We start from the raw sequence: 107,966 nt of genomic DNA, 5'->3' as shown, positions 1-107,966 counted from the left end.
GTGTTTACCTCTGAACATCAGCACTCACTCCATATAATACACACCCCTCCCCTTAGATAATTACACTTAATTGCTAGTGTTAGTGGCTCAGATGTCTGCCAGGCTCCACTGTGATTATGGGGATGGCGCTTGGGAAGCAAGCAGGTCTGTTACACATGGTCCAAACTGCATCCGGTGGGTGCCCTGTGCTGCTTGCACCTCTGCCCTGCTCCGTTGGCAGCTCTGGGAAAATCAAAAAGACCCAGGATCTGTTAGGGTGGGATGCAGAGGTCTGCCTAACATGCAGGCAACTTGATCCAGTAGGTACTCAGCTAGGAGGTGGGAATAGTCTTTTTCATCTCAGTAAATTAACCAAAGGATAAAGACGGTGACGGAGCAGAAAGCAGCTGAGTTTATCACAGCTTTTAATTTAGAAGAAACAACCAACTAATGTGTGTTCTGAGCAGATGGATATCACACAAGCCAGGGCTTTAGGAAGTATTCCTGATTTTTCCAGACTTCTCTTTAGACATTCCCGTTACCACTGTTTTAGCTTCTTGGAGATGAGCAAGGGCCATAGTGGGATGGTGGTGGAGAAGCAACAAGGGAAAAGCAGGAGGGACTGGCTGGAGCCTCTCTAGGCCAGGATGGGGAGCACTGAGGCTGATATAACTTCTGCCCAGTGGAGATATGCAATGCATAGACCTCTCCCATAAGCAAGAGATTCGTTCCTGTGCTCACACTGCTTTTCTCATCTGAAAAGTGCCCTCTTTGAGGGAAAGACCTCATAGAGCTTTATAAAGGCAATAGTCTGGCCCCAGCAGATAATTGAGAACTCAGATTTGCAAAAGCCTCTAAAGCAGTTTGTTCATTCCTCGAATGGAGTATAAAGAGAACTGCTTTTTTTTTTATGGTTTATTTTTCAAGCCTTTTGCTTGCTCTTAGCTTAGTTTCTGAAACATCCAACCCTGCAAGAAGGTTAGCAAGGGCTTGGTGTTCACCCCTTATATTACAAGTCAGTGCAAGTGGGCACACAATAACTCATAACCTGCCTGCCTGGCTGCTCACTTACGGATCTGCTCGTTGATGCGCATAGCACAAGGAATAAGGTTTTATTGCCAAATAATCCTTCGTTCTTGAAATCCTCTACCCTCATCACTCTGAAACATCGAAAGACAAATGCTAATTTCAGCAATTCCCTGAGCTGCATTCATAGAGCTTGTTCACAGCATTTATCTGTAATGCTTCAGCCAAAAATTGTTCTAATACTTATTCTTGGTAATTATTTGAAAAAGCCATTGCAATGTGCCACCTGCCCTTCCACAAAATGTGCCTGTCCCATTCTTTCACTGGCAGCTACAGGAACCAGATGCGAAGGTGCAGAAGATAATTTCCCCATGGCAAGGAACATCTGGCTCTTTGGCAAAATCAAAAGACCATCATGATGACAAACATCTCCAGTGTTGCATTTGATTGTACAATGAGGTTGTATGTGAGCTAGCAGTAAAATCTTACTGTTCCAGGCACCTTCTGACTTCAAGTGACTTTTGAATGTAGGAGATTCATTGCTTTGGCCAAAAGATTCGGTTTCTTGAAAGCTCCTCAGGTTTGCTGACCTGTTCCCCACACACCTCATTTTTGCCTCCTGTTTGTCTCACTTCAATCAGTGCTCTGAAAAACCTGAATAAGGAATTTGTCATTCTAGGTTGCTCCTATAGTCAATTGCCCAGAAGATGTAAGAGACATTTGTCCCAGTAGAAGTTATAGCTAGGCAGGATTGTCTTATATAGGGTCTCTCTTTCCACTGAGTCTAGATGAGGCCTTGAATGACCGTAGTCCTGTCTTGGACAGCTTAGTGATATGCAGTTAGCTAACTTGTAATTCACTTGTACTACGACAATACCAGAGATGTTCTGTCCAGACCTCGGCCAGGTATCACACAGATATCTAGACTAAGATGTGGACTAAGATCTGGGCTATGGAGCAGGGTACAGTTGTCCAAAGTCCCAAACCAGATGGACTTTGCGGGTATTTGCTCTGGCGACACATTACGGGTATAAAAGAGCCAACAGTCACATGAGTTGTAACACAGTGAAGAAAGTAGCCTTCCACTGACATTTTTTGGCTGATGAAAAACATGCCTTCTCTCTTCTATCAAATGCACTGGAATATAGAAGCATTAAATTAAATAATTTCCTCCTCTTTTTTTCTGGTTTTCCAATATCCAGTAGGTTTTTTTAACATATTAACATTTGTTATAGTAAAGTGGTGAATTACTGTGGTAGAGCTAAACTACTGTGGCTTGAAGAGTTTTGCAAAAATAGTCTTCCTATATTAGACAAACATGGAGTTCTGGTTAGTCTGAGGTAGCAGCAAATGAGGCAGAAATAAAACAACTTGGAAAGTTAAGAAACTGCTCTTTCTATTCAGTTTGCTACTTACGTAGGAGGCATTCTTAATTTTACAAGAAACTTTCTTTATGCCCTTCCTTAATCTGACGTTGTTCTTTGCCAGGATAAAAATAATGGACCGTCCTGCACCGATTATGAGACATTTACCCCTTGAATGCAGCCTCTTGCTATTATTTATCTGTTACTAATCATCCTTTTCCCTGTACGGATTGGCAGAAATGGGCTGCTTTGAAAACAGGCTTCCTCTGCACATTGATGGAAGGAGAGATTCTGGACATGGTTTGAGATTCACATTTTGCTGCTCCTGGGGCACCTCCTGCCTGTTCCTCCTGCCTGCAGGGGAGAAGAGGAGTTCAGAAGCACAACTGCCAGGCCAGAAGTCATAGTCTTCACTTCTACTCAAACTCCACTGAGACACTCATGGAGGAGTGTTTCTTCCATGGGGTTTTTGTTTTGGTAGCTCTAGCTGAGCAAATAGAGAAAGACCACCAGGTCCCTATCACAGCCATGGGCAAAAGCCCCACAAGACCAGATTAGAGCACAGCTGGGTATGGGATAGCTGCTCTCATGAAATGGCCACGGGTTAAGTGTCTGAGTGGAAAAACTTTACTAAGAGGTGCATTGTGCTGCCTAAAAATAACTACTACTTCTTTATCCAAACCACATCTCTCCAGAGAACTCCAGTATTTAAGCACATTTGGATGCTAAGAGGAATCCTAATCAGTGAGACATTTTGTTTTGGCCACAGACCTCTCTGAAGTCACTGGGAAGCATCTGCAGAAGCGATGGGAGAACTTGGCTGGTGACCATGCCTACGCACTGCAACAGCAAGTTTGCTGGTTTAGTGGTTTCCTTTTATTGGGGTGATTGCTCACATGTAGAGGAGCAAAAGAAAACCTCAGCTCTATAAGGAAGCTCATGGCTAGACAGGCAAGTCTGGATGGACTGACACGAGCAGGAGGTATCACTTGTTGCCCCATCCTCCACCTCATAGGAAAATGTCCCCTCCAGACACCGTGTTTGCCTTTTCAAGAGCGTTTGCCTGGAGGGAAGAGGATCCTGAGAATCTGTTGTCTTCCCATGGGCTGTCATCAGGATACTTTGAGGAGACCACAACTGGTCACGCTGAGCCTGTGCCTCCAAGCTCACTTCTCATCTGCCTCCTCCATCAGCAGGACTCTAGCATCTTCCCCTAAAACACATAGATGGGATTTTGGATGGGAAGGGTCTGGGTTCAGTTGAATCCAGCAGCTTCTGTTTCTCCACCGCCCTCACCTTGATGAAACGGCCATTTGTGGACCTTGGCTTTGCTCCTTCCATGACAGCAGACGATTCAAACATTATTTTAAAAAGAAAAAATTGTCCCACAACACTTTCACTCACTATAGTGCCTCTTTTTCTTCCCTCCCAGTGCTTGCTTTCTTTAAATTTAAGATGGTGCTGCTCACCTTTACTCCAAAAATACACAAAGCTGCTGCATAACTATTTTCCAAATAATTAATCTTTCCAATGGAATAACTTAAAGCCCCATGTTTCCTGTTATTTTATACAGCTGCAATTTGTAATGAGAGAGCCCGCACTGCGCTACGTGGGCAGAGGGCCAAGGACGTGGCGTTTTACCTACACAAGAGCCCTACATAAATAATCCTTAGCCGCAAGTTAAACAGTTAGGTACTATTCGGTTCAAGAAAGAACGAGAGGGAAAACAAAAGCCTTTCTTCTGGTTGTCATTTCACAGCCCAGTGTTAAATTTTCAGTGGTATTTCATTTTATTTTGTAAGCTTCAGGGGCTGGGAATACCCCCTTCTCATGTGCCAGGGAAATATGTCCTCAGGTCCAGCACCAAAAAGCAGGTTTATTGATTCATTCACATTTCAAACAAATATTTTGTCTGCCATAAATACTATAGCCTCCTGTATAGCTGAGATCTCGAGATATGCCAAGCATAAATACAGCAATCCTTGCTTCTCTGCCCAAAATCAGCCTTGGGGTGGAAATCATGGGAAGTGGCCAGGAGATAAGGGAATTGCCCAGCTGGGACAGCCCTTGGAGGGCCACTAGAGCCAGGCATAAATCAGAACTGCCCTGAGACGGCAAGAAAGGATGCCAGGAACCATGCTGGTTCCCTGCCAACTGCAGCACAGGAGCAGCCCCGGAATGATATAAAGCCTCCATTGGCAAGCCTTCATCCTTCCTCTGCCTGGCACAACAGCCAGCACCATCATGCTGGAGGGTGGCGGATCTGGACTACCAAAACCAAAATCTCAAATCACAGCACCACGTGTATTGGAGGAGTGTGCAGGGTTTAGCTGTAACAGTAGCAGTGTCTATAGGTGTTATAAATCATCATCAGAATCATGCATACTGCTATTATACTTCCAGGATAATAGTGAGCAGGACAGGGATACAACAAATATCAGCTGTTAACGGTTGTCTTCTCAAATTGAGGGAAAGTATTTCTAAGGCTTATACCTCAGGCTCTGGGTCAGACTCCCAAGGCTGTTTCATCTCTAAAGATACAGAAAATTTGCTGTAGGATGGGAAGAAAAAGCATTTAAGACAGCTCAGCACCTAACTCCCTCTCCTGCTAGTCTATTTACATTTCCAGGCTCCTAAATACACTCAAAGCATCTAACTTATGCTTAATAGGGGATAGCATGAGCAGGATGGAGTGGAGGATGTGTAAGAGCAGGCACTGGCTGCTTGCCTTCTCTTTTTTGCAAGGAGACGAGGATCTGAGTGCTCCCTAAAATCACAGATCACTTAGCGCAGTGAGAAAGCAAGCCAGAAAGATTACTGCCATCCCCTCACACATTTGCAGGATATCCTGTCTACTTTGGGGAATACCATTGGACCTCCAGACAATGGAGTAGGCTTGCTGGGAGGAGCGAGGCTCACATCAATGGGACTTATTCCAGGTGATGAACAAGAGCCTGGTGCCTGAGTCAGGATCAGTTCTGGCAGCTCAGATGCACTGCCTTGGCGTCTAGGACACATGGCATTGCATCAGCCACAATCTACATGAGTAACCCATTAAAAGGGAGACTATTTGAAATAAGGAGAATGGCTTCCAAAAGGCGTGACAATTATCTTGTTTCATGCTTAGAATAACCCTATTACCACAATATACTAAATGAATTATGCCAAACTTCTCATGCACACACACAGAGAAAATCCCCCTTTGGGCTACTTAACAACAGCGAGAAATTTCAGAAGGGGAAGCTCCTGAAAAAGAAGGAATTTGAATAAAAAGTGTCCTTTGGAATGTAACTACAAAGTGAGTATCATCATGCTTTGAAATTTAGAATGGTGATTGTTCCCCTCATTGTGAAATACATTTCTTTTGTCCCAGCAAATTCTTGAAGAAAAAAGCTTAATCTTGCACACGTTGTGCATTAGGAAACTCCTCAAATTAAGATGTCTTTGAGGCACTGATCAATGCAGTGGCTAGAAAGGCCAGGAGAAAAAAAAAAAAACAAGCCACTCAGAGAGGGAAAATTATTTTCTCCTGGCAAGAGAAGGCTATTTATTGTAAACATGGATTGGGGTAGCTTGCACTGAACTATGAGCAATGGTGTTTGTATCGTAATTTTTCCTATTCCAGACTATTGCTGGTGGATTTGCACTTAGGCAAGGCGCCTGTAGAGGCAGTTCCACTTCAAGAGCATTTAATGTCCCCCTTACACATGGGTACAATACCTCACGTGCTGTTAAACTCTGAATGTCTAATGGAACTGTGATCACAGAGCTGGAGATTAAATCACATATAAGGATGGTCATCACTACAGTGTACCAGTGGGCTGTGATGGTGTAAAAATGAAGCCCTTGTAAGTGGCTCTGCAGAAAGAGATGGTCAGGAAAGAACAACAAAATCCCACCTCATTAGCTGGTTCTTGGCAGCTAACAAGAGGGGTCTATCACATCATCATGCTCATCAAAATTTATAGGTGCTGCCTAAAGCTGCCAAAATATTGACTGAGCTATCAAAACATATGGGTTATTAAAACAAAGATTTCCTTGCTTTGTAGAAAGCTAATTTTGGGGGGCTGAAAGTACAGGTTCTCAGGGAATTGCCAAGCACAGCTGTGACCTCTTGGTTACAGCAAAAATAAATAGCAGTGGAGGGGAGATGTCTTGGGATTAACACCATGACCTGATAGAGGTAAAATCAACCTTTCAAGGTACAGGATAGGTCTGGGTCCTGTATAATCAGGTATATGAGTGGTGCACAAGCCTCAGGCTGCACCCTGCTCTGACCTGACAGAGGTAAAATCCACCCTTCAGGGTGCAGGACAGGTCTAGTTCTGGTATAATCAGGTATGTTGAGTGGTGTGCGAGCCTTGGGTGCCAGGGGAGAAGGACAGGCTGAGGGGGCGCTGCTGGCAATTAATGGGAGTTGAGAGAAGCCTAAAATTGCTAGTGATGACTGAGCCGGTAGCAGTAAGTAATCGAACGGAGGCTGGCTTTAGCACTGAAAAAGGGGTTACTTTAGAGATGGGAGTGGGTGACTGTGTTGTCCCATCCCCCACTACACAAACCAAATTCAGTAGATGGAGAAGGGACACAAAGTCTGTGGCTATGCCACAAAATGGAAGAGAACCAGTGGTGGGATGTAGGTCTGACAGCACTGCTGGTATTAGCTGGTTCCTTGGCTCTGATGCTGTGGATGCTGTCCTGGGACAGAAACAGGCTCAGCTCTGGCATCACTGGCCTCCATCCTCCCACATTATCGCAGTGATGTTTTGCACCTGAAGACCCTCATGCCATCTGCCAGAGCTCACAAAACCCCCTTCCCAGACATGCTATGAAAACCCTTGTTGTCAGGCTGCAACAGAGAGCTGATGTTATTTTAAACACTAAAAAAAACCCACAAAACCCAACCACATGAAAAATAGTAAGAATGGCTTTACATTATACAGAGTGTTGCACAGGGAACATTTGGCCAGTCTGGTGTTTGGCTTTGGGACCAGAGGCTGCTCCCCGGTTCTCCAATTTATCAGTATCTAGAATGTATGCAGAGAAAAGATTTTTCCCCCAAGGTTTTTGGTAGAAGAGACCCACTAACGGAAAAGATAATGAGCCAACATCTTCCTGTCTCCAAGGGGAGTCTTACAGCATCACAGATATTGCTGTACTGGGACTTGCTCAAGTACAGGCTTTTACCTGTGGCTGTGGTTTAGGTGATCAGCAAAATGCCACACACCTCTATTGCTGCATTTTTAGCATGACGACAGCTTGAGCAAGTGCCGAGTGGCAGCTGCAGGCACATGAGCAGCCTCAGCTCAACCAGCGGAGCAGCATTCAAGGGAACTCCCCAGGACCCAGGCAGCCTGTGATCTACCCAAGCTCCTTGAAATCAGGCTGGCAAGCCATGGGTTGGCTGGCAACCAGGGCGAAAACTGTCCTCAGTGCTGCTCCTCTTTGAGCACTTCTCATGGATGGTGAGAGCCAGAGCTAAGTAGCTGAATCTGGCTGAGTCCCTGAGCAAGCCCATGGACAGAGTACATCATGCTGGTATTCAGCTCATGCTTTGAAATGACATCTAGACAGTGTCAACACTACACTGGAAGCAGGGGCTATGCTACACTAATAATTTAATGGAAGTATTCAGGTTTTCTGTGAAGCTTTTACCAAAAGTAATGCTTTTTCATTCCTTTTTTTTTTCCTTTGGTATCTTTTCTTTTTTCATCAAGGAGAACTGCAGATGGAGAGGGAGGCCAAACCAGGTGAATAAACAGAAACTGAAATGCTTTAAAAGCTGTTCATGAACATTTTTCATTTCAAAGCAAAATAAGCACAGAGTAAAACACTGGATTTGCATTAAATCCTTGCCTTTTCCTGATTCTTGCTCTGAGTTTTTTCTTTACAAGTGACAAAATCACAACTCCACTTTTTTTCATCAGACTCATCCCAAAGACTAGGTGTACCATGTGAAAATGGCTGCATGTCAGCACACACTTATTAGACACGAGAGAATCCTTAACAGCAAATTGCCCCAACCCTGGAAAAAACTTCTATCAATACTTGCATGTCGTTAGACACGGAAGAGACACAAATTCAAGATGAACATGGCTTTATTTTCTCCACCATTTATAGTCTGGGCAGTTTCTCCCAAGGTGAAGCAATTGGTAGCAAATAGGCAAGAAAAATGGGGAAGAAATGGGAAGGACAGAACGAAAGATCAAGTATGGCTCCAGGGAACGGACTTAGCAGGAAAGGTTATGAATTGGTGAATAAAAAAGCAAACCAACCCCACAGTAAAATAAACTTACAGAAATGTGGAGGAGTTCCAGTAAAAGGGGAAAGAGACATAATCTAGAAATGGCAGGCCACAATCCAGGAGATATATTTAGTTAAACCACTGGCACTTTCCTCTGGTGGGAAAAGTGACAATTGCAGAGCTTAGGTCTTAATCCAACAAGGGAATTTCAACACGGGCTTATTTTTAACTGAGTAATCCTCATGGTTTCAGTTCAGAAAGGTAGATCCCAGTCTGTATCATGCCTGTTGTCAATGTGGACCTCACTATTAGAAAAAAAAGATATTTTGAATCTCTTTTAAGTCACATTTTACTTTTCTCCATGAAAAGATGCACAGATTCAAATTTATTTGGATTAATAAGAATGTGGAGGAGGCTGCTGTGAGATGAAGAAATGGGGATTGAGATCTCCCCAGGACTGAGACAGGTCTGCCTGGAGAAGCTGCTCTTGCTCCAGTTGCATTTTACTGATCATATCAAGATGACAGAGACATTTCCAGCATGATGGGAAACTGCAAACGGCCAGTGGGACATGGGCACCCAAGACATTACAGCCTCAGGAACGGGATTTGCCTGGTGTGGAGAATACAGGGCAGGGCACAACCATCTCCTTCCTGGGCTCTTGCAACACATAGAGCTTGGCTTGGATACAAAGGAATTCAGAATAGCACCTCCAAGGGTGAGCCTGGCTCCTGCACTCAGAACTCAGTTTGTAATAATGATGTTTTACGTAACATAGCATTATCGTGTTACAATAATGTATTGATTATTCCTAGATCCACTGTCTCCTTTTATAAGTCAGCTCAGGCAGAAGTTTCACATCTAGAATTTTATTCCCTGGATTTTAGGGTGGTTTGGGGAAGGAAGGAGGCAGGTTCTTTCTGCACCTATCCTTTCAAAATGCTTACAAAATCAGATATTGTGAAGCTTAAACTTTTTTGGACACTGAGAAACCAATGATGCTTAGAGTCAGATGCTCAGATTGGGAGTAAGTTGTTCCTACACAAGGATGGTCTCAGTGGCATTATATCACTTGCAACGAGCCCTTCAGTTCTTCCCTGACAGAGCAGAGCCCACAACATGCCAGTGACCTCCATCTATACTCCAAACAGATTAACCATTGTCCTCATCCTCCTCTCTCTGTGCTGGGTTCTGTATTGGTAAACACTCTGCGTGTTAAAACACCCTCCTTTTGCAGAGGCTCTGCTTAGTTAACTCCACACTGCTCTGGAGCTTCAATATCTTCAGGAACTGTAGGAAATTAGGATGCCTGGAAGAGTCTCCACTGGCTGCATGCGGTGTGATTTCACGGAGAGATGGAGAGCCCCAAATCTGGGAGAAATTACCATCTTCCTTGAAAAGGAGTATATTTCACAGTACTGGCTTGGCAGAGACCTGCTTGTGTCCACCTGGCATCTTCTTGTTTAACACGTCAATTTTTGAGCAAGTAGTCTGAAATAAGAGGAACTGCCAGTGAGTCACTCCACTTCTTTCTATTGGATTGAAAAGAGAGATTTCCACAACATTCCATAATGAAAAATTTCTTTTGCAAGACAGTTGAAACCGGTAAGACTTGGCCAGTCCATCCTCACTCTTTTATCAGTGGCATTGTAGGTCACTGAAACTGGTGTCTGATAAGGTCTTCATTAATGGTGCTCCTGCTCCTACAAATACACAGCAAATCACATCTGAGTTTGCAAAACCTTCCAAGGAGTGATGAAGGAATACAAAGCAAATGGAGAAATGACCGATAGGAAGAAGGTCAGGATGCTTAAAAAATACAGTAATGTTGAAAAAAAAAAGAGGGAAAAATGACAGGAGCCTGCTTTTAATTAGCATAAAAAGTCCTCTCCATATTTATGCAAGCATTTTATACTGCCTTAGGTTGAATTCTTTGCAAAAAGTACTTCACCACAGCTGGCTGCTACGGAGCTGATAGCAGAAGCTCATGAAAGAAAGCACCAGGTTCTCTAACACCTCAGCCCTGAAATCTGGATTAGATAGCAATAATTGAAAAGACTGGGCAGGAGCAGCAGCCTTATTTACAAGTAAGATATCTCCAGTGGTGTGGGGTAGAGGTGACAGGAGGACAAATTTGGGCTAGAAATGCCCTCTAGCATCCCTCAGACTTTTGCCTTTAGTCACTTTTGAACACGCCATTTAAACCTGAGGAGACGGATCACTGGCTCCTGGCACTGTTCATCTTGACAAACTTACTCCATTATCTCTTCCTCCTCCTCTGGCTCTTACTATGGGATGAGGATGAGCAAAGTGGGGGAACAGTTCACTGAACAGCATAGTAGGACTTCAGAAATTCCCCCCCAGCATCCAAGTAAAGCAGAAACACAGATCTTGGATGCCCATTTATTCTGGGAAGATGCATTTCCCCAGTGCCAACCAGGCAGCGACAAAAACAAGAACTAGAATACACTTTGCAACACCTGGGTGAGGAGAGGAGGCTTGTATGGACGTGTGGTACATTTTCCCTCCCGCTTTCCTCCCCATGACAGGCTACAGCAGACAGCATGCAACCCCCTTTGCCCCTCCCAGCCTCCCTCTCCAAGCTTTGTCTGTGCCAAGCCCAGCTGCTCGGCTCTGGGTGCTGCTGCAGCTCCCGCTCCTGCTGGCACGGCTGCTACTGAGCAGAGCTGGGGAGGGCCATAATGACGCACACTATTGGTATTAGAAGACTTCACCAGCTATTTATAGGCCCCCGTCAACCGCAGAAGGCTCTCGGCCTCTCTTTTTCTCCCTGTCTCCCGCTGTCTTGCTCACTGGCTTTAGCTCAGCGTGGGAGGGGGAGCAAAAGAAATGCTGTAAATAAACTGGTGGGTCCATGCATAACACTCTTGAGCACGGCAAAGTTTCTGCCCCTCTGCTATCGAAATCACCGAGTGGTTTCAGTCCAAACAAATTATTTCCAGCACAGTGGCTTTTCACTCTGGTATTCTTTCCTCCCAGCTTTTCAGCTTGGATTTCTTTTGCCTCTTTTTTTCCCCCCTTTTTTTTTCTCCTCTCTTTTCCCTTTCTGTCTTTTCTCTCTCTGTTTTTGTGCAGTTTCACTTTCCAGTTCCTGGCATTGCCTTGGCTATTCCTCAGCAGGGCTGTATAAAGCCCAGAGAGGGGGAGACCCCTCTATTGAGTTTGGCAAATTTCCCCAGCCAAGCGTTTCCCTATGTCTCTTCCTGCTAGTCAGGCTGGGCCCTGACCCTTATTTCAGTCCATGTCATCTTCTGATGCTCTCCTGACTACACGGGAAGCTACAGCTCCTACACTCACGTTCTGAAGGACAGACCCATCAGTCCAGCATCCTTGTCACCTACGTGTCCCGCCAGCCTCTGTCCTGGTCCCATGCCAGTGGGTGATGCCAAGCTGAGTGTGGATGGAACTGGTCAATCGTGGGTGCTCCTTCAGCGTGGATAACCATAGCAATTAGTTTTGAATGGCTGTCATAGGAACACACTCCCCCACAGTTCAGAGCAAAGGCAGCATTTGGAAATGCGAGTAAAAAATTCAGTACACCTGAATATAGGCAGCAAAGTAAAAACAATGACTAGTGTCCACAGCAAGGGCGTTGATGGAGAAGTAAAGCCATTTATAATCACTTCAGTGATGTGAAAAATAGAGGTCACTGGAGGCGCACATCCGTTCTTTTTTTAACAAAACAATGCTGATTTTCACAATATTTATTGTCAGAAGCATTTCTGACAGAAACACTCCTGGCTGCATGGAGGCCCCTGGGTTTACAACAGAGGTAAGAAAAGACGACTGTGAGAATTAAATCTGTAGCAAGACATTTTCCTTTTGCTTTCTCGTTGAATTAACCATTGCTCAATGTGACTGACTGTTCCTTGCAGCTCCATCAGCCCCACAGAGATAAAGCAATCAAGGGGTTGGGGTGTCTCCTCAGGAGAGATGAGTCCTACCTTTAAGTAAATCAATTTACTGTTCTGGTTTTGTGTGGCACTCTGCTCCATGCTTATCTATCTGGACTTGCAGGCTCTGGGGAGGCAGCCTCTCCCACTGCTGAGGAGGGATGTACAGCACTAACCTCAGCCACCTCCCCCTCAGGGAGTTGGAGGCAAATAAATAATGAAGCCTGGGTCTTTCTCTTTGGAGAGGAATTGAATACCCAACTGCAAACAGATAGATGCGAAACTAATGTATCGTGCTTTTTAATTTTTTTTTCTTTTAGAAACTAGTTTATTGAAGAAGGATACAGGTGATTCAGGAGCTATATTTGAACTTGGGGATGTTGTTTAGTGTTTGGCCTCAAAACAAGAGCACGTCACCTTCTCTTGGCAAGCTCATTCCCTTGCAACTTTCTGATCAACCTCGATGGGCAGGAGGCATTCGCTAAAGACTTCTCACTGGGAATTGTATCATGACCTGGTCCTATCAGCAAGAGAAAGGAAATTCTTTTTCTCACTATGCAGCTCCTTTAGAGGCCTCACAGAGTCGTGTTTACTGTCCCTACTAAGCTGAGCAGGTTGCCATCAGTTAAAAACAAGTTGATAGAAAGGGGATGGGAAGTGTCCTGGCACAGGGAAAGCATTCCTTCTCCTCTGACCATGCTGGAGGGTGCATGGTGTGATACTGAAAAGCCACACAACCCATTGTCTTCCTTCCTCACACCACTCCTCTGCAGAGCTGAGAGCCTACAGATCCTTCTTCAGAGGCAGGCCAGTGTGTACAGGTTCCTCCTGGATTGCCTCCTGCACGTAGACATCCCCCTCAGCGCACTGAATGCTGTGCCACAACTGACAGACAGGAAACTTGTTTTTTGCATCCTTCTCACCTTGGAGATGCTTCAGTCCTGCCTTGAGAACTGCACAGTCACCGTTGAAACGCAAAATAATCCAGTAAAATTTCAATATGACTTTGAAAGGCTGTTTTAAAAGTGGATCAGAACTGACAGCCTACACAGGAAAAATTTGGTTTATTCTCCAGTTCTTGGTTCTGCCATTTTGGAGAGGCATGTTCATAAACCATAAAAGCAAATTATTCTTCCACCAATATGGATCCAGCCTTGACCTTTTTGTCACATAATTAAAATGTAACAGTGTTTTACCTGATTGACATATGACTAAAATGGATCCTTTCATTTATACCCAACTTTCTGCCAGCTCTGATGAGTGAGGAATTGGTTGTCGTGGCTCACAATAAATGTCTGATAGTTCTCCTACAATAAAATCGTGATTTTGAGGGACTTGCAACTCAGGCTGGACAAATACCTCATAGGATATCATTTACTCTTGAATACAGCATGCTCGTCAGCATGTAGCTTAGTTCTTTCAAACTTTTGTAACATTTTGTCACCAAGTATTCCCTATAACTAAATCTTGTTTCACAGACCACACAAAAACATCCCTGCTATGAGTACTTAACACTGGGCATTTGTCAGAGGAATTGTGTTTGGTTCATTGCTATTATTTATTGTATTTTTGTCAGTTTTCCAGTTCTGCCACTCCATTCCTAAGCAGGAAAAACCATTCAGCCTCTGTCCGAGGAGGCTGCAGTCAGATGACAACTAATTACAAGTGTAATCTTAACACTTCTAGCACACTTGGCTGCAGAAGTTTGCAAACAAATATCCATAAGTACTTAAGAGGCCTCCATAAAATTTCTGCTAGTTTCTGCAATAAAGGGGGGGGGAACCCATAATACATTTAAGCTGTGGGTCAGACTGTGGACTTCAAAGTGAAGTGTTCAGTTATTGTATTTTAATATCATAAATGTCACGTGGTTTCTGGCAATGGAATAATACAAGCAACTCAGCATGTTATATACTCATGAATTAGAACAGAAATAAACCAGGCAATAAAGCTGTTTGAGCAGATGTACTTACACAATATTAGTGAAGTCATTGGAGTTTTAAAATGACATGAAATGTTGGTGTGTGATGGTGTTGTGTGGGGATACAGTGACACTGGACAGTCAAAAGTGCTTAACAGAAGCAAGATGGCATAAGATGTGGGAGCAGCTGACGAGCACACGTGTAAATGATGTGCTTTAGGGAATAAAAACCATTACACTGTCTTTTTTTTCTTTTTCATTTGGGGAAAGACAGGTCTGTTCTTTTGCAACAGGAGCTCTGGTTCTTCCCTCTCAGTCATTTGCTAAGGGATTAGGAATATGATGCTAAACTGCTGGAGCACACACATTAGCCTATGTAATGGTAGTAATGACATTAAACTTAAATCTCTGTCTTTTAAATCACACAATTATGCTGCATGTCCTGTAACAAACCTGATAATTTTCAAATGTCTATTTAGAAAGATAAACATTATTTAAGACAAGCAAGTAGATTGCACTGGTGTGCCTTTGTTCCAAGTTCTACCTAACAGTCACCAACAGAGAAAGAATAAAATGTATCTGAAAATCAAAGCAAAATGTATAAAATGGCAGCTTACTGTATTTCAGCACATGGTACTCTTACTTCTTCGCTAAATTCAGATGGTCTCCAAGAATCTATAAGCTCGTTGCAGCTGGACAGTGTTTACAGACATATGGCAGTGGATGGTTTTCAAAGGAATTTAAATATTGCAGGGAGTGGTTTTATATTCCAGGGCCCCAAGTTTGCTTTGTGATAGTGATGGACTTTCACTGTTGCTGGAGAAAGGAGCCCTCTGTTTAGAGGGAAATGCAGAAGTTATGAAGTGAACAAATAAAAACTTACATTTTCCATCCCTGTTGTACCAGACGGCTAAGAAGCAGTACAGCAGAAAAAGAGATGAGGTGGGATAAACAGGAGAAATACATGACCTGAAAAAAATCACACTCATAATACTAGTTTGCATTCCCCGAGTCTAGGAACATAAATTAACACCCAGTAAGAGAACTGTGTTTTTGAGATAAAATTTTGCTTTCCATTGAATACCCTCTAAAGGGGGCTTCAAATTCTTTCCATGAAGGTTTCTAGCAGCTAATCTAATTGACTGGAATGTTTTCAAAAAGCAAACACAGCTGAAGGAAATTCACCGCTTTTTATTCACATCTAAGTGAATATTTGCAGGTTTTAAAGGTATTCCCCGAGGTCAATAACTAACTAAACAACCTCTGTAAACAGCCATAGTGCAGTAAAAAAAAGTCAGGTTCTGGAGTCTTTGTGTGAAAATATCAACCAAATCATCTCAGTTACGTTCAAAAGAAGAAATATTTTTAGCCACTGTTCCCTTGAACATATTACACACCTTCTGTCATCAGGGCACCTGCATGGGGATCAAAGACTTCTGATTGCTCAAGACGCGTAGATGCAAGCATGAAGGGACCAGGCCCTTCTTGCCAGACCCTGATCTGATTTGGGCTTTGAAACCTCAGATTTAGGAGAATTACTTCCCGTTGACAAGAGAGCTCCTGGAACCTACTCTGAATACAGGCACACTGTGAACCTCAAGCAAACTTGGTTGCCTAACTGACTTTTACTTCGGGCTTTGTGGTTTGTTTCTTTCTAATGACTTCTGCAGCACCATTGTGGGTTGACCCTGGCTGGACCCCAGGTGCCCACTAAAGCCACTCTTCAACTGAATAGGGGAAAGAAAATATAACTAAAGGCTCATGGGTTGAGAGAAGGACAGGGAGATCGCTTGCCAATTATCATCTCGGGCAAAACAGACTTGACTTGGGGAAATTAATTTATTACCAATCAAAATCAGAGTAGGATAAAGAAGAATAAAATAAAATCTTAAAAACACATTCCTCTCCCACCCCTCCCTTCTTCCCAGGCTTAGCTTTACTCACCAGTTCTTCTGACAAGCAGCACAGGGGCATGGAGGTTGCTGTCAGTTCATCACATGTTGTCTCTGCTGCTCCTTCCTCCTCACACTCCTCCCCTGCTCCAAAGTGGGGTCCTTCACACAAGAGACAGTCCTCCACAAACTGCTCGAACATGAGTCCTCAGCACAGGCTACAGTTCTTCACGAACTGCTCCACCATAGGTCTCTTCCATGGGCTGCAGTCCTTCAGGAACAGACAGCTCCAGCATGGGTCCCCCATAGGGTTACAAGCCCAGCTGGGAGCCTGCTCCAGCACAGGCTTCCCAGAGGGTCACAATCTCCTTTGGGCATCCACCAGCTTCAGCATAGGGTCCTCCCCAGGCTGCAGGTGGATCTCTGCACCATTGTGGTCCTCCATGGCTGCAGGGGCGCAGCCTGCCTCATTATGGGCTGTCCTAAAGGGTTCAGGGGAATCTCTGCTTCCATTCTTACATATATTATCAGAAGCACCACCACCATTGCTGATGGCTTCAGCCTTGGCCAGAGGCCAGTCTGTTACAGAGCCAGCTGACATCGGCTCCATTGGACATGGAAGAAGCTTCTAGCAGGTTCTCACAGAAGCCACCCCTGTAGCACTCCTGCTATTAAATCCTTCCCACTCAAACCCAACAGATGCAGCAGCTGTGGAAACCTTCAAGTAAGGCCAGAGACAAGCCTAAGGCACTAGACCTTCCTCCAGAGTTTTGCACTGCACACAAATTACGAAGGGTAATCTACCAAATTTTCAAGCCAGAGACAACTATCCCTACTGAGCTTGTTCAAGAGGCATTTGTTTAATTGTGAGCAGCTTTGTAAAAACGCTGTAATTTCCAAACCCAGTCTAACTGAAGAGTAGTTTGGCTCAGTTCAGCTGAAGCAAACACACACTAAAATGACTGACCCTAAATAACTGACCTTATAAAACCTCAAATAAATCACCCCAACAAAAATCACCTTCGGCAGCATGTTTTCAAACTTTTCTCTGTAGCTGTGAAGTTAAGATTTTAAAAGTAAAAGCTGAGATATGCCTATAATTGCTTCCTTGCCAGTGCTGGCCCTGAAGAAAAACCTCTGTATATTGGGAAAGCTGCAGCACCAAGATGATATGAAATATTACCTCAGTTGCTGCCCTGGGAGCGGGTGCACATAATGCCCCCGTGCTAGGTTGTAACAGCAGAGCAGGATGATTGCTTATAGACTTTCACCCTCCAGAAGCAATCGTGCCCGAATTCATGAGCTCAATATCTGTTTCAATTCCGTTAGAATATTGCTGTTAAAGAAGACACAGCTACAAAAAGACAAGCTACTCTGAAATTTCTACCCCTTTCGCTTCAAGGAAGGTGTGTACGTGTGTGTAGAAATATATATATATATATGCCACTCTATCACTGAGTGATAATACTCTCTTCATTTAGCAAATTGCACAGAATCTGAGCAGTGTTCAGAAGTCGCTAGGCACGACTCAGCACATGAGCAATACTGAAGGCTGCAGAATCTTGCAAGTATTTTAACCTCTTGCTGTGGTACGGGGGGAAAAATGGTAGACCTTAAATCCTCTGCTTTTGCTATCAATTCAAATACTGGGATCACTTACAAAAATCCTGCCTTATTCCTGAAATGAATCCCTTACGCCAAGGTAACCGTCTTGGGTTTCAATGGAAACAGGTCTGTGCCAAACAAAATGCATGTTCTTCTTCATAAATTTTAATTTTAAACAGACAGTCAGTCAGAAGAGGAGGAAAATGTAGCATGCATAAAATAAACTGCAATAAAGCACAATAGGGTGGATTCAGTTTAAGAGCAGTTAAAGCAAGAGTATTTGCAATAGCAAAACTCAGCATTTTCCATCAGGAAATATTAGTCAACAAATCCTCAAAGTTTTAGGAACACACCACCTTTAGGGCCTTCAGATGCTTTGAAAGCAAACTGAAGAAACAGGGAAAATGGGGTAGTTACTCAACATTTTCCCAATATTACCCTAGAATTGAAAGGTTTATGGCCGATGAACAGAACAGTGCCATTGGCCATGGAATTCTGCAGGTAAGAAACTGCCTGGTCTCTCAGTATGATGAAGGTTGTGTTGGGAGAAACCTCAAAGACATTAAGTTAGGTACCCTTCATAGTGTTTGGGGGTAAAACTCTAAATGAAAATACTATACACAAATTGTTAAAATTCACCATGTGCCAGTGATAGATGTTTAGGAAGGTGTAAGACCCCACTTCTTTCTTTGATGAACAACAAAAAAAATCTCACTCAAATCCTACTAAGTCTGTATGCCACCAGTTTGGGTTTTTTCTTTCCCCCTTTTTCCTGACATGATGGTGTTACTGGTCTTATTTTTGTCCTTTTCAAATCAGAGCAATTTGAGTACCTGGTTTTCTTGCACTATGCACTATTTATAGACACTATGGACTATGGGACAGATGACAGGATGATGCCTTAGAAGCTAAGGGAGAATTCTGAAGGCTACTTTTTGATGCCCGATTTAGCATTCCTGCTTCAAATGAGTAACTGTGAAACCTTTACTCCGGCTCCCTTGATCTCAACAAAAGCAAGCAGGAAAAACCTGATGAATCCTACTATTTCTAAAGAAAAAAAACAAAACAAACCAACCAAGAACAAATTACAGCAGGTTACAGGTTTTTTTAGCTCTTCAATTACTGTGGATGCCAAAATAATAATAATTTAAAAATCTCTACTTATAGCATTCTGTCCAGGGAATAGGTCTTTAAAGCAAACAAAACTGTATTTCTGCAGCCTGAGAAAACGCCAATGTAGTCCCTTATTCTGCTAGTGTCACCTCATTATCTTACAGAAGCCTATCAGCTATTTTATGCTTTTACTGAAAAAAATCAGGTCCTGGTTGAAGTGCTTGTATTTAAAGATGAAGAGTGAAACACACTTTGAGTATCTAGTTTCCTTCATCGGGATTACATTTTTGGTAAGGCTCCAGTATTTGTTGGAAACTCCTAGCAAGCATTACTTCCTCACTCTACCCAAAATAAATTCCTCCAATATTAATCATTTGTGAAAATAGCGTTGCTTTTTTACACCACTGATACTGCTCCTATCTGTCAATTCCCTCAGCAGCACAAGAGGAATTGTGCTTTGTAACACAGCTGCCAGTGCTATTTGTTTTTTCATTCATCTGGTCAAATTTTGACATCACTTCTGAACCAGAGATGTGCTCTCTAAACACTGACAACTGTTTTTTTTAAAAAAAAAAAAGGAAAAGGGGAGGAAGGGAGGTGGAAATACTCAGACCTCGAGCTGTGATGCCTGTCACACACAGGAAAACCCCAACTTCCCACTTCCAAATGCTGGGGTTCTTTGGGGCTGAAGGAAGCCGAGGTTTCCAGCTGGCTGCAGTCAGCCCAGCCTTTCACCTCCCACCCGGCCAGCCCTTCCCCGCCCGGTGCCAGTGGGGCCGCCCCGGCTTCCCCTGGAGCAGGCCTCAGCTCTGATCTCCTTCCTCCCACTGGAAACGACCTTGGCTGTGCCGCGGTGCCCTGGGGCGAGAACCTCTCCGCCCCGGACATCTCCCAGTCATCGGCCCCGCTCCACTGGCAGCCCCAGGGCGAGCCCTTCCACTCCCAGGGGTCTCAGAGACGCCAGGCCCACTGTCCTCGCCCCGCCCGACCCTGCCTCGCTCGCTAACTCCCGCCTCAGAGAGCTTGCTGTGCCTCCCCTCCCAGCCTTCGCCGAGGCATCCACCGCCTCAGAGAGCTCGGTGCCCCCGCCGCCCCCCTTCACTGACGCAACCACCGCCTCAGACAGCTCAGTGCCCTCCCCCACTTCACCAGAGTAACTCCCGCCTCAGAGAGCTTGGTGACCCCCCCTCCCGCCTTCGCTGAGGCAACGACCGCCTCAGACAGCTCGGTGCCCTCCCCCACTTCACTAGAGTAATTCCTGCCTCAGAGAATTCGGTGCCCCCCCCCCCCCCCCCCCCCCCCGCCTTCGCTGAGGCAACCACCGCCTCGGCCAGCTCAATGCCCACCTCCCTTTCACTGAGGTGACTCCCGCCTCAGATAGTTCGGTACCCTCCCCCGCCTTCGCTGAGGCAACCACCGCCTCGGCCAGCTCAATGCCCACCTCCCTTTCACTGAGGTGACTCCCGCCTCAGATAGTTCGGTACCCTCCCCCGCCTTCGCTGAGGCAACCACCGCCTCGGCCAGCTCAATGCCCACCTCCCTTTCACTGAGGTGACTCCCGCCTCAGATAGTTCGGTACCCTCCCCCCCCTTCGCTGAGGCAACCACCACCTCGGCCAGCTCAGTGCCCACCTCCCTTCACTGAGGTGACTCCCGCCTCAGATAGCTCGGTACCCTCCCCCCCCCCCCCTTCACTGAGGCAACCACCGCCTCGGCCAGCTCGGTGGCCCCCTCACTTCGCTGAGGCAACCGGCGCCTCGGCCAGCGCGGTGCCCTCCCTCTCCCCTGCTGAGATAACTCCCACCTCGGTGCCCCCGCCGCTGAGGTAACCCCTGCCTCTGTGGGCACAATACCCCTCTCTCACTGAGGTAACTCCCGCCTTGACTCCCCCCACCTCTCCCCGCTCAATGCCCCCCCTCCGCCGCTCGCTGAGGTGACTCCTGCCTCGGCCAGCTCTCCGCTTCCCTCTCTGTGGTAATCCCTCCCGCCTTGGCCAGCTCGGTGTCCCCCGCTAGCAAACTCCCGCCTCCGTCAGCTCGGTGCCCCCCTCACTTTGGTTGAGGTAACTCCCGCCTCAGCCAGCTCGATGGCCGCCCCCACCTCTTGCTGAGGTAACCCCCCAACTCGGTGCCCCCGCCGCTGAGGCAACCCACGCCTCGGCCAGCTCGGTGCCTCCCCTCTCTGAGGTAACGCCCCCCTCAGCCAGCTCGGTGCCCTCTTCTCACTGAGGTAAACCCCAACTTTGGCCAGCTCGGTGCCCCCTTTCTGCTAATTCCCGCCTCTACCACCTCGATGGCCGCCCCCGCCTCTTGCTGAGGTAATCCCTGACACGGTGCCCCCGCCGCTGAGGCAACCCACGCCTCCGCCAACCCGGTGTCCCCCCTCTCAAAGGTAACCCGCGCCTCAGCCAGCTCAGTGCCCCTTTCTCACTGAGTTCATGACTCCCGCCTCGGCCAGCTGCGTGCCCCCTTCTCACTGAGGTAAACCCCAACCTTGGGCAGCTCGGTGTCCTTTTTCCCGCTGAGGTAACTCCCGCCTCAGCCAGCTCGGTGGCTGCCCCCTCCGCTCGCTGAGATAACCCCCGTCTCCATGCCCCCGCTGCTGAGGTAACACCCGCTTCGGACCGCTCGGTATCCCCCCTCTCTGAGACAACACCTGCCTCGGCCAGGTCGGTGCCCCTCTCTGTCGCTGAGGTAACCTCCCCCCCCTTCGAACAGCCCGGTGCCCCCCTCTAGCTGAGGTAACTCCCGCTTCGGCCAGCTCGATGGCCGCCCCCGCCGCTCTCTGAGGTAAACCCCCGCCTCGGCCGGCTCGATGCCCATCCCAGCTGCTCGCTGAGGTAACTCCCGCCTACGCCCTCACACCGGTGCCGGCTCGGCGCCCCCGCGCGCCGCCCTCAGGGCCGGCTGGACGCCCGCGCCCCTCACGCCGGGTCGGGCCGTGCCGTGCTGGGCCACTCCTCCGGCTCTAGTCAAGCTCCCTCCCTCACCCTCCCCCTCTCTGCGTGACCATCTCCCGGGGAGGAGGCGGGAGAAGGCGCTTCTCCCCCATCCCCTTCCTTCGCATGCTTTTGATTGGGCCGGGCCGAGCTGCCCATCAACCCCACTGTCAGTGGTGGTTGGCGGCGGCGACAGGCCAGAGCGCAACTCCCGCCCCGCGGGGGTCCCTCCGGCCCTCCCCAACACTTCGCGGCAGTGTCCTCAGAAGACTCATTGGGCCGAAGGGGCAGCTCCAGCGCTGGCGGCGGATCCGCGCGCCCATTGGCCCTCCGCCGCGCCAATCCACTGGGCCGTGGCGCCCCGTAGGCTGGCGGGGCGCCCGGGGGGCGGTGCGGGGCGGCTTCTCCCCCTCCCTTCCCCGGTCCCGCCCTGTGACTAACTCCCGTGTGTGAGTCACGGCGCGGCCCGTCAGCGCCGTTAAATGCCGTGTGCGGGCGGGCGGCGCTGCCTGGGCTGCCCCGGCCCCTCACGCGCGGGCGGCCGCCTCCCCCGCCTTCTCTGCCGGTACATGGCTGGCGGGCCGTACTTGTCACGGTGTCACATCCTCCCCGCCGGCTGCGGCCCCAACTTCCCCCCCAGCTCGGCTGCCGCCGCCGCCCGGGGCCACCGCAGCGGCATGGGATAGAGCACAGCCGCCTCAGCGCCTGGCCGCCGCCTCCTGTCGCGCAGCCCGGCGCCTCGCCGCACGCTCATTTTACATTAATTCTCCCCTCCGGTTTAAATTCTTCACCCGCGTGTCCCCTCCCTCCTCCCCATTGCCTCTTCACGCCCCCTCCCCCCCTTTCCCCCGTGCCCCCCGTTTGGCCGCCCCTCGCTCCCCTCAGCGCCTTCCTCAACGGTCCTCAACGGTCCTCGCCGCGGAGCCCCCCGGAGCGGGTGAGTGCCGGGCATGGCCTTCCCGGGCTCGCTCTTTTCTGCCTGCCGGGGTCGGGGGGTGTGAGTGTGTTGGCGGGGGGAGGCGGGCTGGGGCAGCCCGCGGTTGTCCGGGGAGGCGGCGGGGCGGGCGGTGGAGCGCGGCAGCGGCGGGCCGGGTGCCTCCGCTGCTGCCAACTGTTTGAAAGTTGGGGGCATTCGCCTCACAGCGCAGCCTGGCACCGGCCGGAGAGATACTTTCCTTCCCCCTCGGACTGCTGAAGAAGGGTGAAAAAAATTAAAACCAACCCACGGCGTCGTTGCCAACTCCAAATGCATGTCATGCTGCCGATGACACATTTGATTGTAATTTTACTCTTACCCCCACCCCCCACTGGTTGAGACCGCGGTTGAGGCTGTGACAAAGGTTGACGTGAGGGGCAAGGGGCTTCCGAAAGACACTCGTGTCAAGCAGAAGGCCGGACTCCTCCAGACAGATCCAGCCACTGCCCTTCTTGGGAAGCACACGTTTTTTTATTTCATTTCCAGGTACACTATCCTCCTCCCCACCCTGTCATGCCTGGATGTTTCACTATTACCTGGGTTTGACTTGGCAGGGCAGGAAAATGTGTGTATCGTAGGGTGAAGCTGTGGTCCGCAGTGAGGAGTTTTGGTGGCTTGGATTGATACTGAGAACGGTTAATGTAAAATGGTTATGTATTTCATTGGTATTGATTTTTTTTTCCTCCTTTCATGTATTTTTAGAAACGTGAATGTAGTGTATGTTCTCATGTGCAGTATGTTCGGAGTACCTAAAATAAAACAGATACATGGAAAACCCCAGCAAGTACAGCAGTGTTTCCATACAAAGGGAGTTTTAAGCTTAGTACTTCTGCTGGGTTTACTTATTAATTGCTCGATCTTTGTGATTTATATTATATGGAAACTAGTTGCTGAACTGAAGGTTTACCAAACCTCACATTGCTCCATAATCATCCTTCTCAGACATCTGAAAAATAAATCCACCGATCTTTTAAGAGGAAAGGCCAGAATCATTCTGAGAATCGTCCACATGAAGTCTCTTTATTTTGAGGCAAACACTCTTATAAATAAGTAGTAGTATAGTATGGCTTTAGTCAGTGACTGCTGCAATGTAGTCACAAGTACGCTCAAGATCAACAAATTTCTAGGGGAACTTGTCTTGCTTCTGTAAAGAAAAGAAGGGAAACAAAAAACAATGAGCCCTGAGATTCATAATAGAAAAATCAATCTTTTTTCCAAGGAGTAACTTGCCCTTTGAAACTCAAAAACTTCCCAAATGTCTTATTTTGACTTTATGGGATATGTATTGCCTTGACCTGTGGTCTCTTAAATCATTATGAAGTGGGCCTGCTTCTCCTGTGGCACTAGTTTAGCACCTGTGTAACTTCATTAATTTTAACATAGTGGATTTGCACTAATGTGAAAAGTAATGGAGAAACCGATGTTTTCAGAAAGGCCCCTGTAGTAGTGACGTGACGAGCTCTGATTCCTTCTCTCATCAGACCCAATTACGCCACCCTTACTCACACTGAGTGACACTTCACTGCGCAAGTACTCCCTGCGATGCTTGTATGACTACTTGTGTAATACAGTACCAATCTGGCTGAGGTAGAGTGGTGCTTATTTTTTTGTAACTCTTTTTTTTTTACCCTTTCCTTGAAATAAGAATATATTGGATAATTATTTTTTCTTGGGTCATGAAGAAAACTTCTGAAGATTAAATGTAAAGCTGCTCTGTTAAGTGACTACCAAAAAAATCCTGTTTAGGACTTCTGTGCTACTAGTGAAGCAGACAGGTAAGTTTTCTGTATGTTTAGCTTTCCCTTGTTGCTATGGAAAGGAGGAAAAAGACTATTGAAAGATTCATTATCTTGTCCTGAAATTCCTCTATGCCTGAGGGAATCCATACCTATGCCGGGTTTCTAGCTGGGGTTGGGTTTTTTCCTCCTTACCTTCTCCAGACCCGCTCCAACATTTCCATCGCATTGTTTAAACGTTTCCTATTGAAATCACTGGCAGCAGGATCAGGCCCTCACTTGTTTTTCTTTCAGTTGATAATGGCTTGGATGTGATGTTGTAGGAAGATAATATTATCTGATGTGTCCACAGCTCAGATCCGCTGTCTTATTACAGTCTCAGAAGAAAGCTCCGTACTAAGCAGCCTGTAAAGAAAATATGTCTAACAAAGCAGAACTGTCTTCTGCCTTTATGTTCTTATTTATAAATCTCTTGAAAGTTTGCTTGATACTCTTTCAGAACAAGACAGTTCTTTCATGTTTGTTTCATGTTTTCACTTCCTTGTATGACTCTGTTCATTGCTAAGCTTTTGTGTCACTGATTGAGATGTTATTGTAATTAACATTAATTATGCAAAGTAGATTGTTTTTAGAGGCTCTCCAACTCTGTATTGATACTGTCGACTTGTTTGTTTGTTGAACAAAAATCCACACATTTCACCCTTCTCTGAGAAAATAGATTAACCGTTTCCACATTAATGTATGCGTGGGAAAGCATAGCAAAATGAAGCTATTTTAGCTCAAACAGAACATTGAATCTCGGTGGAGATGGTGACTACAGTACAGTTGGATCCAAAATATCAAGGCAGGGTAAACGAGGGGAGCAGGAAAGGGGACTATGTACAGACATTCAGGGAGAGTGTTTACACTGCAGAGTTCCACCACATTCTTTCCAGATAGACAGTACTAGATTAATTGGGCCAAATTCTGCAGTCCCTAATTGAGCAAAACTCTCACTGAAGTATACTGGAGCCCTCTGCTTGGTTGTGGACTGCTGAATTTATTGGAGAAACAGAGAAAAATGTCAGAGTTTAGTTCATTAATTATTTAGAATGTTTTGGATTTTGGAGCCAAAGCAGGTATCTTCCTTTAATTTGGTTTAGAAATTGTTACAGATATTTTTTTAGATAAAAAGTTATTAAAAATATCTTTTAAATATACATTCACATATAAAATATTGTCAATAGCAATAGTAACATTTTACATCTTTTGTAACGTTAATTATAGTGATATTCATAAATGTCTCTACTTCTGATTCTGAATTGCCCCCTTGAAACATTTCTGAGCTGAGGAAGACTTTAGAATCTCTCTCTCTCTCGAAATTGTAATATTTGCAATATTCATATGTTCCATTGTTGTGTACTCTCAGGAAGAAAAAAAGAGTTGGGGAGAAGAGCTTAAGTGAGAAATTGTCACAGTATCAAATCTGAAAATATATGCAGTCTGGCAGATTATTCCCTGTCTTAAAAAGTAAGTTTCTCTAATTTTCCATTTAAATAGGGAAAATTTGGTTTGCAGTTTGCTTTGGGTAATGAAAGAGAAAGGTTTTTTTGTTTCTACTTTTGGTGCAGTGGTCCTCTGGAAAGTTAGAAACAGTGCCCTGGGGCTCAGCGAAGTGGAGGGTGTATAATTATATGAGAAGGCTCCATAGCATCAGTGAATTAGCATTAGCAGCTGACTGAGTTTGTTAAGCTGTAGAGATGGTATTATGGAAATCAATAAAATGCTGATTTCTTTTTCATATTGCAGATTCCATGTTAAAAGGAAAAGATGCTGTTTGTTTGTCTGCCTTCCATGTAGGCTTGCCAAACCATTAGTTGATTTGGAAAGGCAGGTTTTTCAGTGCAGACAATAAGTAGTCTGATATTTTTTTGAAACTCTTTAAAAATCTTTATTTATTAGATTGTCTTCCAGAAATCACACTAACATCCTGAGCCTGCGAGAGGCTTCAAGTGTGTCTGTTTGTCAGCAGAGGCAAGAGTGAAGGTCACTTATTTTTCTTATGATGTACTGGTGTTGGCATTGTTTGTTGTTGAGAGCTCAAATGCTCTGTGCTCCTGAAATTCCTGTTTCTCCTTTTAAATTAAATTATCTCAAGTGTTTGGAGGGTTCTGATGAGATATACTGAAATCCACGGTAAAAGTAAAAGCAAAATAGTGACCTTAGCTATTTTCAGAGATGTGAGTCAGGAGAGCTGATATTAATCACTGTAAGATCTGTAATATGCATTGGCCTTTATTTCTTTGTCTCAAAGCTTCTCCTGCCTTTATACCAGAAAGACAGGTAACCAGCTCATTCATCACGTTAAGCGCCTAGAGAGAAATGACAGATCAACAGCTTTGTGTTGAACACTGTCTAACATGTTTGAGGCATTAAGTTCTGATGATCCATGTAGAACGTTGTAATTGGGAGGAACAAGAAGTGAGAACGGCTGTCTTCTAATCCAAGAGCTTCATGGGGCTTTTTTCGTCTTCCTGATTGAAAAGAAACTGAAGTTCTAAAACAGTTTTAAAGTGTCTGTATGCTATGGCCCTTGATAAAAGCCTCTGAAACATTTTATTCAAGCTAATATACACTCAGAGCTTGGTGCAAACCTGGAAAACCTGGCTGGTTTATGGTAGGTAACATAACTGATGGTAATCTGTTGAACTTCATGGAACTAGGAAGATTCCAACTCAGCAGCTCATTCAGGGATGCTACAGCAAGCATCTGTTTGATCACGTGAGCAGCATATATACAGAGTTCAGATATCATGAGGTGTGTGGAGCGTGTTCTTGTATGAATAGAAACAGTCCAAAAAGCAGGATTTATGATGCAGACAACAGTAAAGGTCATCAACTTGGAAAATTAATAATATGGTTCGTGTTGACATTTCAGAGGGAATTCTGATGGAGGTGTGGTTCCAGTGAATGTAAACTTGTCTGTCAGGCTGCACAGATAAAATAGGCAGCTTTCCTCTTATCTCTTTGGTAACCGAAACCTGTTTACTGGGAAACTGGTAACATTATGTTTATAATTCTCTCTATGCTTTATTGTTTCTGCTAATCTCTAATTAAATAGAGCCAGTGAGGGCCAGCATGGTGCTTTTAGTGCTCAACTACAGCTTAGGAATGCCACTCCACTTTCTAATGATTATAAACAGGTGAAATCACAGGAAGGACAGGGAGCTTGGAGTAATGTAGTATGCAAGTAAATTCCTGATTCTCTAAAATATTTGCCTGTAGTTGTAGCAATCCCACAGTACTTTATATCTCTGACATTGCCATGAGTGGCTGGTTAAGGACAGTTTAGAAACACAGAAAAGAAAAAAACCCAACAAACCAAAACCAGCAAACCGGGGATGAAGAGATCTCAGCTGAACCTGAATAAAACCTTTTTAGCTCCTACTGTGTGAAATAGAGTGGAAGGTCCCAAGAAATAAGAAGGTACAAATCTTTCATAACTTCAAAATTGCAGTAGTGCTGGTGACTCTGAAGAAGTAGCTTCTAGATAAGAGAAGGAATTGTATTCACTTTTCTGTCTTTCATAAGCTGTTACTAATATGGTTAAAGCATTAGTTCTGAGTACAAATGTGTTGAGAGCTTGTATTTTTCCTCTTTGAAATTTAGAAATCTGTATGTATTTGCTTTGTTTAATTATCCAAATTCAACATACTTATTTTAAAAAGAGAAAAAAAATGCACCCTGTTTTTATTGAAGTCAGATGTTCTTGTGGATACTTTTTTTAACTTTTGGTTATCTTGCTTTTGTTTCCTTTCTTCTAAATGTCTTTTCGTCACCTACTTTTCTTCTTTCTCTCCCATTGAATTCATTTTCTGTCAATGTTTTTTATTCTCTTAGCTTCTTTCCAGCCATTTTTTCCTTCATTTGTTGTTGTTCTTTCTAGTCTTAATCAACTACCAGTGTTACTGCTTACTTGTAGAGTCACATTAACAACTCTGAATAACATTGCCCTACGCAGGATACAAATAAATAGCAACTGATCCTTCCTTAAAAAGCTTCCAGTGGGAATGTGAAATCTGGGGGACTGGCATCCAGCTCCTGGTTTTGGTGGCCCACGCTTCTTGAGTTTGGCATGGAGTGTGACTGTGCTGTTGTCATGCAGTGCTAAGGCACACGTTGAGGTGTGGGATGCCAACAATATTTAGTGTCCTCTGCCCTTGACAAGCAAAAGGTTCACCACCACTGACCTGTAGTCCAAAAGGAAAATGTGAGGGGAGAGCCAGTTGAAGGTGTGACAGAAGTTGGTGCAGTCATCCAGGAGGAGTCAAGATCACAGCCACGAATAATACTCAGGTGTCACCAGCTTCAGACATCTGCCCTGTACTGCAGGGTTTTTTGCTGCTTTTATGCTTTGTAGAGCTTAGTCCTATTTTTGGAGGGAGTTCTGTTTATTTGACTGTATTCTCTGTTTTGTTATTTTCTCATCTTTGATATGTTCATAGCTACTAGTGACCTCTCAGACTGCATTGCAGGGATGTTTTTAAGACTTAGTGTGTTTCCCCTCATTCTGTGCTGGAATATTTGATTGTCACCAATGAAATTAAGGTCAGAATCGGGGCCTTTTGAGTACCACACCTCATAAAGTATGTATGCATGTATGTGTTCAAGGTACCAGAATACTCTTAAAAAATAAAAATCCCCCCAAAATTTGTGAAGTGAAAAAAAAGCTAATACCTGGTTTGTGATGCAATGTGACAACTCAGGTATGAAATAAGATAGGTTTTCTATGTTAATGTAAAGGTAAAAGATGCAGCCTTTTTAAGAGAACTTTTAAACTATGAAACCTTTTTAAAGGAACAGACCAATCTTTTGCTGAACCTGCTAATTTAAAGGTTTTGGAAGGTGACTGTCCCTCTTTTCTATGAGAGGGAACGTATCTGATAGTAAAGTTTCTGAACACAACTGAAGTCTCTAGGCTTGGTGGTGGTGATAATTATTGCCTCATTAAGTGAAAGAGATAGCAGCCAGATATGCATTGGGAAAATGCTCAGGAGTAGAGCATCCTGCCAGCATTCAAGGAGGCTGTTTTGACTGTCCTTTGGAGTATTTTTAATTTATTCTCTCTTTTCAGATATTTCAGTGCAAATTCTAGGGAAAGGCGGGTTCTGTTTTTTCAGCTTGGCAGACTTTTGTGGCATTCCTACCTTGGACAGTCAAAAGAGGGGGAAAAAATTAATATCTCAGATGTAGTCTTCTATTCTCCCCTCTTCCATGTTCAAAATGAGATAGTCTTCCCTTGTTCAGAATAAAAGCTGTGAAAACCCATTGCCCCAGTGTCCTGGTAGCATAATTTGATTATGGTGCTTGGACAGCTATCATATTCTCCTATAAAACAACAGTGTTTGAAATGTTGTAATCCAAGAAATCCAGAGTTAAAGTGCTTACAGCAGTGACTAATTGCATGCTAGTGAGTATTACTGTATCTTCCTGATTTATGTCCCTCATTGGCTGAGACAGACTTGCAGATGAATCCTTAACATGTTATTTAGCAAGATGGTAGTGCTCTGTGTTTAAATGGCTGTTGTTGTGTTTTTTTACTTCTCTCTCTCCAGTGTGGTTCAGACCTCCTTATTAGTTTTATGGGAAAGTCACAGATCCAGATATCTTTTGGGGCTGTTGCAGCACGAGTGAACAAACTGCGCTCTTTCAAGAGCTACAAAAGTAGCTTGTGCTCCTTACCCAAGAAAAGTTAAGAATTCTTGTTATCTCTGGGGCTTTTCTATGGTTTTGTTTTGTTTTTTCTTTTTCCTTTCTTTTTTTTCCCCCCTGTTTGAACCCTGATTCTAAAGGAGCTGGAGCAATTACCCAGCCTGTCTTACATCTTTCCATTCAGAACTGGGTAGGATGGGAAAGAAGGTCTGCACTGAACTGTAGATGTTCTTTCTGATCCCTTTTCCAACCACCAGTCACCCTTCTTCAACCTGAAAAACAGCAGAGGAAAAATTCCCACTTGAACACTTTTTCCTGGCTTTAATGACAAGGAAAAATCCTTCTTTTGCAAAGAGATTAAGTAGTGTAGATGAATGCATCTATGACCCTTTAGGGAAGGGGTCACCACCATGGATGTGCTGCTAAGAAAGGTTGCCACATCTTCCCAGCCTCTGCACCAGGCTGTTGTGAAAGACTCCTATAAAAGGAAAAAGCTATATAATCTGTGTGTGTGTGTATTTCTGAAGGTTATGCTGGATTTCTGCCATGCCACAAAACTGATTAGAATAATTTATAATAAAAAGTGGGGCATGAATTTCAGAAATGGATAATGTGATGGAGGAAGGAGGGAAGCAGGTGGCAAGGAAAGCAAATGTGAAGGTTTTCCTGGTCAGTGGATACGCTTGAAAGTGTAGATTTTCTATCACTGCCTGTAGGAAGAAGCTACTGCATTTGCTTTTGTTGTTAGAGATGACTGCTATGTGCTTGGCTTAATATACATTCTGCATGCTTATGCATTGCTGTTTGTTTATTTACTTGCAGCAGGACTGGGGATATTCCAGGTACTTTCCAAGTGCTTAAGGATAATCTCTGCTCCAAGGACTTCACAAATCTGAGAGAGGCCAGAGGAAAGTAAATAGGTAGGAATTTTAGCACTGAGAAACAGAATGAGATTCACAGGATGCAAGGCCCTTGAGAAGAGTGCAAGTATGTGGCAAAGGTGCTGTGCAGGTGAGGTGAGGAGGAGGAGATGTGCAGTGGTCTCCATGAAAGAAATGGGCACAAATGCTCAGACTGCTGAGCTGTCTGTCTGTCTGTCCTGCATTTATCAGCCATCTAGGCCTAGTAAATGTGTGCATTTTGGTCCCTGGTGTGTCTGGAAAGAAAAGAGATCCTTTGCTTTGCTTCTGTGTTACAAGTCAGTCCTTGGTCAGTTTAGAGCTCCCAACACCTGATCTGTCTTTTGGATGCTTTCCCCTGTATTTGTCATTGTGCGATATGTCGGCTGTGTAAGTGGAGTTATTCTGTCATGTTCTGTGCAGAGAAATGCTGTGAAAATGAGAAAGCAGGGGAATGAGGCACATGAAGTGTGTGCATGCAACATGGGGCTTGACAAGGCCAGTGAAAAGTAGCACTAGGGTTTTGCACATACGTTCCTTGGGGCACAAAGTGTCATCATCTTGAGTTCAATTTTTGCTGCAATTAAGGTCCCTGAGCATGTCTGCAACACAAAACAGAAAACAGAAAGAAAATGTTTTCTCTTCAGCTGTCATTCTAGCATTGCTTATATGTGTATGAATCATTCCTCCTCCATCTGGAAGGATGAGATGCAGAGCTCTTTTATAAGGAGGTATCTAACATCCATCCTCATAGCAGACAGCAATTGGCATAACAAAAGGGGTTACAGCTAGTGGCTGGCATTTTTCCCATCCATCTTGCCACTGGAAACATAATGCTTTTGCAATATTCTTGTTCTTGAGGCACCAGTGTGCAGAGCCAGTCCCCAGGACACACAAACAGAGCAGTTGCATGTTGTTTGCTTTTGTTTGTGGTGCCTCCTCAGTGGCCCAAGAACTGGGAAGTGGCAGTAACATTCTGACCCGATGTGCATGGGAAAAGTGGGGTACTCGTGGAACATACCCACATGTAGGAAGATGAGCAGCAAGGTGTCTAGCACTGCCAATGTAACATCTAACATGGGAGAAGACCTTCTTTTTGTTCTATCCTTATATGCTTTGCACAGGACAAGACAAAATTTAATAGTATTGGATGCACAAGGAAAAAGTCTAATTTTCAAATGTGTCAAATGTCGTTCATGCAGATTGATTACCTTGTATGTATTCTGTCCTTCACTTGATCCGCAAGAAGACCAAGGCCCTGCATCAACTAACTTAGTCTCAACTGTTCCTGTGATATCAAGAAAGAATTTTATTGCCAATCTTTTTATAAAATGATGTTTAATGTGCTGTCAGAATGGACAGAGGAAAGAAAGGCCCTTTCATCTTGTTACTCAGCTTTAACAAATCTTTTGTAATCTTTCTCTGTTGCTGAGCACAACTGGAAATGTCCTCCTTGTGCAGCATTGACCACCTAAATATGCACTTCAACCCTAAATGTAGAAACTGGTTGTTCTGCTGAAGGAAGCTCCTTGAGGCCCTCTTGAAACTCGCTAAATGAGTGCCCGGAGGATTGGACAAGTCTTTGCTGCTTCCTTGTTTTGAAGGATAGTTGGAGATGAGGTAGAGAGGAGCTCAGGATATGCTGCCTGCTCTCAGGACATTTTGGGCATTTAATGAGCTGATGTTTGCATCAATTCTTGGAGCTGGGACCGGTGTCTCTCTCTCCCTCAGGAGTGCATGTGTGAGCAGGAAGAGCCTCTCTACTCACCGTTCCTGCTCTGCATTTTAACCAGTGTCTGTTCTGCAAGGTAGGCTTGTTTCTGCTGAAGGAGCCAAGAGTCATCTCTCCATCTCACACAGGGTAGTCTGGATGTTTAGGGCACTGCTCCTGCAAGACCTCAGCCAACTTGGGGTGGGGTGAGAATGGCAGGGAGGAAGTAATTCATCTGCCTTACCTGAGGGAGCTAAGTTCTGCTCTGCTGCATGGAGGATACAGACTTCTGGCCACTGCTGCTAGTGCCTTGTGTATGAGGCAAGGAACTTTGGCTTTCTGAAGAACAAATTCCTGTTTCAGTGCATAGGTGGAGGAACCTCCTTTCTGCTTCTTTGTGGTGGGTGAGTTTAAGATGCAGCCCTTTTTCTTAACATCTCATATTAGCTGACTCTAGATAGAAGCATGGTAAGCTCAGGGGTGCAAAATACTGTTCTATTCCCTAAGTGTACTTTGGCTTTGGGGAAGAAGGAGATGGCTGATGGGGTCTGTAGACTTTCTGCATCAGAGTTCCTGTTCTCAGGTGAGAATGGCGTGCCCCTTTCCTCCAGAGCTGTTGTGATGCAGGGAGGGACTGTGAAACACCCCTGCACCACTGAAGCCTGACTCTGCCTGAGAGATACTCTCTCTGCTCCTTCCCAGTGTGCTTTTGGGAGGTGGAGCTGAGATGTGAAACAGTGTCATAGAAAGCCACTCTTGCCCTGGAGAGTGGAATACTGCTGTGTATTAAGGCTCAGTGCTGGACTTTGTATCTAGGTAGAGCCTTTCTTTTACAATGTGTCAAGCCTATGCTTTTGTCTTTCCTCTGATATGCAATAGCCTGGAGAAGACCCTTCAGGACAGGGATGCTTTGCTACTTTCTTTAGCTCCGTGATTGCTATTTATACTACAGTGTAATAAACACAATTAGCATTTCTGGCTTATTTCTGGGTGTGTGCTTGCATGTAAAAAAGATTTGGATACATAACTTCCATCTTTTCTTACCTATGCCTGAGGTATTATCTGTTTATGATCTTTTCTAATACATAACACCTATGGAAAGGAAATAACACTCCCCATGCTCTTGGAAACATTTCAGTAGCTTGCCTTCAATAAGCAGGACAGTGGTAGTAGGCATGGGGAGTGATATGCAGAGTGTCTTGCTTTGAAAACTGGCTTCTGGATCCTGCATACCATGGCCAGCAGGTGAAGGTTGTTCATATTGTACACTTCACCTGCAGCATCCAGTTGCAACGTGCCCCAGGTACATATAAATTCAGCTCTCCTTTTCTTTGTGTGACAGATCAGAGTTCAAAGTCTGGGGACCCCCGAGGCAGAAGAATTGTGTTGCTATGTGTCCTTGTATGTGTACGCTCAGCAGGTGTATTTTGTCTTGTAGCATGTTCAGTATCTTCCAGCCCCAGCTAGCTGTGGGTATTTCTGCTTGCCTTAGCAAGCTGAAGACCAGGTTCTTACAGCCTAAATTCCACCCAAGCCTCTGTGTTTGGAGGCCAAGAGTCAGCTGATACAGGGACTTAGGGTCAGTGCAATTTAGGGCATGTGAAACCTCTTCTCCTGTGATACCAGTGTGCCGTAAGCATTGAATATAGGAAGCTAGTCGTGAACAGTCCAGCCTAATGACCATGTTTTTCACTTTCCAAAGTGCTTCTGGACATAACAAACTGGACTCCGCATCTCTAACCCAGGTCCAATTTGAGTTCTTAAGCCAATCCCAATAGCATTAGGCAGAGCAGAGAACTAGATCCAAGCAGTGCTGCTTATTCCTGGAAAGGTCCTGATGTCTCGCAGTGTTTAGCTCCCAAAGGGTATGTGGAGGAGTGGGTGAGAGGCCTGGAGCTATGGTAGTGCATGTGTTGTTTTCTGGCTGTGGGCTGCTTTGTTGTTGATTTTGTAGATTCTTTTGTTTTTCCTCTTATAAAAGTTTGAAAACTTGCCTTACACTCATGGCCTTAAAAGGACTAGTCAATGCTCTATTACCCAACAGCACCAGAGAGATCTGGTGCTGAATGAGGGAAACACTTGGGCTCTTGGACAAGGAGTGCTGAGGGTGCTTTGCAGCATTTCCAGCGTGCTCGGCTGTGGGGGAACTCAGCCCTCTCAGGTTTGCTTGTGCCTATAAGAGTGTGATCTCTCCCTGTGTTGGCCCCAGTAATCTCTGACTATCAATCATCCTCTTCTCAGTTGGAAGAACTTTGACTTAATAATAATGAGAGATACATCAGCTTGAGTAATTTCTGTTTGAAGATATTAAGCTCTGTGAATACTGAAGAATATCGTATCCAAAGCTTTTGAGCAGTTCTGACTGTAATGCAGTGCTGTGCTTGAAATGATTTGTTTCAACTATAGGACCAGTTTAAATAGAGCTATTTAAGTATATGTTGCTGTTCCTCATACATCAAAAAGTGAAGTTCAGTGAATAATGAGTTATCATGAGGGACCACAATGAGATAAGAACTCATCATAGCTTTTCAGTAAATGGTAGTGTCATTAAAGGGAAAAAAAAAAAGACTTTTTGTCTATAAGCTTAATTGGAAAAGCCAGAAATCTTGAGTAGAGTTTTTTTAGCATGCTGACCAACTGCAATAGATTGTAATTAGGGCAAATTTCTATGTGCAGAGGGTGTCCAAGATTTTGATTGCTGCATGAGCCACATGGCTGTGGGATATTTTCCTATGTGTGCCTTTTGTCTAGATACATGACAGGATCTGATTTCTGGTCCTGGAGGGGAAATGTAGTACCTTATTAGTGAACAGCTTTCCAAGATGCAGCAGTTGTCATTAAAACTCAGTGGACAATGGAGCTGTATTTGGCAGATGTGGACTTCTGGGTTTTTTTTACTTTTAATAGCAATGACTTGCAGTTATGTCGTGTTGTAGTTTTAAACTGTACAAGGCAGTTTGACTCATTTATATTCTCATTCAGGTCTTTAACATGCACACAGAAGAAGCTGCTTTCTGGGATAGCTGATCATATCAATTGGAGATGGCCCTGGTGTACAGGGGATATAGGTACTTGCTCTTTCACTGAGTTTCATAACAAAGCCACTATGCTCAAATTTCCTTGTTTGTAGAATATGGGTTCATCTTGCAGTTTATAGAGAATTTTAAGAGGAAAGATGTGCAAGATCCATGCCACTTTTCTTCCCTTTGTGGTGCTTACTTTAACTTATTGCTTTTAGTAAGTAGAATCATTGTACCACTGTGGTCTCAGTGATAGTTAGCAGGACACCACGATCTGCCCATCTGCAACAGCTCTGCTGGAAAGGTCTAATCTGCAGGAGCCCTTGTTTGCTTTTAAGGATGAAATGCAATTGAGCATCTGGTGAAGGCTGCTCTATGGTAGAAATTAACTATTAATATATACCTGGGGATTTTTAAATCATTAGGCTTAAATTGATTATTTCCTTCTAGTTATAGGGCTCCTAAAAACTGCTTTTCCTCCTTCCCTAAGAAAAATATCAGTTTGGTGGGCAAATGCTGTGCTGTGGGTAAGATGTGGCAACAGGTATAAGGAGCAGTGTGAGGAAAAAGACAGCTTCCTGCTCTGTGTTGTTTCAGGTTTTTTTCCTCTTCCTAATTACATGGAGTTGGAAGAATGAGCTGGTAGGATATGAATGCTGCCATCCCATAAAAGAGTTGTGGTCATGGGTGCCATGCAAGCATGAAGATTGATGAGACTGATGTTTTTTGAGGACAGAGGAACAAGAATTTAGGGCTTTCTTGGGTAGAAGGTAAGCCGAGGAAATGTCTACAAAGGTAGTGTCCAAAGCTGGAATCGTGCTCCCTGTTCCAGTTAAACCGATACATAAACAAACCTGTTCACTTGATGTTCCCATTAATTTGGATTGCTTACCTTTCCAGTTTTTCCAGCTTGTGATTTGAGAAGAATGAGCCAGTAGGAAAAATGACAGTCTGAAACTGGCTTGACTCGTCTCTGTCTCTCCCCAGAAAGCCAGATTCTATTCTACCACCAAAACAGGGACTGGCTCCATAGCCATTGTTCAGGACACCTGAGACTCCACAACAAAATCATCTGCCACTGCCTAGAAGAGGGGACAGCAAAGGAGAACTTGCAATCCTTTGCCAGCTCCTTCTGCGCCTCTGTACCTACTAAGGTTTTTCTCCACTGTACAAATGGTGTAGCAGCTGTGGCTTGAAAATCACTGGGGCTTTCCTTTCACCCTGGGATATTTAACTGTATCCAGTCCTGGCACTTTGACAAGCACAGGCAGCAGAAGCTATGTGTGGGGGCCAGTGTCACGTCTGTGCCGAGTGCGCTGTTCTGACAGCCGTGCTTTGCCTGTCTCTCCTTCCAACACAGCCACAGCGCACAACGTGGGCTGACCCATGGAGCTGCCTTCAGGCCTGCCATCACCTTGAGCCTCTTGTCCTTGAAGACATAAGGGAGTAGCATGAATAAAAGTCCTTTTAACAGAGAACTAAACACGGGTTACTGAGGGATCTCTGGGACTGATTGGAGTGAGTTTTCCCACTGTCTGTGTATATTAGAGGGGACATGGTAGGGAGAAGGAGGCTGAAGGAGTACAGTGCAACATTTCATTTGATTGTGTAACTCCACCACAGCATGCTCATGACGTGTGTTTCTGACTTAACCAAGAACCACTGAAGGTGCAAAGCCCCTCTGTGTCCTGCCTGTTCCAGGAAGTCCTGACAAGTCTTTGGCTAAACAGTCAAGTCCACAGAGTCCCTTTGGTGTTTTGACGCCTGTGGAAAGAAAAGTTGGCAGTGGGAGTAATTTTCTGGCTTGCCTTGCTGACTGACAAAAAAAGGTCAGCTTTCTTGACCTGGAATGACACCAAGGTTGCATGCAGGCTGGAGAAGGCATGAGACCCCTCAAGCCTTAGGTCTTCTGAAGGAGATTTCTTTGGTAGCAGAGCAGACTCTAACCTTTCATGGCATCTCCTGGTAGAATTTGGAAGTCCATAGCTGAGGTCTGAGGCCTGCCTTCTCTTCAGACTGAGTTAAAAATTGAAGTAGGTCTGCCTGGGGCATTAGTATAGACTTTGATATACTGTATTCTCACCCATCACCAAAGGTTCCATGCTTCTGTATGCTGCACCTCTATGTTAGATACAGCTGGTATGCTCACCTACCACAAGTGTTTCGTTTGTTTCTTCAATATTGCTAGCAGCCACTCTCAAGAATTTTCTGCCATATAAAATAAGCTGAAACCTGTCAACCTTAAAAACTTGGATCTTCAAGAAGAGGAAGTAAGGAAATTCTATCTTTGGTAGCACCAAGACCCTCTGACACAACAGATCACAGTGGTCATCCATGTCTCTTGATTTTGGAGGTCATGGGCTGGATTTCTCTCACACTGAAGGTTGCCAACCTCTGACCAAAAGAAAGTGGGGGGATGTGGGGGGGTGTAGGGAAAAATATGAGTTTATTTAATTGGAAAAAGGAGAGGTATACTGAAAACCTGTAACTGAAATGGTTTGAGCTTATGATTGAATCTCTTGCAGTAATTGGCTGTCATCAACTATAATGTTCACACATTGTACTGAGATGGGTTTTTGTTTGCTACTGGCTTGCCTTTTAGGCTTATGTGTGCATGAAGAGGAGGTGTCAGGTGTATCAAGTGGCAAGAGGCAGGAAATAATCTCCTATATGTGCATCTTGAGGACTAACATTCAGTGACTGGAACTGGAAGTAAACTGCATCTTAGATCAGAAAAAAAAAGGAAACTGAGTAAATTAAGCCACTAGAGTTGTTTAGTGTGCAGAATGGAGCCTGGAGAGGAGATGCTGGCTGCAGATCTTCCTGGCCTGAGTGATGATGTGTTGAGGAGTTGGAGAGGAAGAAATCCTCTGTGTTGGTTCTGAATCTCTTGTATGTGCTAATTGAGATTTACCTGAGGCTCCAGTGGGCAAAATGGAGAATATTGCAAACTCCCAGGAGCTCTTTTGGCTGTTGTGTGTACTCAGGTGAGGAATACCACCTGGGAAAGAGATAATTCTCCTTTAGAAGAAGCTGGAGATCAGCTGAGACCATTTGCTGTGGGATTATTCAGTAGTGTAAAACTCAGTCACAGAATTTTTGGTTTTCAATAGTTAGTAAATTGGGGAGTAGTGATAGATGTGATCAGAGCTGTGATTAACAGTGTTGCTTGTGGCTGAACCAAAAATGTGGGTTAGTTTGAACTGAAAGATGAAAAATTTCTTTTGCTAGCATGAAAAATACAAAGATTTTTGGATAATCCAAAACCAAGTAATTTTGGATTGTCTAAGATCCTTTAGGTTAAAAAGTAAGTGATTGAAAACAGTTTTCTTGATTTAAAGAAACCTAATGTTAAGGTTTGTTCATCAAATTCAAATTTATTTCAGTTCTTCTGAATCCACATTGTGCTGAAGGTAACATCGGACAGATTTGCCTGCAGAGGGAAAGGGAAGTGTGGTCCTCCAGCCACTCACTGTGCTAGCAGGTAGAATATCTCCTCCATCACGATGGTGTAATCACAATTATTCAGCTCTTTTATTCAGAGCAGTGCTGTGCACACCCTTGAAATAGTTCTCCAAACAAAAAAACTTCCCAGCATCTATGACAGATAAACTGAAAGTCAGTTGCAGTGAGAAGTAGAGCTAGTTGGTTTTGGTTTTTTGTTGTCGTTTTGGGTTTTTTTCAAAGATAAGTGTGCATGTAGAAGGCAAGTGAAAATGATTCCCTAGTGAAAAAGCAGTAAAAACTGAAGATCACAGCTAAACAGAGGTCAAACTGTGTGGACTGAATACAGACAGAGGCTATACCTATTTGTGATATGTACAGAGAGGAGTATAAAATGAAGGTGGCCAACCTGAGGAATATTACCATGCATAGATTTTATATATATATATATATATATGTAAATAATATATGCAATCATACATTCTGAAAGCCCATCATCAGAACAAATAGCAAAGCACAGAATATGCACCAGAGTTCAAAAAGATGTAGCTGGAGAACATAATGCCAAGATCACCACAGAAACAGTATTCCTTGGGGGTCACTTTGTTTAAAGCAACATTTTAAAGCTCTACACTGCAAGCAAATTCACAGCAAGTGTATTTCCAAATAGGTGCTGGTACAGTGAAATTTCAAGCACATGAATTCAGAAAGGATTCCTGCCTGCCTTAGAAAAAAAAAAGCCCCCTCAGATTCACCTGCTGGGCACAAGATCAGCCCATGTGGCAAAGCCTGTGTTGGCACAGCTATATAAAGTTCAATACTATTCAGTACTGCTTTGCTGTGGAACAAAGTCTCATGAGCTTGATTGGAAACACTTTGCAAATGCAGTTTTACAAATTTATGTGCTGAGCAGCATTTCTAAAGAATACAAAGAGGCATTTCAAGGAAGAGTGGATTAAGGAAGTTGTGTGAGCTACTGATACAGGTCTTTGCATCGCAACAGCGTGTATGATCCATGCTCTTGTCCCTGAGGCATGAAGCAAAAGGTGAAAGTGTTAGAAACAAGTGTTACTGATTCAATGTAGTTGTCATCCCAGTTATTAGTGTATGGTTCTGGTTTAAAGAATTAAATGCTATTTTGAACTGCTACCTGTGTACAGAAAATCTAAATGAGGCCACCTTGAGAACTCTTTACCCCAGTGTGGTTACATGAGGAAGGTACAGAGATGAGAAGACTTCCAAAAGAGGAAATCATGTCTAGACTTCAAAATGCCAGTTCTCAGTTTTGTTTTAGGTGGTGATATCCTGTCTGGTATCTTTGAGCCTACATGGAGGAGGAGTAATTGACGGAGAAGGAAACACTCAGTAACACAAGGAGATGCAATGTAACATTTCAGAGTAAAAGTTAACCAAATTTTCACATTGAAAATATTCACTAACCCTGAAAATTTGTCACAAACTAGAAAGGCTGCATGTATTTTATTGTCTGATGGTGTACCAATTTAATACCACTGGCCAGCAGTGATGGAAAGTATTCTTGTGAAGGCGGTCTGCAAGGTCTTGACTAACGTGCATGCTGTAGCCAACGTGCCTTCTTCATACATTTTATGTTACAGGTTAAATACACTGGCTTATTTCATGTTTTATCTGTCTTGGGGATTGGGATGGATATGCTGATTCCCAGCTTTTTTTTTTTTTTTAGGTGACTTAACTCCTTAGGTCCAGTGTTCTATATTTATGGTTAAGTTCACTGTTTCTGATAGCTCAAAGTCCCCCAGTTTTGCATATTTTCTGTGTGTGCTGTGTCACTGATGCTGAGAAGTGGTATCTCAAACTCAGTAGTTCCCTAATTGAGGAGGAAAACAATTATTTATCTTGTATGTGGTTAACCTACAGAGCAGTATTATTGGTCTGTAAAACTTCTTCAGATACTCGACTCAATAGAAACTTTTGGGAAACTCTCTAAACTTGAAAGAAAAGTTCTGTGAGAAGACAGGATAAGACAGAGTTAAAATCATCAGGAGAACAAGTTGATGTGAAGATCCTCTTGTGATGCATTCATGGGAAGTAAGAAAGCAGAGGAGTATGTGTTTAGGTGCTGAAGGGAAGAAGCCATTAAGTGGAACCAGAAATCTTTTGTGCAGTTACTAGTTTCACTCAGATGACAGCAGTGTGGTGGTCCATGCAAACACTGGAAACATCACTTGAGGTGCAAACAATTGCATTTTATATTCATCAAACTTAAATAATCTGGAGTGGGTTGGTTTGTTTGTTTATTTTCCCCCAGGCAGAGATTATAGTGTAACACTTAAAACTTCCAATGGATCCTTAAAGCCATCAAGATATTGATATTTGTAATGTATAAAGGTTGTACTTGAAAACAGAACTTGATGCTCTTTGTGTATCTTCTGTCTCTTCCTATCTGCACACATACACTCGTAAATAAAGTCTGCCCCTTTACAGGGAATAACATAGGTGAACAAATATTACCAAAAACATCACACTCATTTGGATTTCTTTTTTTTTTTCCCCTCTGGACTATTAATATGTTTTATCATATTTTCATATAGTACCTTTTAATTAAGTAGTACTTAACACTGACCTGGGACTTTCCTAGTCTTAGTAGACTTAAGTAATCCTAGTAAAACATAGCTATTTATTCCATGCTGTCAAATATTGAATTTTTCACCTCAGTACTTTTATTGATAGACAGACATTGCTTTTTTAATTCTTTAACTGTGAAAGCTTCTTTGTGGGGATTTTAGGGGTATCCCAAGCTTTCTTTTTACTTGGTTATGTTTTTGTGATTATTTTCATCTATACTGTGATAGTTCTTGCATGAAAGCTGTCAGCATTTCCTTTTCTCTCCTTTGCAGTTTCTCACCAAAGATGAGTGTTGCATTTTTTTGTTTTTACTTCTAATATCACAGTGGAAAATAAAAGCAAATTGTTTTCCCTCCACATTTATGTGTGCTCACAAATAGAAACACATGCACACTGTTTCTCTCCCACATGTGCACATACATGCAAACACACACAAGGAGTTTGTTCTTACTTGTGCACAGCCAAAAGAGGCCGGACACAGCTGTCTTCAGCTCTGTGGAAATTGGCACCAACCCATCTCCAGTAAACAACAGCCTGACGTCAGCTCACGCAGGGGTGATAGCAGTATAACTTGAGAGATTTTTCAACTGGCCAAGCTGTTGAAAGGCTATCGCTGGTTTTGATAATCTCTGGCTGCACTTGAGAGGAATTAGTGCAAAGGTGGGGGGAGGAAGGTTTGGTTAATGACAGAAATAATAGAGCAATTCCTGATAACATATGAGGTGGAGAGGTGATTTTTTTAAGCATTACACCAAAGGGGTTTTTGATTCCCACCTCTCTGGCTGCAGTCATTCTCTCCAGTGTTATTCCAGGTTCTGAAATCCTGGCTGCCCTGTAGAGTTCACGTTTGTTCCATGTTGGAAGTTGGAGTACAATTAAAGTGCCATGTAACAGTCAATCAAGCAGATGATGAAATTTGACTTTTCTATTGTGTCAAATTAAACACTTCATTTTAGTTCCTGATGTTTGCTTTATTCAGTTGTAGATTTAGTTCAAAGAACAGAGCCTGGCAATGCTAAGATTTTTACTAGTTTCTGTGTATTAGATTTCTGTTGCTGGGTTATTAGTATATAAGTTGAGGCCCCAAATTGCAACCACACCACCCAGAAAAGCTTTTCTTGAAAGATACTTACTTATTCATCATTATCAAATTAGGCTAGAATAAAAGTACAGTTTTGTGGTGCTGGTTTCACATAAAGCATTTAGAAAAGCAGCTGTTTTCCTGCAATGCTACAAACACTTTGACTGCAAAGTTAGTGAAGCCTCTATTGCATTTCTGCAACAGAACCACTGTGACTTAAATTTAATAACAGATGGTTCTTCTCATAACCCAACAGTTGAAAGAGACTTTTCTATTGTTCAGTACTACCACTGAAAACACATTTCCATTATGAACTTAGAGTACTCTTATGCCAAAACCAACAGTTAAAAAGGAATGGTTTGCTCTGGTAACAGGACAAAACAAACATGAAAATCATTGTGTTGTGTGACAGAAAATCGGGATGTTAAAGTGAGAGAAGCTGATAGAGCTACCAGAATAGCTATTGGGTGAGTTATTCTTGAATCAATGACACTTCCAAGCAAATATGTTCAAGGATATAAAGAATACTGCTTCCACTTCTGCTTTGTTTCTTGTATTGCTGCAAAGATAGCAAAAAGTTCATATTCCATTTAGGTCCTGTCACAAGGGATTTACAAAGTTTTGTGAAATCCTGGAAGGGAACGTGAATAACTGCCAATATGAACATTTCATAATGTACAAAATTTTACATTTGCTTTTAGAATATATTCAGACTAGGTTAATTGTACTATCTGTCTTAGTAAGGAGGTGCAAGAATGTGAGAGGGAAATAAAAAACGGACTTTCTCTAGGATGATGTCTGTCCTGTTAGTAACTTTTGAGCCTTTTGACCAAATCTGGTGCAGATGCATGAGCCTCAAAGATTCACAGCTGCTGTGAAAGTGGGTAAGAAAGTAAGGAACGGTCTAATCCCATACTGCTCTATGAATTCATAGAGATCAAAAGCAAGTGTGGGATAGATCTGTGCATCTTGTTACAAGAATGATACATCTGGGATTGCTGATCTTGCAGAGGGGAAGGAAAGGGTGAACAGCAGCTCTTTCAAAACCAGGGAAGTCCTGACTTTCTGTGAGTCTGACTGTCCTTGGAGACTTGTGCGGCTGCTTGACATCCTGCTCCCCAGAGGGACTGGCATGTGACAGGGCCTGACTGTTCTTGATTTATGAGGAAGGCCCAGGGCTGTTTTAGAAGAAACCAGAAGCCAAACCATCCAAAAGCTTGTGCTCGAGAGCTTGCAGTAGCACAAGAGTTGATGGCTCAGGTAGGGAATTTGTTCAAGAGGAACTGTCTGTAGTAAAACTTTCCCAAATCTCACAGCCTTTCCATAGGTGAGCTGATGACTGGCTGTGGGCAGAATTGGAGCTTTGCTGCAGTGCAGGATATATGTGAGGTGACCTTTCCACAGCTGCAGACTTCTTGCATATCAGAGCCCATAGGCAATTCCAGCATCACAACTTTGGCCCCACACAAATAAGAACTCGCCAGTGTGTAGGAGAAGGACAGGCCTCTTCAGTTCTGCTTCCCAGGCAGGTGTGACACAGGCTGGGCAGTGTTACCTGTGTACAAAGTTTGGAGCAGGTTGCCTCAGGTCTGTTTACTATTACCTTGTTTCTTACCATGGTCTGGTGGCAAGCTGCCAGTGCCTTCCCTACAGCCTGTCTCCCTTTCTGGGTTCTGGCGTCTGACAGAAATTGTGACTTACAGGACTTCAGTACTCTTACAGCAGACATAGCTGAGCAGGGATCTCATCCTAGGTCACTTCAGCAGTACTGTGAATAGCACAAAGCTTGTCACAACCCCCAGCAGAACTTCCCCTTCTGAAAACTGTACTAGCTGCTAGCAAAGGCAGTTAATCTCTCAGCTGCAGCCTCACTGAAGATCTGTTATGCCATGAATGGGAGGAGACACGCAGTAGGAAAGTTCCTTTATGTTACTTTTTTTTTTTTTTGCCTTCCTTTAGTGTCTCTCATTTTGTCCAACCAGCCTGCTACTGCTCTAAGCAGGGAGATGAGCTAGTAGGAAAGACGTGTGCACTTTGCCTCTACCTCCAAGTGGGCAACGTTTGCATTTGCTGCTAGTGCTAAGAGTTAGCCAGAACTGCTCATACTAGCCTTGACCTTACAGCACAAGTCACAGACATGTTGCAGCAAGTTGCCTCTTGCTGGGAACTTGCAGAATAGCCTTTTGGATAGCTAGCCTTACTTGGCTCTTCATGTAACAAAGTTTACTGGATGACTGTGGAGGTTTTGGTTCACTTTGTATCAAAAGAAGCATTAAGTTAAGCTTTAATGTGGCCAGAGATCCAATAATACAGAATTTTAATCAATTGCAAAGAATCTTGAATTTGCTTTATGGAGATAGTCCTAAAAAGGCTCCCAAATAGGCTGGTCTGCTATAGAGATATAATTTTGATATGATTTTTGTCATGCATCTTAAAAAGAATTATCCTTCCTTAAAGGTTCAGAAAAATCTTGTGGTCAGCCCCTTCAAAGTAATGTTGCAGGACTTCTAAAGAAATGATGTCGAGTACCTTTTTTTGTCCTCAGATTATTTTTTGATGCTTGCAGGTTGATATTTTTGAGATTTCCATGTGACATAAGGAGCTAAAAAACAAGAGAGTGAAGTGGAAGCTCTTATTTAATCACTTCTCAGTGCTTGGCAACACTGTGTGCTCCTGCCTTTGCCTCTTTTGTGCTTCTATGATAGTTATAACTTTTCTGAGTAGTAAAGAATCATCATAAGGATGGCCTCTCCCTGTACTTGATCGCAGTGTGAGATGGGAGCAGAGTGCACAAACAGCTCTGGGCAAGACTGAGGGTGGGAGGATTCTTACCAGTATTTACCACTACACCTTTGCTGCTTTATAAGGCAAGAGCTGCTCCCTGACCTGCTCTGTGTCTGCTACAGCACGCACATCAGTAAGTGTAGTGAGTTGGAGGTCAGTCTGCAGTAGATCTTGGGGATTTGGGGTTTTCTTGTTTGCTTTAAGACACTCCTGCAAAGTGAAGGAGCAGAATAACTCTGCAGCTCACATTGGCTCCATCTAAACTCAAAAACTCAAGAACAACTCCCAGGCTTGGTTTCATATCTTGGCCAGTTCTTTACAGTTTATTGGCATAAAGTCTAGGTTTCCAACCAAAGGAGACCAGCAACAGAAAAAAGGGACAGCCACTGTGATCTTGTTTCATAGCTTAGAGATAGTCACCATGGCTGGCTCCTTTTGCACCCTTTCCTTTGCTCATGTCTCACTGAAGAGGAGAGCAGTTGCACCCAGAGGGGTCCCAAAGTTCCCCATAGCCTTCTTCTCAGATGAAACATTCTCTTCCTTGTTTTGTCTTTTTAAGGGTAGTATCAAACACACAAAACTTCCTCATTTCTTCTTGGCAGTGCCACAGAAGCCCAACGGGGAGGAAGAAACAAGAAATCCAGAGCAGAGGGTGGAGTAAACTGGTGAGTGGGAGGAATTGGACCCTTATAGATCTACATAGAGCAAACCAGGGATTTGTGTGCTATTTGGACAAACCCTCTGTTCATCTCTGTGGTACTGCTGCTCCTTGTCAAGACCTTCCAGCTTTACCTGTGCAAATGCCTTGTAGAGTTTTTTTTTAACCTTCAATAGAACAGTTTGGTTAAAAACAAAAGAAACAAACAAACCACCCAAAAATTTTTTGCAACTGAAATGCCTGTTTCTATCTCTACACATTCAGTTTTCATTACTGCAAGAATGGGTTGAAGTAAAATGACTGAAAAGGTTTTTTAATTACAGCACTGATTTTCTTTTTGGTTGCAATAATATTCAAGCAATGGCACATGGACAAAGACAGCTTTGAATGAGTAGCAGTCCTGAGAGGTGCCATCCTGCTCCCTCCCCCCTCATTCTGGACAAAGAAAACAAGTTGTTGCCTCTTCAAGATTTTTTCCTTGTCCTTTCTGTTGGTGACAGGCATTAAGTGTTAGTAACATCTGCTGGCCTGGGCTTGCTTCCTCTCACAGCGCTGGTCCGTGGCAGGGCTGCGCCAGGAGCCGTGGGGCACCCTCTGCCAAGCACCCAGTGCGGCTTTGCCAGCCAAAGCCTTCAGCAGAGCTGTGTCTGCCATAGCAGCAGCACAGGCTCGGCACGACTGTCAGGGCTCTGCTTATCTCCTGGTAGTTTCTTAGGCTCTAACTCTCATGTGTAGCAAGTTTGGGTTTGGCTTTTTTTTTTCCTTTTTGAATAATGAACATTATTTTAAGCAAAATAGCCAAGCAGCATGAACAGACTGAGATGGAAATCTGAAAACATTTTCTATTAGCTTTGATTTAGAAAGTTGCTATAAATTACAAGAATTAGAGAGAATACTTTTCACAATCCATTCTTTTTTCTGCCTCTCAGTAATGTTTTCAGAGTCACTAGTTTTTCTTTTCTTTCTCTGCTCTTCACGTTTTCTTGATGGTGGCAGTATTTTCCACAGCAACTGGGAGGGAAAATATAGCTATATGTATTTTAACAGGGACATGGCATCTGTAAAGTCATAAAGACAGATGCAGATCCTGCTTTATTTCTTTTGTAGTTATTTGCTCCAGAGCTCGCTACGTTTCCCTTTGGATGGAAGGGACACAAAGTATTTTAGTTTGGTTTACTTTTTTAAAGTAAGGCATAGGTTTGTCTGCTGCCTCTTAAGACTGGTTGATTGTTTACTTTTAAGTTTTCTTTGGTTTTTTTTTTTAAAGTAACTAAAGTAATATGTGGAGGTTTGGTCTCTTTTGTGTCACTCATGGAATGGGGAAAAAAAAATGATGTGCATCTAAGAGAAAAATTTATTTCAGACTCGTCAACTCCTAACAAGTAATGAATGATCTTACTGCTCACTCTTAGGTTGACACACATAAAAATATAGGCAGTAATGTGAAGCTGTGATCAGATCCATTTTTGGGGTGAGGGTGGGGAGTTCCTGAGTTTATTTTATGTGCAGTTTCCTGATGTGAGAAGTTTTATAGACTCTTGCAACGTTTTATCTGGAGATATTCTAACATCATCAAGAGGCAGCCTGAAGTTGTACTATCCTATACTTCACTAAAATAAGCCTCATACAATAATCCAGTTGTTTCATCCTTCTAAACACACACCAAATGTGTGTGACAATGAGCCTGGAGTCTGCAGGCAGCTGCAACAGAAAAGGACTTTCATGGTTTGCTTTTGCTTTCTCTTCCTCTTCCCTCCATTTTCATATATGTTTTTTTAGAAGACTGAGTTTCTGATGGACTACTTATTGCAAGATCAGTGGAAAGTGAAACTGTCTTAGGACTTGTTTTGTTAGTTCTTTTGGTTTTCATATAGTGCTTTATCAGAGACATTGTTCTTAATATTAAAAACAATTCAGTGGCCTGAGAAATTAAAAATGCCAGTTGATAAAAGTGAAAATCTGAACTTTATCTGTAGGAAATATTAATGAGAGAAGCTATGTGTCCCCCCCCCAGCCCTGCCTCCTGCAGAATGCCAAATGTAGTCACTTTGCATCATTTAAGAGTAACCCTGAAGTACCTTGAAGTACCTGAAAGTGAAAAGATTAGATATCAAGTTGATAATACAGTTTCTCTTCAAATGCTTCCTCTAAATGTTTAATACTGTGTCCCTGAGGAAGTCCCATTATTAAAGCTGCGTGACTATGAAATCACCTTGACTCTGAGGGATAGATATTTGAGAGTTCTGGGGATTTTCCTCGTCTGACTGTTAGAGCTTCCTTTCATTGCAATGATTACACAGTTCTTTGCAAAGCATATCCCTCAGCTTATATTGTCTCCAGTCAAGTCCAATTGACAGGGGTGACATGAATTATCGCAGGTACTCTAGACATATAAACCCAATGGTGTTACTGACTGTAAAGGTTCCCATAAACTTTTTCCAAAGGGTTTTAGAGCTGAAGAAGGGTTTCTGTGCTTTTCAGACAACCTGTTTCCCTGTCGCATTAATAACGCTAACAAATAACTCAACAGCGCATACTTCTAACACAATCCTACGATCCTGACACTCTTGCAAACGATACTTACTTGAACATGGGAGCTGTTCCTCTCTGCTCTGACACAGCCTGGCATGAGGTGGAACGCAGCAGCTGTTGGACAGCACAACAGCACAGGAAGTAGGAGAACTTCACTGTGTCCTATAGAAACTCGAGAATTTAGGGTAACCCAAAATGGAAGCTGCTCAGGACGTGAGGGTTTAACAGCTGGTGGATTGAAAAGTTTAATTTCTCTGCAAGCTGTTTGTTTGTTTGTATTTTTTGTTTTGTTCTTTTTTTTTTTTTCCCCTGAGGTATGAAAAGTCACTGTTTGGTTCAAGTTTGCTTACTCTAGGTTTGGTTATAGAGCAGTTAGCCAAGGCACAGAGTATGCAAGGCAACGTACAAGGTGATCTGCCTTACCCCCTCTATATAGATAATATGGTACCTGCTTTGAAAGTGGAGTTATCTGTGCTGCATAAGGGCATCTTACAGCTCCTTCCATATCTACAGAGAGAGTTGTTAGGCTGCAAGATATGCAGCTGGGTGACCGTATAGCAGCATCCCTGGGGGTAGGCAGTCCGTGAGAGAGAAGAGCAGTGCTGCTACATCACTACCAGTTCTAGTATCTGCAGCTCTTGGATCTTCCCCTGGGGGCCTCTTCTTTGCGTATAGACCCAACCTGACCCTGCTTGCCTTGCAGGAACTGCTAGATCACAGCTAAAGGTGGTATGGCTGTAGGCATGAAAGTGTAAGTTCTGACACTGATGGTATCAATGAGCAGGAAGCTTTATACTGCTCTATGTGTTCTTAGTGAATACTGAAGCCAAAACATTCATGCATTTCTCTTTTCATCTGTTATCAGTACAGCATATTTAACAGTTGTTTGAAAACTACATGATTAAAAAAAAGAAAAAGGTCAAAACCCCTTAATTAAGCTGTTTTCAAAGCATTCTTCTTATTCTGGATGGGGATAAACTTGGGCAGAATAACCTCATGATTGTCAAGACATGACCATTCAGCCTTGAGTTGAAGTGACCTTGTTCTCAAGGGATGCAAGGACCTCAAACTCTGGATTTTTTCTTGCCATGGTCACTGATGACTTTTATACTATTTCCAAGACTTTGGTGGGTGATGTACCAAAAAGCTTGCTGGGACAGAAATTACCTATGCATTCACCAGAGGGAAGCTGTGTGTATGTAGATACCAAGGAAAAGAGAACATCTTTGGATTTTTGTTATTCCATTTTGGGTTTTGGAGTATATTTTCAGTCTGATCTCTTGAGCTGCCACTCTCTGACAGTGACTTCACATTTCACTTTTTTTTGGTTGATTTGAACAGGTCAAACTTTTTCCTTAGTTATGATCAGATGGTGATGATGAGTTTACTACAACTGGTTTTGGGGTATAACTCAAGGTATAATGTGGTCCCTTGTGTTTAGGTATACATGAGCACGGATGTGCTTGTAGTGACGTGTTGCCACTTGAAGTGCGTGCTCTTCTTAAAGCATTGGTTTTGTTTGGTTGTATATATCAAAAATGCTTTCTCTTCTGTTTTCCTCTTTCTGTTCTAGAAACTGACTGGTCAAATATCTGTTTCATTCCTTCAGGTTTTCTTTTTCTTTCATAAATTTTCCATTATTTAACATTTCCTGGGGTGAATCAGGCAAATTTCATCAGTGATTTAAATGAGCCTGAGATAGAAGTTAGGCTTAAATGTCACAACGTGCAGTATCTGTGCATAATTTCAGAAATAAACCAAGCAAAACAGAGAAGCTTTGTTTTCAGATATGAAAACTAATTCAAATTGCAAAGCAAAGCAAAAAGAAGGTCTGGTACTTCTAAGGCTGTTGAAGGTAGAGCAGCTTTTGAAGCCACCAGCCATTAAAACATGATAATTACTCCAAGGAGATTATATTTTTGGAAGTCAGATGGAGAGTTGGTATGAAACTTGGGCCCTGGAAAGCCAGCTGCTACAGACTGAGTGAAGTCAGTGTCACCTGCTGACCCTTTTTTAAAAGAGTTGAGACTTGGTGTGTAAAGGGGGTAGAAGGTATTTTCCTTCCCATTAAGTAGAGATATGGGTGTGTGACTGTAAAAGTTGCCACTGCCCAGAGGCAGAGACTTGTGGTAATTAAGCAGGAGAACAGAGACCTAAAGAGAGAGAATTACCAATAACTAGACATGTGAAATTACACCAAACTGGTGATTCTAGTTTCAGGTAGTGACTGTACTGGTTTCACATGGCAGACACAGTGTACACAAGGACTGTTAGGTTATAGTGCCAGCAATATCTTTCCAAGTACCATGCAAACAGCCACAATTGATTTTGCACCTCTAATTTTGACTTCTTTTGATCAGTGGGAAAAACAGATTCCTCTAGGCCAAGGGACCAAACCCCACTGTCTTGCAGTTGCGAGTTAAGCCGGGTTCTCTCCAAACTGCATTGTGGGTTGTTGTATCATGTCTGACTCATGGCCTAATTAAACAGTCTCAAAAAGAATACAATCTCAGTGTTAGCTGTGTTTTTACTGAGCATATCCAAGTATTCTGTGTCTCTTGGAAAGTCAGCTCTGTGGTGTTAAATCATCTGCCTGCCTGCCTGCTTGACATCAGATTGCCAAACCGCAAGTGATATCTGTCTTGAATGTGCAAGACTGGGTTGTCCTGTGAGCATGCTGGATGGCTGGTTTGGGGGGTAAGAATTTCTTGAGCTTATCAACCTAAGTGCTAATTGGGCACACACTTCCTAGATGTGCATGTCTCTGTGAGTGTATGAGGAAAAAAACTAATGGAAAGTAAAGCTTTCAATTCTCTGTGTGAGCATAATGGAGGAAGGAAACAGCAAAATGTATTTTGCTGAGCAGAATAACCTGAGGAGGCTCAGCACTGTGTTGTCAGTGAATAAGTACTTAGGAGTGAAAGGGAGTGATGAAAAACATTCAGTTTAGAGGGTACAGTATTTTGGCTCCAAGGGATACATGGGTTTGGTACCTCTTTTTTTTTTTTTAATATGGTGACGAGCCAGACCTGCTATAGGTAAAATTTCCATCTCTTAGTCTTTTGTTTTCTAACCTGATTGAGTTCTTACATCTACTAAATTGTACCTTTGAGTCTCTGCCAGCAGCACAGAGCTGTTTGTGCGTCTTGCACTACTGTTCATCAGAGTTGGTGTCCTTTCCAGGCTGAGGTGCTCTTAAATGAGACCTAATTTTTATTGTTTGGTACCTAATGTTTTATGACCACAAACTATTGTGAGAATATTGATGACTTTTGATACTTTTATCCCTTTGAATTATCCTCTTTTTGGATGTTTGCTCTAACTCTTGCCTATGTTATATATACTTCCATCTTTTCACTGCTGCTCCAGATTTGTTATGATTATGCTACGCTAATACCTTTTGTTCTGGCTTTCAAAGATGGCTAATCTTCCTTTTTCATTTGGATTTACTGTTTTCTTTAGAAGGGAACATGTTTTAGTTAATACTTAACCTACCCAAAAACACAGGTGCTTTGCAGAGTAATTTTTTTAGATCCCCAAAACAGGTGTCTTCCAGTGGACTGGAATATGGAAGAGCAGGGCAGAGGGTCTGCAAAGATGAGAGGGCAACTCAGAAGATCCCATTTGCTCTACTGCATTTCTTATTCCCTTTGCTCTATTTAATTCCTGATAAGAATTCCATTTCTCATCCCTCTGAAATGTCTGTTTAGCTTCTAAGATGTGTGGCACAGAATTGTATGCCCGGGAACAGATGTATTTGCAGAGCAAGATGGCAGTGAATCCCCCAGCTCGGGGAGGGGACAGCAGTGACAGCATTACCATCCTGCAGCTGCTGTGATTGTATTCCCATCTTGGGAGCTCCTATATTTGAGGTTGCTTGTCTCTAGGAAACTCCTCGGTGTAGGAGCAAGAAAACCTCACTCCTCTGCTAGTTGCTGCAGCACATAAAACCTCCTAGGAGCATCCTGCCACATCCAGCCCTTTTCTTCCCCAAGGCTCCATGACCACTTCAGCCCATGTGAGACAGGCCGTCTGAGGAGGTGCAGGGGTTGTTATCCAGGAGTCCTAAACTCCATTAACCAGACTCACTGAGATGACTTTGCTGTTGCTCCTTTTCTGGTGGGGTTTAGGGGATTAGCTGGCCTGTCTGCAGGTGTGAAAAGGCTTTGCTACTTCACTTCTGTCGCAACAGATTTCCCCCTGAAACCGATATACCACTGCAGCTGCATCTGGCTCAGGGTGGTGTTGCCTAATCTGTATGCTTTTGCCATCTCTGGGAAAACCACCTCTGTAACTGTAACCTGCTGTTGGTGACTTAGAGCTCCGGGATGCTTTGGGTTTTTTTTCCCTCTTCCTGCTGCATCCTTCTTGCCTTCATTCAATAACTAGAGAGTAGGTGCCTTCTGTAGTTGATGCTTTCCTCCCCTGTTCCCTCGCTACGGAGCACACATCACATGACAGCAGGCCTCACCCAGACCCAAGCGGCTGCCTATCACAGCGTGTCGTCAGCTGGCACCGAGCCCAATTCTCCAGAGCTGGCAACTGTCCTCTTTTCTTTGAGCTCCGATAACGGGAACGGATTAGCAGTGGGAACAACCCGAGCACTGCTTTATAGTGCTTTACTCCTGTACACCTCTGGTTTTCCACAAATCTTGCCAAGTTAGTTTCCTGATCGTGGGCTATGTCATTTGCTAGGCTCCCCTTCCCTGCCCCCACCCATTTCCTGACATCACTTTAAATCCTTCTGAAGCAGTGGTCCAATTCTGACGGTGCACTCCACCCAGGACTTCCGAATGCAGTAAATCTTGCAGATCAGGGGACTCATACGGTGTACGGAGCTAGGAGAACTACAAACCTCTGTCCAGATTAGGAAAGAAATCCTAAAAAAAAGGATAAAGAGCATTTAACTCTTTCGTTTCCCTTCTCAGCCCCTCTCCCCCAACCCATACTGGGTAAAATTCGTTTGGTGAGGCTGCTCACCAAAATCTAAGTTTATCCCTACTGCAATCTCCTGCAGTAATTTTCAAAAGATCAGGCATAAAGGAATAAAGAAAATACATTCTCATTGCTCGAAGTAGTCCACTCACAGTACCTTACTAGACTGTCATCATCTTATGAAACACCATGGACACTGTTTAGCATCTGGCCTCAGAGGTAGGAGTTGTCATTCAGGAGCTGAAACGATCCAAAGCAAAGGTTTGCAGTGCTGATGGTTATGAAAATTTCTTGGCAATCTTACTGCCATATACCAGGCATAAGGTATATATTTCCCTTTTTAGTCATAAGGGAAATGTTGGAGCTGACACTGGCATTATGATCAGCTACTTCTGTAGGTCCCTAAGATCCAGGATTTCCTTACTTTCCATTTGGAAATGCCAGGCACTTGTCTCCTGTGCCTGCTGATTCAAATCATAAAAACAGACAGACTGAGTTTTGTTCTTTGCTCTTCTGTTGAGCATGGACACCAGGAGTAAAAGGACTTGTCAAATTGCGAGCAGTATTTTTCCCAGTGTAAAATCAAAGTCTTTCCAGCTTCATAACTAGGGGAGGGATCAGATGGATTTGAGTCAGATGTGTTTATAACTGGTCCCAGTTAAACAGTGGGCAATTGATGGAATTTATAGCCCAGCACTGTGTGCCACAGGATTAATAAGCAGTGTTTTGTAGGACAACTGCAATTTGCTGCCCTAAAACACGTCTTGGGATCAGAGTGCCCTTCTGCCATATTGCCCATGAGCATATGTGGTGACCAGACACTCTTGCAGCCCAGAGTGCTTGCTGCTTTTTCACAGGAAGGAGAGGAAGGCTGAGGGGGGTAACTTTTGTGTGAAATGCCCTCAGGTTGTTTCTTCCAGATCAGTTGTCTGGTGCAAACTCCTGCCTACCTCGTTTTCTTGCCTTGAGCCACAGCTGAATTTTTGCTCACTTTGTATCAGTCTAAAGGTACCTGCCTTCATAGCACAGTGTCAAAGCCCCAGAGAGAAACAATACCTGGTGGAAAAGATGTCTTGTGTGGATTTAACTGGCTTTGATGAATACTGCAGGAGTGATGCTTGCTGGTGAAAGTTTTGCGGAGACACTGACTATTTCTTGGCAGGGGGACATCACAGTTCTTCTGGACTTATGTCCTGTTCCCATGAAGCCCCTGACACCTTTGTCTTCAGTGCTTGGTCTTGGCTCTCTACTTCCAGGGGAAATTCCATGGACTAGCCATCGTTGGGTGCAATGTCACAAATGCATCAGAACCAGCCAGTGTCCACAGTGGTCAATTCCTTTGTGTCCTCCCCAGAAATGACACACAGTGGGGATTTTTCTGCTCTGGGTGGTAATTACACTCATAAATGATATGAGAGGATGCTCCTCAATTTAGGATTCAAACTGTTGTCCAAGTGGAGAAATCACCTGGAAAAAATAAGAGGTAATTCAGAAAAGGACAAGCACAAAATCACAAACTTAGGTAAAGAAGAACAGGCTGCCCAGATACAAAATGGGAGATGGCTGGCTGAGAAGTAGCTCTGCGCAAAGGGGCTGGAGTTGATGGTGGACTTTGGGCTGACTGTGAGTCATCAGGCTCCTACAGTTGTGAAAAGGGCAAGCTGGGGTTTATAAGCAAGGGGTTGCAGTGATCCTTCCACTCAACTCAGCTTGGTGATGTCTCAGCTGGAGTCTTGAACCAGTTTTCTGCTCACAGCAAAACAATTCAAAAGTGGGCCAGGAAAACAAATCTAGAGGAAAACAGCATGAATGGGTGATTTAGCAAACATGACCTGTGAGTTGAAAATGAAGGTATTGGGGGTTTTTTAGTCCATGAAGGAAAAAAACAAGGGGATAGATGGACATGGTAACACCTGTAAAAATGTAGAAAATAATAAACTGTTTAGCATAAACCTTGGGAACAGGTACTTGTATGTCAAGGCAGCTTTGTGCTGAGCAGTCCCTGTGACAGGCTGTCACCAGAAATCCACAGAAGCCTCTTTCTCTTTTTAACAAACATATTTATCTGGGCACGTGTTTCTCTGGTGATGTTTCTCTCCTGTTTCGTGGTGGCCAGCCTGAGGATTGGGTGGTGCAGAGGGAGCCTTCTGCTTCCTGTGGCTGCGGAGCTGTCTCTCGTTCTGCTGGGCATAACAGGAGCAGCTGCAGAGCTGACCTGCACCTCTGATCAATACGTGTAATGGCAAAGCTCGCCCAATGCCTTCATGCTGAGAAGGCAGTGGGTTAGTATCCAGGTGCAGCTCCACAAATGCTTGGTCAGAGGTATGCTCTGACATCAGGCAATGATGCAGGGAAGTTGAATGTTTGCATTTGGCTTGCACAAGACAACCAGTCATTTTTCTCCAGGAGTCTAAAGGCAGGGGAGGTGACCAGGGTGAGAGCAAGAGCGCTGCTTTAGGCATGCTGCAGGACTTGGTGCTAGGAGCACACAGATAGAACCTCTTGGGATATAACAGATGCGTCCTAACAGACAACTCTTTAGCTGCAGCAGTCAAAAGATGGTGGTCACATTATTGCGAGGGGTTTGTTCACATCTTTTAGGGTGATTTTTGTCTTGGGGACAGGCTCACTCTCCTCCATCATGTGGCAACTACCGCAGCAAAGCAATATTAGGAAGTAACATTTTAGCTGTCTTCCATGTGATTAGTCCTGGTTGAGGGAGGGGGAAGGGCCTCACACTCTATTAATCATTTCTTCTTCCCTCCTCCCATCTGCTCAGCGATTCTCTTGCTCTTGCATACACCACTAATATTTGATCACTTTATTTCTCTCTCTTTCTTTGTCTCTCTGCCTCTCCTTGTTGGTGCTTTCTTGAATGTCTGCCCTCCTTGCTCCCAGCTTCTTGCACAGATGCTGCCCAATGACCTGATTCTCTCCCCTAGCTCCTTTAAGAAAGGGAAACAAGATTTTTTTTTTTTTTTTTTTTAAGATTAAAAAAATACTCCAAAGTGTGCAGTGCCTCATTCCACTCTCCTTGGACATTTTGCCTTTTCCTAGTGGTCAGCACCTTCAGCCAAAGTTGTGGAGCATGTGTGGGCAGTGCCTGCTTCCCTCTCCTCCCCTTTGTGCCCTCCCCAGAGGCAGCAGGCCTGACTCCTCCTCCACCTCCTTTTCTTCCAGCTGCTTTCACTAGCCTCCTAGCTCTTCTTGGCAATGAGGAGCCCGGACATCTGTAGAAGCAGCTGGAAGCAAGATGGAGAGCCAATATCCTGCAGCTCACCAGATCTCTACAAACCTCAGCTCAGGAACCAACTGCTTAATTTGCTGTTTTTATCCTACTTGGTTTGCACTACACACTGCTTGTTTCTCACCACCCTGACAAAGCTGCAGCTTTATTGATATATGTCATCTCATAGCTTTAGCATGTCATTTGAGAAATCTTGTAGCCAGTCTGTAAAAATGAGTACTTTCATGCTAGAGTGGAAGAAGGCAAAGTTAGGCTTTGTTTCCACCTGGATCTTCCAACATTACCTGCCAGTATCATCATGTGTCTCTAAGGAGGTGATTTAATCCTGCATTAACTAAAATTTGAACTAAAATGAACTAAAACCTCTGTCAAACAACTGGAGGTACCACATATTCATATTCCTGAGAATGCACCAAAGTATTTTTACTGATTCCCTGTTGCTTTCCCTCCTGATTTACGTCAAAACCTTCTTGCAAAGATGACTCTCGTGATGTTCTGAAAGATGACAGTTACCTTTCCCTGTAAACAGAGAGCCAATGTTAAACCCAGCTCGGCGAGGCTGTGACCCTCCTACTGAAAGGAGCAAAAGAAGTGCAGGATTCCTCCTGCTGCTGAGGCAGAGATGGGGGAAGCTCCCGGGTGTTGCAGCACTTTGCAGCACGGCTTTTGGGGATGGGCCCCCGAAGGAAAGCCTGCGAGTTGTGTTGCCGTGAAAAGCCTCACAGCATGTTACATGATGCAAGCTACTTGGCAAATGCTGTAATTGTGTCACTGAAATGGCTGAGCCACAATGCTGGGGGAGAGGGTTTTGCCTTGTGAGTCTGTGAATGCATTGTCCCCTTCCGTGGTGCATGGGGGCAGCCTGGGAATGCCAGTTACACTGCAAACTGCCCTGAGTGCTGTGTTTGTACCCTGTTTTGGGACTTGAAATTTGCCAGTTGTGTGGCTGAGAACATGTTAACAAGACATACAACTAGATAGATGCTTTAAAATTATTTTTCAAAGGACTTGGGAGATGAATGTGACAATCAGGGCGTTTTTATAAAGCCTTCAGCCCAGCATCCTGGTTTGCTCCTGCGACAAACTGCAGTTACGCAGAAAGCAACTCTTGGCATTGTTAATGTTTCATTCCCTCAGCAACTAGCTGTAGCCTTTTGCTTTTAAATGCTATTATTTGCACCCACTGCAGCTGGAGCTAAGAGGTACAAAGTAAAGGGAATGGCTTTAGAATCAGGCTTCAGGCCTGATTTGAGTTCAGGTTATAAACCACCAGCTCTGACAGAGCTGAGCCATGCAGGTATGTAAGTGTGGGTACACATAGCCTACCTGGGTTCTTCCTGTCAGGTGTTGAAGTCCAGTGTAAAGCAAATACCATTTGCAAGTAGCTCTGAGATGTCTTTTTTTTTTTTTCTTTCCCCCCTCTCTTGTCTCTAAACCTTTGCTGTGAAACAGAGCTCTCATATTTTCCATTCCTAATTCAAGAGCTGGAGGGATCGCTAAAGCCAGGTATCGAATTACAAGAGTGAAGACATTTGATTTCAGCTTCATCGGCTCACACAGTACACCCAAGCGACCATTTTCATCAGCCCCCAAGTCAATGTTAAAACTATGTAAGGGAAATAATCTTTTCTCTAAGTCTGTCCTTGAGAAGGACAGTGTCTGCAAGGAAAATTCCCACCAACAGAGGTGTGTGAGGACTGGGAAGACGAGGAAGGAAAAACCCTGTAATGTTCAAAAAAGCATCTCATCTATAGTACAGGAAATGTTCCTACTCATATAAGCTACTAAAAAAAACCAAAACAAACCCAACAAGTTTCAACAATAACAATTTTCAAATGAAATCCTTTGAATGGGCAATGTGTGTAGCTTAAAACGAAAATGTGACTCAGCCAGGAACTGTTACTGGTACTGTTTTAGCTTTTAAACAGAATCTACTTCAGATATTGGGCATGTCCTTGGCTGTGACAGGAGGCTGATTAAAGGTGATGGGAAAATATCTTTTATAGGCTAATTCAAACTTAGATCTTTTCTGCTGAAACTGTGACTTGAGACTCTTTTCTTGAAGTTAGACATGTACTTGAGCAAAGATTTCAGAAAAAGAAAGCCAAAGCCCCATATTCTGTTTTTTTCTCTCTCATTACCTTTTTTTCCAACCCCTTTTGCAAGCATTTATTTTCTCCTTGTTGTTTTCCAGACCATGTTTTTTGCTCAGACAGAGCCTATGCTCTTCTGTGTTTGGAGGCTTTCTTCAAACCCTCAGCTGCTTCTCTTTGATCCTTAAACCGGTGTATGTATTTGGCTATTTCCTCAGTAGTTTGTCCCACCAAAAGAAGAGCCGCCCTGCCCTCTTCTCCTTTCCTATATATTCTCTTGGTCTTTCCCCTCCGTGCTGGTTTTCCTCTCTCTAATCTCCAGGTGTTACTCCTTTTTGTTCCCCAGTTGCAATTGCCTGGCTGGAGGAGATCTGCAGGCAGCTCCTCTACCGTTTCCCCACCATACCTTTCCTCCGGTAGAGCTAATGGGAAATGCCAATGGGAAATGCCATATTTCCCCCTTCCCTCCTCCCACCACCCCCTTCCTCTGCTACTTCTCTTTCTCATGCAGCTCAGTGAAAAAAAGCATATTGAAAGGGACTTTGGCTAAGAGAGGAGCTGAGCAAACTCAAGTTATTTCCCTGTGTGTATTTTCTACTGTTTGCCTGTTCCAGTGAGCAGGCACTCAGCACTGAGCCTTTGAAGCTGGATATTCTTGGGAGTCAGCAGAGAGATTCATTTTGGAAAGGGTTGCAGTGGACTGACATTTGATTTCCTTATTTAAGTGTGACTGTTACCCATATGCTGGAGACCCCATGTGACTTACAACACTCACTCTCTGCGCTTCCTCCTCACTTTTTCTACACAAACTTAAGTTCATATTTTGGCAGCTATGTTCACCATGAAAAGAGGTAGAAATTGAATTCCCTTTCATTCCGAAAGCTTAGGATAAAATTAAAATACGCACAGAGCCGCAGAAGCTCTGGGACATATCTCCTACAGCCCCAAAGACTGCCTTATTCCTAGATCAGGGGCTTTACAAAGAGCTGAGAAGGGGAATTTCAGTACTGTACACAAGCTTTTGCTTCCTGTTGTTTATGTTCCAGTTGTTAAGGTGTCCCTAAACCATAGTAGTTGTCAGTGTATGATTGCTATGTTGAGATACTCAGTGCACTACGTGAACCCTAAATGTGGACCAAATACATAAAATCATGCTGAGATGAGAGGGGAAACATAAATGCATCTGCCTATTTTCAGTTTATCTGTCTTTATATTTCCCAGTGTAGTGGACAGTGATTTGTTGTGTGCCACTTGTGCACTGCATAACGTGAACAAAGAGTGCCCATACAGTATGGAAGATGCAAACTGAATTTAAACTGTTGAGCTTTTCCCCTCCTTCTGCCACTTTGCCAGGCCAGTTTTTTCCTATGTGGGCTGTGTGTTGCTTTCATGCTTCCAGGGCTCAATGAAACCTGCAGCACTTCTGGATAACAGAGAAAACAGAATTAGGTGCTTTGTTGTTACCCATATGCCAAAGATTAAGGATAAGAAGCTTGTTGTCTCTTCCCTCCCTCCGCTCCCCAGACTTTCAGTGCAAAGAGTCAGAGTTTGAAGGAGCGACAAGGAAGTCCAAGTTCTTACCTCTGTGTAACTCGTGGTGGGAACCATGTGACGTAACACTGAGCAAAGGCACTGTGCTTGTGTAACTTTAGAGCTGGGGAAGAGGAAGAAATGCTGTGAGACATCCTCTTGTCCGGAGCTTTTGCCTGCAATCCTCCAGACAGGCTGGCCGTATTCCTGAAAGACTGGTCATATCTTGCCAGACATGAGAGACACTGAGTGAGGCTGTACAGCCTGTGCTCTGTAGACCTGCAGATTAGATAGGTCCTTTGAGCCTTTGCCCATGAGTACAGGAAGAACATACTATGAAAGATGCTTTATGCAGGTGCCTTCATATAGATGATGAAAAAAGGAAGCCTCTGAGTAACCTGCCTCATCTTCCATCTCGCCCCACAAATGCCTCCCACGGTTGCTAGCTCTTCACTGGGAAACACAAGACTTCTCCCTCCAAGGGGCTGTGGACTGGAGGCCGTGAGGGCTTGCACTAGGGCAGCCTGAAGAACCAAGTCACTTTTGAGAACAAGAAGAGGATATATGGATGATACTAACATGCTCTGCCATACACCTGGTGCTCAGGAAAGGGATATTACTAGAGAGCTCTAACAGACAAAGCTCAGATGAGCAAATACAGATGCCAAACATTTTCTAGTTATCCAAGCTCCACCTTACTGTAATAGAGGCATGAGAAGGAAGTGTGCATCTGTACCTTCTGCAACTGGAAATGTAGCCTCAAGCTCTTGCTGGGTTTGCTGCTGTGTCAGGTGGGTAGTGTGAGATTCAAGGATGCACCATCTTCTGTCAGTGTGGGAGGCTACTGTTGCAACATAGAAAAGGATGTTTGGGGTGTGACGGCTTAAAAAGGCTCCACACAGCTCATCTACCTGTTCTGCTAGTTACTGTCCATCTTCTACTCATGCAAAGCTGTGTGTTGGGTTCAGGCTGGCTGCTGTAGCTCGTGGTCTGACCCCAGATGTGCAAGGCTTGCCTCCTCACAGCCAAATAGAAATAGCACCATCAGATTTCCCCTGTGCTACCTCTTGATGATTTCTATGCTAGCAATACTTTGCTTACAAGCTTAAAACCCTGATCCTAAGTACTTATGAAGTGAGAGCCACTCTAGCAACCGTCAGCTGCCTGAACACAGCAGTGCCTTTCCCTAACCCTGAGCCTGACTCAAAGGATCTGCAGGCCAGGTTTTGCTCCCTGTCGGCCCCAGCATCTCAGGTGGTGTGAAAGCCAAGTGTTGCACTTTGGATACTGATTAGCTGTGCTGGAGATGGCATGAGGGCAGGTAGGGCACAGCTGTGGGAGACTGACCAGCTCTGGCCCTGCAAAGGTCACTGGTAGTGGTGTGGCCATCAAATGGGACTGTGGGACAGCCATCTCCTATTTTAAAGGTGAGGATGGGCAGGAGCAGGCAAGAGCAGAATTGCATTTTAAACTCCCCAAACACTATGTGCATTGTTCAGGTGTTTTTATGTTCAGACCCCTAAGGAAGTGCTGTGTTGAGGTTCTAATTATTTATTTTCCTGCACATGCTGGCAGATGGTTGGAAGAAGGGCCTGTAGAGTATGGTGCATGCTTGAGGGCAGTTATTTTAAGGCAAATTGTTGAGATTATCTGATGTTTCACGTCTTCTGTAATTTACTCTGTGTGTGTGTGTGTGTGTGAAGGGAGTACTTAAAACTTTTAGACAATAGTTTTCTGGGTTGCAGAGAATGAAACCCCTAATGAATAGTCCATTGTTTACATCCATTTGAGGCTGTTTCTTTGCTGAATTAAAGCTATTAAACATAGCTTGCAACTCAGTTGTTTTTAACTCCTCTCTCATTACCCATCCCCCTTCCTATTCCTTATGGCTGCTAAATCCTACTGTTATCTTCTCTACAGAAGTTTACAGACTTCTTTCTCTGTTCTTGATTTCCCTCTGCTTAAACCTCTTGTCCAAACTGGGTCAAAACTAGCCCTAAACTCTTGTCCAAAACTAGTTTACCAAATTCTTCCATCCTTGGCCTCTTGGACTCACACCTCAGTCATTCTTTTTTGTCCAATTGAAGGGTGGATAGGGAGGAGTAACAAAACTCTTCTGTGCTGTTAGAGGCAGGTCTAGATCCCCGTTTCCCTCCCCACCTTCCTGCTTTGGAGTTTGGACCACTTTGCAGCTATGTATAGATAGATGTGTGCATGTGTGTATATTCTTACTTTATCTCACTGAAACTCCTGAAAGTGGAACCTGGTCTTTCTGCTTGTCTTGAGCAGTATCTGCTGGAATGGAGGTAGCTGCCTTTTCCCCCTTCTTTAAACAGATAAGCTGACTGGTTGGTGGAATTGTAAGCTTTTTTTCAGTTCTTGGTTTGTAGATGACTTTTGCTAATTGAGCCTGTGTAGCTGTTTACCTTCATGAGTTGTAGGAGCAATTGCTCAGACTGATGCATACCACACTCTGGGACTGTTTCTTTTCTCTCCAGCCCTGATTTATAGATAACTAAATTCTTGTCTGCCCTGTTTTGAAAACTATTACACTACAGAAAAACTCATTAAATGAACGTAGCACCTGACACAAAACAAGGCCTATTCAATTTTCTGGTTTTCCCCATTAAAAAAAAAGCTTTCCTTTTTCATTTAAACGATTTTTCTCAAATGATATTGTAGGGGATGCAGGCACAAAGGCTTGCTTGCTTTTCTGGGAGTTCCATAATCAGTAGATGGAATGGAGTGTTTTGGAGAGAGGTTTTTTCGTTTGTTGTATGTTTTACTGGATAGGCAGTGTGCACATGCTACATAGTACAAACCAACGACAGCTCTGTAGGACTTGTGTGTGCAGACTGAAGCTTATCTACAGGGATCTGCTGAAGAGATCAGCAGGTTGGGAGGCCCCAAAAATGTCAAGAAGGTATGTTCAGATCAACTGAGTCTCCTGCAATTACAGGAGTGCTATGTGTTGTACAAATCAACAGCTTTTGCTTCTCTTCAAAACCTCTGTGGGATGTCCTCCGAATTGTGACTTGAGGGCAGTGGTGTGAGTTGTTAAATACTGGTTTTATGTGTAGGACAGTGCTGGTGTCCTTTAGGGTTGCAGGAGCTGCTCTAAAATACAGCAAAATCGTCAGGTGACAAGAAAACCAACAATGCTTCAGCCCGTGCCAAAGAAAATCCTGCAAGAGGGAGAGTTAGCTGTCAAAATTTACCCTGTTGCCACGGAGCTTGTTTGGTTGCATAGGTTGCATATATCATGTGAGAGAGGAATGACTGAAGAAGTACTCCACCTGGTACATCAGCAGAGAATACATTTGCCCCAGTTACAGGACAGCTTATACATGCATAAAACCTGAGACACCTGGTAGTGGTGCTGGGAAAATACTCCCTATTAATGGTCAAGTAGGGACATGGATTGTTTTTGAATGAATGGTCTTGCTGGAAGGCAGGGGAGGGAGGGAATTGTCTATCTGTCTTTAAAGTATTTCTCCTTGATGCCATGTGCTATGCAAGAAAATAGAATTGGGGGATGTTAGTTCTGAAAGCAGCAAAAGTTTCTTCTTCCCACAGTGGGAATGCTTTCTCCTCCTTATCACCAGATTGATGGTGAGGTCCTGAGGTTGTGAACTGTGCTTTTGTTTTGGCCTTTTACATCCCTATGAAGATACAGAGCCAATACATATAGGATTTAGGATTCATTCCTGACTTTCTTACAATGATTCACTCCTCCTCCCTTCTCTGTGACTAGACATATAGCACATTCTTCCCAAACAAAACTTCTGTAGCCCAGAAATAGGTCACACCCCAAGCACCTGGAGAGGAGGCACAGCTTGCATCATGTACCGGCCTGACCACGGAGATCGGATGAGATGTGGAGGGGCTATGCAAGTGTTCACTCAGCAGGACTGTCCCCCCAGACCTGCCCTGCACATGCTGGGGACTGAGGGGGACACAACTCTGTCCACAAAAGGAAAAAGAGAAAAGGTATAAGCTAACTCCATCGGTGCACAGATTTTCTGCTTGCTGGGTGGATGATTTATAAGGGCATACAGAGCTTTGTCACCTTTATGCTGACTCGTTCCAATGCTGCCCAGAGGTCAGCCTGTTGGCCTGTAAAAAATGAGTTGTTGATCTATGTTGCTTTTCCTAGTGACCACGGTACTGAGGCTGTCATCAGTCCTACTGCAGAGCTCAACTAGGGGCTGGGAAGGGCCGCCTGGGATATTCACTCGGCCTCTCAGCACTGATGATTTCACTTTAGGCATCCTTATAATGTGAACCAGTTCTGGGCTTCCCAGCTTAAGAGAGGGAAATTCTAGAGAGAGTCCAGACAAGGGCTACTAAGATGATAACGGGACTGGGACATCTTTTCAATGAAGAAAGGCTGTGAGACCTGAGGCTTTGGAGCCTAGAGAAAAGAAGGCTGAGGGGGGATCTCATCAACATTTAAAAGTACCTAAAACATAGATGTCCGGAGGATGGGACAGCACTTTTTTCTGCAGTGTCCAGAAACAGGACAAGGGGTAATGGACATAAGCTGTAACACAAAAAGATCCACTTAAACACAAGGAGGAACTTCTTTGCTGTTCAGGTGAGGGAGCCCTGGCACAGGCTGCCCAGGGAGGGTGTGGAGTCTCCTTCTCTGGAGGTTTCAAAACCCACCTGGACATGTTCCTATGTGACCTGATGGAGGGGAACCTGCTTTAGCAGGGGCTTGGAGTGGATGATCTCTAGAGGTCACTTCCAAGTTCCACCATTCTGTGATTCCATGACCCTGTGCAAAGCATAAACAAATCTTTTTACTTAATGCAACAACTTAGAGCAACAACTCCAGCAGGTGGACTTGTAGCCTTTGCCCAAGAACAGGATTTCTCATCTATGTGGTTACTTAGGGAAGCTCGCAGGAGAGAAGCATGCTTTCAGGTGTTTTCAGACGGGGTTAGTGTGGAGCAACAGGGCCAGATGCTGCAACAGATTAGCTGTAGAGGGAATGGACACAATGCAATTAGCAGCAGAGACAGAGCATGAAAACGTTTTCATAGGCCATGTATGCTGTACTTCTCCTTCTTGAGAAGCGCTGGGAACAAATTGTCATAGAAATGCAAAATTCAGTCTGGTTTGGGTTGAGGCAAGAAATGAGAGCCCTATAGCCTGCAGAGATGTGTATGAGTTTGCTTGGGGAAAATGCACCTTAATTAGCTGGGTTGACAGAGCCTGTTTCTCCTGCTCCTTCTACAGTTTGTAGCATTCAGTCTAGGAAACGCCTCCTGAGTTCACCAGCCAGTGCCATTACAGTAGGCTTGGCACACTCACCTGGAGTCCTCCATGCTGTAAGCTGGATGGCACTGAGATCCGGCTCGTGACCTGTTTGGCTGGATGGACAACTTCACCCTGGGAGGGGAGCCCAGCACATCCCATACCCTCCACACACCATCTTCTTTAATGCTTCTTCCAGCAGCTGGCTGGGTTTTGGTGTGGAGAGGACAGTGTCTGTCCCAGCAAGGCCTGGCTGGGTTCTGGGGCTGTGCCTGCCCCAGGGTCCGCGTCCCCTCCTCTCATGCACTGGAGCTTGCCATACTGCTGTTTTAAGCAGCTCTTCTCTGCAACTTGCTTAATAGACACACTAGTCTCTACTTTATCTTGACAATATACCTTTTTCTTGAGAGAAATGAGAAGTTTCAATTTCAGTCAGTAGCCTGTTTTTCATTAACCTGTTTTAGTCAGCAAGTCATGGCTTTTCTGTGTTACTCTCTGACTGCCGCTCATAAGGCTAACGAGTCTGTGGAACAAAACTCCTGTCCTCTGCAGAAAATGCAAAGAGAAAAGAGACAGTTTTACCCCAAACGTTAGAGGGGACTCAGTCAAATTAACGCTACAGTAAATGTCAAATATATTTAATTTACAGGGTACATTAAGCCCCAAGTGAGGTGCGAGAGGGAGAAAAAGGATTGGGGTAGACTTAATAAACCTTTTAAAACTTTTGACTTAATCTTTTATTCAATGTTTGTATAACTCAGTTATCTGCTAGTTAATACCAGTGTTTTTGATACCTCTCCAGAGCCAATACACTGCAAACCTTCAGCCCTGTTGGGTATTTGTGCTACAGTATATTTAATAGCCGTGACAACAATTCAACAATTGTATAGCAGCCTCCCCTCCCTGTCTGAGTGTTGCAGGCACCAGAGTGTCTCCATTGGAAAACCCCTAAACATACAGTTTCAGCCAAAACTGGTTTAATGATAGTCTACTGAGAGCTTTGACAGGCTTTTAAAAAAAAGAAAGAAAGAAAAAAAAGGTGCTTTTTTTCCCCCCCTCTTTCCCCCCACCCCCAATTTTTTCTTAACTTCTTTGCTTCCTTTGGAAAAGCTGCTGCTGTAAAATACAAGACAAATTCACAAAAAATAAATTGCTTTAAATTGCTTAACAGGCTTGATGAGACAAAGACTGGTGTGTTGGAGTGGCTGCAGGGAGCTCTGCGGCTGCTTTTGTATGATTTCAGAGGTGAATTTAGATGGCTGGAAGATAGATGGATGCCAGATGCAGTTTGACACAGATTCCGGCAGCTGCTCCTGCGCGAGGTTTCATTAGCAGCGAGTTAGCCAGCAGCAGAGCTCCAGCGAGGCCCCCAACACTGAAATGACAGGCAGAACAGTGAAACAATACAATATTCGCTAAGTGATTTTAATCTAGGAGATTAAATGACACCCAGTCGGTTTCCAGACTTAGAAAGCCAACACAGTATAAAGCTGTTCATGGCACTCACTCCACCCAGGCCCTTGTCACATATATTTACGTTGCGAGTGCTTCCCCAACACCCCACTTCCCCCACCCGAAATGGGGAGAGAAGGGTTGATTTTGTATCACAGTCATATTTTTCCATTCTAACTGTATAATGTGTTTTTAACTGCAACAGGAAATATTGGCCTCGCTTCGACAAATGCTTACCTTGGACTGAAATGCTCCCATGCTCCTGCTAAGCACAAGCGTAACTGTTTGAAAGATTAGGGCCACACTCTGGAGAGCAAATGGCTTCTTTTTTAATAGATGGACAAGTCCCAAAATCAGGAAGCCATCGGTATTTACAGGCTTGGGGACTTGGGTTTGGTTTTAAGTAAACCAGTGTAGTGTACTCTGATGGCTGGCTGGATAGAAATGGCGGTGGAGCTGCCGCTCTCCAGGTAGATGAAGTTTTGTTTGTGGAGGGACACTAAAGGTTGGGATTTTGTGAAAGGAGAGAAAACATAATCAAACTTAATTGCAATACAACCCAGGTTGACTGTGTTTAAAGATTCTTCAAGGAGGGCTTCGTGGCCTTTGTTTTGGGAACCCTCGCTGTGGCACACTGCATGGCTATATGGGCTCTGTATAAACTTTGTGTATTTCTGATTGATTTAACAAGTGAATCCCTGACTAGAGTAAGAGATTTTTGCTCTTAATTGAGGGAAGTATATAGAGCAACAAACAAGATCTCTTTTCTTCCATACGTGCCACCTGAATATTGCCAGTACATATGTAATTGCTGATGTCAAACTACTCTGTTCACTTTGAGTCATTTACTATGCTTCACAGTAAGCAAACAAACCAGCTTCTACCCCCCCAACAATTAATATGCAAGTTGGATATGTATGGGTTGTCTTTTGATCTCAACTGTTGTTTGTTTGTGAATGTTACAATTCTATGTCTAGATGCCTTTGGTAAGTACCCCATGCATGGCTTCAATTAAGCTTTCTATATTGAGAAAGTATGCCTTAATTTATCAGGTTAAAGATATCTCTGTTACATCAGTTTGTTCACAGTGTGTTGTGACCTAATCAACTAGGGATGTAAGCCATTTCATGAGGAGTAATTACTCAACAACAAAAAATGTCTCTCTTTCCTAATAGCTATGAGTGAGTTGGCTAATTGGAATCCATTTTGGTAGTGGCAGGTCAGCAATCAGGAGGTGACTTTCCTGGCTGGCTTCTAGGTGGGAGGGAGAAGCAGGCTGTAGTGGTTTTGCTTGGGCCAGGTTTTTTGGTAGCAGGGGGAGCTACAGGGGTGGCTTAATTAAACAAAGATCTGCCAGAAGCGTCCCCTGTGACTGATGGGGCTAGGGCCAGTCAATTCTAAGATGGACCCCACAGCTGACCCAGGCCTAGCCAATTAGTGATGGAGGTAACGCCTCTGTGAATAACATATTGGAGAAGGGCAAAAAGTTGTTGCACAGTCTCTAAACTGCAGCAGCAACAGGGAGTGAGAATGTGAAAACATCTCAGACACCAAGGTCAGTGGAGAAGGAAGGGGAGGAGCGTGCTTAGGCCCTGGAAGAAAGACTCCCCTGTGACCTGGTGTGGGAGATTGTCCCCCTGCAGTCCTTGGAGGACCACTGGGAAGGAGAGACCTGCTCGTAGCCTGTGGAGGACCCCACGCCAGAGCAGATGGATGCCTGAAGGAGGCTGTGACTCTGTGAGAAGCTCACCCTGGAGCAAGTTCCTGGCAGAACCTGGGAGTCTGTGGGGAGAGAGGAGGCCACGCCAGAGCAGGTTTGCTGTCAGGATGTGTGATCCTGTGAGGGACTCAGGCTTTAGCAGTCAGTACCTGGAGGACTGTTCTCCTGGTGGATGAGCCATGTTGGGGCAGGGTGTGAGGAGCTGCCCCTGTGGGAGGCCCCATGCTGGAGCAGTTCTTGAAGAACTGTAGCCTATGGGAAGGACCCACGTTGGAGAAGTCTGTGAAGGACTGTCTCCTGTGGGAGGGACCCCACAGTGTAGCAGTGGGAAGTGTGAGGAACCTCCCCCTGAGAAGCAGCAGCAGCAAAGTCCATCTGTTATGAACTGGCCACATCCCCCATCCTCTGCACCGCTGGTGAGGAGGGAAAGAGAGTCCTGGGAAGAGGGAGGGGTGGGGAGAGGTGTTTTAAGATTCAGTTTTATTTCTCATCTCCCTGTTCTTAGTGTTCCTTTACTAAATCAAACCTTTTTCTCCCCAACTTCAGTCTGTTTTGCCCATGACGCTAATTGCTGAGCAATCTCTCTGTCCTTATCTCAACTAACAAACTGCTCATTATATTTTCTCTCTCTCTCTCCTGTCTAGTTTAGGAGGGGGAGTGGTATTATGACTTGTGGACACCTGGCTAAACCACCACACAGGCAAAAGCTGAAACACAGAGCTACAGCTTCCCAAGGCTGCTGTGAGAGCTTTGCTGTCCTTCATATCGGTGCCCCATGCGCTCTCCTTTACCAGTAATGCTATGACATGGTGCGGTCAAAACCCTCTCCTGGATGTTTCCGAGGGCAAGAATTTATGAGTGGGTTGGAAACGTCACATCTTCTCTCAAGAGTTACAAAAGAGCTCCAGGTTTATTACTGGGGGTAAGGGGTTGCAGTGGCAACGTTACCATGTGAGAAATCTCCATTGCCTGGTTAGGCCTTGGTCAGGAGATGATATGAAGTTTAGGGATGTTGGCTCATTATGTCTCTACTCAAAATAACTTATGACAGTGACAGCAATTTTTGCTTTCAGTGCTTTGGTGCTTAGGAGCATGGGCTGCCAATCCTGCCAGAGGTTCTATGTGCAGGCTTCTTTTAGATGACCCCACAGGTTGCTGTCCTGTTTGTCAACTTGACCAAGAGAGAGATCATTGAGGTTCATTCCGATTATTTATTTTGTTTTAGTTTCCCTCCTTGGCTTCAAACCTTGCCGAGAGGGAGGTGGAGAGGAAAATCCTCATGAATTAACATTATTTCCCTGGTGGGCTTTGCTGCCATTTTATCTAATTACGCCTGCTGTTTTCCAGATCACATTGTAAGCATTTGCATGAAGGGGCTTTCACTTACCTCCTCAAGTAAATTAAATAACAGCCCTTAGGCCGGGCTGACAGCATAATGCATTTTCATGTGGGAGATCAACAGCTCCCATACCTTGAGATGAGAAATGCTGAAATGACAGGGAAGCTCTGCGCTTTTGTCTTGAATTAGGGCAACTAGACTGAGTTAGGGCTACTTTGAAAATGCCTGCTGCTGGCTCTTGTGCTATGTAGGGATCAGGAGGAAGTCAGGAACATGTGGGAATCAGCAGCCAGGGCCACAGAGAACAGACCGTGTTTTTTGGCTCACAAGGATCCACAGGCTACGTGTAAGTTGTGCAGGAAAGCCAGGAAAAGCAAGCCTGTTGCCAGCAGGTTTAAATGCACCTTTACCTATTGGAAAGCATGAAGGGATCTGCAATACCGGGAAAGACTGTAAGCCACAGACATAAAGCAAATGAGAGGTGCAGGCCCTGCCCTGAGGATGTTTACTGCGTGATCTTGTGGATGAGGAAAACTGGACTTGTGTTGAGTGCTCTGAAAATCAAAACACACAGCCTTGACTGTCATTTCCACAATAAACCATCCTGTAGTTTCCCAGTGCTTCATTTCTTCAATTTGCAAAATGAGGCAGTAGCCTGTCTGCTGAAATGACAGTCCGCTGCTTGCTTTGCCTGACCCGTTACTCCCAACGGGTACCTAGCCCCAGGAACTCTCCTCCTCCAAATGTTTCAGAGCTCCTAGAGTCCTTTGTGATCCAGCTCCTTCCCAGTCACATGTGGTGTACATCAGAAACGTACATCAACACTTCCCTGGCTGAAGTCAGTTCTCCATTTCTTTGGTAGAGTTGAGAAGCTTCTGAGGACGAGAAGGGATCAGGAACAAGTGACCACAAGGAAATGTGTTTCTTCAGCTTCTTATCAGTCCAGGCTTGTCCTGGCAGAAAAGAAGATGTTGGTGGGAAGACAGAGAGAGGAACTCCACTTCTCCCAACCATTAGGCTTTGACAAGCTGGGGGTGGCCCAAAACTCTAGTGTCCTCTTGGGCTCTGCTCTTGCAGGATGAATAAGTGTGCCTGAACTGGGGATGTGCTAGTAAGTGGGCTGGTGAGCTGTGTGGCCAGAGAGAATGAGTTTTTAGTGAATGATCTGGAGGAGGAGGAGATGGGCCCCTGCAGCAAGCAGGAATTTAATTTCTGCTCTTGCTTGCTCCTGTTGATCATAAATAGGGGTCAGAAACAAGAGAAGCTGCTTAGGTGAGGGTGTGGATATGTGTCTTAGGTGGCGAGGAACTTTGCTTACATGTTTCATGTAAAGGAAGACAGACCCTATGTGTCCTCTGAGTTCATTGTAGCTCTGTGGTGACAGCAACCCTCTCAGTCCTGTATCTGCAACATTGGAAGTACGTTCTAACTATTGATGCTAATTCCCTGTGTCATCGGTTAGAGATTAAGGAAATCATGCAGATCAGTAAGATCTGCTTGAAGGAGTCTCCAGTGATTCACTTTTGTCTGGGAAGGTTTGCTGGAGAAATGCAGTTGACTTGTTTTTCCTCTGAAAAATCGGGATTTCTCTGTCATCAAAACACTGTTCCAGGTTGAAAGTGAGGGAGAGCTAGAAATGTTTGTGTGATGGGGTGTAAACACTGTTTAACTTACATGTTAAAGCAACTTGGCTCTTCCAAGTAACTAGAGGACTACTTTGTGATACATTTCTGTGTCTGAGATGGATTTTGAATGCCAGCAAGATAATGATATTTATCAAATAAAAAGCCCGTCTTTCGCTTTGTTCAAGCTTGGCCTCCTGCCTCAAATAAGTGGAGTTTAGCTCAGAAGCAGCTTGTCATTTGTATCACAAACCCCCATGTGTAATTCATGATGGATGGTAGCCACTGGATATGAGAGAGGTCTGCAGTTGGGCCTTTGCTGAGATTTGTGCTTGGTCAAAGTCACTGTGACAGGACAGAGGAGAAGTGAGTGGTCACTGTAGGAGAGGCTGAGGAGGTGTTTGCCTTTATAAATCAGGGATGCAGATTTAATGTCAATCATTTTTTAGTGTCAACATGCGTGATAATCACAACAAGACACATTGCTGCTTTTAACACGTTAGGGGAGATGATTCAGGGTTGATACAGCTTCTTTAGTGATGTGGTAGTATACATCCCATTATTATTATTATTCATTCCCTGTAGATGTTAGAAAGCTTTCTAACAATTCATGATATCTCTCAAGCTCTCATCCCCTTCTCTCTCTTTAAAAAAAAAAATCATTAAATTTCCTTATTATTCAGGCTCTTGCTGTACACATCCCCCAAGCAGGTGGGAGGGTGAGTTGGTGGGAGATGACTTGGCTTTGTTGGAACTTCACTTAATGCAGGGTGGGGGCAGAGAAAATGAAGCTAAATTACGCAGATCCTGAAGGCACAGCAAGTGTGCTACATCACTTGTGAGCATGACTAGAACTGAAAATGAATCACAGCCTTGTTAGACACTGTATGTGTCAGTGCATGTGGGCAGAAATATCATTCAGTGAGAGAGAGAAAAAGACAGAGAGACTACATCTTTTAAAGTGTGCTGGTCCCACTGAAATTGTTGTAGTATTTAACCTAATGGGTGAGAGCTGAGGAATGGTGGGACAGCTGCTCTAGGGTAGTTTGCCACATTAACTTTTCTTCCTTTCTGAAAGTTCATGAGGAACTTGGACCTCTCAGCAGTGACACCTATTTTCTAAACCAGAAAAGGCTATAATTACAAGTTCAGATTTGAACCCACTTTTGAGGACTTTATCAAACAACCACTAAGACTTATTTTGGGCTGGACTGGAATGTGGAATTGGCTTCATTTTGCATTAAGGAAGCAAATTTGATTTGCTTTTCCTGTAAACTTTTCATGGTGCACATGCATACAAACACATAGGCATGCACATGTGAATGCTGAGCTAGTTCACATATTCCAGCTACAAAACCCCAGCCTGGATCCGTAACCTTGGTTATTCCAGCTGTATCATTCAAACAGGACTTTCTTTTTCTAAAATGGAAATTGGTTTTACTGTTAGGTTGTATTGTGGCAGAGCCACATCAGGTGGTTTGCTGGAGAGATGTTGGGATCAGCTGGCCACTAAAATCTGTTACATACATGTTTGTACTCCTGAAGATACTTGCCATAAATGACAGCAACATTCCCAAAGAAACTCTCCCACCTCCCGCAGAGACCTATCTGTGACAGCTAGCAAGCAGAAACTGTATTAAAATTCTCCCCAGCATACCAAAACCACTTTTTCAAAGCCAGATAGAGTCAACCAGTTTATTCTTTCAGGGATTTTAGTTGTATGTTTTGTATCTTGTGCTCAGCCCTGCAATCTACTTTTATTTTGTTTCCCCGCTATCTCTAACCCTGTTACTTCTCCAGCAAAGCTAAGGGACCTGTTTATAGACTTTGGATCAGGTGCTTCTGTCTTCTGATCTGATACTGCCAGTTTTGTATGGAGATACTCTTCTCCCTGATTCTTACAGTGTCGGCTGCATGGTAACAGAGATGAGAGAATCTGGCCTGAGTTTGCAATATGTGAGTTTGGGAGTTGTACTTCTTCACTGAGGGGTCAATCTTACCTTTCTAAGAGGGATTGAAGATTAAGTCTCTTTGAGGGTGAAGAGGGGAAATTGTCTCCTTTCTTAAAACCTGGGATCTTTGCTCAGCATAAAATGGAAGCTATGGTAGGACTGAGTATGTTCCCAAGTGACACCTAACAGAAGAGCTTGGTTGTTGTCAGCATCAGGCTACAAGTGAAAGGTTTAACAAAACAAATAGCCAACAAAACCAACAGATTGTTAATGATGGTTTTCCTGAAAGCCCCATTAGAAGAATATAGAACTGTTTGTGTAGCTATTGTGAGCACTACAGGCCAGACAGGCTCCAGTGAAAGCAGCTTTAGGTGCTGTTTCACAGCCTAAGGTTTAACCAGAACAAACTCTTGTGTTTTGTGGGGTTTTTTTCCTCCTCTTCCCCTGTTTATATTCCCTTGATTTATCATCCCTCGACAGCTGGTATGTCTAAGTTTCTTGATAATTGGAGTTTTGGGTTCTGTTCCTAGTTGGTCTGTGCTGCTCTTGTCCCCAGCCTCTTTCCAGTATCTCCTAAAGGCTTTTACCCTGCTCACATTTCTGCCTGAGTCCATACTAGACAGGATTTCTTCCTAGAGCATGTCAGAGCACCTTGTCTTGAGCAGAACACGGTGCATTTTCTTGTACTCTGCTGCCTGAGGAGGCTGAACATTCAGCTCCAATCAGCTTTGCTAACAACTCATCTCTCTCGTAGCCAGGAACTATTGCTGCTTTCCTGCAGAGAGGATGAACCACAGGCTGGGGGCAGGAAGAGAATTGAGGAGTGGCATCAGTGAGCATGCCATAGTCATATCTGCCTAACCTGTGCAGCAAAGACAGGAGTTAGCACATCAGCCTGGGTGGGTTACTCTGAACTGTCAAAACTCAAAAAATCCTGGGTCGTGGTTGAAAATGTTTCCTCTTCAAAGAGTAGCCAGTGCTTCCTGCATGTGTCTTACAGCTGGGTCAGATCCTGGTGCCTGGCTCTTCCGCTGAGTTTGGCAAGACTGTGTGCTGGAGAACACAGGTGATCTTTGCTGGCAACGTTTGCTCGCGTTGGCTTGTGATGTCTTGTGTGATTTAAAAGATGATGACTCTCAGAGTCTAGCCTGAGTGTGGCTAGAGATGGGTGATTTCTCCTTTATCCCCTTAACCACAGACCAGGTGCTCTGAACTTTCTGAACACCAAGTGGTTTCTGAACGTTAAGAAGGATGTAAACTGTTCTCAGCTGAGGATACAGCAGTGCACCTTCCCTGAAACAGCAAGGAAAAGAAGGTTTAAAAAAAAAAAAGGGGAAAAAAAAGAGTGAGGAAAAAACCCCATCAGTAACTTCTGAAAATCCTGGTCATCGTGTGGCATTCCTAGAATGTCCTCACTTAATAAATGAAATGGGAATAGCCTGTGATTTTCTGACTCGTAAATGTGCCTGTTTGGGGAGAAAAGCAAGGAAGAGACCTGTACTTGTGACAAGAAAAAAAAAAAGAAGACATTTGAATTACTTAGAAGAAGAACATGTTCTGAAATGTAAAGATTTTAGACTTAATGTGCATGGAACAAAAGGCCGTTGTGAGCTATGTACGAGAGTTGCTGAGAGTTTGTATTCTGCCCTTTTTTTTTCTGTGGGAGTTATTTCCTGTTGTTGACTAGAGTTCTTTATTTAGAACCACCTAGCTACTGAATGACGGCTCGCTTGCAAGTAGAAAAAGTGTGATTAAAACTTGTTAGAGCTTATTTCAAGATTTCCCCACTTCCATTTATTTTCGGGGGAATCTTTGTTAAATGAAAGAAAAAAAAAAGTTCAAAACAACAGAATAAATTTTCTTCTCATGATTTCACCCACATCAGTCATGACAGCTAGCAAAAATATATTGGGAGTCTGAGGTCTTCCACCTGAACATCTCACGGAAGACAATGTTTCTCTAACAGAGGTGGTTTGGTTTAGGTTATTCTAGTTTTAAAACCCAAACAAACCCATCAAATGCCAGGCCTTCCTTCTTGCTGGTAAGAGTAACACACCAGCTTTGGAGGTTTTAGCTGTTTCTGTGAACCCCACAACTAGAGTAAGAGTGGGCACTTGCACTTTCCCAGCTGCTCAGATGAGAGTTTCCTTTGAAGAGCTCTGCCAGCAAAAAAAAAGTTTCTATCTGATCTGTATGAGAATAGTATTTGGGTATGTGTGTGGAGTCAAATTATCAGCACTTTGACATCTGCTTAACATCTTGTTGTGCTCTTATAGCAGGGGCTGAACATCCCATTATAGTAAAGGAAAGTTAGCAGAAGAGCAGGTTGGAGGGAAAAAATTAACCTTCATGTTAACTTTAACACTACTGGACTATAAGTAGGTACACTTGTAGATAAGCAAGCAAATAACTGGGGTTTATTATGACTTTTTTGCTTAGCAGGAATCAAAGAAGGAATGTCCCCTTGGGTGTGGAGGATTAGAAAATGCTCTGGGGCATGAAGTGTAGCAGATGGACAATTGTCCCTCTCCGATTTGGCTGGCCCCTGGCTGTGGCCCTCTGGCAAAGTGCCTGTTTCTGCCCAGCTATTGTGAATAGGCTGATGCCTTGTTGTGAAATACCTGGCTGCTCTTGCAAGGGAGGTCATGGCACAAGAGTTATGCCTCAAGACAACCATTCGCATCTTTCCTTCTGCTAATAAAACTGATAGAAGCTGGTTTGTAAAGCTAGGCCTCTGTAGAAAAGTGGATCTCTGTGTGAAAAAGAGAGAGGTTTGGGAGCTTTCTAATCACCTCTTTGTGCTGGTAAAGTTTGTAGTTGGGAGAAGAAGGGAGAGCCTCAGTAATATTCCTCGTGGTATTTTCTTCTCCTGCTGCTGTCCAGAAGTCAAACCAGAGAATGCCCTGGACTCAGTAGCAGCACCACCATCAATAGGGATGCAGCTCTTCCTCCTTGTCTTTTGAGTCTGCTTTCCTATGGCTTGTTCTCCTCTGTACTCCCATCATGTCTCCACTTTGCTCCCCCACCAAGGCTAAAATTTAAAAAAGGGAGAATTATTACTGTTTGAGAGAGCTGTCTAAGAAAGCCCACCACTGGCTTTAGGGAGCAGTATGGCACATGGAGCATCTGCTTCCCTGCCTACAACCTGTCTCTTTCTTCCTTTATTTTCCCCCTGTAAATGGATACATTCTGTGTGAGATCAGAGTGATCGGATGGGAGAGCTGCCTCACCCCTCTTTCAGACTCCCTGCCACATTTCAGCGAAGTTAGCACCCAAAGCTACTGTGGGAGGAAAAAAGGAGAGCAAAAGAGGTGTGAAAGGACAGGAAAGACGGACCTTGATGATTAATGGTGGCTTCTCAGCTTTTTTCTTTGTCCTGGTGGTAGCTTCTAAATACTGGGTGGGTTTGCAGTGATTTAGTGTTTCATCTTTGCTTGGGAATACTAATTAGGTGTAAACCTTTTTTATCCTTCGGCTAATGGTCACTATAAATGAACAGATTCCTTTAAAGTGAGAGAGTACAGAAAAGGTTAGAGGAGAACCTGAAGTAATTTGTGCAGTTCCCTTTTTCTTCATGAAGCTAAGATGTGTTTCTGACCGTTACAGGGGTGGTTTTAGGTAGAGTTAAGAAATACATATTTCACCCACACTCTGTTTACCTGCACATACAGTACGAGCTTTTGCTGAGTCTTAGCTGTGCTAGCACGAGGGAATGTAGAGAGGCAAAATGAATCATTACCACAGGCATAGTCAGTAAAAGCATCTGATGTACTCATTCACTCTTAAAAAAAAAACCAAAACAAACCCAACAAATATTATTTTTAAGCTTTCCTTTGAACATAATCTAAGAAGTCACACATTTTCTGAAGGGTTAAACCGGAAAGATTTGTGCATTCACTGCATTGCCTCAATGAGTTCAGTTCTATATGATCTTCATTTATTTGTAGTGGAACAGAATGGCAGTGGGAGTTTATGCTACATTTGATGTTCTTGTGCTAGCTTTTTTGCCAGCTCCTTTTTTTTTTTTTTGTTTTTCTTTCTTCTATATTTGGCTCTGCAGATTCAACTTCTGTTTTATTGGGGTTTGCTGTGGGGTTTTTTTGTGTGTGTGTTTTTTAAAGAAGTGGTGTAGGTCACTTACTGTGTACTTAAAATTAGACCCTCAGAAACCTCTGTCTGAAGGCAGTACAGATAGACATTGTCTGCAAAGAATTTTGCACCTGGCACAGTCAGATGAAGGATTTATCCTTGCAAATTAGCCTGTCTTACTTGGTAAGCATTCCTTGAATCTACTGCCTCTAAGAAACTGCAAAAAATAGTTTAAAACAAAATGCCCAAGCCCCCAGAACAGCATTAATATGCTTTATAGGTTGTATTCCAGCCAGCAGCAGCAACTAGGAATGGGTGCATTCATTCAGATGTCGATATATTAACTGGTGTTTTCATGTAAATAAAGATTTAAACAGTCAGGTTCCCCCTCCCCCCCAATATATCTGAGTATGAGCATGTTAAACTCCAGTGTCAAGGTTTTAAGTCCTATACAACATACTGCAATGCTATATAACACCCTAAATCAACACTGTAGCCACAACACCGTTTTGATTTTGCCTTCCCAGCCTCAAACACATTGCTACTGTTGTACAGTGCCTTAATGTGACAAATCCAAGCAGGAACATCCACCTCTAGAAGCCTCTAGCCAACCCGTTGGTGGCCCTGTTTGGTCTATCAAGCTTTTGGCATCGTAGCAGTGCTGAGCAGTGCTAAACATATTCCAACTTGCCTATGCAGCCAGGCCTCTTCCAGGTTTCAGTAGTGCTTAAGAAGAGAGCAGAGGGCATGTGTGTTCCAAAAACGTGTGGCTCCACATAGAGCTCCACACAGAGCTCTACTGGAGCAGCTTTGCTTCAGAAAAGGGCTGTAATATGTACAGCACGGGCCATAAGGCAGATCAGTAGAGCTGCTCTCCCCTGGTGAAGCAGGAGCAGGTAGTCCATCAGTGTAAGGGAGATGGTGACAACCTTTGTCTTGAAGTGTGTGTGTGGCTTGCAATTTTGACAGCCCCATGTTGTTAAAATTTTCAGGCTCATGTTTGGTTTGTGCTCAAGACTGGTGGGTGGCTGAAGTCTTCTGGCTTGAATGCAGGGACATCTGTTTACACCAGTGGTTAATTAGGCCTGAAGACTGCCCATCTCTCTGTATTTTCCCCTACTATTTCTGTAGGTTTTTTTCTTTATTAAAAGTGTTCCCTCCTCAGTTGTGAAACAGAGCCTTCGGTTTTATCTGCAGGATTTTTTTTTTCTTTTTTTTCCCTTAATCCACTGGCCCCAGATGAGATGAATATCAGGACATCAGCGTAGCCTCTCTTCAAAAAAGTAATCAAATGTTCCAGAAAAGAATGACTTGTGCTTTTGATAGAAGCTGCAGAGTGAGCATTGAAAGGGAAAGAAAAGCAGGCTAAAATTGTTTAAAACTCAGCTCTGTGCAAAGCACAATCCGCTGTGTCTCAGGAATCAAGAGTGGAAACAGGAGACTGTTTTAGGAGCCCTTGTGCTGTACAGAGTGTCAGTGTGAACAGTCTGGCCTGGGTGAAAAAAGAAGCCCATCTCTGAGGTGATACAGCCTGAATGGGATGTGGAACAGAACATAGATGTTTATAAAAGGCTAAAAAGATATGAGAATATGTACAGTTATGGTAGCCAGCCTGAGTCTCTGTCAGAGGACAGAGTGTTTCAGCTGGAGCGATGATGATGCACACCAGCAGTCTCCAGAGGACTGGGAGTGCACAGGGAATTACAGAGGGAGGGAGTCATCTCCGTGCATGAGGAATGCAGCAAAACCTCCTCTGACTAAGCCAGCTAATGCACACTGCCTGGTGGTTTGGGTTTTTTTTTTTTCTTTCCTGATAATCCTGTTCCATAATATTTCCTTAATAATTTAATATGTGAAGAGTGTCCCTTTTGAAAAGCATCTAAATCACCAAGGCTTACTTTCAGATGAAACCTTGCCGCCCTTGTCCTTGACACGCACAGGGGATTTTTACTGGGTATGACTATTGGAGAGCTATCTTGGAATTAAGGTTTTGTTTTTTTTTTTCTTTCCTTAATTACTTAATGAATTTACCATGTGGCACAACCCTTGGTACTGCCAAGCAACAGCTTTCTATTACTAGACTGCACGGGCCCGATCCTGCGTAACTGAAGCCAAAAGCGGTATTTGGGAACAGACGTTGGCATCGAAATCTGTAGGAAGGCTTAGAATAACTATACAAAAGGGGTTGGTTGCACTCAGAATATTGATTCAGGAGCTCCATGGGTTTTTTGCATCTCTGTTCATTTTACCCAAGCAAGATCAACTGCCCAACTGGACATATAATATATGATACTGCATTAGAACTAAGGCTGCATTTGGTCATACTCATTAATTAAACTGATTTCTCCTGTAGGTTTTTTTTTTCCTAGAGAACTAACAGAGAATGATAATTAAGCATATTATGCATTCTAGGGAATGGTGTTTCTCCTACTGCCACAAAAAAAAAATAACCATTAAAGGAGAAAAACATAACTAAAGCAGAAAATGAAGGGAAAAAAAGAGCTAAAATTGTGAGAGTGAGAAGGGGAGGACTATTCCTTCCTTTAGTTTTAACCAGTTCCTCAGAGCCTTGGGACCTGTGGGGCAACTTTGGTACAGTGGAATGGTTGCATCAGCAAAAAAATAAAGGAAAAATAGCAGTTAAAATCTCAAGGAAAGCAGCCCAGCTCACGGGTGCAGACTGCAGTCATGCAGCACCCCAAGTCATTTTGAGGGGCTTGCTTTTATTTGTGGCCAAGGCTTGCAAGAGAAAGGGCCCTGATCTGAAAGGTCAGTATTGACCCCTGAGCTGGCCTGAACGGGGATGGCACAAGGTTTTTAGTGATGTTTGATCACACCTTTGCTCGTAGCCTGCTTGTTTCTTACCCATGAGCATCCTTGGCCATAGGCAGGCCCTTAGTGTTTAGCTTTTCTCAAGTTATCGGTGCTGATGGGGTCTTGATTTGCAAAATGTTGCCTGCTCTGGGGGCAGTATTAGCTATGTGCCTGCCAGCTGCTGCGTGTGCTGAGGCAAAAACATCCAGGGAGAAAATGAAGATGTGTTGTACAATTGCCTGGTGAAATTTATTAACGTGTGCTGCATTTAGAAAGAAAAAGGCCAAGGATGCAATTAGAAACAGGGAGCAATTCACTGCCTCTTTTTTTTTAAGTGAGGGATGCCGATGTTCCAGCTGCTCTTTCCTAATTGGCACACATGTTGATGGGCAGAGATTACCTGGCAGCCTGTAGGATTTCTAATGAATTGCCCTATGAAATCTGGTGTCTGTTTCCCCCCTTCAGTTCTTTCCAACCTTTGTTTTCTGTTTGTGAATTTTCAAATGATCTACAGGAGACCTGGCCTCAATCAGGCAAGCTTTGACCATCCTTGCTCAAAGACAAGGCTGTGCTTAGGCTATGCCTGTGGCCCACATCAGGTAGGTACCACTGTAGAAAAGCACAGCTGGATTCCTTCTCTTTTAGCATGTCATCCTCATGTGTGAGCAGTTTGAGGGCCTGCGTCAAGGCTACTCCTGCATGGTTACATCTGTGCTACTGCTCCTTGGGAAGCCCTTGTGTGTGCTGTTCCAAAATGAGATGCATTTTGGGTGGCTCCTCCTTGCAGACACGCAGCCTTTCCGCCCCTCTCCTTCAGGATCTGGAAGCCTCTGCCAACACACTTCCTCATACAGCGTTCCATGGCTCAGTCACAGGCTGTTTCTCTGTGCTTACTAACATGTTTGGGCAAACTGTGTTTGGGGCTTGCACACACCTTCTGGTCAGATCGCTCTGGAGCTGTAGAGCAGAGCTTTTTGGTCAGAAATGCCTGGTTGAATCAAGCAGGAGGCAATGTGAGGAGCAGTCAGCAGTGGGGTTATATGCCTTGCATAGTTAACCTCGTCCCGCCACGATGGAGCCTCGGCTGTGCGTGAGGCGTAGGAAGGAGCTCCACTCGGATCGATTCGTATCGTGACCTGTGCTCGGTTGAGAGTGCTTCTGAGTGTGGATGCAGGTTGTGCTAGTTGTGTTCGAAGGAACAATCTGAGTTACAGCGTGGCTATAAACTCCTGCCAAGAAAGTCCCGGGGGAGTTACAGTAGGAAGCAGAAGGGGCGGTGAGTTTTCTCTTATGCTAGTGTAAAACTGGAGCAACCTAACAAAGTCAGAAGCATTTAAAACTCAGACGACACAGGCTCAGGCCTTTTACTGCCGACTGTAACATGGTAAGATCGAGGCCGTGGATATCGAACTGGAGTGCAGCTGCTTATTTAGCAAATGTTTGTGGTTATGCCTATGGTGCCAGTGATAGCGTGCACACACCCCGGCACAGGGACTGTAAACCTGCTGCGGACTTTGAGCTCCGGAAGGCAGGCGCTGCTCGGCTGGGTGCATCCACAGCGGGATTGCGCAAGGCCAGATCCTGCTGCCTTACAGATCCGGTGTAAAGGAGGGCAGGATGTGGCCCTGAAATTCAGTGGATCTGGCATGCAGAAAAACCCCAGTCAAAAACATTACAAGTATTACAAACATTCTGGGTGGCTTCTGAGTAGGCTGAAGCCTGCTGAATAGGTACCACTCAGGCCCTGAAGAAAATTAATCTTTTCCTTTTATTTAATGATTTTTATTATGACTCTTTTAATTTCAAGAAAAGACTTGTTTGCCCAAGTAGAAGGTGTAAATGTCAGTGCCCCGTTGCTGGAAAATATCCATCCAGGGGAAATTCTGGCTTTAATTTTTGCCAGCTCTGGAGCAATTCACGAATCACTCGCCAAAATTCAGTAAACTCTTTCAGAGCTGCTTTGCAGACCTGGTTCCACAGGCAGAGGATGATTGAGTTGGGATCAACTCAGAGGAAGAGCTGATAGCACCAGTGGAAGGGGGGAGGTGTGCCGGGGCCTCCAGAACTGGTGAAGTCAAAGGGTGATTTTTAGATCTGCTGCCTTTTCCTCCCGTTTTGGTGACTTCACCAGAGTCTTATCTGAAATACCAGCTTTAAACCTCAATTCAGTGGGGTCTTTTCAATTGTAATCCATGAAATCATCACTTAATCTCTTTCCCTTTTGGCAGATTCACTATTATAATTGTTGTTGGGTTTTGGGCTTATTTCATTTGTGGATTTTGGACAGGCACAATTTCCAGGTTAAAGAAATCTTCCCTCTAAAAGTATCCCGTTTGGCTTTTTAGCTGAAAATGCAAATTTTTAACAAGACCATCAGCTTGATTGATCACGAATCGTTTACAGACCATTTTGAGTCGTTGTATTAATGACTAATAATCGCCTTTGTGTTGGGTCTTCAAGCTTTATTGTCCTGAATGACAACCGGTTTAGTTGAACATGAAAGGCCAGAATGATCCGAGGTGCCGCTGGGGCTGCGGCCAAAATTGTGTGAGGTGTTTGAAATCGCCTTTTACGGCCCCAGCGGGGATTACACCACTCCCTTTCGAAACACAATCATTGAGGTAACTTTAAAATAATCGTCTTCTTTCCAGATAGCGCCTGGTGCCTTGTTCACCCAACCCCTTCCCCCTCTCCCCAAGTATTCCTGCGCTCGAACATCTCCGTTTGGCCTCATTTTTGTGCTTCGGCGGTACATGCACAGCCCAAATTAGCAGCGAGGATCTCACGGAGAGGGGTACCGCCACCTCCCTCGGCTCCCAGGTGAGTTCCCGGGGCAGGGGGCGCGGGGGACGGCGCTCCAGGTTTCCTCCAGCCTCTCTCCGGCTCGAGTGTGGGGGCCGACCGGGGCGTGGGGGCACCGGGATGGTCGGGGGGCCATCCCCGCGGGGAAGAAGGGCTGGCCCGTGGGCAGCCGAGCCCCGTCCCCCGGCCGGGTCCCGCTCGCCGGATAGCAGGGATACTTGTAATATTTGCGGTCGGGACGCGTTGGCACCCGCCTTTGTCCCGGCCGGCAGCTCGGCGCGGGGCCCGGCGCTCTCCGGGGGAAGCCCCCGGTGGCGGCGGCCGCGCTGCGGGGGTCGCGCCGCCCGCCCGGGCGTGGGCAGCCCGGGGAACCGTGCTGGCGGCCGCGGAGCGGGGGGAGGAGGAGCAGCGGGGGAACGGGGGGGGGGGGCAGCGGGGGAGGAAGGCCGGGGCCGAGGCGGAGCTTTGACGCGGGCCGGAGGGCGAGGAGCTCGCCGGAGCCGCCCCTGTCGTCAGTGCTGGCGGCAAGTGCTGGGAGCCGGGGCTGGTGCCTCCTCCCTCCCTCTCCTCCTCCTCCTCCATTGTATAATGCTGCGTGATCGCAGCCGCCGGGGCACAGCGGAGGCTTAAATCCTCACGCCGCCTGCGCCTGCCTCCTCCTTCTCCTCCTCTTCCTCCTCCTCCTCCGCATCCCAACCGGCCCCTCCCCGGAGCGGCGCGGCGAGGGAGCGACATATGGAGCGGCTCTAGGGCGAGAGTTTGCGACCTCCCCCACTCCGCTCCATGCGTTAGTTCTCAGGTGGAGCTGCATGTGGTGAGTGGGGCTGGGGGGCTGCGGGGCAGGGGCGTGCGGCTGGGAGAAGCCGGGGGCCGCGACACCCCCTGGCATTGCGAGTCATCGCAGCTTGTTTTATCTCTGCCTTTACACTTATACCCGGGCAGAGGAGCTCGGGGCGGGTTGTCCTTCCCTCCTCACCTCTGGGGATGATCGTGGTGAGAGATGAGCAGAGGAGGGGACAGTAGTGGAGTTGCTCTTAAAATACACCCCCCCCACCCCCCTCCCTGCCGATGCACTAGGATCCCGAGCCGAAGCAGGTGCGTGCGTGTAGTTGGAATGGACTTTTTATCGGGGCTGCTGTGCTGGTCCCGATGGTGGGGGTGGTTGTGCTACATCCGACTCGAATAAGCCGACTTTACCCCGGTAAGTTAGACTGTGAGCCGGGGAGGCTACAAGCCTTGCTCCGCTTTTCCAGCAAGAGCGGAGAACTTCAAGATAACCCCTAAAGTACTAGGAGAGCTAAAATGGCCTGGGAGAGACTTTCACTCCGCTAAAGCAGAGCTGACATATGGCTGGGCAGGACCCGCCTGGCCCCGCTGGCTGGACCTTTCCAGGGGTTGGTGTGAGGGCGGCAGCAGAGCAGGGGATTAGCTTGTCTTTTCCCTGAGCAATAGCGCACTTGGGTCTTCCTTGGGAGCACGCCAGCACGGAGAAACAGGCGGCCGGGGAGGGGGGTGGGGGGAGTGGGCAGGGTGGTTCGTCTTTTGGAAGTGATAGTGAAAAAATCGTTTATTGGGTTTTACTTCAGGATGGGGGAACGCTTGAAAAAAATCCTTTTGCGATGCGTCTTTCATTTAGAGCGTTTGCTGCTTTACTCGTGTCGGTGTGTCAGGATCTAGAAAGATAAGTTCTCCTTCAGCATGAAAATAGGAGTACAGTTACCCGCTGTCATTTCTTGCATTTTGTGAAGCACAGCTGGAAACCCCAGGGCCACTTTTGTTGAAAAATCTATTGGAGAGGTTTGTGTGCTTTCCCCTGGGACCCTCGGTGGCAGATTTACAGCTACAGGTCAGCTGCCAGTGTAAAGTAAAGCGAATCTACTCATTTTATCTCCATCTGGAGGGGGCTGTCAGCCCCTTTACACGAACTTCAGTGCAACACACCGGGGCTGTTGCATGTGGTGGTCTGAGTTCAGACAAGTCCAAAGCTCTCTCAGGATCAGGAAGGTCCAGGCTTTTTCAGCTAGTGCCCAGTGAAGTCAGCAGGGTGGCTCTGGCTGCTGTCAGTGGGCGCTGGATTTGGCCACTGTAGAATATTCTATTGCTCAAACAATGGTGGTAGAGGGCTTGGCTGCCCCCTAACATCAGTTTTATGCTTGTGTCTCACAACTGAAGGGAACAGTTTCTATTTGTGCTAGTTGAAATGACACTTCTGACCTTTTTATTCTGATTTTTTTTTTTAAAGGATTCACCTGCACAAATTAAAGTTCCTGTGTCTTAACAGGCTTCTTACTGGGTAAAAAATTGACAGAGGCACTTCATTTTCCATCTAAGTGCATGGGCAGCTTTCACGTGGTAAAACAAACTGTAGAAATGAACTGTGTTTTCTTAAAAGTTGCTACTGCTGGTACTTATATTGCTGTAGAAATGAGGCAGTTGATTCAGCAGGGTAAATTAAAAGTAATCCTTTCTGCTTGAAGTTAAAATGCGTGTTTTTACATAAGAAGATGATATCTTTGGAGCCTGATTTAACATAATGAGCTAGTGGTGGTGGTAGAGATAGGAGGATTTGTGCTGCCAGACAGGTATCTGAGAGCCTGTCCTGGGGAATACCTCCATTGTCCAGGCGTATTGCAGCATCTAACAGCTTGTGGATCTTCCTCCTTTCCTGACGGATCCTACTTCCATTTAAGTTGGTAGCAAAAACCACCCACTCCTTTTCTGCAGGAACTGGCTTGGACTCTGAAGCTAGACTTTGTGCATATTAAAGCACCGCTTTGATTTTTTGTGTCGAGCCGATTTCTTTTTCTCTGAAGCTGATGAAAAACAAACAAAAAGAAGCTCACTAGCTGTAGGTACTTCAGGTTTTGTCTGTAGATGAAGCAGTTTTAAAGAGCATTAAATACATCAGTAGGTGCTGATTTATTAAGAATTGTAATTGTATTCCTTTATACACCTGTTCTTTTTAATGGGAAAGATGAAATAATGACAGTTTCTCGGTGTTTTGATGGAAAGAATAATATAAATAATCTAGGAACTCCATTGTCTGCCTAAGAGACATCAAGGAGTTTAAGACAATATCCCTAGTATCAAGGAAAACCTCAAATTTCATATTCTATTTTTTTTGTTTGTTTAGCTTCCATAAAGCACAGCAGATCTTATGCAATGTCTAGTTTGAAAGATTTTTGCCATCATTTACACAAGCAGCTTTTATTTTTTCCAATAAATAATTCATAGGGATTTTCTTTTTTTTTTTGGTAGGAACTCTGACTTTTTTCACACTGATGTAAAACACTCTTGGCACAGTTCATCTCTGGCAGTGCTAACGCTGGACAGGTGATCCAAAATACTTGTGACTATTTTTGCTTTTATGTAACATCTTAAATTGTAATCTGTCAAGCAAGGAGAATACAGTACTTTGAAAGTGTAAGTAGTCTTCTGGTGATCTACTTTTTATAAGGGCTGGGTAGCAAGAGAGACACCTTCTTTTAACTCTGCTTTATATGTGTAACTGGCTCATGAGGAGGAGACAGCTTCAGTTGCAACTGTTCCTTAACACACACACACACACACATACACAAATCAGTGCCAGAAACAGCAGCTTTTAGTTACCAGGTCCAAAGATCAGAAGCGTTCCAAAGGAGAGAGCAAGGTCCAGCTTAAATGTAAGCAGGCTGGCAGTAAGCACAGATCTTTAGTGTAGATGAATCTTGGACTAATTACTGGTTTGTAGAAAATGGAATTTGCCAATCTGAGAACAGCACGCGTTTTCTTCAGGGGGATATAATTGCATGTTTTCTGCCACTTGTTTCTAAAAGTCAGAGGAACTGCTCTGTCACAAAGAAGAGCCCATTTCCTATAAATGGAGAGAGACCCTCAACATGTGTTAGTTCTTTAATTCTTTTATAAACAAAGTCAATTTTTGTGTTTGCTGTAGTGGAGGTTTAAGGTTTGTTCAGCATTACCAATGTACACACTATAACAAAAAAACCCCCAATGCTGACTGCTCAACACAAGTGGGGAAGGAAAGGGCTGTAAATGCAGCGCTAACTTTGCTGTTGGGTGTGCTGAAGTCGAGCAAAGCAGGGTCCAAAACAAACGTGTTGGCTGGGAGACAGCAGAGGTTTTGTGGAAGAAATAGGCCTTTTATGTCCTGCGGCTGTACAGCACCCATCACAGCAGGGTCCCTACCCTCCGACTCGTGGCTGCTTGAGTATTAAACACGGTGTGTTGTGCAGAATAGAAACTGCACCGCAATGTTTGCTTCACTGATGGCTCCTGATAAATGTGTCAGACGATCAGTGTCAGTGCAAAGTGGCCAGGAGGAGCTGTGAATACACACTAGATCTGCAGCTGGGAGATTCCTCCTGGTCAAAGGGGAATTCCTAGGTGGGGAAGAGCTGGTTCAAGGGGCATTTCCAAGGGAGAGCTGGGGTAGTTTTCAGGGGCGTTGGGCCCCTGGCAATGCAGCCTCACCTGTCTTTTTAGTCATGACTTTTAAGTAGTGATGAGCAGCAAAATGACTTGAAAGGGCCAAAGAAGCTATCAAGTCACCAGAGGGGGAGTTTTGGTTTTTCACGCCTCTCTTCTTTGAGGGTAGAGGCTCAGCTAGCTTGAGTGAGATGGCAACCACTACCACATCAGAGTCACTGTGGATTCAGGCTGCCACAGTGATATCAAAACCATGCTCAGAGTCCCGCATTAGACAAATTCAAGCCATTATTCTTCCAAATAAGGGGCTAGGCTGAGTACTCTGCTCTGCTTGGTAAGTAAAACCGTAGGTGTTGCCATAGCATGTTTGAAGTTCCCAATCTATATAACATGACCAGTGTTTTGAAAAGTATTGGGCTTAAAGAGGAATTTCTCATTGATATTGCCCTGGAAATGGGTTTTAAGCAGCGTTGAATGACATTAGTCTTGGTCTTTGTAGTTATTGGGGGCCAGAGCCTGTTTACTTTGCTTTCACACCAGTAAGATGTACTGGATTTTATCTGACAGCTTCTGTTTCCAGAAAAGTCTGAGTAAAAATTGTATTCTTGATATGGTAGGATACAAAGAGAAAAGTGCCAGTGGGGGTTGTGTTCTTTTAATGTTATTTTTAAAACTGGGCAGTATATGGAAGTAGCAGAAGAAAGAAGTTCCCTTTTCAAAAGAACCCTGAGTTGGTGGAAAGATCTAAACTTATCCTAAAACTTACTCAGATGATCTGTAACAAAACTTTTTCTTTTCATGATCCCAGATTTTTTACCCCTTGTACTGTTTTGAGCCATGCTCAACTTGTATGGAAATGTGACAATTATGATGTGTTTTCTTACTTATAGCGGCCCATTACATTAGTCTTTTAAAAACCCTCCTGTCTGCCAGGCAGGTGGCAATAAGGTTGAGTGAACTGCGCTATAGAAAGAACCACCCATGACTGGAGGTAAACTATGCGGATATATGTTGGGGTGGAGGTTGAAAGGAGCGTGGAGGGCATATTTGAAGCAGACTGTGCAACTGCTACAGCAGGTCTGACTAGTTTGAGGTGCCTGAAGGCAGCTTTGTCTTAACATCAGGTAGCTGCAAAATGAAGTTTTAAAACCTAATTTAGAAATACATCATCATCTTCCGGTGCCTCCATAAAAACTCTTCTCATGTGTTTTTAGAGGCACTCTTTCACCTTTGGAAGAAGTGTTTTAACAGATACACATACACGTGTGTGCATATCATTTGCATGGTTTTTAAATGTACATTTAATCAAGATAGGGGGCTGGTGTTCCCGTGCAAACCGCAGGGATTTGTTTTTAAACAGCGGTAACATTTCGCTTTCTTATCACTCTGTGTGTGTGTGTGAGAGAGAAGCCCCTCTGTTTAAGCTTTATTTGGCATAGCATGATTTGTTGCTGGTCGCTTGTCTCTTCCATCTGTCCCTGTGTAGGAGGAATGACTTACATACACTTTATTAGCCTGTGCTGCGGTCAGAGGGATTTTGACCAGGGTACTTTCACACTGGCTGTCCCAGGGGCACAATAACCTGCTTAGGTTACCCTCCTGTTATCCAGCTCACGGTCTCCCTTACCCTCCTACTCCATCTGGCAAAATTGGCTCTTCTAAACAACCCTTCCCCTTTCCTCCCCTAACTAAAGTGTTCCACAAATAGCTTGCAAATGAATAGGAGAGAGAGAATATTTTCTCTGTGTGTAGCATACAGTGTAAAGCTTCCTGTTGCTGCTGTGCTTCCCCTCTTTGGCAGTGGAACATACGTGATACACATGTGCTTTTTGGGTTTGTTTTTTTTTAACTAGTGGGGAACATCAGTGTAATGCTGCCTTGAAGTAGGCGAATGAGTTGTGCCTGGGTGAATGTGAAGTGAAGTTTAGGATGCTTAGTTTCAGTTTCCTGATCTCTTCTCCTGTATTTTTCACTCTCAATTGCCCAAGACTTAGTTTGTGGTTAAGTTTGTTTGTTCCATGGTAACTGACCTGTACTAACCCTGCTTTGAAATACAGATTTAATACATACACATGTTAAAAAATTATATTAAAAGGGTGTCCTCACAGAAGTTTAAGTGTTTTATTTGAGAACACTTAAATTACTACACATGAAAGTTACATGGCTCTCACGGTGGCTGCTTTAAAGGATATCACTTTGGAGTAGTAAGTTTTATTGTGAAATCAAGCAGATGCCACAGGAAAAAAAAAATGGGACATCTTTCATCTCTTAAGTTGTAGCTGTTACAGGTTGGGAATAGTTCAAGGCTGGCCAAAGTTCCCTTTATCAGTTTTCAGAAGGCTCCTTCATCGGACATGAAAACACATGCTGTATTTCAACAAATGCAAGAGCTTTAGTGAGCTGAACTGAAAGGCCAACAGTTATCATCTTGTCTAACATCACTTAACACTGTCTTAGCAAACTTTCATGTCAAACTTTAACTACCTCCTTTTTTTTTGGTGTTTGTTTTCACTGGTGGTGGGGAAATGTCCAACAGCTTTTTCACCTCTTGGAAGAGAAACTTGTGAGTGGGTGCTTTTTCACAGAAGATACTTGTTTGCGGGGCTGTGTTCATTTAATTCATGCAAAAATGCTGAAAACAACTCATATGCCATATAGATGCTTCAAAAAATACCAGGGAAACACCTATCTCTTCTCCTCTTTAAACTCAGGAGAAGCTGGTTAGCAAATCAAATCTGCAGGCCAGAAACTAAAATGGCTTGTCATTGCAGGGACATATGTTGCAGTATATGTTTCTTTAAAGGGCTTTTTTTCTCTCTTTCCCCCTGATATTCACTGCTTTTCAGTTTGACTGTGATAATTTATTCAACACTGTTTTCAGAGCAATAACCTACTTTTTGGCAAACCATTCCATTCTTTCCACAGTAGCCTGGGTATATTTTTTTCCTTCCTGTGTGTTTATTAAGGGTCTATGACAAGGGAGAAAAACAAGGTGTCTTTGGGGAAAAGATACTATGATATGCTCGAAAGCAAGGATTCCATCCAAGTAATTATACATACGAGAGAAAAACTCTCCCTTATTACACACAAAGGGGTCTCTTCTCTCTTGGTTGCACACACAGTTCCCATTAACCTTTGTAGGAATTATACCCGTCCAGTGAAGATGGCTCTACAATACTCAGTCCCTCTGTATGCTAGAAACATCAGCCAGACCGTGACGTGCGTGTGCCGATAGAGATGTCTCGTACAATATAACACAACGTTGCCATAATCTATTGTTCAGAGCGCCGTTGCAGGGGAGGAGGGATGTATGGCTGGTCTTGCTCTTTCATCATGCTCCCTTAGAGTCTGACCAGTAGCGTCTTGTCATTAGAGGCGTGTAATTTTAGCAGTGAAAAGGGAGCGTGTGTTCGCTAGCCCGTGTCACTTTCTGGTGGCCACAGTAGCCCTTTCAGACTGTTTTCAATTTAATTGACAAGGAAGGTGCCTCTTTAGCTGGTGCTTCCGCTGTGCTGGTGCCTGCCAGGCTCTGCAGTGGGAAGAAATGGAAGGCAGTCAGCCCTTGGCTGAATTAGGCCCTGAAGCAGTACACAGTCGTCTTAATTGCTGCTGCTCAACCACTTGAAGAGATTATGGCTCTGGTTCTCCCTGCGTGGAGCTGCGTGCACCGGCTCCAGTGTGCCTTTGTGCCCACTGGTGGGGAGATTTCATTGTGCCGTGGTCCTGCTTGTGGGACTGGCATCTCCTACTTCTGTGCAAGGGGAGCCAGAGTGCTGGACCTGTGAAAAGAAACCGTGATGTGGAGCAGGGGATGCTTCTTGGCTGATCCCGAGGAGCGTTGTGTGTAGAAGCCCTCACATATTTTTCGAGTGACAACAAACAGAGTCTGCTGAATAATCAGCTAATCACGTAGTAAAGTCAGAGGATCTGGCCTAGTGCTGTGCCTGGTTTTATTTACTACAGCTCTGATTTCCTACTGTTGATGCCCAAGTGTGTAATGCAGCTCCTAGTCCTTGAGCTTTTGATACTGGCAGCAGAGTTGCTCAGCCCGTGCATATACACAGCACGGTATAATTTGATTCATGCTTGGCAGGCCTGGCTGCCTCCTTAACGCTGCCACGTGGAGACCTGAATCTCAGCATAACCTCGGCCCAGCTCTTTTGGGTGGCTCTTCGAAGCACAGGATCTCAGCCAGGCTGATCCCCGGTGAGGAGCCTCCTGCGCAGCAGCACGAGCGCCGTTGTGGGCTGACTGCACGTGCAGCCACGCTGGGGAAGGATGTAAAGAGGATTCTGCACAGAGGTGACCCGAGGAGAGGGCAGCTTTGCCATCGTGCTGAAAATCTCTCCCCTCAGTGACTTAAGGCTAAGAAAACAGCTCCTGGTCGTGGGAAGTGGGGAATCCTCCACACTGATCTGGCTCAAATCAGGCACTGCTGGGGCTGGTGGTCAGCACCAGGCCCATGAAGGGCCGAGATGGCACTAGCAATCATCTAAAGCTTGTTTCATAAAACTTCCAGTTAAGGACAAGGCCAAAAAAGGGCAGGCTGGGGTCTTATTTGCATCTGCTGGGTGCTGCTGTAAGGATGCTGGTGGGAAGTCCTGTCTGAAGCTCATGAGAATTGACATTTTGGCTGCGTGAGAACTTTGAGAGAGAAATGACTTCTGCTGGGCAATCCAAACCTGTTGTTTTTTCCAGTAAAGACAGCTTGCCTTCCTGTACATGAATAAAACCTATTTTAAATACATGGTTTCTCGCCCTGGTATGTTACAAAGCTACATCGCCCCGCCTCTTGCTTCATGCTGAAAAGAAGTTGTCAGAGTTGCTCAGAGCTTTTGCTCTTGACTTCAGCCTGGCAGTGGGTTTGAAACACGCCTAGCTAGCTTTCCACATGCAGAACCTGTGCTGCCTTGTTCACCTTCTCATTCTGCCAGGGTAGTCTTTAATGGTTTAACAAGCTAACAAATGCTCCTCTGATTTAAACTTGCATTACTGCTACCCTGATAGAATTCCTAATATTATAAACACCCTTAATAACACGGCTATAATCTAGAAAACCTGCTCTCCTTTTTCCAAACAATTACTTAATGAGGCAGTAATTTATTCTAAGCTATATTTATTGGAGCTCATTCCAGCTTTTATCAGACATACTCTGTTTGGTGTGTGCAGTTAGTCAAAAACATTAAAACTGCTCCACTTGGTCCAAGGGAACATGTTACATTTAGCAAAGTGACAGCATTAGAAACTGTTTCCAATTTAATAGAAGCATATGTTTCCTGCAAGACTTAACACACTGTGGAGTCAGAGATTGCCTTCCACTGCAGCTTTGCCTGTTCTGGTTTTTTTTAGCGTGGTAAAAAGGAGCTGGAAACTGGAGGCAGAAGTGGAGTTTGTTGTTGTGTTTATGGTTGTTTTGCTCGCATTTGTTTTCCAGAGAGCCTCCTAGCAGAGCTCCGATGGGCTGCAAGTTTAAGAAACTATCAAGAAAGTGGTGTGGGCGGCGCACGTCGAGCTCTCGCTCAAAATGCCGTTTCTGATCATTAGCAAACAGCAAGAGCTTGCTTTGCCCTCTGGGCCTCAAATAGTACAGTATGCAACAAGGGAGAGCAGGCAAGGCACGAGGATGGAAACAGTAGGATCAGATTACAGTTTCAAAATATCACTGGAACACGTTGGCTGGCGTTACACTATTGACTGGCTTTATAATTGCTTATTTGCTAGGGAGGGCTTCACCTTACTTTCTGATTAACATGGACACTCCTTTGGGGACCTGGGGACTCTGGGCTTTGAGTGCCAAAGTTAACCCCCACAAGAGCTGCGTGTCTGCAGATGCTCCTCAAATGAGACCCTGACTTTCCTCTGATGTCTCATCTTGCCTATTTTCTGGGAGGTTTCCTTGCACAGTCCCTAATTCCTGCTTAGATGAGCCTCTGAAAGTCACCTACCGTGGTTTCCCTTCTTATTTCAAGTTTAACTGGAAAAGACCCCTGTCACTCAGCTGGCTAACTGGTCTTCCTCAGCCTTCACTCATGAGTCCCTAAAGCCAGCAGCTAAGGCTGTTTGTGTGGGGAGAGGGAAGCTGCCTTTCTTGCTAAATGCAGGAATGGGGTGCTGAGCAGTTTTGCTGCTTCTGGAAGAGCCAAGGTTCACTCATCCACTCCAGGAGCCAGGAAGAGTTAGGTCCATATAAAATATACGTGAGAAATACCTGTCACAGTTACTGCTGGCACCGACAGCCTTGCAGCAAAGGCTTGCAAACATAAAAACAATTCCCTCTACTCTCTGGAAGCACAGAGCTACCCAGGAGGCCAATTTTTTGATAGAGCTCTAAAGGAGAGTTTTGTAAGTGCTTATTAAAGCTCACTCAGTTAAAAAAAAAAAGAAAAAAAAGGAGCCAGCCAGAATTAATGTCAAATGTAAGTGTTGGGGAAAACAAACCTTGTAAATGGGGAATGTCTGGAGAGGACAGAAAGCCCAGCACAGCTCCATTCCCTGCACTTCTTGCCTAGGGTTGGAGGTTTCGTTTTCTAACTCATGTGTGACTTGAGACCCAGTTCCTAGCGGGCAGTGGTTGTCAGGAGTCCTCTCTAGGCAGGCAGCATGGACACATTACACTCACTAAGATCCTGAGAAGCAGCCTTACCAGAAAAAAAAACCCCAAACCAGGAAAGAAAAAAGGAAAAAAGATCCCCCTCAGCCCCCGTCAGTGTGGGGACTGTGAGCCAGCTGCAGCGTATTGAGCGTAGCCGTGCGTTACTGCGTGGTACATGCTGTACTCGCTCCCCGGGATGCTGCCGTGCCAGGATTTAAAGATCCCGGTGTCAACAGATGAAATCTTCAAGGAGTGATTTTCATCAAGCTGGGGCTGTCGCCTTTGCAAGTCCATGTTGCTTATTTGCTGCAGTCCTGGAGTTAAGTACACCTGGGCTGTTCAACTTTCTTCCTTGTTTTTAGTGAGGCTGGAACGAGTGCCAGGTTTATACTGGCGTTCCCCTCCGCTGTTTCTCTTCCTTTCCAACTTTGGATGGGAGGAGGATGGCTGTGTCCTCAGAGAGAAGGTTTGCTCTGCTTCGCCAGGATCCTGCAGGCCAAGGAGCTTTGTTCAGCAGTGAGTGAGCCCATGGTCCTGCCCCAAGGGGGTCTTCCCAAGACACGGCGGCGCTCTCTCTTTCTGCCTTGGCCTTGGGGATGTGGAAATGGAGATGATGAGAGAGAGGTTTACTTGTTTGCCTCCCTAGCTCTAGGGGACAGATGCTTTGAAGTCTGTAGGGACTAGTTACAAGTTCAGGTGGTCCCTCAGGCTGGATCAGGCAGCACTGCAATGTCTGACAGCAGCCCAGCCTGCCCCTGCTACCTCAGAGGATCTAGCCTTCATCTTACCAGTTGAACCCAGTTGGCACAAAAGGCCTTTTTATTTTGATCCTGCAGCTATCTATGCCAAATCCTGATCCTGCTGAAGTCAGTAACAAAACATTCATTGACTACCGTTGGGCCAGGATACAGCCAATGCAACCCTCAAGGATGAGGAACGAGGGATGGAGGAGAGGAAAATAATATTTCATGTGCCAAAAGTGACACAGAAGGCGCTTGCGTAATTTACTGAACAGAGTCTGAGAAACCCTGGCGAGGTTCATTTACACCTGAGGTTTGGGGAAGCTGTGTTTTGGGAGCAAAATGTGCAAATTCAGTGTTCTCTTTGCCATTTGGGGGGCTTTTATGGAGGACTTTCGTGTTGTTTTGCTGCTGCTGTTGGTTCTTTTCTGCACACATCTTGTGTGAGGTAGTGTTTAATTCCCCCAAGTTGCCTTTTTCTTTCTCTTCCTTCTCCCCTCATATTTTTAATTACTCAAGATTTTGGAAGGTAACCTGTCCTGCTTTAAACTCCACTTTTTGCATGACTCCCCACTGTTCACATCAGCCCTTCAGCATTCAGCTGTGCGGGGAGGAATGGTGGTTGCCTGGGAACTCTGGGGTTTGATGCTTTTACCTTTTTGACCAATGTGGCATTCATTCCAGAAGTGAACCTCACTGTATTAAGCTGTTGCATCCTCTGAATGAACTGATAGGGTGTCATAAATATATGAGTGGAAATGTGACTTCTTAACAATCCTTTTCTGCTGTCCCTCTTGGTGTTTGGTTCCTCTTTTTGTTTTTTCCTTCCCGTCTGTCTTGATGAGCAGGGAGGGAACTAGTGGGTTGTGGAATTGATTTCCAAGAAGAGCCCTCGGTCTTGAGAGACATTTTAAACTAAACTGTTAAAAGCCTTTGAGAATTAACATTAAAGGGTATTTTTATGATTGGTGAGATAACCAAATCACTTTCCTCGCTCCGTTTTTACATATCTAGTGCTTCCCTGTGCCAAAATCCTAATTATTAAAGCCTTCAAAACTAGTCCAGCAGTGAAAAGCTATAGGTAACGTCCTAAGGACAATGGATACATATCATAGTTCTCTGGCAGTGTGCACTTACCTCTGTCCTCTGGAGAGCAAAGGATTCGTCACTAAGTGGGCTCAGAGACACAGTCAGGCATTGCACAAGCTTTTCTGTGTTTAATCGATGGTGGTTGACTCCAGAGAACCACCCGCTCCAGGCTGATTATCTCCCAGGCCCAACTGCAGTATTTTTTTTCCAGCTCTTGTCTGAAGAGCCTGCAGAGCCAATAAAAGGGAGCTAAATGACATACAAATTAAAAAAAATATATATTACTTTTGTTTTTCAATTAAGCAAAGGCAGCTCCCAAACAATGCGAGGGTTTCGCTGGCTCTGAGGCGCGTGCAATCGCCCTAAATGGGCAAAAAAAAGCAAGTAGAATCTTTCTCAGCAACAGTGGCTCGGCTTTTGGGTCTGGGTCTTCTGGAACCGAAGCCAACTGGTGAATAGTATTAGGGAAGATCTCCAAGTAACTCCCCTTACCCCAATCCCCAGATACATGCAGTTTTTCTGTTGCTTTTCTTCATCTTTCTGGTTCCACATACCTAAGGAACATTGGAAACTAACTCGCATACCAAACCCCTGCAACACCCTTTATTAAAACAACAACAGCAAAGCGACATCCCATCTCAACTCTTAACGCTGGGCCTCAAAATGATGTTTGCTGGCAGATGGATAGAAGTGCAGCAGAAATACATCTGGCTGAGATTAATGCTCGCCAAAATAGATGAACAAAAAGACCCCTGGCATGGTCGTGACCCTTTGTTGCTGCCTGTCCACTCTTGCTTTTTGGTGGGTTGCTGTTGTCTGGCTGCCTCCGTTACAGCCACAGGACTTGGTAGGCCAACTCTGTCTTCTGACACTTGGGAGGATGTGAGCATATCTCATTTTGTACTGGTCTTTGGCCAACCCAATCTGTAAGTTTTGCATTTCGTTTTCCCAGTGGGAGCTTTGGCTGGAAAGGCTTGGAGTAAAGATTTGGAGATAAACAGAACTGAGCCAGATCAAATGTTGGCATTGTACAGCTTGCCCGTTTTAAAATGTTTTTCAGTATCTGAAGACCCACAACATGGATCTCTAAGCGTAAGTCTGTTGGTTGAAGGAGGGAAGAGATGGTTTGAAGTGCAAAGAACAAACAGGCAATGTAGTCTTTAAGCTCTGGTGGTCTGAAACTATAAAACTCCTTTGTGGAAATCCAGAGAAAGGCTTGCAAGCCTGAAAGCATGTCTGTTTTTACCGACTCTATCAGTTGGTCTAAAAAGATATTGCCTCCTTGCCTCACTTAGAATGAATAAAGTGATTTATAGAAACTGGAAGAAAATGTTTTTACAGTTCCCATTTGCGTGCCAAAGAAGAAGGGAATAAAATAAAACTTTATAAAGCCGAGTCTAGTGGTGCTCGTTTTGAGCCCCCTGTTTGAGGGAATAAAAACCCCTTGCTTAGGCTGGCATCTGGCATCCTGCTTTGCTGCTTTAATGGTTAAACCTGCCTCAGAGAGCATTACTGGGGAAAAGGAAACTGAAAGCTGTGCTGGAAAGCTGCTAGGTGAAATTGGGAGTTGCCTGCTCTATTTTATGCTTTAAAAGGACAAGCTCTGAACCAAGCTACGTGAAGATCAAGTGAGATGTGAAAGCTTGACAGTCATACGTACAGGAAATCTTGAATCATTTCTAAGCTTCCTGGAAAATGACGTTGTGAGGTTATCGTTGTGTTTACTAATGACGATCCCACAGCTCTTACTTACTGATCAGCTTAAAAACCTAACTACAACACCTCAATCTTGGATGCAAATGGGCTCAACGGGGTTCATTCGAAACGCTCGCCGACATCCCCTGACAATAACGATTCATAACTGAGTGCAGGGAACGGACTGTGGCCACCCAAATGGCCAGTTTTCTGTATTGTGACGAAAAAAGGTTTGTCCTGTCCAGTGAATATTTTTATACATTCTTGGCAGAGCCTGACAAACTTCAAAACTCTCGTAGCCTCCAAGCCATTTACAAATTTCTCCTTTAAATAGAGCATTGCGGAAGGAGCATTGGTATGTCTTCAGGACAGAGTCTGCCTTTTTTCAGTGGGAGGAGGTAATAAGGAGGGACAGAAAGCTGCTAACTCGCCTCATAACCCTTTGCTGCTTTGAAACTGTGCTGTATGTGTGCAAGGGTTTCGATTCTTGGTGGCCTGGTCCTCCTTTTCTTGCTCTGTCTCAAGTGGATGAAAGCATGTCCATGGTGAACTTTTGAACAGCAAAGCACGCATCCTCCCCCTCCCAACCCAAACCCACGTGCACAGCTCTGGAGTAGTCCATGGCAGTGACACTAGGGAGCAGAGAAAAACCAGACTTCAGCAGTAGTGCTAAATTTCAGAGGTTTTGTTCACCCGAGATTCCAGGCGCGGGGAGCGCTGGGAGCGGGCCAAGGAGCTTGGATGGCAGCCTACCCGTTCCTCAGCTCGGCTCAGCTCCGCTCAGCTTGCTCCCTCCCTCCCCCTCCCTGCCTTTCTTTTTTTAATTGCATAATATGCTAGAAAATGATCTGGATTTGGGACTTATTTTTAACCAGAAGAGGCTCACTTTACCCAATCTGATTTTTGGATTTAACGTCCAGCAAATGCTTTCTGAAGCTCTCCTCTTTTTGCATTGAAACCCTGACTACCTTTTTTCCCCCCTCTCCCACCTTACAAGGGCTCTTTGCTTTTTTAAATGTTTGTCAGCAGTTTTTGGAGATATTTGCAAGCCTTTAGGTGCTGTGGGACCAGAGCATAGTGATCACATTGGTGACAGACCTGCCTCGTGCAGTTGATTTGCAGGCATGGATCCCATTGGGGAAACTGGGAATTGTACTCAAATAAGGAGGGTGAGTTTCATCTCCTAGGTGGTAGCTGGATGAGGAGGCTAGAGGAGTCGTGTTTGGCGTTAAAAATCTGTATTGCAACTTCTGTTTGGGTACCTGGGGCTGGAAGGCATCTTCCACTTACTTTTTGAAACATGAGGCAGAAATCTTCATGGTGTTGGGTTAGCGTTTTGTTCAGTGGAGAGAGGAAGGGGCAAATCGTCAGCTAGCTGTGATCCTGTTAAAAGGGTGATTGGGTTCAGGCTCCAGGACCTCACCACTCTGCCTGGGGAAATGAGAGAGGACAGCCAAACATCTGCTCTGAGATGTGGAAGCAGGCTGAGTGTGGGGTGCTGCTCTGCAAGGCCTCCAATCCTGTCTCCACAGGTTTTTTCCTCAGCTGATTTGACGCAGCTCAAGGGATAGGCAAGTGAAATGCAGAAACAGGCTCTGCTCCTTCTAGTTTTGATTTAGATGTGATAAAACAGTTTGTCTGATAAACTGGGTCTGTGCCATCTCACAAGCACTGCAAGAAGTGTCCATCACAGGGACTATGGTGTTTCACCCAAGTGATTGCAGGTATTTCCACAACCCAAACCCTGGCTGCTCCCCGAAGGTGGGTGATAGTGTGAGACAGAGGGTTTCTTCTGACCCTGATGCCCTTCTCGTTCAGGTGCATTACGTCAGGTCAGGCCTCTGTCATGGCACAGCGGTTCCTCCGTTCCTCTGCGTTTAGGGGGATCTTCATGTCACAAAAATAATGGTGACAAAATGAGGCTGGGACTGCGCTGTGCAGAGGAGCATTTCCAGGCGCTCTGAAACATCCTGGAAGAGACAGCACCAGGGATTGAACTGCCCTACTTACTCTTAGCTCAGAAATGATTTATGATGCAGAGCAAGTTTGGTAAAATTTCCCTTTGTTTCCTTCTTCCAAATCTGCCATCTGACCAGAAGAAAAGCACATGCATTTATGCTGATTTTTGTTCTTTAGAAAGCCCCTACTGCTTTCTTTTGTTCTCAAATGAAACCTGACATGGATGTAGTCCTGAGTGAGGAACGTGCTTTGTGGGGCGGGGTGGGGAGGGAAGCAAAGACAAATGGTGCATCTGGAGTGATACATCCTCGTTTTTGTGCAAAAGCTATTCTGTCTGTGGTTAGCAAGCTCCTAAAAGTCTTACTGGAGGAGCAAAGGCTGCTGGCTGAAGCCAGGCAGAAGCTGAGGAAAGGATTTTAAACACAGCAGTGTGAAAATGCTTCCCGTACCCAAGAGCCATGGGTGAGAGCACAGCCCTCTGTCAGAGCGGACGTTGCTCCATATGCAGGGGGAGACGTGGTGCATCTCCCCCGGTGCAAAGGACAGGAAGGACCTGTGCTCCCACGGGCATACAGAGTGTGCTCCTGGGGCCCAGTTCTTGGATGGGCAGGGTGGTTCATGGCTTCAGGAGACACCAAACTCCTTCAGAGCTTTCTGAGGGAGATGCCTAATCCTCAAACTGGGACATGTCACCATCAGGATTGAAGTTGCTGGCTGCAGCAAAAGAGAACAGTTTTGGAGATGAGACTCAAAAGACCAGACTTACCGTCTTCTTTGTCTGTAATTTAAATAATTCTACATGTAATAACTGCATTTCCTGCTCTGGTAGTTTAGTTCCTTAGGTAACTAGTTAAATAAACCCAGGAGGTCGGATGTGCACGTCTCTTGGCGTGCTCAAGAGCTGAATCTCGCGACTTCACCGGGACCATTTCTCTCAGTATATAATTGCTTGAGCCTCGCTCCCCTTCCTGCTGGGAACACACATTTGAGATTCATTGCAAGAACCTCGGTGTATCATGTTTATATTCCCAGGCACAGCACTGCATCTAACAGAACATTCAATATCTGTGGCTTGTGCACCTACGTACAGGTATTTGGGGACCATACGCTGAAGAGATGCAGGAGTGAAATTTGCTTCTGAGCATGCAAGGGCTTGAGTTTCACAGAAGCTGTTTGAACTCCTGGTTGGGATTTACCAGCATAGCTGTGCTTAAACATGATGGACACAGAGCACTGTGTTAAAGCGGGTTCCCCTTCCTCAGCCATGCTGCTGTGGGCCACGAGTGAGTCAGTTCAGTGGACGATGTTCACCTGTGACTGTTGGGGGTAAACGAGGAGGGAGCAGAGCAGCCAATCTGTTCACACTGTCTGTGCAAGGGTGTAGGTGGCCTGGGGTAGGGATTCAGGGGTGGAAGGAAGAGTAGGCTTTTCCAGCGTTGCTGGCTTCATCTGTCTCTTCTCTTTCCCTTCCAGATATATGTTGGGGAAAGGAGGAAAGCGGAAGTTTGACGAGCATGAAGATGGGTTGGAAGGCAAAGTGGTGTCTCCCACTGACGGTCCCTCTAAGGTGTCTTACACCTTACAGCGTCAGACTATCTTCAACATTTCCCTTATGAAACTTTATAACCACAGGCCATTAACCGAGCCAAGCTTGCAAAAGACAGTTTTAATTAACAACATGTTGAGGCGAATACAGGAAGAACTCAAACAAGAAGGCAGCTTGAGGCCCGTGTTCGTGACCGCTTCGCAGCCCACCGACCCCCTCAGCGACAGCTTCCGCGAGGCCCAGCCGGCGTTCAGCCATCTCACCTCCCCGCCCCTTCTCCCCACTGACTTGGTAAGCACTACGCCCCTGGAGTCTTGCCTCACCCCAGCCTCTTTGCTCGAGGACGACACTTTTTGCACTTCCCCGACTGTCCAGCACGATGGTCCGACGAAACCACCACCTCCCGCTCTCCAACCAGTAAAGGACAGCTTCTCCTCAGCCTTGGACGAAATCGAGGAGCTTTGTCCAGCACCTACCTCCGCAGAGGCAGTAGCAGCCCAAACGGCCGCCGACGACTCTAAAGATCACCCCAGCGAGTCCAGCGTTCAAAAGGCCGAGGGCCTCCCGGAGAGCAGAACGGCCGAATCCAAACTCATGGACTCGCTCCCCGGCAACTTCGAGATAACGACTTCCACGGGTTTCCTCACAGACTTGACCCTGGATGACATTCTGTTCGCCGACATCGATACGTCCATGTATGATTTTGACCCCTGCACGTCTGCCACGGGGGCCGCCTCAAAAATGGCCCCAGTCTCGGCAGACGAGCTCCTCAAAACTCTCGCTCCTTACAGCAGTCAACCAGTAACTCCAAATCAGCCTTTTAAAATGGACCTCACAGAACTGGATCACATCATGGAGGTGCTCGTTGGGTCTTAAAATATAGAAATTAGAGCAACTTTTTTCTTTCCTTGTTTTGTTTTGTTTTTCAAGTTTCAGTATATACACTCGGTAGGATTTCCATAGTCCCTCCCGCCCCCGATTCACAGCACTGTGCATGCGTCCTTGCTTGCCTTTTTGGAAAAGAAAAGGATCACACTAGTTTTTTGCTTCGAGCAGAGTTGGAGTGCCTTCATCCACGTATGACCACTTCTAATGTATTTTGGTTTTGGGTTTTATTTTTTTTTCCTTCTTTTAAAGTGGTTCCTCAAGGAAGACCGAAGATCCTGGTATAGGGAAAGAATATGTATTGTAGACAATGTTATGTTATTACAAAAAAACAACAAAAAAAAGCTTAAAAAAAAAGGTAAAAGCTAAGCACAAGGATTTATGTTGGGGAAAGCTGTAAATTGCATGTGCATATTTGTCTATTTTTTCTATAAGTTTTATTGCAAGAGGTAAAGAGAAGAAATAATTTTATTATTTAGATAATCTCAATACCATTTTAGCCCTGTATAGGTTGACTTAGCAATTCAGCCTTTTGGAGGCATTAACCTGCTCCTCTTTAAGTGTTGCATTTACATGGCTGTTTAGAAACTGCTGCCCAAATTTATTTTATATTTTTGTACAGATTCTGCAGTTTATGATATTGTTTTTTCTAAAAACAAATGCTGTTTATACACACACAAAAAAAAAATAGCTATTTTGATAGGATTTGCTCACATAGTTCCTGCATAATTCAGATGTACAAGAACCACTTGTACTTTTATACAGAGTTGTAATGTTTTATATGTGTATGGTGCAAAGAGAAAATTGGATCAAATAAGCCTGCAGTCGGTTTCCCTGAATGCAAACAAACAAACAAACAAACAAAAACAACCAACCAAGTGCTTTAAGAAAGGGCCGGGAGCTGCTTCCGACAGTTTCACAAGTGTTTGCTCCCTGCTGTACCCACTGCGCACTACTGTGATTCCTGAAACTTAGAGCCATGTCCTTTTTCCAACACGTACGCGAAGCAGTTGGCAGGAAACGGTTGTGGAACTTCACCCGAAGAGGCCCCGAGCTGCTGCAGGGCGGCCGCAGCCCGCGCCTGCCCACCCCAGCGTCCTCACCCCGAGCGACGGGCTGGAGGGAGAAACCAGCTCCCGACCCGACGGGCCTGCGTGGGGAGCGGGCAGAAGACTGGCCTTGACAGCGTCCACTCGCCCTTTCTTGGAGCATTTCTCCTTCCCTTGCCCCCACCTCACTGTGCTAAGTGCTGAAAACAAAAAGGCAACTTCAGTATTACTGCAGTGAAGCTCATCTCTGACCTGCACTGGATGGACTTGCTTTAATATCCATTGCTGTTGAAACTGGAGCCAGTCGCGTTCCATCACGTGGCATCTCGCAGAGGGTTGGTTTCTTCTTATCAACTGTGTTACCTGCTTTACACTTTATAGACCCGTTTTACAACCAATATACAGACACAGCTTTCTATGCATGGTTCCCCGGAACACCTGAGAAGTCTTCTCGTTACTGCACCGATAGCTTGGGGGGGTTTGGTTTTGTTTCTGTTTGGTTTTTTTTTAAGTTCATTGTGGTGTACATTTAATTTAACAAAAAGAAAACAACAAAGAAAGACAAAAAAAAAAGGGTTTGCAATGTATCATGCCTATTGCTGAAGTCGCTGTGGCATTTTAGTTTCTCAATGGTACTTTAGCTGTCGAGCGCCGGTTCCAGCCTATATTGTTGACATGCCTCTGGCTTCTTTAGGAATAACTTTTTATATTTATTTAAGAGAATTTAAATTATGTTTTAACGTCACCGGGCAATATTCAGTCCATTCTGCTCCCCTCTTGTCATGGATGAAATTGGGTCTTGCCTGCCTTGTAAGGAAGGCGGCTTTTTTATAAATTGGCACTTTAAAACAGGCCATATGTATTTATTAGTAGGTAGGTAGGTAGATGTAACATAGATATGCACACAGGCACAGCGTAAAAGCAACTACGTTTTGCAATGAAGGAACTCCTAACCGAAATGAAACGCATCACATACGCTTGGGAAACGCTCCTGGCTCCTGCTTCATCTGCCAGGGCTGAGGGAGGAGAGGGGGGGAACTGGCTGAGCATCCCGCTAGGTGAAGGGTGCTTTCTTCTTTCTTTTCCAAGCTGAACTCAGTGAAGCAATGGGCTGCTGCTGGTTTTGCAGAAAAAGAAATAGTAAGTTATTGCTTCAAAGAAAACCAGTGACCAAGCGTAGCTTCAGGGACCAGGGGAAGTTGGGGGGGGAGGTGGGGGGAAAAGAGAGGGGAGACTGCTCCCTCTCACACCCAGCAAGCAGCAACTGCACCTCACCCAGCCTTTGTAGGGAAACAAACAGCCCTGCTGGATTCTGCACCTCTTGTAACTGGAGTAACTGGGAGAAACATCTTTTAGCCATGCGAGGGGCGTCCGGCCGGCTGCACAAACCTGCAGGCACGCGGTACCAGCGCCAGCCTCACACCGTAACCTGGTAAGCACTTGCCTTACCACAGGTACAAACTGCTCTGGGATCACTTACCTATTTAAACAAACGCCATACAGTGACAGGCAAAAGCTGACACCGCTGCCGGGGTTGGGAGGGCTGTGCTGGTGAGCGGGGGTTCCTTGGGAGGGTTTAAATCCACTTCACCCCTCGGTGGCCAATGCCTTCCGTGTATCCCGGGTGCTGAGGAGCACGGTCCCTGGCAGAGCCCTTTGGAGAATTGGGAATCCCTTCTGGGATTGACACAACCCTCCTTGCCTTAGGGGACAAGGCAGAGAAGGTGGGGCAGGAGGGCACTGCCGAGGAAGGGCCCTGCCAGCGCAGCCTTCGCTGTGGTCGTGACAGCTGGAACGGCTCCGACACCTACACCAGGGATGGAGATTGACATTAATGTGCAATGAAGTGACAAGATGGGAGCAGAATAAAAGAGCTTTGGATTTGAAGTGGTTTTTTTTTTCATAAATTATTTATTCTTTTTGGGGTTTTTTTTGTTTCCTTCTGTAAATATATTTATTTTATTGTGAAGCTAACAACATCTGGATTGTAACATGTACAGAATGTATGGTAGGAATGTATTCTCTTGTAGGAATGTAAATCTGTATGAAAAAAAAGGGTATGGGAGCCAGATTCAGAGAAAAGGAATTGAGTTCCAGGCAGGATATGCATGGTTCACATGACCTTCTCCTCCACTCCCCCCCCCACCCCCCCTTTTATTTTTAATCTAATATGGGTCTGGTTGTTTGAAATATGCAAAAAAGGTATGGATGAGGGACAAAGTTTCTGTTCAAAATTAGTCCTGGTCAAGCTCCTACCCTGTTGTCTTCTCGAAACGGGCCTCCTCCCACACTGCTGGGGTCTGCAACAGGAGCGACGGCAGCCGTCTGCCCCGCTGGCCTGGGACACGTTGGAAAAGGGTGATTTGTTTTAACTTGTGAACACACCTGGGAAGCCCAGCTGAATTCTCTGGGGCTGGACAGCTAAAGAAGGGTGCAGGATGTCACCTCCAGCCCCAAAAGTTGCAACAGAGCCACCACCACTTCGTTGCCAGAAGGTAAGAGCAGATGAGGAGTCACGACCGTGTCTGCAGCAGAGGGTTTGCTTACTCGAGTTCCAACTACCCACCTGGCTCCGGGCGTCCCACCAGCCGCTCCTGGGACACCACAGGTCCCCTCCTGGGTGCAAAGGAAGGGGAACTTCCCTCCTCAAGAGAACGTCCTCGAGCAGTGGCATGTAGAAACGCCTCCGTCCAGCACCTTCCTCACAGCCCGCTGGAACAACAAGACGGTAAAGCCACTGTCTGAAGCAATCGCCCTCACGATAAATTTGGACCTTGTGAAAGGTAATTTGGGTTTTCCTCAATTCTGTGTGGTAAGAGCCTGCGTTGTTTAAAAAAAACCCACAATGTTTTGAACCCAAAGTTTACGCTTTTATCACCATTAAATGGAGTAAATCATAATGGGTCCTGTCTGACAAACAGTTGAATTCACTCTGGCGTATTCTGAACTTCTTGTTCTCGTTTCAGGGTTTCTTTTGATTTTGTTTTGGGGTTTTGCTTTTTCTGCCTCCCCCATCAGGTTTCAGTATCCTGCTTCTGTCTGTGCAAGTTGCTTTCAGTGCTTCTGTTAATTAACGAGACTGAATGGTTATTTTTTGTTTAAAGCAATGAGTTCTTTTTTTTCAAGCACTTTTCCTGAAAATAAGCCTAAATGCAAGTTCTGGAACCTCTCTGAAAAGAACACAAATTGCAGATAAAAATCCCCAAACCTCGCCTCCTCGAGCTAGTTCTGAACGTAATCCATACTAGTGCCTGTAAAGGGCCAAGATTCTGGAAAAGGTGTAAATAGTGTGACATGTTCAGTGCATGGTTGTTTGAACAGGGCTTGTTATTGTCAAATAAAAAGAGACAAAAAAAAAAGACAAAAAAAATAAAAAGAAGAAAAAAAAAGGCTGTATTTCCCCTTCCCCTCCCACAGACCTTAGAGCTGTGCCTTTTCTATGCAATATTACAGACATATACATCTGAAACCAGATTACTGTATTCACATGTAGGTATGGGCTGTAATCAACAAGACAAAACCAATTGGACAAATGTACATGGAAATGAGCAGTCTTACTTTTGTAGTTTTATATTATACAATAAACGATTAAAATCAATTCTGGCTGCGTTCTTTCCCTCTGAGGATGGTTACCCTGACCGAGGGGGTGCCAGGGGAGGGAGGGGAGGGCACAGCCTTGCCCTGCTGTTCCTTAGAGAAGGAGAGAAGTATCACCTTGTGTGAGGCCCGTTCCCATCGTGAGGGTTTTGTCCCTGATGCAGAGAGGTGCCCGTGAGTGGCCGTGCCCTCAGCGGCCATCCTCAGCCCACAAGTGCTGATGGATGCTCGGCCCCGCCGTGGCCTGAGCTGCAGCTCTCCCCGAGCAGAACCTGTCCACACGAGACATGTAACACACTGTCCTTTAGGGCATTAAATCCCAGCAGGAAACATTCGATACCTTAAACCCATTTATCAGTGCCCTCAGGTGACTGGTGTTTGCTTTCAGGGCCAGCCAGGAGG

General features: G+C 44.7%; 1 protein-coding gene across 3 annotated transcripts; it reads left to right on the top strand.

Annotated features, from left to right (window-relative positions):
• Window positions 1-22,451: 22,451 nt before the first annotated feature.
• On the top strand, window positions 22,452-107,565 carry SERTAD2 (SERTA domain containing 2). Of its 3 annotated transcripts, XM_061989187.1 has the most exons (3): window positions 22,452-22,929; window positions 83,834-84,002; window positions 101,961-107,565. In XM_061989187.1, the coding sequence occupies exon 3, from the start codon at window positions 101,965-101,967 to the stop codon at window positions 102,907-102,909; it is 945 nt and encodes a 314-aa protein (XP_061845171.1). In that variant the 5' UTR covers window positions 22,452-22,929; window positions 83,834-84,002; window positions 101,961-101,964; the 3' UTR covers window positions 102,910-107,565. The 3 variants fall into 3 exon arrangements, with proteins under 3 accessions (XP_061845171.1, XP_061845174.1, XP_061845173.1); XM_061989190.1 differs by lacking the exon at window positions 83,834-84,002; XM_061989189.1 differs by lacking the exons at window positions 22,452-22,929; window positions 83,834-84,002 and adding an exon at window positions 84,514-84,798.
• The last annotated feature ends 401 nt before the right edge of the window (window positions 107,566-107,966 follow it).

Source organism: Colius striatus, chromosome 2 (assembly GCF_028858725.1).
Source record: "Colius striatus isolate bColStr4 chromosome 2, bColStr4.1.hap1, whole genome shotgun sequence".
NCBI classification, from domain to species: domain Eukaryota; kingdom Metazoa; phylum Chordata; class Aves; order Coliiformes; family Coliidae; genus Colius; species Colius striatus.
This window is presented reverse-complemented; position numbering and strand designations above follow the sequence as displayed.

Coding starts and splice junctions, on each gene's coding strand:
- SERTAD2 (XM_061989190.1), top strand. CDS start 101,965: ATGTTGGGGAAAGGAGGAAAGCGGAAGTTTGACGAGCATGAAGATGGG.